General features: G+C 42.7%; 1 protein-coding gene across 4 annotated transcripts; it reads left to right on the top strand.

The window, feature by feature from the left end:
* The first annotated feature begins 9,650 nt into the window (after positions 1-9,650).
* si:dkey-71h2.2 (low density lipoprotein receptor adapter protein 1-B) lies at positions 9,651-92,667 on the top strand. 4 transcript variants are annotated; one of them, XM_055635541.1, is made up of 10 exons: positions 9,651-10,119; positions 44,508-44,650; positions 58,004-58,116; positions 63,917-64,031; positions 66,408-66,480; positions 74,022-74,102; positions 74,224-74,354; positions 77,707-77,741; positions 86,146-86,179; positions 91,003-91,166. In XM_055635541.1, exons 1-10 carry the CDS (start codon positions 10,035-10,037, stop codon positions 91,024-91,026), a joined length of 834 nt encoding a protein of 277 aa, XP_055491516.1. In that variant the 5' UTR covers positions 9,651-10,034; the 3' UTR covers positions 91,027-91,166. The 4 variants fall into 4 exon arrangements, with proteins under 4 accessions (XP_055491516.1, XP_055491519.1, XP_055491515.1 ...); XM_055635544.1 differs by having other exon boundaries at positions 74,022-74,109; positions 91,003-91,031; XM_055635540.1 differs by lacking the exon at positions 86,146-86,179 and having other exon boundaries at positions 91,003-92,667.
* Positions 92,668-114,251: the final 21,584 nt, after the last annotated feature.

Raw genomic sequence — 114,251 nt, 5'->3', positions numbered from 1 at the left:
GCAGCATTGGGCCTGGAACAGATCAGATGCAACATAGGGGTAGAGCTGGTAACTCAGCAGCACAGCTGGTTGTGCCGCTACCTCACAGCTCCAGCTGGGTTCAATCCTCACCTCTGGTAATAGAGGGCATAAAGGGCTCTCAAGGTATGAATTACACAATTTCAGATTCATAAAGCAGAACATCCTGGATCTTGTGTGCGCCAGAATTTTGGAGCAATTGGTCCTTGAACATTCTCTTGTCTGCCACACTTCACTGATTTAAACAATTTTTTGCAGTTACCAAAGAATTGCAAAGTAATCACTTCATAACCTTGAATTAATACAGGCAGAGTACACACAACTATATGTCACCACTTATCAACTTTGATATTACAGGTTGCCACATTAACATTGTAATGAGTGATTGATGATACAGCACGATTGTCTCCATTGGAAGTGAGTGAAATCCATGTCTTTTTGAACAGCCTCAGCTGCTGAAGCAAATTTTTCATTATTGAAAACAACCTGAGGCTCCAGGAATACAAGAAGGGTTTCGACCCGGAACGTCACCCAATGCATCTCTCCAGTGATGCTGCCTGTCCCGCTGAGTTACTCCAGCATTTTGTGTCTATCCACACACTCAGACACCGTTGCTGTATTCATTGTATTCTATTTTGAAGGTAGTTGAAATTCAAACCACATTACTTGCTGAAAAATATATATGTGATAAACTGGTTCATATTTCAAATGGATACTAAATAAAGCTTGTATGTGTAGGAAAGAACTGCAGATGCTAGTTTAAATGGACACAAAATGCTGGAGTAACTCAGTGGATCAGGCAGCAACTGGAGAGAAGGAATGGGCTCATAAATGAGCTAAATAAAGCTCATACAGCAGTCTAACTGTACCTGTCTATCTGATTCTTAAAAAATGGGATAGTCCCAGTTTCAACTTTCTCCTCTGGCAGCTTGTTCCATACACCTACCAACCTTTGTGTGAAAAAGTTACCCCTCAGATTCCTATCAAATCTTTTCCCCTTCACCTTGAACCTATGCCCTCTGGTCCTCGATTCCCCTACTTTAGGCAAAATACTCTGTGCATCTACCTGATCTATTCCTCTCATGATTTTGTATAGCTCTATAAGATCTACCCTAATCCTCCTGCGCTCCATGGAATAGAGAGACCTAGCCTACCAAACCACCCTCCATAGCTCACACCCTCTAGTCCTGGCAACATCCTCGTAAATCTTTTCTGAACCCCTTCAAGCTTGACAATATTTTTCCCATAACATGGTGCCAATAACTGAACACAATATTCTAAATGCGGTCTCACCAACGTCTTATACAACTGCAACATGACCTCCCAACTTCTGTACCCAATACATTGACTGATGAAGGCCAAAGTGCCAAAAGCCTTTTTGACCATCTTATCTACCTGCGACTCGATCTTCAAGGAACCATTCATCTGTACTCCTAGATCCTTCTGCTCTACAACACTACCCAGAGGCCTACCATTTACTGTGTAGGTCCTGCCCTTGTTTGACATCCCAAAATGTAACACCTCACACTTTTCTGTTTAAATTCCATCAACCATTCCTCCGCCCACCTGGCTAATTGATCCAGACCCTGCTGTAATCTTTCACAACCATCTTCACTATCTGTAAAACCACTAACTTTTGTATCATCAGCAAACTTGCTAATCTTGCCCTGTATGTTCTCATCCAAATCATTGATGTAGATGACAAAGAGTAACAGGCCAAGCTCTGAACCATGAGGCACAACACTAGTTGCAGGCCTCTAGTCAGAGAACCAACCTTCCACCATCACCCTTTGCTACCTTCCATGGAGCCAATTTGCTATTCATTCAGCTATCTCTCCTTGGATCCCATGCGATCTAAGTTTCCAGAGAAGCTTAACATGCGGAACCTTGTTGAACGCCTTACACAACATCAACAGCTCTGCCCTCATCAACCTTTTTGGCCACGCCTTCTAAAAAATCAATTGGATTTGTGAGACATGACCTCCCACGTACAAAATCATGCTGACTATCCCTAATCAGCTCTTGCCCATCCAAATGCCTGTATATCCTATCCCTCACAATACTCTCCAGTAACTTACCAACTACATATGTTAAGCTCACCGGCCTATAATTCCCAGCATTTTCCCTGCAGCCTTTCTTGAAAAGAGGCACAACATTTGCCACCCTCCAGTCTTCCGGCACCTCTCCTGTATTTAAGGATGACTAGTAAATTTCAACCAGGGCTCCCACTATTTACTCTCTAGTTGTCCTCGGATGTATCTAATCAGGCCCTGGATTTGTCTACCTTCATATACGACAATACCTTCAGTACTTCTTCAACGGTAACCCTGACTGGTCTCAAGACTTTTCCAGTGACCCCTCCAATTTTCTCCATCCTACTGTATTTCTCTTCGGTAAATATAGAGGAGAAATACTCATTTACGACCTTGCCCATTTCCTGTGGCTCCACACAGAGGTACCGCTTTGATTCCTGAGGTCCCACTCTCTCTCTAGTTACCTTTTCCCCCCATATGTATTGCCCTTATCAAACTCATTCTATGTGACATGAAGGGTAGTGAATCCATTGACTACTCCCCAGGTACAGGAATGGTCCTGCTTAGCGGAATGGTGAATGCTAATGTTGCATTATGGTTTAAAAAGGGATCTCTTAGGGGTGATCCTCGCTATTTTTTAAGAAGTGATATCACACCAAATTGATTTTGTTTGAGATAATAAGGAAGTTCAATGAAGGCAGTGCATCTGATGTTGTATATGTGTACTTTACTGAAGGTTTTCACAATGTCTCATTTGGCAGGCTGATCAAAAAAAGTAATTCCAAATCCACCCCAGGTTAGAAACATCCAGTTTATATACTGTCTGTACATACAAACGCGTGTTTGGAAGACTGGGAGGATGGGTTTGCTAGCTGCAGGTGGGGGGAGGGGTGGATGTGACTGCAGACATCTTTTTTGCTGTGTGCATGGGGTCTGTGGAAATATCTGAATGGCTAAATTAATCTCCCTGGTTTAAACTGGTTTCCCTTGGTTGGCCTATGTTTTTTTTAATTAAATATATTGCCAAGTGGCCACATTTATAACTTACAAACTGTTCTGTTTACAAACAGTTCCTAGGGACAAAACTCTGTGGTAACTCAGGTTTCTAGAAAAAGGCATGTGATCACTGAGAGAGTGGTAGATTGACTTCAATATTGATTCAATGGCTGGAGGTTAAGGTTAATTTGACAGTGTTGCTGTGACCATAAGCCAGTCCGTCTGTTACCAGTTCCACAGGGCTAAATGTCCCTTTCTATTTATAAGACATGATGATGATTTGGACCTAAATATAGGAGGCATGATAAACATGCTTTACAGATGATGTAAAAGCTATTTTGTGGTGAATAGTTCAATAGTGATTTCTTTGTCACATTTGCAACTGTGAAATTCTTTTTGCATATATAACACATGCTGATGTCGCCACAAGTCCTGTAGAGAGAGTGACAGTGGTCGGTACAACTCTGGTCACATCACGGTGAAAAAGAGTGTGTGTGGCCCGGACATTGAACTGATGACTGTGGATTCTCCGCTTATGCTGCATGCCCTAGGGATTCTCACACACGCCGCTATTTAATCTTTATGTAGATTTGTATCTTGTTGCTTTTTTGGTATGACTGTTTGGTAAATCAAATTTCACTCTGAAAGGTTCAAAGATTTCTTTATTAGTCACATACACCTAGATGTAGTGAAATGCTTGTTGCCAACGCAGCACATAAAAAAAAGAATACAAACATGACAATAATAAAGAACTTTAACATAAAAAACATCCCCCCACAATGGTTTCCATTATGAGGAAAGGCACTAAGTCCAGTCCCATCCCCATGTCCACCTATAGTCCGGCCCATTGAGGCCTCCGCAGTCGCCGCTACGGAGGCCCGATGTTCCAGGCCGTTCTTGCCGGGTGATGGTGCTCCGACGTCAGGAGAATCCTCTCAGCGGCATGGGACACCTGGAACGGCTGCCTCCTTACTCGAGACCGCGGCTTCCGAAGCCAACAAGGCCGCGCTGGATGGAGCTCCACCACTGCCGATCTTGGCGAGAGATCCCAGGCTCCCGATGTTAAAGTTCAGGGCCGCCGCCCGCAGCTCCGCGATGTTTTACTCGGCGGTCTTCAGCTCACTGGAGCTCCAGCGTGGCGACCAGGGCAAGGCATCGCCCGCTCCATTCCGCAATTGCGCTCCACGCTGTACCGCTGCCAAAGCCGAGGTTCTGGGCGGTCCCCTCAGGAAACGCCGCTCCAGGCCCGCTGATAGGCCACGAGGACGGGTTGACGGTGCAGCCCGGAGAAAAGCTGCCTCTCCAACCAGGTAGGGACCCTGACAGGTAGTTTCCCCCTTCCCCCCCCCACCCCCCACATAAAAAAGAGTAGAACTCCAGAACAAAAACACTTTAACTAACTAACTAACTAAAAAAAAAAAAAGAGATGAAAACATGGACAGCTGCAGGCTGGGCAGCCATACCATACAGGACGTTGCCCCCATTACCATGGTGCACGTGACAATAAAGGACCATTGAACCATTGATACATAGATATCTGGTTCAATGGGCAGAAAAATGGTAATGCAAAACCAAATGCAGACAGGTGTGAAGTAAAGCATTTGGTTTGATTGCCAACTACTTGCCAGGAGCAATAAGGCAAAGGAAGACACAATATACAGCGGAACTTTGAGAGCCATGGAGAAACAGAAGGTCTTTGGAGAGTACAAAGCAGGACAGATCATTAATGTGGTTATTGAGGGGATATAGGATCCTTGCCTTTATCAGCTGAGGCATAGTCCTTAAGAGTCGACGAGCTATGTTAGAACTACATACAACAAAAAGTTAGGCTAGAATTTGAGATCTGAACAGTTCTGGTTGTCAACTTCGACAATAGACATGGTTACAATAGAGAAGGTGCAGGAAGAGACCTCTTAGGCATTGCCAAGAATGGAAAATTATCATTTTGCGGGAACATTAAATGAGCTGATGTTGTTTTCTCAGTAGAGGATGAGGTGGGAGTTAAATATGATATAGAACATGGAGGGATCCAGATAGAGTAAATGGGCATTGCCTACTTTCCTTGTTAGTGGGGGCAAAATGTACAGGACATAGATTGGAAGTAGCTGTTAGAAAGAGAGAAAACAAACACCCTTTCCCCAGTGCAGTGTTAGGATTTGAATCTTGCTGTCTGAAAGCGAGGAAGAGGCAGAAACATTGACTGTATTTAATCACTGCTTGGCCATCGAGTTGAAGAGCTATGATCTAGTGCATGGCTATTCACCAAATGATAGATGATGAGCTGGAGAGCTCTTCAACCAGAATGAACGTAAAAGTCTAATGATTTATTTCTGTGTTGTAAATTTTCTATGATCTTATGATCAATCAAATTTAATAATGTACTTATGTTTGAGGGAGGGCAGCCTGTGTGGTGATTGAATACAGTTTAAAGGGCCACCAATTTCAAAGTAGCCAATAGCAGAATGAGGGGAGCACATTTTGTGATGGCCCCAATAATTCAGTTCAAAAACAGATGTTTTAGATCAGTCTGATCAAATGCAACAGTAAGAGGGGAAGTTGAGGTGCAATTGTGAGGGAGAGAAACCACAAGACTCTTAAGCAGTGGTGGGGGATGTTTCCTAGGCCAGTACAGGTCGTGTGAGCTGAATTACACTCCACACAACTGCAGAACTTGCATGTAGCAGGATATTCTATGTATAATTTATGTTTTTGTGGGTGTCAGTGTGTATTTGCAAGCAAGATTTTCATTGTACCTGTACTTCATCATGGCTATATATATCTCAATAAACTCGGCTTGACCTGATGATCTGGTTTACTATCGGATCAGAGAAAGGAGTTATACCTTCAGTATAAAGGAACCAGTTTAGAACCATTCTTCATTTAATGTTTGTGCCTGCGCTTTGGACCTCCTCCTCTCCCGCCATCAGCTTCCTTCTCCTCCCTCTCTCACTATCTGGCCTCCTGCTCCCACTCACCCTTTTGCCTGTTTGCTTCCTCCCGCCCTTTTGCCTTTTCCTCCCCCCTCTCTCACTGTCTGCCATCCCCCTCCCTCTCTGTGTGTTCTTTTCCTCCCTCCCAGCTGCCCCCTCATCTCTCACCTGCCCTCCCTCTTTAGCCTGCCCTCCCTCGCACCCTTTCACCTGCCTACTAAACCTATTTCCAATAATTTCCCTATCGTTGATCCAAAGCCGGCAGATTTTTTTAATAAGTAAACAACATTGGCTTTCCACCTATCTTCTAGGACCTCATCTGTAGCTAATGAAGATGCAAAAGTCTTAGGTTTAGATTTAATATTGTTGTGTGTACTAAAGTACAGTCAAATGCTTTGTTTTGTATGCTATCCAATCAGAATATATAATACCATACAAAATACAATCATTTCAAAGTCTTATAACAGAGGGGAAGAACCTGTCCCTGAGTCTTGTTTTAAGAACTGCAGATGCTGGAAAAATCGAAGGTCGACAAAAATACTGGAGAAACTCAGCGGGTGAAGCAGCATCTATGGAGAGAAAGAATAGGCGACATTTCGGGTCGAGACCCTTCTTCAGACTGATGTCGGGGGTGTGGAGTGGGTAAAAGAAAGGAAGATGCGGAGACAGTAAGCTTGTGGGAGAGCTGGGAAGGGAGAGGAGAATGAGGGAGAAAGCAAGGACTATCTGAAATTGGGTGGGAAGCGACGAATTGACCAGGGAGTTACGGAGGGAACAGTCTCTGCGGAAAGCAGAACGGGGAGATGGGAAGATGTGGCAAGTGGTGGGATCCTGTTAGAGGTGGCGAAAATTTAGTGGATTATATGTTGTTTGCGACGGCTGATAGGGTGGAAGGTGAGGCAAGGGGGACTGTCCTTAATACGAGTAGGGGGATGGGGAGTGAGAGCGGAGCTGCGTGATATAGAGGAGACCCTGGTGAGAGCCTCATCTATAATAGAAGAGGGGAACAACTGTTCTCTAAAGAATGAGGACATCTCTGATGCCCAGGTCTGGAACACCTCATCCTGGGTCCCTTCCCACCCAAATCACCCGCTTCCCGGGTACTTTCCCTTGTAACCACAGGAAATGCTACATTTGTCGCTTTACCTCCCCCCTCGACTCCATCCAAGGACCCAAACAGTCTTTCCAGGTGAGGCAGAGGTTCACCAGCACCTCCTCCAACCACATCTACTGCATCCGCTGTTCCAGGTGTCAACTTCTCTACATTGGCAAGACCAAGCGCAGGCTTGGCGATTGCTTCGCCCTAAGCCTCCGCTCAGTTTGCACTAACCAACCTGATCTCCTGGTGGCTCAACACTTCAACTCCCTTCCCATTCCGAAACCAACCTTTCTGTCCTGGGCCACCTCCATTGTCAGAGTGAGGCCCAGCGCAAATTGGAGGAACAGCACCTCATATTTCGCTTGAGTAGTTTACACCCCAGCAGTATGAACATTGACTTCTCCAATTTCAGATAGTCCTTGCTTTCTCCCTCCTTCCCCTCCCCCTTCCCAGCTCTCCCACAAGCCTACTGTCTCCACCTCTTCCTTTCTTTTTCCTGCCCCCCCTGACATCAGTCTGAAGAACAGTCTTGACCCAAAACATCGCCTAGTCCTTCTCTCCATAGATGCACCCTCACCCGCTGAGTTTCTCCAGCATTTTTGTCTACCTTCCTGTTCCTGGGTATTGTGGTGTGCACTTTCAAGCTTCTGTATCTTCTGCCTAGTGGAAGCGGGGGAAATTAGGAATTACCAGGGTTGGACAAATCTTTGGCTATATTGGCTGCTTTCCCGAGGCATCATGAGTGGAAATGGAGTCAATGGTGGAGATTCTGGTCTGTGTGATGGACTGGCTACATTCTGTGCACTTTCCTACAGTCTTAGACAGGGCTATTCCCAAACCAAGCGACAATGAAACCTGATACTATGCCTTCTATGTTGCATCTGTGGACATTTGTAAGAGTTATTGGAGACATGCTATATTTTCTCAGACTCATAGGGAAGTTGAGGTGTTAATGTGCTTTCTTGGTTTTAGCTTCAATGTGGTTGGTCCATGACAGATCTTTGGTAATATTAATACCAAGGATTATGAGTGGGATCCTAAATGAATGTTTTTTATTGGTTTTCAGTCTCCTCCTTTGTTTTCTGTGACATTCCTTCAGACCATGAGTATTTATCCACCTTAATGTATAAAAATATCTTGAACACCTCCTCCTCCTCCAGTATAGTATCATATACAGTATGATACTGTAATATCAGTACAACATTCTCCCAACTCTACATCTTCCATATCCTTCTCCCTGGTGAAAACCAATGAGAAATATTAATTTAGGGTCATGCTCATATCAAGTACTCAAAAAAAAAATCCCATTTCATCACGAAGGTCCCAACTCTTCTAGACACCGATGATAGACACAAAAACCTGGAGTAACTCAGCGGGCCAGACAACATCTCTGGGGAAAAGGAATAGATGCCGTTTTGGGTCGAGACCCTTCTTCAGACTGAGAGTCAGGGGAAAGGGAAATGAGGCACACTCTGATATAGAGTAAATTAGAACAACGGAAATCCCTCTTGCTTTTGATATGACTGGTTGGCACGTAAAGAGCTTTTCACTATACCTCAGTAAACATGACATTAAACAAAACTAAATATACTTAATATGTTTTAGAATTCTGCTTAATGCTGCTTGTCAAGGCCAATTCATATCCTCTTCTTTCCTCCGAATAATTGTTGTTAAATTCTCCTACATCCTTCAAAGGACTTGCTGAAAATTAAATGCCTCCACACAACATTTGCTTCTTCCTTATCTCTAATTAATGCTTCCATTTCCTTTGTACCCTAATCTTACCATCTTTGCTTCTTACCCTTATTAACTCCCCCCTCTTGCCTTCTTTAATGCACCCATTTAAACCTCAGGCACAGGCTTCTACTTCCCTTAACTACTCTAACCTCTCCTCCTCTGAACATACAACACTCCACACACTGTGCAGCAACCTCGACATTATCGTCAAACCCGCTGTTGAGGGAGTTGCCGAGGTAGTCTTGCCCACTGACCTCTACCGCGCTGAGGCCAGGTGCCAACTCTCAGACGCCTACTTATCCTTGGACCATGATCCCACAGATAAGCACCAGGCTATAATCTCACAGATCATTTCTGGTTTTATCACCTTCTGGCTATCTGCCCTCCATAGTGTCCAACCTTATTGTTCCCCTGCATGGCCCAGTTTTATCTTCTCCCCAAAATCCTTACACAGAACTGCCCTGACAGACCCATTGTTTTACTTGCTCCAGTCCCACTGAATTAATTTCCACATACCTTGACTACATCCAATTCCCCCTGATCCAATCCCTCCCGACCAATATCCAAGACACCTCACATGCCCTTTGTCTCTTCGATGACTTTTCCAGGCCTCCACTCCCTCTTCTTTATTACAAAACAATTGGAAGGGTCTCGACCAGAAACGTCACCCATTCCTTCTCTCCAGAGATGCTGCCTGTCCCACTGAGTTACTCCAGCTTTTTGTGTCGACTGTTTAAACCAGCATCTACAGTTCCTTCCTACACAGATACATGTGAACCTCTTTCTCACCTGGAAGGACAGCTGGGTCCCTATACGGATGCGAGGCAGGGGTGGTTTGGGTGTGAAGGGAGGAACTCAGCAGGTGGAGCAGGTCAGTGGTAGGGAAGGGAATAGTCGCCGTTTCGCGTCGAAACCCTGCACTAAAGTGAGCCAAGCGGATGCAAGGCAAGCTGCGGCGCGTCAATACGAGCTGAGATAAGCCGGGTCGGATCGAGTCGGGCAGGGATGAAGAGAACTGAATTGAGTGGAGTCAGGCCGTGAAGCTGAAGGGAATCGCGCTGAACGGATTGGAGTTATTGCGACCGCGCCCCTGCATTACTGCCCTCGCTCGGCTGAGAACGGCGGCTGTCGCCTGTCCGTCATCCACCCGGGGACGTGGAGCCGAGCAGCGTCGCCCCAGACATTTCCTTCTCACCCCAAACGGCTTTGCAGTCGCCGACTATGGACGCGTTAAAATCGGCTGGCAGAGCGCTGATCCGGAGCCCCAGTATCAGCAGGCACAGCTGGGGCTTGGCGCGGCACCACAGTAAGTTTCAGCGCCTGGGCTTGTACAATGGCTTGGTGGTGGTGGCGGCAGCACACAACCTGCGCCTCCGATTGAAACGCGAATAGGCTGGACGCTAAACAGCGTAAATATGATCGCCTTTAAAATGTAACATTGATTTGTATCATATGGGCCTTTGTCCCACACCATTAAAGCAGTGCAGATTTCCCTGGGTCCTTGTGCTCAGCTTGTTTGGACGCCTTCGATTTTGTTCCTTGCAAGTTCAGTAGAATCTGTTTTTTGGGCATTGTAGCGTTAGATTATTGTTGTAGCGTTATTAATTTAACGACTGTATTTTGTTTTTATTTTTGAAGTCCAACCATTCATGGAATGATCTCTACGCTTGCACATAAGTCAATGGGATTAACAAGTATAATATTTTTTGGAATTGAATTATATGGAATTGAATGCTATGCTTATAGCTCATCTGCTTTACTGATTGCTACACTGTGATTCTAAATTGAGGGGGACTGGAATTTTCCAACTGAGCTGCATTTGTAGAAATTTCTGCTAGGCTGAGCAGTTTGGCTTGTTTCATTTGTGTGTACATCAGGGGAGATCTGGAATTCTAACAGTATTGTTTGAACATGAATGGCTATTCCATGATTTTCTAAAAAGTTGCTTGAACAAAAATTATTGCCCTTGTGATATTGTAGTGAGAATATATATATATATCTATATATAGTTTGCATGTGAGTAGATAAGTATAGGAAGTCCACTTGGAGAATCAAAAACAATCTGCAAAAAGAACAGTAACATCTGAAGAAGGGTGACGACCCGAAACGTCGCCCATTCCTTTTCTCCAGAGATACTGCATGTCCCGCTGAGTTACTCCAGCATTTTGCGTCTACCTTCGATTTAAACCAGCTTCTGCAGTTCTTTCCTACACTTAGCATCTTCATGTCAGAATTAAATAATTAATTGAATGTTTTCAGAATGGCTCAATCTCTTAGATTTTGACATTTTTGAGAAGTACTCCAAGTACAATCATGGTCCAAGGATGGTATTTTTTTTATGCCCATTTAGTACTTGAACTATTAGTTGTGTATCTTTATGTTGATGTTTAGAAGACCTTTGAAAAAAATAGTGGCTTCACAGTCACTTTTGGTCCAGGGTAGTGATTGCCAACCAACATATAAGCTCCCCAACTTTTATATGCCATTCTTGTATTTGTGTTTGCCTGTAGTTTGAAATTCATTAACATTTAACCTCAGAATTACAAATAAATATATCCAATTGTACATTTTTAAAAATAGAAAGGACTGTTAAATCTCCACAAAGACATAATGTTGCTTTTTATAAATTCTCCTTTGATGAGTTTAAAGTTTCACTCAATGGATCCCATCTAATCTTTATTGGAATCTAAATGATTCTTTACCTCCCTTTTAACAAATTCTGGACTATCTTGCCAATTTCTGATATTTTAAAATCACACACTTTGTTCCCCAATTTGCATCTTTAGAAAAAAAATCCTTATTACAAATTTCTCTGAATTCAATTGGAAAATATATTTTAAAGAAAATATATCTTCTAAAACAAACAATTTTCCAAAACAGTTGCTACAGCTAGGATTTTTCAAATCACTAATTAATTTATTAAGTGAAATGTGCTGCTTTCACAAAAGAAACTTGTGGCCATTATTAGTTGTCATTGTCTCCCAATAGACCTCCAAATGTTAATGGTTTTAGAACAGTACTCAAAGTGGAAAGACTGTTTTGCTGGTTCCCAGCAAATGCAATTGCAATCAATCATGTAGGAGAATGGGACACTACTTTGGGTCTAAAAGTAGGGACACATTTATACACAAGCCATAAGGTCTGGTCAATACCTTGCAGCTATATGCTTAATATTTTGCTTGTAAATATCAGGGAGTAGTGTATAGTATATGCTAAGTTCAATTTTTATTACTGATAGAAGTTACATTCATCTTAGTATTTCTTGGTTATAATTTAGTCATTTCATGCTTGATGACGTTCTAAATACATTTCCAGTAAATGATGAGCAGTGACACCTGTTTACAAATAATTCTCATGTTTGTATTTGTCTGGGTTCCAGTCTGCAGGTTCAATCCCTCATTTATGCTATCTAGTAAGAGCTGCAGTTAAGGTTGGTTTCAGTAGCTTGGGTTAAAGGGGGGAAAATTGGATTTTGTTTCTGTGCCCGGTTGCTAATTAGATGTCCTTTAGAAGTGTAATCCAAATGAGGAAAGGATCAATGTTATTTGTATCCCTGCTGTACATGTGCACCAGTTGGGCATACCACTTCATGTAGAGCTTTTAAAATGGGTTAATGATTTGTGGATACACATTTGCAGTTCAAACAATGGGTTTTTTAGTAACAGTGTGGGGAAGGTTCATGGTTACTCGTTCGGTTTAGGCCAGTTAGTTTATTTTATTGGCAGAGGAGTGCAATTTAAAACTACGACAAATTAGAAAAAACTCAATCTATTTGTTCCACACTTAGAACTTCATCAATTTTCTGTGAATCAAACTTGCATGACCATGGAGATGATTTTCGGATACTGCAGGTGCTGGAAACTTGAGCAAAAAAACAAATTGCTGGAGGAACTCTGCGGGTCAAGCGGCATTTAGTTGGGAAGAGGAGGGAAATGGATAAATGCCGTTTGGGGTCAGGACCATTTTTCAGGACCGGAGTAGAGGGGAAAGTGCTGAGGGGAAGTGAGCAGTGGGGGGGGGAGGGGTGTTGGAAAGTGATAGATAATGCCGATCTCATGCCGCCCATTCTACCTTCCCCGGGAGTTCGGCTCAGTGATCATCACAGCCGTCTACATTCCACCGCTGGCAGACACCGACATGGCACTATCGGCCCTACACAATGTGCTATGTCGACATCAAAACAAGTACCCGGATGCGGCTATGGTGGTGGCTGGAGATTTTAATAAATCAAATCTCAAGACGGTCATGCCGAACTTCTACCAACACATCACATGTGCCACCAGGGGGGAGAGAACTTTGGACCACTGCTACACACCGTTCAGGAAAGGCTACGAGGCCGTTTCCCTCCCTCCCCTAGGAAAATCTGACCACGCTGCCATTTTCCTGTTGTATAAACAGAGGATAGTTTGGGAAGCGGTAGAGACGAGGGACGTAAAGCGGTGGTCCGACCAGTCAGAGGCCATGCTGCAAGATGCACTGAGCGATGTCGACTGGAATATGTTCCAAGCAAGTTCCAGTGACGTCAGTGAGTTCGCGGAAGCAGTCACGGACTTCATCGCAACAGTAACCGACAACATCGTCCCCACGGTAAGGGTAAGCACCTTTCCGAACCAAAAACCCTGGGTAGACAGGTCTGTTTGTGTGGCCTTGAATGCTCGCACCGCTGCCTACAACTCGGGCCTGGCATCAGGAAACATGGACGTCTACAAGGCAGAGTCCTACCGACTGCGAAGGGCGGTGAAGGACGCAAAGAGGAGGTACAGAGACAAGATGGAGTTACAGATGGAGCAGCAGGACACCAGAAGCCTGTGGCAGGGGCTACGGATTGTAACCAACTACCGGAGCACCCCTCCCTCATCCGCAAGTGCCGGCACCTCCCTAGCTGATGACCTGAACTCCTTTTACGCTCGTTTCGAGAGGGGCAACACCACCCCAGGTCTGCCGACTATAGACAATACCGCCAGCGGGCTGGCTACCGAAGCTGAAGGGAGGAATATGCACACATTCTCGCTGTCCGAGCACGACGTGATGAGGGCTCTGACACGGGTGAACACGAGAAAATCTGCAGGCCCCGATGGCATATTGGGGCGAGTACTCAAGTCCTGTGCTACGCAGCTAGCTCCAGTGCTCACTACATTATTCAACCTCTCCCTGGACATGTCCGTGGTCCCTGCCTGCTTCAAAAAATCCATAATTGTACCGGTACCAAAAAATGCCTCCCCAGCCTGTCTGAATGACTACCGTCAGGTGGCCCTTACCTCGGTAGTCATGAAATGCTTTGAGAGGCTGGTGAAGAATCACATCTGCGCCTTCCTCCCTCGGAACATGGACCCGTTGCAGTTTGCATACCGTCCGAACAGGTCCACGGACGATGCGGTCTCCCAGGTCTTGCACACCGCTCTCTCCCATCTGGACAGCCAGAAGGGGGGCTACGTGAGGATGCTGTTCATAGACCACAGTTCAGCCTTCAACACGATAGTCCCCACCAGACTGGCCGGGAAGCTAATGGAATTGGGGCTCAACACCTCCCTCTGTGCCTGGGTCCTGGACTTTCTCACCGCCAGGCCCCAGGTAGTCAAGATGGGAGGAAATACATCGAAGTCCCTCACCCTGAGCACAGGATCGCCCCAGGGTTGCGTCCTCAGCCCCCTATTGTACTCCCTGTACACACATGACTGTGGCTAGGTTCAGCTCCAACTCAATAATTACGTTTGCTGATGACACTGTGGTGGTGGGCCTGATCTCAGACAACGACAAGAAGGCCTACCGGGAGGAGGTGGCTGATCTAGCACTCTGGTGCCAGGATAACAGCCTCCTCTTGAACATCAAAAAAATGAAGGAGCTGATCATGGATTTTAGGAGGGCACATCATCCGAGGACGTACACTCCATTGAGGATAAATGGGGATCCTGTGGATAGGGTGAACTGTTTTAAATATCTGGGAGTCCACATCTCCGAGGATATGACATGGGCATCACACGCCTCAGCACTCGTGAGTAAGGCAAGGCAGAGCCTTTACCATCTCAGGCAATTGAGGAAATTCAGAGTGTCTCCGAGGATCCTCCAGTGCTTCTACGCAGCGGCGGTGGAAAGCATCTTGTCCAGGAACATTACCATCTGGTTTGGGAATTGCTCTGCCAAGGACAAGAAGTCTCTGCAGAGAGTAGTGCGTTCGGCCGAACGCACTATGGGAACTTCACTTGCCCCCCTGCAGGAACTATACATCAGGAGGTGCAACTCCAGAACCAACAATATCATGGGAGACCCCTTCCACCCCTGCAACGGACTGTTCCAGCTGCTACGGTCAGGCAAACGCCTCCGTTGCCATGCGGTGAGAATGGAGAGGTTGAGAAGGAGTTTCTTCCCAGAGGCCATTCGGACTGTAAACGCCTTTCTCACCAGGGACTAACTCTACTGAACGTTTTTCCTTCCATTATTTATTATGTAAAATAATATGTGTGTTATGATTGTGTTTATAGTTTGTTTGGTTGATGGTCTTTTTGCACAAAAGTCCGCGAGCATTGCCACTTTCATTTCACTGCACATCTCGTATGTGTATGTGACAAATAAACTTGACTTGACTTGACTTGATAAATCCTGATACTAAAGGGATGATTCACAGTTATGTTGGGTGGAGGAGAGAAGGGTGGGGAGATCACAAATGTTGGAGATGATGAGTTGAGAGGACAAACAGCTGCAAACGGTGTAAGAAAGGGTAAGGAGTGAAATTTAGAACCAGAGGGAGGGATGGTAGCTTGATGGGGAAAGAGGAGACCCATCAGAGATTCCCCCAAAATCATTGTACTGTTTTTTTCATATTCCAAACAATTATAAATATAATGAGGGGGTAAAGGTGGGTGATGAATAGAAGGAAGAGGGCAACATTACTGAGTGAGGGGAGCGGGGAGCAGTGGAAAGAAAAGTGTGTAGGTGAGGACCTGGCTAGTTCAGAAGAAGAATGAGATGGAAAAGAAAGGAGTGAGGGCTTTACCTGAAAACAGATAATTCAATTTTCATGCTGTTGGACTGCAGGCTAGTCAAGCGAAATATGAGGTGCTGATATATTCCTGGTGCTGGAATATGAATTTGGGTGTGATCTCGCTCTGACAATGGAGGCAAATGTCTGGAGAGGAAACATAGAAAATAGGTGCAGGAATAGGCCATTCGGTGCTTTGCGTCAGCACCGTCATTCAATATAATCATGGCTGATTATCCAGAATCAGCACCCCATTCCTGCTTTCTCCCCATATCCCTTGCTTTGTTAGCCCTAAGAGCTATATCTAACTCTCTCTTGAATACAGACAGGTTGTTATGGGAATTGGAAAAGGAATTTTAGTGGCTCACAACCACTCGGTGTCAGGTTTAGGTTCTTCAAACTGCTTTGCTGAACACTTGTGCTCCAAGGCAAGTTAGAGTTCGCAATTGCAAGCAACTTCAATTGAGTGAACATTTTGCTGACAAAATTACTGGCTTTCATATGACTATTAAAGTCAAGTGGTGCCTTGACCTATAAGGAGGAAATAAAGATCCAATTACAGTATTCGAAAGTAGAACAGAGGATGCTCTTGGTATCCTGGCTACCATGTTATCTTCAACTATGATATTTAAAACAAACTATCTGGCTATTTTCACCATTGTAGATTGTTGCCGTGCACTAATTTCCTACCATCTTTCTCATTTTACCAGTTTACCAGTTCAAAGATTAGATGCAAACTGCTTTGAGATGTCTGAGACCATGAAAGTGATTTAATAAATGCAACTCCTTCTAAAATCTATTGATACATTACCTTCAAAATGTTATTGCCGTGGGAGTTATGTAATTTTCCTCAAGAGATGCACAGCAGTTCCTTTGTGATTGTGGGATTGAAAAGACAAATTAATGGTTTGGAAAATGGACAAACAGTGCAAAGACTTTGGGGGAAATCTCTGACCATTTGCTACCAGCTGATGATTCTGGTCCAGGCACTTGTTCTGAAAATACTGTTGCATTTTCCTTCCCACCTAAAAACACCTGACCTCCCAGAAGTTGTGGGAAGACAACCCAGGCTAAACTGTGGGCAGAAGTGTTGGCAAAATGTGGAAAATTCCTTTATGGCTAAATAAATTAAAGTGAAATGCATTTAATCGTGCAAATTGGGGATTTGTTAGATTTTCTAGATTATTGGATCTTATTCCTTTTATTACCGCACTCATTTTAAATTTATTTTTTATTAAATGTTACACAGTACATTTTCCTGTGGGATGACTTTAAATGGAGCACAGGATACAAAACCTGCTAAGTTTAATGGGAATGCAGTAATGGCCCCAGTGTGCTAAGGGGAGCATGGGAAACAGGGCCCTGGAGAACAAGGTGCTGAAACATCAAGGTTTCTGAACAATGGGATACCAGATTCACTGTAGTCATAATCGACCTAAGAAATGAATTTGGTCTAAAATTATCTGTAGTGCCTAACATTGATCAGAGGTGGTTTCTAATTTTCCAGAGATTGCTTTTGAATCTTACAATTTGTGCCCAATCTCGCACTGTCATCTTCCGTACATGTAACTTTATTTTTGGAAACTTCACGGCAGCTCTGAAGAAACTCCAAATGTGTGCATTCCATGAGAGGCAAAGACCTCACTCTTGATTATTCGTGAGCAAAATAAGAAATAAAATAAACATCTCTTTGAAACTGGAGCACATTAAATAATTCAATAACCATTATAAGTGTATGTGCAGAACTAGTTCTAGTGACAAAATGTAGGGACCAACAGGAATTGTGATTAAAATGTTGTAAGTTAAATCATTAGACTGCTCAGGCATTATCATGTTAACGAACAGTTGCTATGGGTACAGCTGGCTGTTACCAACCTACCCACTGTTATTGGATATGGATTATTTTAAATTGAATATGCTCTGTTCTGATATTTACTTCATGGAAATGCTATATTTCTGGATTTCATGTGATGGCTGCATGAATCTCATATTGTTCTCAGCCACGCAAATTATATACATCCCATCACATTGCATTACATCAGTGCTACTTGCCCATTTCCATCCATTGTACGAGTTTCTACTAACTGCATATTCTTTATACAAATTGTCTGAAGGACTGTTATTAGTGGCCTAAAAGTACAGATTCAGATTCAGATTCAATTTTAATTGTCATTGTCAGTGTACAGTACAGAGACAACGAAATGCATTTAGCATCTACCTTGAAGAGCGACATAGCAAACGATTTGAATAAAAAATAATTAGTGTCGGGGGGGGGGGGGTGGTGATTGGCAGTCACCGAGGTACGTTGTTGAGTAGAGTGACAGCCGCCGGAAAGAAGCTGTTCCTCGACCTGCTGGTTCGGCAACGGAGAGACCTGTAGCGCCTACCGGATGGTAGGAGGGTAAACAGTCCATGGTTTACCCAAGGAGGGTAAACCGTCCATGGGTGAGAGCAGAAAAGTAGCACTTTTATCTTGATAAGATATTTTGAGAAAGTACCAAAATCTCTGCAAATGTTAAAACTTAATTTTCTGTCTCCTGATATAATATAGCCCTTATGAATTAGGGATTCTGTCACATAATCCATTGCATGACATGCACCATAAACAATGTATGAATTGTGTGATGGAGATGAGAAACAAGGACTTTTTTTTTGCACTGTATTTGTTTAATAGGAATAGATGTATTGTGGGTTAAATCCGAACATGTTGCATGAATTGCATGAACTATGTTAGCATTCATAGCAAATATGTTAGCATTCATAGCAAAAGGATTTGAGTATAGGAGCAGGGAGGTTCTACTGCAGTTGTACAGGGTCTTGGTGAGACCACACTTGTAGTATTGCATACAGTTTTGGTCTCCTAATCTGAGGAACGACATTCTTGCCATAGAGGAAGTACAGAGAAGGTTCACCAGACTGATTCCTGGGATGTCAGGACTTTCATATGAAGAAAGACTGGATAGACTCGGTTTGTACTCGCTAGAATTTAGAAGATTGAGGGGGGATCTTATAGAAACGTACAAAATTCTTAAGGGGTTGGACAGGCTAGATGCAGGAAGATTGTTCCCGATGTCAGGAAAGTCCAGAACAAGAGGTCACAGTTTAAGGATAAGGGGGAAATCTTTTAGGACTGAGATGAGGAAAACATTTTTCACACAGAGAGTGATGAATCTCTGGAATTCTCTGCCCGCAGAAGGTAGTTGAGGCCAGTTCATTGGCTATATTTTAGAGGGAGTTAGATGTGGTCTTTGTGGCTAAAGGGATCAGGGGGTATGGAGAGAAGGCAGGTACAGGATACTGAGTTGGATGATCAGCCATGATCATATTGAATGGCGGTGCAGGCTCGAAGGGCCGAATGGCGTACTCCTGCACCTATTTTCTATGTTTCTATGTTTCTATGAACAGAAATCTCGCTAGTGTTGGAATTTTCATGCAACATGTATCTTGGGTCCACATCACATTTTAAATCTATTACCACAGTTTTTGGTCACATCTTACACTGGACATCTACTTCCGTGCCAATGCCAATATTTGAAAATGTTATGTATTTTTTCAGTTCTCCTGATAGAAGAGGAGCAAATTGCAAAGAAACCACAGAAAATGTGCAAGTGGTGTAGACTAGTGACATTAAGTGAGTTCAAAGCCATGGCATGACAAGGGATGGCATGATTGCATAATGGTAGAGCTACTGCCTTACAGCGCCAGAGATTCGATCCTGACTACGGGTGCTTGCTCGTACAAAGTTTGTGCGTTCTCTCCGTGACCTGCGTAGGGTTTCTCTGAGATCCTCAGTTTCCTCCAACATTCCAAAGACTTCCAGGTTTGTAGGTTAATTGGTTTGGTACAATTGTATAAATGTAAGATGTCCCTAGTGTGTGTAGGATAGTGTTAGTGAGCGGGGATCGCTGGTTGGTGCGGACTATGTGGGCCGAAGGGCCTATTTCCATGTTGTATCTCTAAACTAAACTAAACTACAGATATAGATTTAATGTGCGGGCAAAGATATGACAAATTGAGTAAAATGTAGAAAAAAAAAGTGATGTTGTCCATTTTAGCAGGAAAAGTAAAAGTGGAAACCTATTATCTAAATGGTGAGAGATTGCAGAAAGCTGAGACGAAGAGGGATGGATGTGTTTTAGTGCATGATTTGCCAAAGGCTAGTAGTATCCACATACTGCGAGTAATTAGAAAAGCTGACAGAATATTATTGTTTATTGCCAAGTAAACTGAATACAAAAGTAGGCAGTATCACTTCTGTTACATTTGCAATGGTGAGACTGCATCTGGAGTGCTATGTACAGTATTAGTCTCCTCTGTTAAGGATGAATGTTCACATGTTGGAAGAATGCTCACATATTCACGTAGAATATACATCTTGAAGTCATTGACATCTTGAAGCCATTGTTTAAACATATGGGGTCACTCATTTAAAATGGAGACGAGGTGAAATTATTTATCTCTGAGGGTAGTAAGTTTTTAGGATTGTCTTCCTCACAGGCTGGTTGGGGCAGGTTTGTTTTAAGGCGGCCGTGCATATTTTTTCAATAAACAAGCAGGGTGCAAAATTATTATGGGTGGAAGATAATACAAAATTGAACTTACAGTTGGAACAGCTATGATCTTAGTAAAATGGTGTAGCGGGCACGAAGGTTTGAGTGACCTGCTCCTAATCTGTGTGTTCATATGTGATTTCAGTATTGGTTGGTACACAGTTAATGTAAAGGGCAAGAAAAGAAATGACTTTTGTTGAGGGAAAACAAAATGAGAAAAAACAAAAAAAAGTCTGACTGGCCTCGATTACATTTTATCTCTGTTTGTTTTGTTGTTACCTTCTCGTAGCTAATAATGATCTATTTTACATTCTCCTTGATCTCCATCCCCTTGTCTCGTTTTCGGACCTTACACTTATTTACTCTGTATCTCCCTCTCCCCTGACTATCAGTCTGAAGAAGGCTCTCTACCCGAAACGTTGATTGCTTCTCCATAGATGATGCCTGATGCACTGAGTTACTCCAGCATTTTGTGTCTATCTTCCGTTTAAACCAGCATCTGCAGTTCCTTCCTACACAAAATAAATGACTTTCTTGAAATGACCCTGACAAGAACTCCTTGAATGCTATGTTTCTGACTCGGTGAGGATTGAGATATTGTTGAATCTACACCTGGGTAATGAGATGTATAAAGTGGATGATGTGTCAGCGAGAGAACACCAGGGGCAACAATCATCAGATCTCAAGGTTTAGATCAATTACAAATAAGAGCAAAAATAATTCCAAATAGAATTTCTAATTTGACAGAGAGCTTAAAAGAATCGTGAGTCCAGCGTATTTAAATGTCATATGTACTGACAATGAAAACATGAAATTCTTACTTGCAGTAGCTTAACAGGCCAGTACATGCAACACATGCAGATAAAGATATAATTTTTAAAAAATCAATTAATTAACTGTAATATGAGGTAGCCATAATATTGCTGAGGTTAATGTGGCATAGTGTTTAAAAGCCTGATGGTTGGTGGGAAGAACCTATTCTTGAGCCTGGTGATCATGGTTTTCAGGCTCCTATACCACATCCCTGATGTATAGGTAGGTGTGATTATGAGAGCATGGCCAGTCATAACATCTTGCTCTTCTTGGGCACCTGTACTGTTTAAGGCAGCTGTGATCCTCTGACCTCGGCAATGAGATTTTGAAGATGTCCTTAAAATCTCCAGCCAGTTGATCTGTATAGGTTTTAAAATGTAGGTCTATTATTGTCACATGTACCAAGGTACAGTGAAAAACTTTGTTTTGCATGCTATCCAAGCAGACCAGATATACTCTACATAAATACAGTCTAGCCAAAGCACAAATAAAATACATAGAGCAAAGGGGAAGGAAGAGAGTGCAGAATATTGTTCTCCGCATTGTATCACATCAGTTCCAAAGAACACAATGGGATAGAGTTGAATCTGACAGTATCCTAGTTTAAGGAAGGACTGTTTAGAAGCCAGATAACAGAGGGGAATAAGCTGTTCTTGAATCTGGCGATGCACACTTTCAATCTTATGCATCTTCTGCTGGCTGGGAGTGGGGAGAAGAAGGAATGATCGCAGTGGGATGCATCTTGTAACATTGGTCTCAATTAGTAAGATTACAATATAATTTGGGAGTGGGGAGAAGAAGGAATGATCGCAGTGGGACAAGTGTTCATCTTCATGAATGATCTTGTAACATTGGTCTCAATTAGTAAGATTACAATATAATTTGGGATTCTGGCTAGGGTAAAATACTGATGGGTAAAATTCTAAAGGATCCTAATATACATTCCTTCAGCACCCTGTATCTGTACACTAAGTATCTGTTCATTTGAGACATAGACGTATTTATCCAGAACATGAATCTTCCTCTTAATCCCTCATCCCAATTCTGCCCACTTTCAACTCCCAATTCTGCATTGAATTCAAACCCTTGCCCTTGTTTTATCTGGTGGAATGTTTATTGAAATATTGTCAGAAGATCAATAACAGTTATATTACAGGTGCTCAAGCTTAACTATTCAGCATTTTTGCACCCTTCAAAAAAATGTTATAATCATTTCATGATTAATTCTGGATTTACTTCTATTGCTCTTTTATTTATTTTTTCCAATCTTGCAAACTGACCCTTTTATGTTCTCAGTAGTTCTCACACAGGATTGATATTTGGTTAAATTGTGGAGAAACCTCTGCCAGAAAAACAATGTACTGATGGATACCAGAAAGATGTATTGGTAATAATGTTGTTTGGTTGCAGTTTTCAGAACTTCGATCATGTCCTTTCTGAAGTGTTACATTTATCCTTGGGTTCTCTCACTGTGGAAATAATTTATTAGCTGTGGGGGAGTATAGAATTAAATCATCTTGCCAGAATAAAATATGAAATCGTTGCACAAATTTGGCGTATTCCTTTGATTTTTAGAGGTTGAAACTAGATCCGATTTGAGCTTTAATAAAATATGGCAGGACTCAAAGGATCAGATGTTGCCTGACCAAAGTATTTCCAGCAATTTCTGTTGTTTTTCCTCATAGAATGGGTGAGAAAATCTGCTTCCTCCGATGGGATAATTCAGAACAAGGGGCTCAAAAAGAACTCGGCTTTACAGGAAGCAAAATCAGGAAGCACCTTTTCTGTAAAATGATAGCAGAAGTTTGGAATTTAAACCACTCCCTGTTCTCTCTCCCCCCCCCCCCCCCCCCCCCCCCCCCCCCCCCCCCCCCCCCCCCCCCCCCCCCCCCCCCCCCCCCCCCCCCCCTAGAGTCAATTGAAATTGAATGGGATGTGGATTAAGACTTGGTAAAGACTTGTGTACAAAATAGTTATGCTTCAACTGTATTACACTTCAGTCCATGTGGGTTGCATGCTCTGCTTCAGTTCTTTAGTCCCTCTAATTCCCGCCTATATTATTATATCTCACACAGTGTGAAAATGTTTCATAAACTGAGCAATATTTTATTTATTATCTGAAAATCACTGAATTTGCTTTGAAACGGCTAAATAGAAGATTTTAACCTTTAAACTCCAAATATTTCTACTGAAAAGATTGTGGGTGACTTCCAACTTTAGATATTCCAAGTGCGTGGTTGTTTCACACAAGAACTTCTGGTATGCAAGTTGAAATTCCTGATAACAATTTTATGTCTTTCCTAAATTATTTTTCATATGTTCGTACACGAGTAACAATAAATGTGTTTGGTAATGGAGTTTAATTTTGAAGATAATTAATTTGGTTAAAGGATGACAACAGATACCCAATGATTGTTGTTTATGAAGTCTAGATTGAACACATAATTATCAGAATTTGAACTTGCCTGATGCATAAACCAATATACTGCAGGGTAAGCACACAGAAATTAACTAAACACAATTGTGCATGTAATGTGTACAGATTCTAGGATGTGGCATTGAAGGTAATGGTAGAACAACTCCAGGGAAGGAAGACGAGTGTCTCGTCCTTGAGTGGGTAAGGCATCTATATCACATTCCTGTTCTGCTCTCCTGTAACACATGGGGCTGCTGTCCCTGGCCTCACATCTCCCTCCTGAGACTAAGACAGGTCCCTTGCAAAGTGCATATATCACAGCATACTGATTAGTAAAATGATTTGTACGTGGTACAGTGAGGGGTATAGACAAAGTAAATAGTCACAGTCTTTTCCCTAGGAGAGGGACGTCTAAAACTAGAGGGCATATAGATTTAAGTTGAAGGACAAAGGAGGTGAGGGACAACTTTTTCACAGAAAGTGGTGCATATATGGAACGAGCTGCTGGAGGAACTATTTTATTTGAAGTCCTCAAATTACTTACAAAAGAAAGATTACCAAGATATTTTTAGGAAGTCTTGAGCAAATCAACCCAGGAATTAGAGTTAGAGCTGTTAAAGCATGGGAATGGCCCTCCAGGCAGCTTGTCCATGCCAAACAAGTTGTCTAATGGAGCTAGTCTCCCTTGCCTGTGCCTGGTCCACATCCCTCCAAACCTTCCCTATCCATGCACCTCTCTTTTAATATTGTTCCCACCTTAACTACTTTCTCAAGCAGCTAGTTCCATATATACACCACCGTCTATGTGGAAACAAATTGCCCTTTGGGTCCCTTTCAAAACTTTCTCTTCATATCATAAAACTATGCCATCGAATTTTAGACTCCCCTGGGTTAAAGACTGACTATTCACTTTGTTTGTGTTCCTCACGATTTTATGAGGTGAATTCCAGGGGAATTAATCATAATCAATGCAGTCTTTTCTTATGACAAACCCTCCCGTCATGGTAACATCCTTGTCAATCATTTTTGCACCCCCTCCAGTTTCATTACATCCTTCCTAAAGCAGGGCGATCTAAACTGAGCGCTGTATTTCAAATGTGGACTTAGCAATATTTAGTTGCAATGTGCTGTCCCAACTCCTCTACACAATACCGTGAATGATGGAAGCAAGAATGCCAAAGTTTTTTTCACAACACGATCTACTTCCTCCAACTAAATGAGAGTAAGTCTGAGGTCATCCTACTCGGCCCCTCGGATTCAATCAAAATGATAGAGTGCCTTGGAAGCCTTACCCCATTACTCAAACCTCACGTCAAAAACCTTGGCGTGATATTTGACTCGCCGTTGAAATTTGACAAACAAGTCAATGTTGTGGTAAAAGCTAGCTTCTTCCAGCTTCGGACGATAGCTAAAATAAAACAATTCCTTCAATTGGACGACCTCGAAAAGATCATCCACTCATTTATCTCCTCCCGCCTTGATTACTGCAACTCCCTTTACACAGGTATCGGCCAATCATCCCTGTCCTGCCTGCAATTGGTCCAAAATGCCGCAGCAAGACTCCTGACGGGCACCCAAAAAGGGACCACATCACCCCGATTCTGGCCTCTCCACTGGCTCCCTGTGCGGTTCAAGCTCCTTCTTTATGTATACAAAGCCCTTAACGGGCTTGCCCCCACCTACATCAAAAATCTGCTTACCCACCATACCACCTCCAGGTCCCTCAGATCGGCCGACTTGGGGTTACTGACCATCCCGCGGTCTAGGCATAAGCTCAGGGGCGACCGCGCTTTTGCGGTTGCAGCTCCTAGACTATGGAACAGCATCCCTCTTCCCATCAGAACTGCCCCCTCCATCGACTCTTTTAAGTCTAGACTTAAAACTTATTTCTAATCTGAAGTCTTTCTTGAGGTCCTCTGAGGGAGTGCTGTATGTATGTATCTATGTATGTAATGTTGATCTATGTACCACTGTTTGTAGCACGTTAGTACCTGCACCAATGTAAAGCACTTTGGTCAACGAGAATTGTTTTTAAATGTGCTATAGAAATAAAATTGACGACTTGACTACTTGTGTAACCACTTTCGTAACCACTATGTGTCTGCACCCTCATATCCGTTTGTTCAACACTTCAAAGGGCGCAATAATTTACTGTGTAGTTCTGTTCTTGTTCCGTTCTTTTTCAAAATCCTCATCAAACATTTCACAGCAAATGAACAGCATAAAGATGCAGCTTTTAAACTAGTGTTAAAAAATCTCCTGAAGCCACTGATTTACAACTGAGGTATGAATACAGATCCAGCCATCATGTTGGGTTGACCCTTCTCCTCAGGTGCTTCACATGCTACTTTCTTTCACATGTATGTCTTTCATTGTGCTGATTATTTGTATTGCTAATACATTAATTTGTAGAAAAGTCCCATATTTGCATGTCTTATAATCATTAGTGAACTATATTTTATCTGTGAAAGTTTGATTTGAACTTGTAAATTTCCCTGGCTCGGCCCTTCTGCTTCTGGATTTTCCTTTCTATACATGCATCCTCACACACCTAACATTTTAAATATTGTACCCCTCACTAAAGTTTAAATTAAATAACTACAAACCTTGAAACAAAATTAAGATCAGTTAGGTTGTACTCTGGTTTTCTTAAAGAACCACAGATACCATGGAGTAATGTTTTTTTAATTAATTAACCAATATGCATTTATTTAGCACCTTTACCCTAGGAAAAACATTTGGACAACTTCATAGGATTATCCTCAAGAAAAACTTGATATTTGCGTGAACAGTGAAAAGCCTTATCAGAGGTTTAACTTAAGGAGTGTAATACAGGAAGAAAGATTGTTAAAGACTTTGGGTGGAAATTCAAGTTTTTGGGATTGTAAAACCGATTGATGAAATGGTAGTTTGACCAGAGTAATGCACAATCCCATAACTCAAATTCGAAGATGCTAGTTGTGGCATATTTTTACCTGCCATTCGTTCATCTCCAAACTTTCTCAGATTGTCAGTTACATAGTTTTATTTGATGTATGGCCAGATTTCAACTCCATATCAGTTACGGTGAGCCATTGCACTTGCAGTGTACACTTCTGAGAACTGGAAGTTTCTGAGTTGCTGAGAAAGTGTTTAAATGCATCATGGTGATGTTTTTGTTAACAAAATATTTTCATACGGAATATTTTGAAGCATTCTGTTGTGCCTTTTGGAGCCTGAGCTCAGAAGTAATGTTTCGTAGAAGTATCAGCTTGTGCCATGCAACTCTGAACAGTGGAATGAAGCCACAATCTGTTTGCACGACTTTTAGCTGACAGGAACCCTTCGTGACTAGCCTGTCAAAATACAAAATAATCCCTTCAATTTGCAACTGGAGTGTCTCCAAACACAATTCCTCACTTGACGAGCCAATGCACAATGGACAAGTTGGGGAAGAACGGTCTCTTTGTATTAAGGATCATATACCCTTTGGTTCCATAGCTAACTTTATTCTACGGACATCTACAATATAAATTTGACAGCATTCATTTGTTTAAGCTGACCGTTCCCTGTATTGTTCTGCCTTCTGGTTGAATTAACACACAGCAGACATAGTCACAGACATCATAGTTTTATTACAGCAAAACACAAACATCTGGAAGAACTGAGTGGGTCAAGAGTATCTATCGGGGGCAAGGAATTACAGTGTGTGCTTGATCAGGGTTTCGACCTGAAACATTAACTATTCCTTCAACTCTCCCCTCCCACCCCCCAACAGATGCTACCCAACCTGCTGAGTTTTTCCAGCTGTTTGCTTTCTTGCGTCAGATTCCTGCATCTTTTTTATGTCTCCATGATAGTTTTATAAGGCAGTGATACATTTGGTGTTATAGCAAACCTTGAAGAGGTATAAGAGGTAATGGGAAGATGGTGCAAACTTTCTATATCTTAAAGTTTCCAGAGAGTTGACGCAGATTGGCTTTTCTAGTATTCAAAATCATTGTTGGTTGAAAGTAGATTGGCAAAGCTCTCTGCATGCACTTGAGTACGTTTGTGCGGAGCTCTGCTTTGTCTGCAAGAGTCAACAGTAACATTTGTTGCCGTCATCGTTTCTACCATCAGTGCCACTGTAACTTTAGACAACAAAAACCTAGAGCCAAGTCTTACGCCATTAATTAGATGGATAATGTGGGAAAATCAGCAGTTCACTGTTGAATTCGATGTCTGTGTCTGTAGAAACTGAGCCATTTGAATATCTCAACAGCAGCATTGGGATTTAGGGAAATATGGAATGAGAAGAATGTGATTAGCAATCTTTATTCCCGCTCGGACCATCGATCCCTGCACACTAACACTATCCTGCACACGCTAAGGACAATATACAATTTTACCAAGCTAATTAACCTACAAACCTGTACGTCTTTGGAATGTGAGATGAAACTGGAGAAAACCCCACGCAGGTCTCGGGGAGAACGTACAAACACCACACAGACAAGCACCCATAGTCAGGATCGAACCCGTGTCTCTGGTGCTGTAAGACAGCAAATCTCTACCGCTGCGCCATCGTGCCGCCCTTATTTAATTTTTTTTCTTAAAGAAGTTATAGATATTGTGGATCTACAAGGAAACAGAGAGGTTTAGAGAATTAAAGGTTGTAGATTAGTATTTTTATTCCTTCGTGAATATGACCATTATTGACAGTGCCAGAATTAATTGCTCATCCAAAGTACTCTTGAGAAGTTGGTGGTGAGATACCTTGGACTTCAGCATTCCATGTGGTAAAGGATCAGGTTTAAACGGAGTTAGGTTTCCTGCTTATATCCTGCTTCCTCAAGTACCCTATCAAAGAGGTTCCGGCAGCATCTCTGGTGAAAAAGGATGGGTCCCACAGTCTAAAGAAGGGTTTCGACCCAAAACGACACCCATTCATTTTCTCCAGAGCTGCTGCCTAACCCGCTGCATCACTCCAGCACCTTGTGTCTATCTTGGGAATAAACCAGCATCTGCAGTTTCTACCTACACACTCTCTATCAAAGACATTTTAGACTTTTCACAGAAAAGTTCTTTACAGAAGAAAATACTTTCTGGTGCCAGTTATTTTTGACATGTCCTTACAACTTGGTTTGACATTTGAAATTGTATTCCCTACCACTGGAACTTTAGGATATTGGACAATTTTCTTCTGATGAACCTCTAGTGTCTTAATCATAACCTTTTATCTCTTCAGTTTAAAAAAACCCCGTTTACGATTTTTCAAACATTTTAAATTGCCATCAGTTGTTAGGATTTTGTCCACTTGTGAGGTGTGAACAGATTTGACATTGTTTGGTCTTATCATGCTGCCTTAGAGGATGAGTTTCAGATTGTTCATTGATTGATTTGTTTTGATCTTGAGCCAATGATTAAAGAAATGACACAACCAAGCATCTAACTAATTTATTTATTTATTGGTGTCATGGGATGCTAAAATTGCTGATGAAATTGTGTTTTATTTAGCCTCCACTGAAAACAGTGAGCAGAAACTGAGTTTGTTAAACATTTACATCTTGTGGTTTCCTGCATTTCGCTACGATTAATTTAATCATAAATAAATGATAGCGGTAGTCTTAGCATCAAACACATTTCGCAGTGAAATTGTTCAGTGGCATAATTTATCCATCAGGCCATTAGGATGGTGCTTTGCCCTGGTTAATGCAACACATCATGTCAAGAGGAGTCATGGGCATAACTGTGACCAAATCCTAGGGTAGGTCTTAAACAGAGCACAATATTAGCTGCAAAAGTGAGGGGAAAAAATAATTCCCTTCATTACTAGAATTCATGCTCTACAAAAGCCTTATCTATCTCTAAGGTACACAAAAAGGCTGGAGAAACTCAGCGGGTGCAGCAGCATCTATGGAGCGAAGGAAATAGGCAACGTTTCGGGCCGAAACCCTTCTTCAGACTGATCGGGGGCGGGGGTGGGCGGGGACAAGAAAGGAAAAAGGAGGAGGAGCCCGAAGGCTGGGGGATGGGAGGAGACAGCAGGGGGACTGAGGAAGGGGAGGAGACAGCAAGGACTAACAAAATTGGGAGAATTCGATGTTCATGCCCCCAGGATGCAGACTCCCCAAACGGAAAATGAGGTGCTGTTCCTCCAATTTCCGGTGCTGCTCGCTGTGGCCATGGAGGAGACCCAGGACAGAGAGGTCGGAGACGGAGTGGGAGGGGGAGTTGAAGTGCTGAGCCACCAGGAGGTCAGCTTGGTTATTGCGGACCGAGCGGAGGTGTTCGGCGAAACGATCGCCCAACCTCCGCTTGGTCTCACCGATATAGATCTGCTGACATCTAGAGCAGCGGACGCAATAGATGAGGTTGGAAGAGATGCAGGTAAACCTCTGTCGCACCTTATCTATCTCTGTTTAACTCCATACATTTTTTTTTCTATTCCCTTCTTACTCGTGCATATGTCTAGCTTCTCTTGGATACATTTGTGCTATTCCTCTAAACTACTCCTTTACAGCAGTGAATTCGATATGAGAATTCCACATTGATGTGTCGGTGGCCATTAGGGTTGCCAACTTTCTCACTCCCAAATAAGGGACAAAAGAAAAATAAGGGACAAATTCCCGATGGTAATTCGTTGACGGACTCGGCCATGGCTGGGTGAACGATGAATTGGCCCGGATGCTGGACTGCACACAAAGCCCAGCCGGCGGGCCAGCTGAATAGTTTTGGCCCCGGGCACCGGACTTTGAGCGCGATGTCGAAGCGCAAAGTCCATCACCCCATCCTACTAATGAACCGATGATTGGCCATGAGAAGGAGGGGTGGTGGTGTCAGCGTAAGTGAAGGTCCGAAGGTCGGACAGTTGGCCGAGCTGCCGACCAATGGGGCCTCGGGTGAGGCGCTGCTGCTGCACTCCATGGGCTGCACTACGTGGGGACGGGTGAGGCGGGACTGGAAGCAGCGCTCCGACCCGACAGTCCCCTTGACCCAAGTAGTAGCAGTCAAATATAGGCCAAGGGCAGTCCCGTATGGGACAAACCAATTTAGCCCCATATACGGGATGTTCTGGCTAATAGTTGGCAACCCTAGTGGTGATCCTATATTGTGCCCACTGTACCTCTGGTCTTCCCTGAAGTACAGCTGTTCCTCAGCTTGACTACTTGAACACTATCTTCCAAACCCATGAACTCCAAAGCCAAGAAATACCATGACATCATGTACACTGGAACACCGCTAGCTGCAGTTCCCCTTCTAAGCTGCAGAGCATCCTTACTTGGACATTTATAACTGATCCTTTATCATTCCTGGCCCAAAAGCAGAAATCCCCTCCCCAACAGCATACATGATTACCTTCCCCAGAAAGACTGCAGTGGTTCACCGCCTCCTTCTCAAGGGCCAATTAAGAATTGGCAATAGATGCTGGCCTTGCAGGTGATGCCTGTCTTTAAAATTGAATGGAGATATTGTGGGAACAGCTTCTCTTTCAATTCACATTTTTCAGAAATGTCTGGACATCTCTTCTGGCATTCAGTCCTCATTTATCTTTCTATTCTTTTCTGCTAGATTTATCTTGAATCACTGGCTTCTAATGAAGCAGATATTTGAGGGAGGTCGAGGGACCCAGATGGAGCATTTATGCAAATAATTGCAAATGCAAAGACAATTATAAAATCTGCCATTAGTAATAGAAAGGTGGGGATCAGGAAACAATGAGCATTGAGGGCAGAAGTGAGGTGCAGCATTAAATAGTGATCAATATAAAATGGGTGACAACATTAATGTTTACATGATGGGATTCAGGAGGTTGCCAAAGTACATTAGAGAAGTCAATCCAATGAATTCATCGCTGCCTCTACTTTATTTTAGAGGCTTTAACAACCTGCATTTTGCCATTGGAATGGCAGTGAATCTGACAACAAACTCCTGACAGTGTTAAATGCTCAAGTCGAGAAGGTGTTGTGATCTTTTTTCTCTCCGTCAGGCTGCACAGATTATGGCCTCCATCTTAATCGGTAATGAGACATGGACATCCCATTATCTACAAAATATTCCAGCTGTGAGATACTGTGATTTTACTAAATTCTGTTGCATAACCCAAGCTCAATTTTAAAGGCCACAACTGTTGTTTAGTGAGTTATCCTGGCTTAAAATATACTTTAAATGTGTCCATTGCAATTCTCATGGATAAGCATTTAAGAAGAAAGGACTTTTATTTATTTTTTAAGATAAGCTTTATATAATTAACTACAAATGTGCATCAAATCTTTATTTTACCTTCTGTAAGATTATAAAGTAAACCTTCAAATACTGGAAATACTCAGCAGGTTGGGCAACATCTATGGAGAGAGAAACAGAATTATTGATTTGGGTTAATGATTTTTCTTCAGAAAATCTGCAAGTTTAAACTTGCAGAGATGGGGCAGATGGTGGAGAGAAATAACTAAATTAATGTTTCAAGTCAAAAAACATTTATTTGAATGTCCTATGCACATCTGAACACCTGAAAAAGCAATTGCTGAGGCCTAATGGAGCTGACGACCTCGAGGCTCCGGTAGCAGAGCATCTGTCTGGACTCGCCCTGAGCTCGCTCCCGTGAGGGTGGTCTGGCTCAGGGCTGGAAGAGGTTGGGACGCTCCCGTGAGGGCGGCCAGCCCGAGGGTGGAACGAGGCTCCCGTCGGAGCGGCCGAGCTCGGGAAGGTGCGGCGCTGGCAGCCCGAGGGAGGTTCGGCGCCCAAGTCGGGGCAGCCCAGCCCGGGGAAGAAGCGACGCCCAAGTCGGGGCGGCCCGGTCCGGGGGAGGTTCGCCGCCCAAGTCGGGGCGGCCCGGTCCGGGGGAGGTTCGCCGCCCAAATCGGGGCGGCCCAGCCCGAGGCTGAAGACGGCGCAGTACTCACGTGAGGGTGGCTGGGACGGTGTTCTGGCGGTGGTGGCCTGAGTCCGGGGTTCGGCCGCGGGCCAGCGGCTGCGTCTGCAGGACTGGTGGGCGGCAGCTTCAACCACCCCGGGCCGCGGTGTTTGAGCCGCGGGACTGTTCTTAACATCGCCCGGGGGGGTATCGCCCCAGCGCAGAGGGAGAAGAGGAGGGAAGAGACTGCAGACCTAAGACTTTTGCCTCCATCACAGTGAGGAGATGCTGGGTGGTCTCACTGTGGTGGATGTTAATATGTGTTTATTGTTGTTTTATTGTATTGTATTATATGTATGACTGCTGCAATTTCGTTCAGACTTCGGTCTGAATGACAATAAAAGGCTATCTATCTTAAGGATGTAAAGCATTCTGAATAATTGCAATCATTAATAATGGGTATGTCACTGGGTATGCACGTACCCATTGTTCCTGATTGTTATGAATCAGAATGCAGTGTTAGGGGTTATGGAGAATGCGGTTAGGAAGGAGAGATAGCTCAGCCATGATTGAATGGTGGAGTAGACTTGATTGGCCGAATGGCCTGGTTCTGTTCCTATCACTTAATACCTATGAGAATGTATCTCCAATACTGAGGCCAGGCAAAGTTCCAGAAGCGATCACAAGTTCATTAAAAAAAATCTGAAATGGGCAACTTTCTCAGTTGATGACCTGCTAATTTTAATCATAAAACACTGCCTAGAAAACAGGCAGAAAATGCTGGAACAACATAGCAGATCAGTCAGTTTCTGTAGAAAGTGAAACAGTCTATATTTTGGGTATGTGACCCTTTGTCACCACTGTGCCCAGGTTGTGTTGAAAAAAGAGGAAGGATGATTTCCTCTTTGACTGCTTAGTCCCAATGCAAATTAAGTATACATGTAAGACCCAAATGTGGCCATGAACTTTCAAAGTTCAAAATTCACAGATGTGCAATGGAAGGAATGTTTCAGGTTATGTTCCAGACCCACAGCATTATGATTAGCCTTCTTGCACTGATAATTGTTTTGTTAGTTTTAATACACGATGTTCGCTATTATAATAAGATCAGCAGTTGACATGGAAAAACAGAGCAGGGAATTCTGAGTTTTATTGTTAGCAGAGCAGAGTGGGTAACTTGGCTATTCTGCAAAAACATGGCACATTGCTTTATCACATCCAGAGGGAATATATATTATTCCAAAAAGAGATCTGATTAAAACCTTTTGTTATTCCTGTACAATAATTTATTTAAGAAAATATAAATGTTTCTCCAAAGTAGAAAAATCAGCGTGTTTGTCCAATTTAGTGAAAACTGCAAAGAGAACGATGGGGTAACTTTTCCCTAGAACAAACAAATGCTTCAGTAGCGTATTTAATCTGGTTTGTGCTTCTACCTCCAATTCAAGTCACATATCTTCTGATTCATTGTTGCAACCATGTGATACAATGCAGCTCTTCATGCATTCTGTTGCTTTTAGATTTTCATTTAGTATGTGTAACTGCCTTTCCTTCCTTGAGGATTTTCTACTAACAGTCTGTTTGTGATGTTTCAAAGATAAGATGTGTCACAAGAGAATAAATAATCATGTATGAAACTTTTTTTACAGTGCTCATTAAATATCTAAATTGTCCCTACAAATTTTAAATTGAACCTCTCATCTTTATAAATTGTGAATGATAGAGCTTCTCTCTGGGACTGACTGTAAGTAATCTCATGAATGTATTTATTTTATGTCTGAACGCAAGGTACATTCAAAGTTTTTATTTAAGGGTCTGGATTATCTTTAGCTTTCAGTTAAAACCCCAGGGTTTCAATGCAAATTGAAATAAAGGGTTGTGGTCAAAAAGCACATGTTATTTGGTGCAATTTGCACACCTAATATGGAAAGATGTTCATCTTTTCAATACATTTGAGGCATTTGATATTGACTTAAATGACTCCCAAATCAGCCAATGCTTCACCTGTGTTTTAAGCATGTGCGCCACAAGTTCAAATATCATTTGTCGTCTTCAGTGTCGTCATTGGGTTCATGATCATTGTATACTTTTGCCAGTCCTCCAGCACTTTGTTCTTTCGCTCAAGATACCAGTATCTGAGCATGTAACTGCTAATGTTTATGACCCTTGGATTGCCTGCTAGGCAGGACATTTTTTGCAAACTTTTTTAGGAGGGTTCCTTATCCATTATTCCTGCTCCCTTCCACTTTGGAGTTGCAGCCCCATACATATCAGCCGCCCACATGCCGGCACTTGTCCAATGGAACGAAGCATTAAATAATAAATGATCACAGGAAAAGGCAAAGCACGGGTTTATTACTTGTATTTAAGTATTAAAGGCAAATGCAATATTGAAGTTTTAGATTTCTGGATTTTCTATTTTGGAGCCATAAACTGCTCCTAAATGTCAGGATAAATTTCTGACAATATCTGTTCTGCAGTCTAGGAGAAATTATCCTTTTTGTCTGCAAAATTTAAATTATTTCTGAGAATATTGCAAATTGGAATTCTTATTTCCAATTTAGTTTGTGACATTTAGTCAGTATCAGATGATTTTATGAGCATCAATGCATTCAAATGGAAGCATTAGTCCCATCTGATGTAGCTACATAATTAATGCTGGTTTCATTCTGGGCTACATTCTGATCTTCCCTTTCAGATGATGGAGCATGCATTAAGGCACACTGACCAGCTGCCTAACATTTTGCCATTTAGATCATACAGATATGAGTTGTGGAACCACATGGTAGAAGCAAATGGAAAATTCATATTTCTCTACTCCGAGCAGATGAGAAAATAGAATAATTTACAATACATAACATTATTATTGTTGTCAGAAAATGCTGGTGCAACTTTATTTCATGATATGTTTCATTGAATGCAGCACTGTAAAAGTATTCAGTGAGTAGAAATCCAGCTGTGTTGAGTTCTGTTAGCAACCGTGTTGCTCATTTATCATGCGCAGCAAAGTGCAATGTGGGATGGAATGTTGGGAAGTATACCAATGATGTCTCAAGGGCCTGTCCCACGAGCATGCGACTCCATACGGCAAGCACCCTAAGCGACACCATGCGGCAAGCGCTACCTAACCAGAAGCGGGAGCCGCGCGGAAGTCGAGTGAGTGACATGAAGTGCGGGCGAAGTCCGTGGTAAGTTCGCGCGTGACGTTGCCGCGCGGAATTTTTGAACACGGTCAGTTTTTCGGAGCCCCGCGCGATGTCAGGACCAGCTCCGCACAACTCATACGGCTCCGGCGATCGAAGTGGGACCGGCCCCGTGAGGCCATACGGTTCAAGCGACCACGTTAGGTAGCGCTTGCAACATGGAGTCGCATGCTTGTGGGACAGGCCCTTTAAGGACCCGAGTGTCAATGCTCTTCTTGCCTCCGATTCAGTGTCCATTATGTGAGCCCGCACTCTCTACTAGGTCAATTGTACAGAACGTCTGAAATGCTGTGTGTCAGTTTTGCCCAAAATTTAAAAAGAATATTCGGAACCCTTCTGATAAATTTTTCTACCAAAAAAGGATAGATCTTATTTTCTGGGAAGCAGTCTTCTATCGGAAAAAAAACTATTAATCTGAAAAAAATCGATTTTTGTTTTGTTAATACAAGGAAGATTGCAGGAGAAATGACTGAAGTGTTTAAAATTAAGCAAGAACAAGGCAGAGGAGCTGTAAGCAGTAATTGTTGTTGGTATCCAGGATTTTCTCTTTTCTACGTTAAATTTTATCTGTACATTTAATTTATATTCTATCCTCCCTGAGATCCACAGGCAAAGGAGCAACATTTATTCACATTGCAATAATGTGTTAAATAGAGCCAGGATCCAGCTAATCCCCATTTGTCTCCTGAGGCAGAACATCACGGGTTCGAGTCACAGTGCAGCATCTATTAACAGAGTGCCATGTTGTCAGAACTGACAGCATTCAGATAGGATCTTAAATCAAGCCACCACTGTGTGCTTGCTGAGATGGGAATGAAAAAGAAATCCTAAAGACATTTTATGAAGACCAACAAGGAGTCGCTCTGACGTGCTACTCAATATTTCTCCCAAAACCAATACCATTAAAAACAAATGACCCTCCCATTTTTCCACTTGCTGATCATTGGAGCCAGCTTTCAACATCCAAAGGAGAATCAATATAGGGTGGTCAGAAATCTGGAATAGTGGATGGAAATTAAAGCCCACAATAAACAATGTGTTGAAGTACATTAAAAGGGCTGTCCCACTTAGGCGATTTTTCAGCGGACTGCCGGCAACTGTCAATTGGCCTGAAAAACCGGGAACTGGAACCGCGACTGTCAGAGCGACACGCACACACGCACACACGCACACACACACACACACGCACACACAGCAAAGGCGGGGGCCAGGGCAAACGGGGGAAGCGCTGTCTGAAATTCACACGGTGCAAAGCCAAGGTGATACAGACACACACCGCGATGAACAGGAAGGTTAAGACGGCTAGCACAGAGTACTATAAGTCCTTTAAAAGAGGGGAGAAGGAGTGGAGAAGGAGTGGAGACACTTTTAAGAAGCCAGCCAACATTTAATAAGCCAGAGATACACAGCTGTGAAGTTTAGCGGGCATTTAACATTATCGGTCGGTTATCCTTGGCTCTGAAAACTCGTGCTTACGTTTTTTTCCCCCAATGAGCCAATGAAAATGCCCGGTCAGCAAAGGCAATTAACTAAAACTACCTACGACTACCTCGACTACCCATAACTACATGGCGACCACAACTACAACTGCACCTACGACTACAGGATTATAGATTCTTTCCATGGCGAAAAATTGAAAAATGGTGAAAAATTTGCGGCGACCATACTGAGGCCGTGACTAGTTCCCAGAATGCGGGAACTCCTCGCGACCATGAAGGAGACTCACCAGAGGCCACCAGCGAGCATGTGGCGACCATGTGGTGAGCGCAGAGTCTCCTGCACGCATCTAAAAAGTAGCCTAAGTGGGACAGGTCCTTAAGGGATAGTGGCAGATGATTCATTTACATTTTTCAATGCTGCAAGAAATACAATTTTGTTTACTTTAGGTGGATAATGCAATTTTGGTAATTTCAGTGACAAATTATGCTATTCTGGAAACTACCAATTAAGAGTTGCATTTGCTTGATGGCTAGGTTTGTATATCAGACACACATTAACATCATTCCCCAACCTGATGCACTTTTAGATCAGTGCTTTGGAAATTAGGTCATATTGTTCTAAGATGTAGCTATCACCAAGCATTCTGCCACTGTCATTTAAAGGAGGCCTCCTGAACAGAACAGAACCTTGGATGAACCATGAGATCCGCACTTTTCTGAAGACCAGACACCGGGCATTCATGTCTGATGATACAGTGGTCTACAAGAAGTCCAGATACGACCTTGGTAAGGCCATCAAAAAGGCCAAAAGGGACTTCTGCTCCAAGCTGGAGGATCAGACGGATGTTCGGCAACTGTGGCGGGGCCTGAATACAATCACTTCCTACAAGGCGAGAACAGGAGGCAGCTCAAATGTCAGCGAAACACGACGAGCTCAATGCGTTTTACGCACGCTTTGATAGGGAGAATACTGATGTGCCTTCTCGAGCCCCCATTCGCTGTGATGGTATTTCAGTCACAGTCACAGAGTCCGACGTCAGAAAATCCTTCAGAGGGGTGAACCCTCGGAAAGCGCCTGGACCTGATGGTATACCCATCAGTGGTGTTCAAAAAACCTGTGCGGACCAACTGGCTGGAGTTTTTACGGACATTTTCAACCTCTCACTTCTGAGGTCTGAGGTTCCCACCTGCTTTAACAGGGCATCAATAATACTGGTGCCCGAGAAGAGTAAGGTGACGTGCCTCAATGACTATTGACCAGTGGCACTAACGTCTGTGGGGATGAAGTGCTTTGAGAGGTTGATCATGGAACAAATCAACTCCTAACTCGACAAAAACCTGGACCCACTGCAGTTCGCTTACCGCCACAACAGATCAACTGTGCATGCAATCTCACTGGCCCTCCACTCCGCTCTGGACCACTTAGACAACAAAAACTCATACTGTTATTCATTGATTACAGCTCGGCATTTAACACAATCATTCCCTCCAAGCTGGTTACCAAACTCGCAGAACTGGGTCTCTGCGCATCCCTCTGCAATTGGATCCTCGACTTCCTCATTCACAGACCACAGTATGTTCGTATTGGTGGAAATGTGTCAGACGTTAACAGTCAGCACAGGAGCACCTCAAGGCTGCGTGCTCAGCCCCCTGCTGTACTCACTCTATACTCATGACTGCGTAGCCGGTCATAGTGTGAACTCCATCATCAAGTTAGCTGATGATACCACTGTTGTGGGACATATCACTGATGGGGACGAGTCAGAGTATAGAAGTGAGATCGACCGACTGACCAAATGGTGCCAGCACAATAACCTGGCCCTCAACACCAACAAAACCAAAACCAAAACTGATTGTTGACTTTGGAAGGGGGAGGATGGGGACCCACAGTCCCATTTATATCAACGGGTCGATGGTGGAAAGGGTCAAGAGCTTCAAATCCTGGGCGTGCATTTCTCTGAAGATCTTTCCTGGTCCGAGAACACTGATGCAATCATAAAGATGCACATCAGCACCTCTACTTCCTGAGAAGATTACGGAGAGTCGGTTTGTCAAGGAGGACTCTCTCTAACTTCAACAGGTGCACAGTAGAGAACATGCTGACCGGTTGCATCGTGGCTTGGTTCGGAAACTTGAGCGCCCTGGAGCGGGAAAGAGTACAAAAAGTAGTAAACACTGCCCAGTCCATCATCGGCTCTCCCGTCCATCGAGGGGATCTATCATAGTCTCTGCCTTAAAAGGGCTGGCATCATCATCAAGGACCCACACCATCCTGGCCACACACTCATCTCCCCACTACCTTCAGGTAGAAGGTACAGGAGCCTGAAGACTGCAACGACCAGGTTCAGGAACAGCTACTTCCCCACAGCCATCAGGCTATTAAACTCGGCTCGGACAACTCTGATCATTAATAGCCAATAATCTGTTTATTTGCACTTTATCAGTTTAATTATTCATCTATGTATATATATATTCATGCAATGGTATATGGACACACTGATCTGTTCAGTATTCGTGCCTACAATGTTCTGGTGTGCTAAAGCAGGGGTGCCAACTCTCACGCTTTGAGCCTGAGAATCACACATTTGGACAAATTCTCACGCCGATCACAAATTTCTCACGCTCTGTTGTGAGAAATTCTGTGATCAACGAAAATTTCAAAACTCATATAAACTGCATGGGCAGTTGATATGAGAGCCGTGTTGGTGTTGGAGAGCCGGGGCTGAAGCAGCGGCAGGGACAGGTGCGGAAAGTCGGGGCTGGCGAGTGTTTGCGAGGCTGGTGAGTCATTCGCTGCAGCTCCGGCCATGGAGCAGCTTCAGTGCAAGAGTCCCAGGCCGTCGGAGGTCGTCGGAAGCGTTGCGCCGCTGCCGTGAGAGTCTCTGTGCCGAAGGGACAGAGACTCTCAAAGGGAGGGGGAGAGAGAGAGAGGGGAAGGAGACAGAGAGTCGGGGGGGGGGGGGGGAGGGGGGAGAGGGGGGTGAAAGGAGAGAGAGGGGGAGAGACAGAGGGGGAGAAAATGGGGAGAGAGAAGAGTGAGAGGAAGATGGGAGAGAGAAGAGAGAGAGAGAGAGAGAGAGAGGGGAGGGAGAGGTGGGAGAGGGGGTGAGAGGGAGGGGGAGGAAGAGAGAGAGAGGGGGAGAGAGGAAGAGAGAGAGGGGGAGAGAGGAAGAGAGAGTGAAGGGAGAGAGGGGTTGGAGAGGGAGGAGGGAGGGTAGCAGAGAAGGAGAGGGAGAGAGGGGGAAGAGAGGGGTGGTAGAGAGAGGGGGAAGAGAGGGGGAAGAGGGAGAGAGGGGGAAAGAGATACGGGGAAAGCGAGAGAGAGGGCAAAGAGGAGAGAGAGATACACCCCCTCCCCCCCCCCCCCCCCCCCTCAGTCGGAAAGCTACCTTGGGCTTGGTCTCTCGCAATTTCTCACTCCCAACTCTCGCCTAATGATGGCTGAAGCAAAGCAAGAATTTCATTGTCGTTCCATGGACACATGACTATAAAACTCTCTTGAACTCTTGTTTGGAACCCAACTCGGGTGTTAATTTCCTCTTAGACAGCTACTAAGGATCAAGGATGACTGGCTTCCACTCGGGGTTTGTGGGTTCCAAGATGTCAATGAGGCCTCTGTGGGAACAGCAGACACTTCTACGTATAGGACAGGAAGTGGTTTCAGGATGGGTAGGTGGGCAGTCTGAGGTTGTGCTCTCATTGTGCTGCTCACACAGAGCTTCTACGTTCTCCCAAGGCAGATCCTTGAGGTTCTCAATGACAAACTGAATGATCCTTCTCTGTTTTGAGCAGTGATGGAGGGTTGGCATGTTGTTCTCCTTTGAAGAAGCTTTAAGAACATCCATGGATTTTTTCCTTTGTCCTCCTATAGTCTTCACCCTGTATAATGGAATGTTTGGGGAGTAGGAACAATGTGGCCAGCCCAACATAGCCCGTTGAGAGTAACCGGGAGCTTGATGTGGGAGAGAATGATGCCATTTGTGGGCTTAAATGAATTTGGAGGATATGCAGACCCCGCATTAGTGAACATTTTCTATGGCTTGAGATGCCTTTGCTCCAGACGGCTGTGCGGGCGCATGAAGTCGCGCGACCTTCGCGGGACCTTCGAGCCCCAACGCGAGGTCGCGTAATTAGCGTGCCAAGGACACGCAAATGGGACAGGGGCTTTACATGCTAACTGGTTATATAAGCCCATCATACCTTCCATGTACTGACCCTTGCCCAAGATCTTGACCTCACCCAAACTCAGATGAGCTTCCAGCATAACCGCTGGCTCACGGTCCCTTAATATCATCAGAACTGCCCAATTCTTTGACCTACTTGGTATTTTTCTTTGCAGGCACTGGAATGATGAATTGCACAAGGGAAAGTGTCTGACACACTTCACTATCACCCAACTGCAGATTAATAGTAATTATTAGAATACAACCATACTGTACTATTGCAATAAATGTGTTTCTTCTCATCATCCTCTCACAACCCCAGTCCCATTCCCACCCCCCCACCCACTCATTGCTGCTACCTTTGACAGAAGGAAAAGAGATTTATGATTGAGTTTGAGGTGGAATCAAAGGTATGGAATAAAGGATAGTAAAGTAACTGAACTTCACAGTGGTATAATTATAGCTAAACTTATTACAACAAAATAAAATTAGAGATTTATTGACATGCCCGAGATGTATATTGAAACTAATGTATAGTAACAGAAACATAGATAATAGGTGCAGGAGTAGGCCATTCGGCCCTTCGAGCCAGCACCCCCATTCAATATGATCATGGCTGATCATCCCCAATCAGTACCCCGTTTCTGCTTTCTATCCCTTGATTCCGTTCACCCTAACAGCTATATCTAACTCTCACGTGAATACATGTATGTAAAAGTATTGATTTTTGTGAATGTATATTGTAAATTAGTATATTCGTTCTTTAATTGTGTATTATTTAAAAATATTTTAAGTCAAATATTGTGCATTACATTTTCTGGGTTAATTCCAGCTTGGCACATATTCTCATGACCCAAGCTACCACATTGTTCTTATCCACAGACAGCCGTGACGTTGTGTGTGGTCACCTATCTCCATCTGCCACTGTTTCTGCCCTTCCCCCACACTCACCTCATGTTTGCAGCCATTACAATGTCCACCAACCTTCAACCATTACAGCAGCTGCATTGTTTCGGCAAGTCATCTGCATCTTTAATATGGTGAGAAAATTAGCTTTCAAAAATACCATTTAAAAATATTTCCTCCAGTCCATATTTGGCCTGACATGGTTGCATGGACTCCTGCCCAAGATATCTCTGGGACTCCTTTATGAGATTCCCACTTAGCACTTGTAATGGATGCTTGCAATTTTTTTTAGACTACTTAGAAAGGTTTTTCATCTGTATATTGGAAAATGAGAAATCTTTCTATATTCAGAAAGACAAAGTGCCTTCCATTGGAGCATGAGCAGAAATCATTTTACACTGTTTAAGTGTGAAATTAAAATAATTAATTCATCTTTAATATTTTTTATTAAATGTTATCGCAATGACTAAAAAAAATTATGAAGCCTTGATTAACATTATTTAAATATTGAAGAAATGAAGACACCGGATCACATTTAATTTTCAGAATATGAAAAGGCCACACCAATTATATAAATATTAAGGAAAATAAATGGTATGTTCTTTGCCAATCTTTCTCGTCAATCTGTTCTGTATTTACTAAACCACCAGCAAATAGGGTTTGAATTTATCCCATGTTGACATTTTAAAATGTATAACTGCAATCATCTCTTCTGACTGTATTTATAGGTACTTTGTCCATTGCTAGATGCTAAAGACCATGGTTATCCCCTTAATATCGACTTTTGTGTTGAAACATGAAAACATTTATGTGCAGATATACTGATAGCGGATATTAGTTGAGAGGATATCGGGAAAATCTCAGTTGCAAAGAATCTAGATAGGAGTCTTTACAAGAAAATCTTTATGCAGAATATCTAATAAGCACGATAGCTAAGAGATCTTTCGACTGAAAACAGCTGGAAAATATTTTATTCTCCTGCTCACTAAGAGAAACAGAACTGTGAAAGAGCAAGAAAGCAGGAGGCAGAGTGTTTCAAGTGTTGTGGTAGTGAAAGAATACAGGAGATTGAAGCAACCAGAATAGTTCTAAACATGGCAATTAAATCATCCCAAAGTCATCTATTTTGCAAAGGAATTTAACAAAAGTGGCGGTGAGCCAGATTTGTATCACGTATTTCTCTGAATTATATGACTGAAATCCAACTCACCTTTGCATGTATCGAGGCTGACAATTCAGTGAAGCACAGTCACAGGTCAGATTGATACATTGATGTATGGAGTTGAGCTGCTGCCCCACAGTTCCAGCAATCTGGGTTGCATCCTGACTTTCAATGCTGTTTGTATTTGCCCGATGTCCCAAAGATATGCAAGTTGTCAGGTTACTTGACCACTGTAAATTGTCCCTTTGTGGTATAAACTGATAGTGGGTGATGGGAGTGTGGTGAGAATAAAGTGAGATTATGTTCATAGATGCTTGGTGGTTGGTGTGGTCTTTTTGTTCTGTAACACTCCACGAGTCTACTAATACCCCCACATGAGATATTGAATGGAAATTCCATCTCTCCTGATGGGTGATTAGTTAATTATAGAGCAGGAAGGTTGTTCCCACTGCTGCAACATCCACTCCTCCCACTTTGCACAATAACTTGGATGTACATTTTTGTTGTTTTCTTGAATAATACTTATGGAATTATCCATTCTCCAGGATTGTAGTGGCACTTTCATCATAAGACATGTGGCATTTCACTGAAACCCAACATCATCTACTGTACAAAAAATACTGTAAATGCCTAGCAGGTCAGACAGCATCCATTGAAATAGAAACCATGTTAAGGGTTTGGGTAGAAGAGACTTTATCAGTTAATTCTGATAAAGGGCCATTGAGCTGAACTATTCTCCCTCTGTTTCTCTTTCCACAGATGCTGCTTAAATGTTGAACATTTCCAGCATTTTTTGTTTTTATTTCAGCTTTCCATGTGCATGTTTTTAATATTTTCACATATTCTGTATCATCTGGAGGACTGTAGGTTTGCTCTAAACTTTCACCCCTTGCTTTGATTGCCTCTCACGACAATGAGGATTTATCTTTTAATAGCGGCTCATACCTTAGTGTAGGATAATTGGCCTTTCCCTGAAGGGGGACATTCGCACTGGCTCTAATGTTGTTATAGTAAATGCAACTGGCACCTGATTACCGGGACCAAAACATTATCTGGAACAGCTCCTTCTTACTTTGGATTTACTTTTTGTAAGCAAAAGGTTCTTCTGCAAATATTTTAATGTTCCTTTTACCTGCAGTATGCCACACACTGATTCTCTCCACTTAACAGTCAACTCGATGAAATCCTTTACTGTTGCTGCCATTGCACGCGGACAGTTGCTGATAACTTTCATTAACATTTTTTTCTCTCCAGAATTGTCGGAAAACTGGACCGATACAAAAGAAACCTTACAAGAAGGGATGGCCTTTCACCTTAAATATCTTGGTGTGACAGCAGTGGACCAACCTAAAGGAGAAGGAATGGCAGCTGCTGCCATTAGACGGATAATTACTGTGGTAAAAGATCATTTTTCAAATATTACTTAATGATTTTGTTCAAAGCTTAGTAGTGAGATGTATATAATTTGCATACAAATAAATATATGACATTACCTCTAGATTCACTAAAATAAATTTAGATTTATGTGACCCAGCCCAATTTAGGGAGCCAGGTACTATCCAACTCCAGATCTAGTGCTACTATAGTGGTGGATGTGGGTCTGTCACCATAACGTGTATGGCTCTGTCATTATACGACACTGAATTATTGTTCTGCTGGATACAGACATGTCAGTGTATAACACTGGGTCCGGTTCTGGCAGGTACAGGCCTGTCACTGTAGAACATCGGTGTGCAGTTGTGTAGATAAGTCAGTTACTGTATTACAGTGAGGTACTGAGTTGGTGGGCACAGATGCTCCACTAGCCCTGACTACAACTCCAATCAGCTGCTTTAAATATCTGGTAGAAACACATGGGTGTAAGACTCTTTACATTACCATCCCTGACAGGGGCCTCTCTTCTAATATTTACCTTTGTTCAAGGCAGGTATGGGTACGTGAATTTGAGGGATTCCACGATAAGGCTGACGGGGTACATTAATGGTGAGGGTGGATAGTGCAGTTTCTGAGTTGAGTAGGAATTGATTTTTTAAAAATCCGACAAGATAGTATGAAGAGGCAGCATGTTGGCTTTAGTGCTTGCCTATTGAGGGTGTAATGCTTCCAAAAATTGGTCTGATTTCAGAAATGGGTAAGTGGAAAATGCTGCATTATGTTTTCTTCTTCCTCTTTCACTTCATATAATTCCTTACCACTTACTTGGTGACAGGAGCTCCAAGGGAACCCAATGCTTCCCAATGCTCCAGGGAACCTCTGCAATGCAGATGGGCTTCTTGTGGTTCTGTCCAAATAGAGTTCACCCCCAATCAATACTTTATTGTTGGAATACACTGTTGGCAACCTAACTCTCCTCCAATCTCTGTAATCTCCTCTAATTTTACCAATCTTAAATCTCTATGAACTTCCAATTCTGACCCCTTAACTAATCCCAGATTTAATTGATTCACCAGTGGCAGTCACACCTTCAGCTGCCAAGGCCCTTGGTTCTGGCATTCTCACCCGAAACCTCTTGCCTCTACACCTTTGTCCATTCAGTGTATAGTCCATTTAGTTATAATCTATTTACTATTGAGGATAATTTTTTTTTTAAATCAAAATCTTTTTTATTTAGTTTTCAGGACATAATGTGCAAAGTTGTCCATAGTGTTACAGACAGAGTGTACGAAAAGAGTAAATACAAAAACAACTTATGGTAACATATAACAAGACACCAACAATAAAAGAAAAATGAGATACCACAAATAATCCCTCCCCAGTCACTGCAAGTAAGCATATGCGAATATCAGCCTGTCACAACAATAATCCACGATAAGTGAAACATAGAAACATAGAAAATAGGTGCAGGAGTAGGCCATTCGGCCCTTCGAGCTTGCACGCCATTCGATATGATCATGGCTGATCATCCAACCGAGTATCCCATCCCTGCCTTCTCTCCATACCCCTGATCCCTTTAGCCACAAGGGCCACATCTAACTCCCTCTTAAATATAGCCAATGAACTGGCCTCAACTACTTTCTGTGGCGGAGAATTCCAGAGATTTATCACTCTCTGTGTGAAAAATGTTTTTCCTCATCTTGGTCCTAAAAGATTTCCCCTTATCCTTAAACTGAGACCCCTTGTTCTGGACTTCCCCAACATCGGGAATAATCTTCCTGCATCTAGCCTGTCCAACCCCTTAAGAATTTTGTAAGTTTCTATAAGATCCCCCCTCAATCTTCTAAAATCTAGCGTGTACAAGCCGAGTCCATCCAGTCTTTCTTCATATGAAAGTCCTGACATCCCAGGAATCAGTCTGGTGAACCTTCTCTGTACTTCCTCTATGGCAAGAATGTCTTTCCTCAGATTTGGAGACCAAAACTGTATGCAATATTCCAGGTGTGGTCTCACCAATACCCTGTACAACTGCAGTAGAACCTCCCTGCTCTTATACTCAAATCCTTTTGCTATGAATGCTAACATACCATTTGCTTTCTTCACTGCCTGCTGCACCTGCATGCCTACTTTCAATGACTGGTGTACCATGACACCCAGGTCTCGTTGCATCTCCCCTTTTCCTAATCGGCTGAATGGGTAGACTGTTAAGCTGTTAAACTGTGTTTGATGATCAAGCATTTACAAAGTCTGGAATGCATTTAAAAAAGGTTTCCACGCTTTCTGAAACCTTCCAATTGAATGTTGAAATGAGTACCTGATTTTCTCGAGCTTTAGGCAGGCCATAATATCTGTCAGCCATTGTGTCGGAGTGGGCGGGGTGGGTTCCGTCCACCTGAGCAGGATTGTTCGCCGAGCCAGAAGAGAAGCAAAATATATAGTGTGGCATTTATCTGCAGTTAATCTAACCTCCTCACCAGTGACCCCAAAAAGAGCGATTAGAGGCTTTGGTTCCAATTTGATGTTTAACACCTGGGATAATGTATGAAAAACGTCTAGCCAGAACTTGTTAAGGCTGGGGCATGACCAATACATAGGGATAAGAGAGGCTTCAGAAATTGTACATTTAACACAGAATGGACTAACCTCAGGGTAAAAAGTAGATAATTTGGCTGTTGAGATATGAGACCTATGTACCACTTTGAATTGGATCAGACAGTGACGAGCACATAGAGAGATGGAATTAACCAGTTTAAGAATGGAACTCCATGTATCTTCCGAGAGAGAGGAGCCCAAGTCTTCCTCCCATGCTGCCTTGAGCTTGTCCATGGGGGCACGCCTTAGATCCAACATCCTGCCATATAAAGCTGAGACAAGTCTATTCTGAGATGGGTTTAAAGAAAGAACTGTATCAACAAGGGTTGTGTCTATTGGTATAAACGAGCAGAGCAGTTTATAGAACACATAATGTCTTGTTTGCAGGTATCAGAAAAAGTCTGACTTTGGAAGATTGAATTTGTTGATTAATTGTTCAAATGGTGCTACAGTGTTACCCATAAGCAGGTCCTTGAAGTGCACAATACCCTTCCTATGCCATTCTTTAAAGACAGTGTCCTGAGTTGTTGGTTTAAAAAGGTGGTTTAATGCAATAGGGCTCAGTAGAGAAAGGTTATGCAACCCAAAACATTTCCTGAATTGAACCCATATCCTCAAAGAGTGTTTAACCACTGGGCTTTTTACAGATTTAATTAAGTGGAAGTGAGGAACCAAGTAGGACAGGTATGGACATATTATTATCTGTGTGTAGTTCCATGACTACCCAGTCAGGGCAATCGGGCTGGCTGTGAAAGAAAGACCAAAATGCAAGGCAGCGCAGGTTAGCAGCCCAGTAATATAAGCAAATTTGAAGTTGGGCCTTACTAAGATGAAGCCTCTAACCTCTCCCATGTATTGGAGGAAATAATTGAGTCAAGATGGTCAAAGAAAGACCTGGGGAAAAAAACCGGTAAGTCCTGAAAAAGGTACAAAAATTTTGGTTAAATGGTCATTTTGATTGAATTTATCCGACCGACAAGTGACATTGACAGGTGTTTGATCTGGTTTAACAGAATTATAAAATTCTCTTTGAAAAGATCCTTGTGTTTCCTCATAACTGAAAATGCCCAAGTATGAGAGCTTGTTTTTTTTCAATTTTGCATGGCAAGTTGGTAAGATCAGAGGGTTGTACTTCATAGTTAATGGGAAACAGTTTGTTTTTTCCAAGATTTATCTTATAACCTGAAAATAGACCAAAATTATTGAGCAGTGACATAGCAGAATGCAGAGAGGTGCCTGGCTTTGAGACAAAAAGCAAAAGGTCATCAGCATATTGTGAGACCTTATGCTGTGTGCTACCCCTCCAAATACTAGCTATGGCCTCACAGCTGCAAAAGGCCATGGCAAGTGGTTCGATGGCCAAGTCAAAAAGCATGGGGATCAGAGGACACCCCTGGCGGGTTCCATGATGCAAGTCGAACTATTTAGGACTATTCATTGTAAAAACTGCGCACCTTTCAACATGGTGGATGCTTTAATGAAGGCAAAACACTCAAGACATTTGTGTGAAATAGTGTCCTTTTATGGAACCTCATTCTGTTTTGCAAGCCGAGAAATTCAGCATTGCATGTACTTGGGTCAAAATATTATATTAAGTATTATTAAACCAATTGGCCGGCATTCTGGCAATCTTGCAGTCATATTCGAAAAAGAGAATATTTTTAGAGATTTATGATGGCATTGCATTAAATCATTCGATGTAGATTTTTCACTAGCTCAACCTTTAATCAAATTCATTATCCAACCATGGAAGCAACTCTGTCAGGCCAATTTCATGAACTAATTGATAAAACACTGCAGCAACTGTCCCCATTACAAATGAGAAATAGGTGCTTAGACAGATAACCTACTTAAAGGAATGTGTTCTTCACCTTCATAGTTATGATTTAATTTGTGAATTAAATATATAGATTTAAAAGCAGTATGACGTAAGAAAATCTTGCCGTAAAATATCATGGAATGGTAGCTGACTGACACAGCTGAGAGACACGGGATAGTACAAGCGGAAGTTCGGGTAAAGCACAGCTGCCGCACATCCAACAGTGAATCGAAGACGATGTGAATAGAAGATTGTGAGACATTGTTTGTGGCTTTACCCAAATGAAATTACATGCACTTGGATACAGACTACGATCAGGAGACTGCTTCCTGTAGCTAAGCTAGAATGAGAACATTTAAAATTAGAGCACTGATTCAGGAATGCCGAGTGTATTCTGGTTAAATATCCAAAAACTAATTTGTGTTACAAACAAATTACAAGTTATTTCATAACATGAGCAAAATTATATTGTTGGGTTATGCTTACTTAATTATTAAAAGGGGTGTATTTTTTTTAATGTGCATTTAGGAGAGGTCTGTGATCCAATATATAGATCGCACTACTAGAGAAGGGGCAGGAGTGGATTTAATCTTGGGAATGTAACTGGGAATGTGTTGGAAGTGTCAGTGGGAGAACATTTTGGAGATGGTGACAATAACTGCATGTTTCAAGGTAGTTAGGAAAAGGATAAGAACGGTATGGAAATTAAAATGCTGAATTGAGGGAAGGCAGATTTGAATATTGTGAGACAGGAGTTGGCATGGCCGACTGGAAGGAGCTATGTGAAGGTAAGAGTACACCCAACAAATGGGAGCCACTCAGAAGTGAAATTATGAGAGCAATGTGTTCCTTTGAGATGGTAAGGACAGAAAGTCCAAGAAATCCTAGATGTTAAGAAATATGGAAGGTCGAATGAAGGTAGGGGAAAAAAAGCACAAAGTAAGTATAGAGATTTGAAAAAGGGGAGGTTTTTAATGGCTATAAAACACGTTGAGATCATTTATTAAAGATAAAAAATCAGCAGTGCAAAGATAAGCGTGAAATATCAGTAACTAACAATATTAAGGACAATCCCAAAGCACTTTAGAAGTATATTAAGGACAGCTATGGAAAAAAAAGGGTCCATTAGAGACCTAAGAGACGAACTGTGTGTGGAAACAGAGGAAGTCAGTGGGGTCTTAAATGATTACTTTAATCTTCTTTCGCTGAGGAGGGCAGAGAGGGAGGTGGTGAAATTATAAAACATTATCATTAAAGAGGTGATAATAGATTTCTTAGAATTTTCTATCCAGTGGGCATTTGTAATCTGGAACACACTGCCTGACTTGGTAGAGGAGGCAGAGAATGACAAGACACTTACCTGAACCAACAGATCATATGCTGGTAAATAGGATGTATTGTTGGGTACATGATAATCAGCATCATGTGTTTAAAAGCCTATCTCGGTGCTATAGTATTCTGGAAATTAATTTCATAGTAGAATATAGCTCAACTAGAGTGCAAGTAAGTGCATATACAGGTGCACAACCTTTTATCCGAAAGCCTTGGGACCAGATACTTTTCGTAATTCGGAATTTTTCGGCTTTCGGAATGGAAGATTTTTAGCGTAGATTTTAACGGCTGGCTCAGTGGTAGAGTGCTCGGCTCATATCCACAAGGTCCCGGCAGTTACTCGATCGCGAGTTTGAGTCTTCAATGGAGTTTTTTCTTGCAGAATAGGAGAGAATAGGGAGGGTTAGGCTGGGATCATTCTCTGCGAGATGATCTTAGTGCGGGAGACAAGTGTAGGAGAGGTGTACTGACTGTGTGGGCAGAACTTCGGAAGTGATTGCCCACCATTCTCAAAAGCCGCTGTGTCTCCCTGTTCCTGGGTTTGCAGGGGGCGATCAAACAGCACAATACCCCCCTCCCCCTCCAACTCCAGAGGAATCCGCTCCCCGATGGTCCGCGATAAGTGACAGTTCGCCCACAGCCCGAGCTGCGCCACACCCCAAGAACAAGACAACCTTGCACAACATCAGCTTCTGCCCCTACGTGTTCCTCTGGAGTTGGAGCGGGGCTGGAGTTGCTGATCTGGGATCTCCGTGCTTGCAGTGGGCCTGGGGGTCGATGTCCCGATGAGGGGGCGCAGCTTGGGCTGTGGGCGAACTGCCACTTGTTGCCGTAGCGGACCATCGGGGAGCGGCTTCTGGTGGTCCTGACGACTCTCAGCTCCTGTCCAGGGGGATGGCCGGAGACGTCAGGACCAACAGGAACCCACTCCCCGATGGGCCGCTACAGCGACAAGTGGCAGTTCGCCCACAGCCCGAGCTGCGCCCCCTCATCCGCAACCCGGGTTCCTCTGGAGTTGGAACGGGGCTAGGCTAGAGTTGCTGCTGGCTGTGAGTCTCTGGGATCTCCGTGCTTGCAGTCGGTGTCCCGTTGGTCCTGACGTCTCCGGCCACCCCCTGGACAGGAGCTGAGACTGGGAACTGTACCGCCCTTGCCCCCTCCCTCTGCAACTGCAAACAACCCCACTCTCCTGCTCACCTGCAAGGGCGGTACAGTTCCCAGTTTCAGCTCCTGTGCAGGGAGGTGGCCGGAGACATCACAGCCCGAGCTGCGCCCCCTCATCCGCAACCCCAAGACCTTGCACACCATCAGCTTGCACACCATGTACCTTGCACACCATCAGCTTCTGTCCCTACGGAGAGCGTGCTCCTCTGGAGTTGGAACGGGGCTGGGCTGCTGCTGGCTGTGGGTCTCTGGGATCTCCGTGCTTACAGTGGGCCTGGGGGTCGGTGTCCCGTTGGTCCTGACGTCTCCGGTGACTGGCACTGACCTGCTGGCATCACCGACATAAAGACAGTGCAAAGCCCCCGCGCCGGTGCAATGGGCGGGGAGCTGGAGAGGGGAGGGAAGGGGTCACACACATGGCCGGGAAGCAGAGGTGTGTAGGTGGGGTGAAACTGAAGGGAGCGACAATATGCTGCTGCCTGCCCGCTGAGTTAAAAAGTTCCCATGCAAGACTCACGATACACTGTGTATCGTGAGTCTACCGTGGGAACTTTTTAATTCAGCGGGCAAGCAGCAGCAGATTGTCAATTATTAACCCTCCCGCGCAATATACCCTCACCTTCTCTTTTATGAATGGGGATTTAGTTCCCCTTTCTTCGAGGACCGACCGGAGTTTCCACTGTCACCTCTGCGGGCCGCCCTAGGTGAACGTCTTCAAGGACCGAAAAAATGTCCACTATGTCCACTCCGGAGCTTTTCGTTATTTGGAATTTCGGATAAAACATTGTGCACCTGTAATAGAGTTACATTATTATCTTTATCGAGGGTGCAAGTATTGGCCAGTGGAACCAGCTGAATAGTATAATGTTGAGAGGAAATTGATGTGAATAACTTCCCCTTGCATATGATAACAGAGCGTTCTCATTTCTAGACTTTTTATTAATGGGCTCAGTACCTAGCGCAGTTACCAGCATCTGTGGGTTTTCCATTTGTTTATCATTCATTCTTTACAATTGTCAGTCATAAAAGTGAATTAGACACCTTGTGTGTTAAATTAAGATTTGAGGTTATTTACCTTGGCCCATTAGTCTTTTAACAAGGCAAATATTTTTTAATAGAAAAGAAGGATTTAATTAATTCTTATGGGTTGGATTTCTGTAGATTGTACCATGCAGTAGCCGCTTGCACGTGCATGTGCGCTTGTGACATTTGCATTGATTATTACTACTTGGGTCCTAGGTAAAAAGACATTCAACAATTAAAATCCATGTCCTGCAGCCTAGTCCTCATTTGCAAAAAGTCCACTTATTTATCAGCATTCCTCAGACAATCATTAGGATGACCAGATCTCGCGCTGTTATAAAATTGGTGCAGAGAACACAGACTTTAATCTGCGTTACATAGAATTGTATCACAGTTGTGTGACTTCTGATGCATAGAAAACATCTCATTCCCAAACGTAACAACAAACGTATAATCATCACTTTCAATGGTGCAAAATATTCCAAAGCTCTTCATCAGAAGTGAACAAAAATGATTTTGAGGATTACTTTCACGGTGAAATCTGGAGCTTACTGGTCAAGCACCTGAAGGTACAAATGGCAGCAATGAGCTACTTAAAATTGGAGATGAAAGTTAGACCAGATGTTAAGGAACACCAAGATCTTGGACAATATCTAAAACCGGAGGATTGCATTATATGGGTAGGCAAGACCATGGATACATTTAAACATAAAGATGAGAGTTTTAAAATGGAGGCATGGCTGAATTGAGAACATACCTCATGTAAATATATAATGAAATACCACAAATCTCAAATTGATCAGAAAACCCTCTTATTAATTGATGCTTCATAATAGGGCAGTAGTTGTTATATCACAGAACAGACCAATAAAAAGTGAAAATGAACCAGCTGGGGTTTCCATGATGACTGCTACATAGTTAGCACTGATGGAAAGTGTGGGAGAAGACATAATGTGATGATTAGTATTATACTTTGCAATCAAATGAGCAGTCAGTGCTCACTGTTTGCATAGATGCAAATAATGGTGTATGAGCAACTGCACCTGATTCTGACAGAATCACCCATAGCAGGTTAAAGCCTCATTAATTGTCTCTTTAAAATACACACTTCAATACAGTTAATGTATTATTTGGCAAGCTATTCAATCGATTAAAAGCCATGATTTTCAGAATGAATAGCAAAATAATTTTCAGCTTCCATTTTGGAAATTATATTTATAACCTTTCCCACTATGGGTCATTGTTATGGTCAATACATATATAATGCAATCCTTAACAATTCTGTGATGTTGCCTAATTAAAAAAACAGGGTCTATTTCTCACTGGCAGTTTTAGTTATTAAATCCAGATGGTTACAGAATCATAGATTCATACAGTCATAGAGTGATACAGTGTGGAAACAATCCCTTTGGCCCAACTCGCCCACACCGGCCAACAAAGTCCCAGCTACCCTAGTCCCACTTGCCTGCACTTGGTACATCTATATTACTAAAAGTCTGTTCTTGACCGGTTTTGGCCATCTGTGCTGTGATTTCCGAGAGAACGCCGCCACCTACGGCCGTCATTTTTGGCCACCTTGCTCAGAGCCCCCCTCCACCGAATGTGTGCTGAGGATTTTTCCCGTCGATTAAAAATAACAGAGATATTAATGTTTTTACAAAATTCCCCATTTTCTCTGCTGCCCCCGCTGGCGGCAGGGGGGAGGGACTATAAAACCAGGAAGTGGTGTGCCACACAGTCTCTTCAAGATGGAGGAAGGCAGAGGGTCACGTTTCTCTGAGCTGTGAATAACACTGAACACATGTCTACTCAAATGTAAGTGCCCTTAGTGGTTCTAAAATGCTTGCAGAATGTGTCTATTGGTTCTAAAGCTTGCAAAATATGTCTATAGGTTCTAAAGATGGCAAAAATATGTCTATTGGTTCTAAAGCTTGCAAAAAAAAATGTCTATTGGTTCTAAAGCTTGCCAAAAAATGGCTATTGGTTCTAAAACTACTTACTGCAAATGGTGGCACGAAGTTGAAAGGCACTACTTACTGCAAATGGTGGCTTGGGAGCTTTGGCTTGAAGTTGAAAGGCACTATTACTGCAAATGGTGGCTTGGGAGCTTTGACTTGAAGTTGAAAGGCACCACTTACTGCAAATAATGGCGGGTGTGTCTTGAAGTTGAAAGGCACTGCTTACTGCAAATGGTGGCTTGGTTGCTTTGACTTGAAGTTGATAGGCTCTATTACTGCGAATGGTGTCTTGGTTGCTTTGGCTTGAAGTTGAAAGGCACTACTTACTGCAAGTGGTAGCATGATGTTGAAAGGCACTACTTACTGCAGATGGTGGCTTGGGTGCAATGGCTTGAAGTTAAAATGCATTACTTACTGCAAATGGGGGCGTGGGTGCATTGGCTTGAAGTTGAAAGGCACTACTTACTGCAAATTGTGGCTTGGGTGCTTTGGCATTAAGTTGAAAGGCACTGCAAATGGTGGCATGAAGTTGAAAGGCACTACTTACTGCAAGTGGTGGCTTGGGAGCTTTGGTTTGAAGTTGAAAGGCACTAACTGCAAATGGTGGCTTGGTTGCTTTGGTTTGAAGTTGAAAGGCACTACTTACTGCAAATGGTGGTTTGGATGCTTTGGCTTGAAGTTGAAAGGCACCTCTTACTGCTAATGGTGGCTTGGGTGTGGCTTGGGTGTGGTTTGAAGTTGTAAGCCACTACTTACTGCAAGCGGTGGCGTGGGTGCATTGGCTTGAAGTTGAAAGGCACCACTTACTGCAAATGGTGGCATGAAGTTGAAAGGCACTACTTTCTGCAAATGGCGGCTTGGGTGCTTTGGCTTGAAGTTAAAAGGCACTACTGTAAATCCACTTACTTCCTGTTTGCACTGTATATTGATTTTAGATAAAACGCTACCACTTACGGCTGTGATTTTTGGCCATCTTACCCAGTCCCCCTCCACTGAGCAGATGCAGAGAATTCTTCCCATCAATGAAAAATAAAAGTGTTATTAGTTTTTAAAAAAATGTTGAGAATCTCTCTCCTGTCAATCACTCCATGAAAGCCACACCTTTTCCGGTGGGGGAGGGAAGGGTTATAAAACCCGGAAATATGGGTGTGGCTCAGTCTCTGCAAGGTGGAGGAGGGAGAGGTCATGACCCGCTGTCTTTAGTGGCTTTGCACCCTACTTCAAATGGTATGAAACTGCACTTGAATTTGGTGGCCTTGCACCCTGCTAGAAGTGGTAAGAAACTGCACTTGAATTTGGTGGCCTTATACCCTGCTTGAAATAGAATTTCAAGGATTAGCCGTGAGTCAACTACCAGCCCACCAGCCGTATGTGAGTGAGTTGCCAGCATAACAGGCTTGATTGACTGAGACGCCAGCCCAAGAATCCATTTGGCGCACAATTTGCATATGAGCCCTCTGGAAACCAGTCCCTTCAGCCCACAACACCCATACTAGCGCTCCAGAAAGCCCCACCCCCAACTGGCCACCAATATTAGAATTGGTGGAGAGGTGGAATATTGCGTTGGATGACCAGCCCTCCTGTGTGATGCTGGGACCCAACGGGTCCCACTTAGTCTAGTAACCCTCTAAACATGTCCTATCCATGTACCTGTCCAACGATGGGATAGTCCCAGCCTCAACTACCTCCTCTGGCAGCTTGTTCCATACGCCCACCACTCTCTGTTTGAAAAAGTTACCCCTGGTATTCCTATTAAATCTTTTCCCCTTCACCTTGAACCTATGTCCTCTGGTCCTCGATTCCCCTACTGTGGGTAAAAGATTCTGTGAATCTACCCGATCTATTCCTCTCATGATTTTAAATCTCTATAAGATCTCCCCTCATCCTCCCATGCTCCATGGAATAGATACCCAGCCTACTTAACCTCTCCCTATAGCTCACACCCTCTAGTCCTGGCAACATCCTTGTAAATCTTTTCTGAACCCTTTCAAGCTTGACAATATCTTTCCTATTACATGGTGCCCAGAACTGAACATAATATTCTAAATGCGGTCTCACCAACGTCTTATACAACTGCAACATGACCTCCCAACTTCTATACTCAATAGGTACACAAAAAAGCTGGAGAAACTCAGCGGGTGCAGCAGCATCTATGGAGCGAAGGAAATAGGCAACGTTTGGGGCCAAAACCCTTCTTCAGACCAGAAGGCTCCATAGATGCTGCTGCACCCGCTGAGTTTCTCCAGCTTTTTTGTGTATCTTCGATTTTCCAGCATCTGCAGTTCTTTAACATTTCTATACTCAATACTCTGACTGATGGCCAATGTGCCAAAACCCTTCTTTACCACCTTATCTACCCGTGACTCGACCTTCAAGGAACCATGCACTTGTACTCCTAGATCCCTCTGCTCTACAACACTACCCAGAGGCATACCATTTACTGTGTGGGGGTGCTGCCCTTGTTTGACACCCCAAAATGCAACACCTCACACTTCTCTGTATTAAATTCCATGAACCATTACTCCACCCACATGGCCAATCAATTCACATCCTGCTGCAATCGTTCACAATCTTCTTCACTATCTACAAAACCACTAACTTTTCTATCATCAACTAGTATTAAACCTAAAACCTTAAACTTGAACCAAATAGTATCTTATCTTGTTGCAGTACTTAATAACCATATAAAAGATAACAATTTAATGAATATATTGTGTGTTGGAAGGAACTGCAGATGCTGGTTTATACCAATGATAGACACAAAATGCTGGAGGAACTCAGCGGGTCAGGTAGCATCTGTGGAGAAAAGAAATAGGCGACGTTTCTGGTCAGAACCCTTCCCGAAAAGTCACCTATTCATTTTCTCTAGAGATGCTGCCTAAACTGCAGAGTTTCCCCAGCATTTTGTGTCTATCAAGAGTTTTTAAAGCAGCATGTAAAGAGTCCTACCTCCCTGGGGGGAGAGGGTGGTGCATGTGTCATGCGCGTGTGTACGTGTATGCAATTGGGGGGAGGAGAGGGGGGGTGGGGGGGGGGGGGGGGGGGGGGGGGGGGGGGGGACTGGTTACTTAACTCAATCTTATTTTAGGGAATGAGGAAGGAGTCTGTGAAAGAACCCTTTGCGAACAGAAACCATATAAGACCATATAAAAGATACCAATTTAATGAATATATTATGTGTAGGAAAGAACTGCAGATGCACGTTTATACCAAAGATGGACACAAAATGCTGGGAGAACTCAGCGGCGTTCGGTCAGAACCCTTCTGGACACGTCACCTATTCCTTTTCTCCAGAGATGCTGCCTGAATATTTGAATTACTCCAGCATTTTGTGTCTATCTAATGAATGTATTGTGTGCTTTTGTACAGAAATATAGATTCCACATCATGTGAAGTTTTAATGGGAGTTGAGCATGTTATATGTTACATGAGATGTTGTTCATCTAGCATCTTAATATTGAAGGATTTGCCAATTTTACTTATTTTAGGCCAAGGCAAGAGGAAAGAAATTCCTCAAAGTTACCCTAACTGTTTCTCCTCGAGGGATAATGTTGGAAGACACAACAACCAATGAACTCATAGAAAATATCTCCATCTACAGGTATTGTACTTGATGTAGAAGAGCTTGCAACATAATTTCATTTAATAATTTATTAGGGTCTTCTATTTAGTTTATTACATTATTCATAAAAGTTTCCTGTAGGCTTGCAATGTATAGCCATGTTTTGATGCACATTTGTTATTATTTAATGAGGTACTTTCTCCTCACATTGCTCTCAGACCATGGGAAAGATGAGACCAATGTTTGAGATGGGGATTCCACTTCCAAAGGGATGGTGTACTCTTGTTCTCTTTTGCCTTTTCGTTTTGCTGCTCTCTTTGCCATGTTTTAATGTTGTCGCCCCACCTCACTCAACCAACTCCATTTTACTATTCACATACTGTACATTCTGGGCTTCAATTTGTCTCGTCATAGTCAGTTTATTACATCTATCAGTAATGAATAGATCCTATCCTTTGCTATTTGCCATTTCACTACCATTCTTTGTGTTCTTCCACATTTGAATCTCCAAAACCCACATTCTGCTTTCTTTTACTTTTTTTCCATTCTGACTAAAGTTTATGTCATACTAGACTAAGTGGGACCCGTTGGGTCCCAGCATCACATGGGAGGGCTGGTCCCCCAATGCAATATTCCATCTCTCCACCAATTCCAGGACGACGACTTTCTGGGGTGCTAGTATGGGTGTTGTGGACTGAAGGGACTGGTTTCCAGAGGGCTAGTATGGACATTGTGGGCCTAATGGATTCTTGGGCTGGCGGCTCAGTCACTCAAGCCTGTTGTGCTGGCAGCTCACTTACGGCTGGTGGGCTGGCAGTTGACTCACGGCTATTCCTTGAAATTCCATTTCAAGCAGGATGCAAGGCCACCAAAATTCAAGTGCAGTTTCTTACCACTTCAAGCAGGGTGCAAGGCCACTAAAGACAGCAAGTCGTGACCTCTCCCTCCATTTTGCAGAGACTGAGCCACGCCCACACTTCTGGGTTTCATAGTCCCTCCCCCTCCTAACAGGGGCGTGGCCTTCATGGCGTGATTGAGAGGAGAGAGAATCTCAACATTTTAATAACACTAATAACTCTTTTATTTTTCATCGATGGGAAAAGTCCTCGGCACCTAATGAGCGGAGGGGGACTCCGAGTAAGATGGCCAACATTTTTTTCTAAAATCAATATAAAGCGCAAAATGGGTCAAGATTAGACTTTTAATTATATAGAAGGCAAGGCAACGTTAATTAGGCAAGGCAACGTTAATTAGGCAACACAGCTTTAGCATTTCCAAACCAAAGGCAACTCAGCTTTAGCATTTCCAAACCAAAGGCAACACAGCTTTAGCATTTCCAAACCAAAGGCAACACAGCTTTAGCATTTCCAAACTATATTTTCAAACCACATTAAGGGCACTGACAGGTCAGTAAAACCACTCACAGTTTAGTAGACGTGTTCAGTGTTATTCACGGCTCAGACTGAGAGACGTGACCCTCTCGCTCCCCATCTTGCAGAGACTGAATGAGGCACTCAACACTTCCGGGTATTATAGTCCCTCCGGAAGAGGCGTAGCCTTCAGGAGAGAGAATGTCAACATTTTTTTAAACTAATCTCTTTTATTTTTCAACAATGGGAAAAATCCTCTTGTCCTGCGCAGCGGAGGGGGACTCTGAGTAAGATGGCCAAAAAATAACTGCCGCAAGTGGCAGCGTTTTTTCTAAAATCAATATACAGAACACCAGGAAGTGGGCAAGATCAGACTTTTAGTAATATAGATATATGTGGATTTTCATCTTCCCATTACAGACATGTGCCCAGCTTTTGAGAACTCCAAACATTCACAATATTTTATTTTTCAAATGTTTATAGGGAATCCTGACATGATCTGCTTGATTACGAAAAAATAAAAACGAGGGTAAAGGAATTAATTTTGAGTAAAGCTGTGCTGGTCCTGAAATCCCATTTACACAAAACTTACACTAATCCCATTTAACTCTCCCCACATTTCCAGCAACTATCCTACACACTAGGCACAAATTATAGTGAGTGTTTAATTTGACTGAATGTTGGGATGAAACAGAAGCACCTGAAGCAAACTCACGCAGTTACAGGAAGAATGTGCAGGCTCCGCATAAAGAGCATTGGGGTTCAGGATTGGATCCAGGTCATCCGAGCTGTGACTATTGTTTCCCAGTTCCACTCTTCCCACTTCCTGACCTAGATCCACCTACCATCATCTACCAGTATTTCCCTCCTCACCTCATTCCACCCATCGCCAGATAGACCTGGCTTCAGTCCTTCCCCTTCCCCTACATTGACCATCTCCCTTCTAAACTCTCAGTTGATACAGGGTCTCGACACAAAACTTTAACGATATCCATTTGCTCCCACAGTTGCTAACCGACGTGCTGAGTTCCAACAGCAGTTTCGAGCAGCTCTACTAATGGTCCAACTGTGTCACAAGTTGCTTTCCAATATCTATTTCTTCTTGGTGTTATGCACAACTCTAAATGATTGTGATATGTAACCAATATCCTGTGCTTCGTTCTTGGGTTAATGCTTTAACCTTAGTGCTTCATAAGGCAACTGTGCACCACCTTAAAAGAAAAATGCATTAAAACTGCAAGGAATGGAAGCAAAATGTAAACTTTCTGTTCATGTATCTAATAGTAGAAACATACCTGAACTGCCCTAATCACCTGATTACACCCATAACAGCAGCTGGACCCCTGCTACTCCACGCCCCAACCCAACCTTTACAGAGTCCTGACCTCTCATCCTCTGAGTTCCATTCCGATTAGGGGAGCATTTTGGAAGGGAGTTCCTTGCACTATGTTAATGACATGCTGCCTATTTTGCTCAGTATGGAACTTGTAAGCAATTGGATTTCTGAACCTGGGAATGCCTTTCAAAACAGTAGCTCCCTACCCCCAAAACCCCTCTTCTACAGCATCACTTTAACAGGCATTATATTTTCCAGTTCAATTATTTTATTGAAAATGATGGATTGTTATCCAGTGTATTGTTTGATCAATTCAGAAATATCTTTGTTAATGGATTTCTACACTATTGCAATTAATACAAGAATTAATAACATTGTAAATTTCTATTCTTGGAATCTAGATGCTGCATCAATGATTCAATGGTTCTTTATTCTCACATGTACCAAGTTACAGTGACATTCCTCTTTGCATACTGCTTTAGCAAAGTACTACTATACGTAAGCACAATCCTAGATTAGTTATAAAATGTATAGAAATAGGCCACTGAGACATTATCCATGAGTCACCAGATTTAGGGGCCACATTCAAACCCCAAGTTGCTTTAAGTGCAGCTGGATATAAATGCCCTGGCAGCGTTGCGGGTTAACTTTTCAGGTCAAAAAACCCTTCATCAAAAAGATAGAAAGCAAGTTAGTTAGACGTGGCGGTGTGGAAGGACAGGACAAAGGAACCAGGTTGCCATGCCAATCAGCTGTAAATAACATTAGCTGGTTGCTAGGTTAATAAAGGAAGTTATAGGGAGAGAGAATATGATCAAAAGAAAATAAACATTACAAACTACTATTCAGGAAATATTCAGCAGGTCAGAACATGCCAATGGAGAAGGAAAACTGATCCAACAATAATACTGGTCAGTCCGGATACAAACAGAGGAAATTAATAACTTGGAGTTGTTCAATTCATTAAGTCGCAAAGACTACACATTCCCAGACAGAAGTTGAGCTGCTGTTCTTCAGACTTGTATTGGGTTTTGTTGTAACAGGTCAGGGTGGGAGTGCAATGGAGAATGAAAATGGACGGAGCTCAGGGTCTCTCTGATGACTGAACATGGGTGCTTTGCAGAGAATTAATCCAATACGATGCGATAGAACTTTATTTACCCAGGAGGTAAATTAATTTGCTAACAGTCATAAAAAAAACACAAAATACATGAAAATAAAATTACGAGTGGCAAGGCTTTGGGGATATGCAAAGATTGAGGAGGTGGGGGGAGGGAGGGGGGATTGGTCAGTCTCAGCCTTCACCCTGCTGCCCCAGCACACAGCAGCGAAGATGATGGCACTGGCTATCAACAATTGGTAGAACATCTGCAGCATCTTATTGCAGGCGTTGAAGGAGCGGAGCCTTCTTAAAAAGTACAGCCGGCTCTGTCCCTACTTGTACAGGGCCTCAGCATTCCTGGACCAGTCTAGTTTACTGTCCAGGTAAACAAGGTATTTGTACTCCCTGGTAAACTGCACATCCACACCATCGATGGAGACAGGGGACAGGGTGTTCCTCTCCTCCTAAAGTCCACCACCAGCTCATTTTAGTCTTGTCGATGTTGAGCTGCAGGTGATTCAGCCCACACCACTCAACAAAGTCATTCACTACACCTCTGCATTCTGTGGCTGAGCTGCGTTTTTCTGTCTCCATTACTATGGCTTAAATGACAAGATACATTTTATAACCTTGCATTTCACAGCGTTTATGATCCTTTGTTTATTTTCTTTCTTTCCAATTATTCCCCCCCTCCCCTCTATAGCGTCTCGCCCCTTTGTTCATTCTCTTTCTCTCCAACTTCCCTCATCAACCAGTGAGGTTGATCGTTTTCTTACAACAATCCAGTCATTTCATGGTCATCATTATTATTATTGATGCTAACAATGATTCAGCTTTGTTGAATTACAAGGATTTTAAATATATGATGGAATTTGAACTCGTGTTCCATATCAATAGATCAGATCTTGGGATGCCGGCCCAGTTACTTAACCTCTTTTACCACATCCATTTAAGGTATGTTGGTTTGCTGGTGATGTGCGACCCTGGTCTTTAGTTTGGGTCATCTGTTTTCTGTTCAGTTTTATCTCGGTATATATAATTGAAATACCTGGTGACTCTGAGAAATAGTCCACCGAGAGAATATACACGTACTTTGCAGACTGATTCCTGGGATGTCAGGACTGTCTTATGAAGAAAGACTGGATAGACTTGGTTTATACTCTCTAGAATTTAGAAGATTGAGAGGGGATCTTATAGAAACTTACAAAATTCTTAAGGGGTTGGACAGGCTAGATGCAGGAAGATTGTTCCCGATGTTAGGGAAGTCCAGGACAAGGGGTCACAGCTTAAGGATAAAGGGGAAATCCTTTAAAAACAGGATGAGAAGAACTTTTTTCACGCAGAGAGTGGTGAATCTCTGGAACTCTCTGCCACAGAGGGTAGTTGAGGCCAGTTCATTGGCTATATTTAAGAGGGAGTTAGATGTGGCCCTTGTGGCTAAGGGGATCAGGGGGTATGGAGAGAAGGCAGGTACGGGATACTGAGTTGGATGATGAGCCATGATCATATTGAATGGCGGTGCAGGCTCGAAGGGCCGAATGGCCTACTCCTGCACCTAATTTCTATGTTTCTATGTTCTATGTTAATAGTAATACTTTGCTGAACTTGTGCAAATAAATAATTTCACTGTACCTCGGTACATGTGACAATAAAGATCCATTGAAATGTTAAACCATGGAAAGGAAAAAATAATTGCGTATTGGGCTCTCTTAAATTATAGGCAATAGGTGCAGGCCATTCGGCCCTTTGAGCCAGCACCGCCATTCAATGTGATCATCGCTGATCATCCCCAATCAGTACCCCTTGGGATTATGTTATATTTTCCATGCAAAACACAAATCATCCAACTTTTAATTCTCCATTGCATTCCACCCTGACCTCCTATACTGTCCCAGCAAAAGCCAATACAAGTCTGATGAACAGCACCACATCTTTCTGGGGTGATGAATGCTGTATGTCTGTAATGTGTGGTTAAACACACAACATTCAAATCCATTTCAGTCATGCATGTGCTTCATGTTCTTTCAACAGAATATCATACTGCACTGCAGACAAGACCCAGGACAAGGTATTTGCATATATTGCTCGGAGCCATGTAAATGAAACTTTGGAATGTCATGCATTTCTGTGTCCGAAGAAAAAAATTGTAAGTTTCCAAATCTTTTGTTGACATATTATTTAAGAGTATCAAGGGCAGGCTATTGTTTCCATTTAAGTAATTAATATTATAAATCATATATCATTTCAATGAAGTGACCTCTTTACCATGAAGTGTGTTTCAGTGACCGAATTAGTTGAACTGCAAAGCTGTCAAAGTAAATTGAGCAAGAAATTGAATGATTCTAGATTTGTTCCATTGCATTAAACAGTCACTTGCCTCAAACTTTTTGCTCAAATGTTGTTTAAGCCATTGCTACATGTGTTTTCAGTTTAGTGAATGCTGTAACACTGTGTGAGAGTTTGACAATTGTTGACATGATAATGGCCAATGTCCTGCCAAATCTGAGAAGATAGGATTGAGGATGTGAGCAGAGATAGTAGGTCAGAGGCAAATGTACTTGCAGATTACTAAAAGAAAATTAGTTTGCTTTGGTTTGAAATGTAAATGTTTTCTCCAAATTAACACATGTTCTCTTATTGAAAATAATATACAAAAAAAAAAATCAGAAATTGCATGTGACTCATTGGATGCAGTCACCAGGCCAGGATAAATAGTATCTGGGACTCGTACATCCCGCCTTGCATCTTCTACCAGAGGCACTGATAATCATTTTCTCATCCTCCTTGATTACAACTCTCATGCAACTCTCTCCCCTTCCCCCACTTCCTGTTACTTTTTTCTTTCCTCTCTTGCCACCTACCCCAATCTGCCCATCACCTGTAAACTCCCCCCACTGGATCTCCATCCTCTCCACCCCTCCCCTGCCGTTGTGGTTCCCAGCTGCCATCACCCCTTTTTATTTGGTTGTACTCTTCATTTTCCTTTTGTAGCAGATTGTAGAATCTGCAGTCTTTTGTTCTCCAATTATCACATTCCAACCCCTGTTGTTATCTCCACCCTCCCCTCTCCCAACTTGATTTATTTACCAATCAACTCCTCCTTACCTCTATCCTCCTCTTGCTTGCTAGTTCTTGCTCCTCTTCCCCCACCTCCCTACACGGGCTATTTCCCCACATTTTCAGGAGATTAGGAGAAGGTGGCAGACTTGGTTTGCTTTCACTGGAGCATCAGAGGTTGAGAGGTGACCTCATAGGCATTTATATTGACAGGTGAAAATCTATATTTCAATTGGCCTCTGTGAAACTGCCCCTAGTGTATAATGGATGGATGAAAAAGTGGGACAATGGAGATAATTCCAATATTTGGTTGCACAGCAGAATCAATGAAGAAAGGCAGCACCAAGTCAAATCCCCTGTTCGTTTAAGGATCAACGACATTCTTGTGTATGTGGGCTGTTGAACCAACTAAATTAGATTTAAAACAATAAAGTCAATATGGACAGGAGATAGTCCTTCAACACCAAGCCAACTCATTCAATATGATTAACCTCCACACTCTTGCACTATTCCTATATTTCTTGTCCGCCAAACTTCTAAACTAGCACTCAAAGCTACCAAACAAAATTACCACTCTTAAACGGACCTAATTCTTGAAAACGTGCAGTTCTTGAGGGAGACCATTCCAAATTCGGTTGATGTTCGTTCCAAATCCTGAACCTGTGCAAATCTAAATAATGGAAGTAAATGCTCTCAGGGCTGCTTCATCTCCAACCTTCAGAAGAATTTTACTAAAGTAGCATTCTGAGAGTTCGAAGGAAAATTAAGTAAAGATTTTGGAGAAAAGCTGAAAGATCATATTAGACTGGCTTCTGGGGTCTGTTATAGATTACTGTATGGTGTGAGGGGAAACCTACAGGCTGTTTGTATCCTTAGAATAACAAGATTCTATAAGATTCTATAAGAATAAGATAATAAGAGGAGTAAAAATAGTCCAGATATTTAAATTGATTGAAAATGTAAGCAATTATTTTGTAAGCAGAAATGTAATTATTTGTGAGCATTGAAACATCAATTAGAACTGAGAAGTGCATAGATTCCTACGACACATTCATATTCATTCATCTTATTCATTGTCATTTGGACTGATGCAGTCCTGAAACAGGATCTAGATGTTGACCATTCCTTTTGCCTCTACAGATGCTGCTTGACCCGTTGAGTTCTTCCAGGTGTTAGTTTTTTTATTTGCCCAGATTGCAGTCACTTCTATCCTTGTTGTATTCCATGGGGCTAATTTATAGCAGTCCTTGTAACATAAGAACATTTTCAACACTGGTCTCACCTTGTTCTATTGTTGTTCATTATTTTATCAGACTTTTAGAAAAAGGTAATTGTAGGAAACTTGACTAGCTGGTCATTTAAGATTATTAAAACTTTTAAACGTGTTCTTTAAGAGCCAAAGAATGTTTGATCTGCTGAGGCACTGCACTGTTGCTTAATGAATGTCAGTTTTTCTCCACCACAGGCACAAGCTGTGACCTTAACAGTCGCCCAGGCTTTCAGAATTGCATATGACCTTTGGGAAGTAGCACAAGAGGGTAAGCAAGAAATAAGTATACCTTTGAAAGACTGCCTTATTTCTTAATATGGTATTTTCGAGAGGAAACATTGTGCAAAATTGTCACCCATGCGTTCAAGGAGATGGACAAATTAATCTGATGGATTATCTAATGGTCCACTAAAGTAGTGGAAGTATCTTTAAATGAGTTTGAAGTTAACTATACTTTTCTAAGAACACAAAGTAAAGAATATACAAGAATTATTGTTTATAGGTAGTTACAGTGCCCTCCATAATGTTTGGGACAAAGACCCATCATTTATTTATTTGCCTCTGTACTACACAATTTGAGATTTGTAATAGAAAAAAATCACATGTGGTTAAAGTGCACATTGTCAGATTTTAATAAAGGGTGTTTTTATGCATTTTGGTTTCACCATGTAGAAATTACAGCTGTGTTTATACACAGTCACCCCATTTTTGGTCGCTGGTTGACAAACTGGATTGACCATTGATTGAATAGATTATACTGCACTACCTATTATGAGAGTATCATTTAACACCCTTTCATAAAGGACATGCCTCCATAAAAATGGTACTTCATTTTAATTCAAATCCCTTGATATTAAATTGATAGGAAACAACTAGGATGGTAATTCTGCACACCTCTATCTTCTGCCAGTTTGTGGATCTCTAATCAGATAGTTAGCCAGGTGCAGGTTAGCCTGACAAACTAGAAGGTTAAGGCATTGTCCCACTTATGTGTCCTTGGCATGCTAATTACGCGCCCTTGTCGTTGCGTTGAGGCGCATGGGCATCGTGTGTCCGGGCGGCGCGGTCCCACGGAGAAACGCGGAGGGGTATGGAGTTGTGCGCGGTATCGCGCGTCGCTCTGGGATTTTGTAGCGAACAAAATCTTCGCGCGGCGCTCCGGCCTGATGTAATGTGTACGCATGCAGGCGTATTGCGGTCGCATGCAAGCGTGTTGAAGTCGTACGCGTAGCACGTGGCATTGCGTGCTGACGTCACCGCGCGACGTTGTGCGACGCCCAAAATCAGTCGGCCCGCCTTTTTCGCTTCAGCAGTAAAGCGTGCGTGATTTGAAAATCCTCACCACACACACTGCGTTTCTTGCCACGGAGTGAAGGCCTGTTCATCAATTATAGTTTCAGGACCTATCTCAACACAATTAAGTAGTGTTATGAACATCAATTTTAACATGTAGGATAGATCTTGCTAGCTAATACCAGTACTTCTGCAAGGAACTGCCAGTTTCAACCTTTTAAAAAGCTGGAGGTCCAAGATGCATGTATTCCTTCCACAGAAATCCTAAACTCAATGACTGTTTTGGAATGCTGAATGTAGCAACAAGGAAAAAAGAACAAAGAGCTAGACAGGTCATCCTCAGCATTGTTTCTCCCTAAGCAAACACCATCAAAAAAATGATGAACTATTCATCCATCTCATTGCTTTCTATATGTAGTAAGGAACTGCAGATGCTGGTTTAAAATCAAGATAGACACAAAAAGCTGGAGTACCTCAGCGGGTCAGACAGCATCTCTGGAGAAAAGGAATAGGTTACCTTGCTGTTGTAGCAATGCAATCTGTATCTCTTCCATGATGATCATGGAATAGCAGCCAGCAACCCCCTTTATATGCGTAAATGATGTCACGTGCTGTGTGGTGCATGGAGATGCGCGAAGGTCGCCCGACCGCCGCTTCCGGCCTGTCGCGCCAATCGCATGCGTGGGACAGGCCCTTTAGTCAAGCACATTATTTTCGTCTGCTTTGATAAGGCATCAGCAGGCCCTTGCTCAGTCTCTCCCACAGCTCCAGGCCTCATCCAAACTTGCAATGGACCTCAACTTTGCTTTATTCTCTGCCGATTCCACAATCCATCTGAAGAAGTGTCCTGTCCTGAAACGCCCTCTGTCTGACCCATTGAATTACTCCAGCACTTTGTGTCTTTTTAAAAGCAATTCATGGAACTGCTTTCTGGCAGGAGATTCTAACTATTACACCCGAGCTGCTGTTCATTTGCATGCTTTACCATCACTGGCTCCAATTTGTCTGAAATCATTTGAAGTCTTCCACTTGCGAGCACACGATTCAGCTAATGCTGAAAATAAATCACATGCTAGAACGCTCACCGGCAACATTTCAACGGTTTCTTAACATAGATCAACTCCTGCCGTTGTGGATAAAATACGTTTTTAACATCAATTAGACCAGGTGTGGACCCGTTGGGCCTGTCCCCCCAGGCAATATTTCACCACTGACCCACAGCGCTCAACTGCGCAGGAGCGGCCGGCAAGTGGGAGCGCAACTGCGACGTTTTTAAAATTCAAAATGGCAATAACATGTAAAATATAAGATCAATGTGAATGCATCTCACTCTCCCTCTTCAGTCCCATATTCCCTTCCTCCATTATCCTCCTTCTCTCCACCCTCCACCAACTCTTCTCTGCTTCCTCCCCTCACCATCTCCTTCTCCCCCTTCCTCTTCCACCCTCCATTACCTTGCCATACCTCTTCCTTCCCCCTATCCTCCTAGGATCCCCCTCCTCTTCACCCTCCTTCTTTCCCCTCTCCTCCTCCCCTCCCCCGCTCGCCTCTCCCGCCCTCTCCTTTCCCCTACCCTCAGTCACCCCCTCCCTCCCTCCCTCCCTCCATAACCCCTCTCACCTCCCTACCCCCTCCTCTCCTCTCCCTCCATCTCCCCCGTCCCCCCTCCTCACCTCCCCCCTATCGCACCTCACCTCCCCCATACTCACCTCCCACCGCCCTCCTCTCCCTCTATCCCCCACTCCTCTCCCTCTATCCCTCTCCTCCTCCACTCTCCCTTCTCACCTCCCCCACTTTCCCCCCCATCCTACCCCCCTCCTCTCCCTCTATCCACCTGCTCACATCCCCATTATCCCAACCCCCACAATGAAAATTGCAATGTTTTTTTTATGAAACCTCCCCCCTATCCCACCACCCCCATAATGAAAATCACAATGTTTTTTTTTTAATGAAATTCTCCATGAAAATCATGTTTTTTTCTATTAAATAACCTAAACACAATGTTAGCTGTTAATGAAAACGGAATAATTTGATTACAACTGAGTTTTTTTTAGAATAAAATCAATGTCAATTTTACGTAAATGAAATTCAGGATCCCATTGTGACATCGAACGCGGCTGACAGGCAAGGCAAGTGGAAAAGTCGTTTTGTAAAGTGTTTTTTTGTAAAGTTTAAAATGTCAAAAACGTGTAAAATATACAAGCAATCTGAACGAAACTTGGCTAAAGCACACCCCAGGCCAATTGTGAGTTGGGTGGGCCAAAATTTGGAATGCTATCGTGTACCGTTTTGGCAGAGTTTTGGCAAATCATACAAACAAACAAACAAACAAGATGAGAGTATTAGTAATATACTAGACCGGGGATGGGGAACCTGCGGCCTTCTAGGCCATTAATTGCGGCCTGTTGAATGAATCCAAATTTTGTAGAACAAATCCTTTTATTTTTTATAATATGTTTTTGTTCGTCTTTTATTATTTTAATTTTAGTCTTAAAATGAACATATTTAAAATACCAAAGAGTAAAAGCAGATTCATCAAAATAATCTTCCCCGACTGAGGGCCACAATCAAAACATTAGTAAGTCATGAGGGCTATTTTAACACCTTTTTGCTCATGATTTAGTTCTAATGCGACTCTAGAATGTACGTTAACCTCTCTGCCTGACTGGCGCCACCACTAACTGAGGTTGGCTGGGGAGAGTACGCTGGTCGTCCAGTCTTCAGTATTATCAACTTTTAATCAACTGATACTACTGACTCGGCGCAGGTTTTATACTTCATTCAGGCCGTAACAGAAGATTTTCTTTGCTACAAAGAGTGACTCGCTTTGGGCACTCTTACAGGTAGAACATGAGGAATAGGTTTCTTCAACAACTTTCAAGATAAATGTTATGAATTTGGTTAATTTAGTGAGTGTCTGTACAGACGGTGCACCTTCGATGAAAGGAAAACGTGAAGGTTTATTGCACAGATAAAAAAGGTATTATCAGACCCAGATGCTCTCATTGTTTTTCATTGTATCTTACATCAGCAAAATCTCTGTGCTAAATCTACTATTTTTAGTGACACTTTGCAATAAGTTATAAGTATTGTTAACTATACCCATGTTAATACCCACGTCTTCGGCAACATGCACAAAAAATGCTTTTTTGCTTTACAACCACTTATTGCTGCGAATCTACATTCTCCTACCTAACCCAAATCAAGACGACCTTAAGGTCACAAATGACGGATGCCCATCTGAAAGATTAGCTGAAACTGCGTACCTCCATGTAGCAACCAAATATTCAAATGATTTCCCACAAAAAGCAGTCACAACAAAGTCATTAAAAGGTTTGTTAACTTTAGAATTAACAATTTGTTTTCATTTTCTTGAAGTTAGTACATAGTAGTTAGATTTTTACAAAATAATGTACATTTTGAAGTATATCTAATTGAAGTTTCTTAGATGCGGCCTTATTAGATTACAGCTAACTTAATGCGGCATTCCAATAGGAAAAGGTTCCCCACCCCTGTACTAGACCAGGTGCAGACCCATTGGGTCTGCTCCCCCAGCACACCTGTTCCCTAACCGAGGCCCCAACGGGAGGCGTGGTCCTCCAACTTCCCAAACGTAAGATTCCAGCACTCCCATGCCTCCCTCAGCGGTGCTCTTTGAAAAAAATTCCAATTGCACTTGTCCTGCGTGTTGCAATAGTAATTTGCCCTCCCCCTGCTAACCGAGACATTGTGACGTCATCAGTTGAAGCTGGTCATTTTAAGTTCAGTCTTTTGATTTTTTTTTTTTAAACTAGTCAGTAATGTCGAGAAATAAAGCATACAATGTTCAGTGAAGGTGCTCTGCCGTGAGGGGAAAAATGTGAATCTGAATATGTAAAAATCATGTAAAAGTTGGCATGATTCATGTAAAGCTTTAATCGCGAATAACCTGAAATATAGGATGAAATCTCCAGTGAAGCTGATCACTGCTACCCGATTGTGACATCATCAGTGAAAGCTGTTCGTTTTCAATTCAAAGTCTTTTAAGTTCAGAAATAAAGCATAAAATGTTCAGTGAAGGTGCTCTCGACCTCGAGTTGAAAATGTCAATCAGAATATGTAAAAATGTAATCGTTACCGCGTGGTGTTTTCGCGAAGAAGACAACCACATATACACACACATATATACACACGTACAAGATGAGACTTTTAATAAGTATATGATATGATAGATGGTCAAATAATGGGTGATGTTGTGGGTACCCAATATTCAATCACGGTGAAATGTCATATGTCATACATCATGGGTTTGAAACACTTCATGAGTGTTTAATTTTAAGCATTTCTTTTCTAAAATTCCTTTCCTTTTCCTTTTTTTCACTTCCTATTTCTTTCCCCTAATTTATTTGTATAGTGAATTCTTCTCCATCATACTTAATATTGGTAAAACACTGCTTCTACTTCTAAGTTCAAATATAGTTTCAAAATTCTGCAACATTCACTGGAAGGTTGTTGGAAAGGAACATCGGGTCGATGCCTTGTTTTTCATTCATGTTCAATGTGTTAAATGGGGGTATGCAAAATAAATCTGTACTTAATTAAAAATAGCATTAAAAAAAAATCATTAGGCCGTTTCTCCCCCCAATTGTGACACAAAACACAATTTGTATAAATTTAACAGCAGCTCGCTGCAGAACGTTGAGCTTCCATGTCACTGCTGCTAGGAATCTTGGAAGTTCTGTCAGTATCTTATGGGAAAGTCATCTTAGTAACTGGAACAGCTGTGAAAATGGCCATCATGGGGAGGAGGGAATTGAGGATGGAGAAGGCATCCTATTTCCATAGCCAAATCTCCTCTCCTACACTCCAAAATTTGAGATCGATCAATTATATTTGCATTATTATACTGAGCAGTACAGGTAGATCTGCTGTAACGGAAGGAATATCGGTGGAAGGGGGTAGGGGATAAATAAATGCATCCAATTAGGGGAGTGGGGGAGAGAGAGAGAGAGAGAGAGAGACCTGCAGTGTTGTAATATAATTAGGATCTGAGTATCAGCTCTTTCATTGGTGAACTTTCCAGCTTGTGATTTATTTTCAGCATTGGCAGGAACTATACTCATTTCTCAACCAATTGTCATCATGTGAAGCCCATAAGACATTATTTCAAGATTAATGTTACAATCCAGTGTTAATGGAAAATGCTTCCATTACTTGGAAGAACCTTTGCTATTTTTCATTGAACAGAACATCAGATTGAAATTGTCTCTCCAGTACAAAGTGCTAGCATCACAAATAGGAACACCAGACAGCTTTTTCAAGAGTGTGTTTGTATGTGTCTATATGTATATATAATGTACCCATTCTGGATAATTACTAAGTTACACAGTTAATCCTGAAGTTACAAGAATACTTCAGCACTATATAACTCGCAGTTCAAATGTCAAATGGTTTAATCAAATAATCAATGTACTTAATTAAAGTTTTCTAATTGCAAACTACATTAATGCCAAGCAACACTTAAAATTAAAACTAAAAAGGAAATTGTTACATTAATGCAACATATGCTGATTCTTGATCTTTGTAACGCATATAAAATTAGATGAAGTGAACATTTTTAGGTAAAGGGCAACATTGTCAAGATCAATCTGTTAAAACAACGAGAGAAAACAGAAGCATAGAACCGGCAACTCGCTCCCCCACCCCCCACAGTATTTGAACATTTTAAATCCTGGAAAGGGAAATACATTTCACCCTAGAAGTGCTGCTATGGCCAGAGGCTGAGCCTGGTTAATTGATTTTTATATAGCAGGACTGTGGTACTGAATACTTAAAATTCTGAAATGGCAGTCACAGTGGTGCAGTGACAGAGTTGCTGCCTTACAGCGAATGCAGCGCCGGAGACCCGGGCTCGATCCCGACTATGGGAGATGTCTGAACGGAGTTTGTGACCTCCCCGTGACCTGTGTGGTTTTTCTCTGAGATCTCGGTTTCATCCCACACTCCAAAGATGTACAGGTTTATAGGTTAATTGGCTTGGTAAATGTAAACGTTGTCCCTAGTGGGTGTAGGATAGTGTTAATGTGCGGGGATCACTGATCGGCACGGACCCGGTGGGCCGATGGGCCTGTTTCCGCGCTGTATCTCTAAACTAAACTAGTTCAGCGATCCAGCGACCCAGGTTCAATCCTGAACCCTGATGCTCTGTGTGTGTGTGTGTGTGTGTGTGTGCGCGCGTGTGTGCGCAGTTTGCATATTCTGTCTGTGACCATGTGGGTTCCCTCCGGCGGCCCTGGTTTCCTCTTGTGTTTCAAAGACATACATGTCGGCAAGTTAATTGGCCATGGTAAATTGTCGCTGATATGCATGATAGTGGCAGAATTTGGAACTGGGGCTGGGAAAGTGGTGAGAAAAAAAGGATTTGTGTAGGATTACTGTAAATGACGTTTGGTGGTCAGGACAGATATGGTGGGCCGAAAAAGCTTGTTTCCATGTGGAATGGCTGTGACTAATTATTTTTCCTGTCTGTATTTCCAGAAAAATGTAAAAAGACTCGTGAATCATGTAACAGTCCTGAAACCGCATCCCTCAATGGAGCAACGAGATGTGTAGAGCCAGGTAAAGAGTAAGGCATCCATTCTTTAATAATCAGTATTCATTGGAACTACATTAAAGCCTTGGTTTAATAAAATATTAAAGTGAAAATAATAATTATTAAAAATGTTTTTATATTTCTCAGATGCAATTACAGCAAACGATTGCACAGTAAACCAAGTCCAGAATCCATTTATTTCACAAGCAGAAATTCATCTCGGTATCACAAGGCAAAGCAGTCCATCCTACGGATCCCCTTTACACGCACTCTCTTGGGTAAATTGTATTATTGGTTCTTTTGCCAGTTGCATTTGATGATGAAGTTTGTAACAAACTTTCATTATATCACAAAAAATCATATGTTTTGCTGTTTGTAAAATGTAGGGACTGAAATGTTGCTTATTAGATAACCAAAGAGCGAGGTGACCCTTCTGGCTATTTCAACCAAGATGGGGATTGTAATGCAGTCTGCAGGAGGGGATGGTGTAACTTTGAAAGTGGAGCTCTGTTAAAAGAGCAGCTTGTACTCTGTTTATATCTGTTTTATTGACTTGCAAAGTACCCCTCGGCATTCATGCTGGAAAACAATTTTTTTTAACGTGCAGTCTTGCCCTGGTTTAGGAGTGTCATGTACTGTCTGACTGCAAAAAGACTTACTAGACATTCAGGACTTGGCTCTCACTAGTCTCAGACAGCCAGATGGCCATTTGGGTAAGCTGCAGATTTCTGCGTGCTCTTTTAAACTTGAGCCCTGAAGCTGGATGAGACCTTAACAGATAAAAATCAAAATGATGTGCTGTCAAATTCAAAGGAAATAAGAGAAGCAGATGGAATATTCAGTTTAGCCCTGTGATTATCCTTATAATTATTTCCCTTTCAGAGGGGCTAAGGCATGCCATCCTAATATTACCATTGTGCTTATTGGTATGTGATGTTATTATCTGAACCAACCAAGAATAAATCAATGGATACTCTGACCTTAGAGTAAATATTAATTTCAAAAATTGATTTGGATCTGCAGAAAATTTACCATGAAATGAATATTAGTGCCTATGATAAGATAAATGAATGAATATACATCAATCAACATAATAAGACAGTGGCCTCCTTTATTAATTGTTGTGATAATATAGTCACAAATGGCTAAGTGGGAATAAAGAATTGGTGATGGGTTTTTTGTACATCTATCTTCATGTTTCGTTGTAAATATTCAGTTGTGCACTTTTCTGGGTGTGAAATTAATTGTCTGGGTGTCGATTAATTATCATGCCAAGAAATATGTAAAATAATGAGCATGCATTGAAAATTCACTTTCCAAGATGCCAGATTCAAACCTACCTATCTTGGAATCCAAGGGTTTCCAGATCTCAATTGTTTTCTTCGTTTCTATCTTTCTTCCTTTATATCTGTGTTGCATATTGGGACATGACTGGTTTTGACATTCATAGATTAAATTAGCTTCCATCTGTACAGTGAAATTCCCCCCAGGGCTATTCCATTACTGTTTCCCATGAACACTTCTATACTGGCAGAACGCCTTTTTGACTTGAAGTAGTAGATGATACAGTAAATTGAAAGTGAACATAGGAAATAGTTAAGTAATCATTTTTGGCTCCAACTGATAACTTCACATCCACTCATTAACTCCATCTCCCATGATGGTTGCTAACGTGACTAGAATTATATATATATATATATATATATTGATATAGATATAGATATAGATATATATATTAAATAAAAAACATAAACCAGTGGTGTGCATTAAATTATCCTTACTTTGCCTCCTATCATATTGGCCTCAATTCCAATTTCCATTTTTGGTTCTTCTATTGCTTCTGTTTCTACTGAAGCCATTAATATTCAGGTTTATTGTTCTATGCTATAGTTTGCAAATAGGCAATTTTTTGCTGATGCAGGTAAAAGGAAGAGCCATTTCTTTGGTGCATCTCTGCTTCAATGTAGCAGCAATTCTTTAAAATCTGCTAAAAAAAATAAAAATCTAACAATTGAGCAAATGGATATTTTTGCAATAACGCAAAACATTTTGGATATGAGGTGATATGAGGTTGGTTCTTTAGTTCATATTTAGAACAGATCAGTTTCAGTTTTCTTATATAGGTGCACAACCTTTTATCCGAAGATCCAAATAACGAAAACCTCCGAATAGCGGACATTTTTTCAGTCCTTGAAGAAAGGTCCTTGAAAACGTTCACCGAGGGCGGCCCGCAGCGGTGACAGCGGAACCTCCGATCGGTCCTCGACGAAAGGGGAACTAAATCCCCATTCATAAAAGAGAAGGTGAGGGTACATTGCGCGGGAGAGTAGGAATCCCAGGACAAAGTTGAGTGAGCGTTCACCGAGGGTGGCCCGCAGAGGTGACAGCGGAACCTCCGGTCGGTCCTGGAAGAAAGGGGAACTAAATCCCCTTCATAAAAGAGAAGTGGAGGGAATATTGCCCGGGAGGGTATATCGCCTACCTGGAAGAAACCGGACATTTTTTCCAGGATGTCGTCTGCACACCAAAGCTCACGTTTGGTGCCAAACGCACGTCGCCTCTGCTGCACACGGATATAAGAGGGTGACATGAGTGCGAGAGGTGATTCAATGCTGCGGTCACATTTACAAATTCAGGAATTCATTCAACACACTGCATTTCATACAAACATTTATTCTGCAAGAAAAAACTACATTGAAGACTCAAACTCGCGACCGAGGAACTGCCGGGATCAAGGCGCAAACTCGCGACCTTGCGGATATGAGCCGAGCACTCTTCCACTGAGCCAACCATTAAAATCTACACTAAATAATTTCCATTCTGAAGGCTGACAAATTCCGAATTACAAAAAGTGTCTGGTCCCAAGGCTGTCGGATAAAAGGTTGTGCACCTGTAGTGTGAAAATGAACGATGAGACCAGAGATGCAATCAGTGAGATGTTATTTTCCATACTGGCTCTAGGCAGGAGTCTGCCTCAGGACATGCAGCATATGTGTCTCAAGCCCCAATGAAGAACTGCTAATTAAGATTATGTTTTGCTCCTGGATTTTAGTATTTAGACTTTTCTGCCCCAGCTTCCCTGAATTTGTTGTTGAGGATGCTTTAAAATTGTAAAGTTGCTTATGCTAATTTGCACTCTTGAGATTGTCTAGGTAAAAACTAGGAAATTAACTCAACGTGTCGGAAAATTGGTACTAATTTATAATGATTACGTCAGAAATAGCAAAGAAAATACTTTAATTATTCATCATCATTTGTCCAGAAAGGTATTTGTAATATTGATATTTTCCCCAATTGAAGTCGTGATCCTTATTGATGTGATATTCATGTCAGAACTGGGAAAGAGATAAAACAGGGCACAAGTTAATGCCACAAAAAAAAATCACTTAATATTCAACACATGATAATAATCCACTGTTGCATTCAAGATGGTAGTGAAGATGGGGAATATAAGTTGATGTGGTTCAGAATATCCGGTCTGCTAATTGTTACTCTTTTGCAGAAAACAAGTGAGAGGCTTGCTAAATGTCACTAACTGGTTGAAACCTATTGCTGGCAAAAGCAATAGGTTCAGCAATACTGCATGGGACGACAGTTAAAGGTGACAATGTTTTCTTGTTTATCTTGCAGGAAGAGGACGATGGTCTTGATGATGCCTTTTCAAGGTAAGCCATTGAAGGTTTCTAATATTTTAAAGCCCACAAACAATCCAATTAAAAACAACTCTTTGTTGAAGTGATATCACTAGCTGTTTAGCTTTACAATGCGACGTTGTAGAAATGACTGAAACCTGGTTAAGGGAGGGGCAGGACTGGCAGCTCAATGTTCTGGGGTACAGGAGCTTCATGAGAGACAGAGGTACAGGAAAGAGAAGAGGGGGGGGGGGGGTGCATTGTTGGTTAAGGAGGATGTCACGGTTGTGTTCAAGAGGTGACATTACAGATGGTTTGTCTAGTGAGGCTATATGGGTGGAGCTGAAGAACAAGAAAGGGATGATCACCTTGTTAGGGGTGTACTACACCCCCCCGAATAGTCAACGGAAATTAGTAGAACAAATGTGCTGGGAGATTGCAGGTCATATAAGGTTGTTGTCGAAGGGGATTTTAACTTTCCCAATATAGACTGGGAAAATCATAGCATGTAGGGTTCAGATGGGGTGCAATTCCTCAAAGTGTTCAGTAGAGATTTCTTAAGCAGTATGTGGAGTCCCCCACACGCGAGAGGACAACACTGAATCTAGTATTGGGAAGGGCAAGTTAATGAAGTGCGAGTGCAGGAGCCTTTTGGGACGAGTGACCACAGTTCGATTAGGTCTAAGATAGTTTTGGATAGGGACGGAGATGGTCCACATGTTAAAATGCTCAACTGGGGTAAGGCCAACTTTGAGAGTATGGGAGAAGGTCTTGCTCAAGTTGACTGGAGCAGGTTATTAGATGGGATAGAAACATCGGCCAAGTGCGATGTTTTTAAATGAGTACTGAAGAAAGCTCAGGATGAAGTCAAACACAAGGAAACTTGGCTGATAAGGGAAATTGAGACATTAGCCACAAACAACAAGGATGCATGGGATTGGTATAGGCAGCTGGCATCGTGCTTCCCTGGAGTAGTTTTGGGAGCTACGGAGTAAACTAAAAAAGGATATCAAAAGGGCAAAAAGGAGTCAGGTGATAGCTCTGGTGGGTAGCATGAAGGACAATCCCAAAAGAATTTATAAATATACTAGACTAAGTGGGACCCGTTGGGTCCCAGCATCACACAGGAGGGCTGGTCATCCAACACAATATTCCACCTCTCCACCAATTCTAATATTGGTGGCCAGTTGGGGGTGGGGCTTTCTGGAGCGCTAGTATGGGTGTTGTGGGCTGAAGGGACTGGTTTCCAGAGGGCTAGTATGCAAATTGTGCACCAAATGGATTCTTGGGCTGGCGTCTCAGTCAATCAAGCCTTTTGTGCTGTCAACTCACTCACGGCTGGTGGGCTGGTAGTTGACTCACGGCTAATCCTTGAAATTCTATTTCAAGCAGGGTATAAGGCCACCAAGTTCAAGTGCAGTTTCTTACCACTTCTAGCAGGGTGCAAAGCCACCAAATTCAAGTGTAGTTTCATACCATTTGAAGTAGGGTGCAAAGCCACTAAAGGCAGCGAGTCGTGACCTCTCCCTCCTCCATCTTGCAGAGACTGAGCCACACCCACATTTCCGGTTTTTAGAACCCCCCCCCACCGGCAAAGGTGTGCCTTTCATGGAGTGATTGACAGGAGAGAGAGATTCTCAACATTTTTTTAAAAACTAATAACATTTTTATTTTTCATTGATGGGAAGAATTCTCTGCATTTGCTCAGCGGAGGGGGACTGAGTAAGATGGCCAAAAATCACAGCCGTAAGTGGTAGCGTTTTATCTAAAATCAATATACAGTGCAAACAGGAAGTAAGTGCATTTGCAGTCGTACCTTTTAGCTTCAAGCCAAATCACCCAAGCCACCATTTGCAGAAAGTAGTGCCTTTCAACTTCACGCCTCCATTTGCAGTATGTGGTGCCTTTCAACTTCAAGCCGATGCCATTTGTAGTAAGTAGTGCTGTTCAACTTCCAGCCAAAGCAACCAAGCCACCATTTGCAGTAAGTAGTGCCTTTCAAACCAAAGCAACCAAGCCACCATTTGCAGAAAGTAGTGCCTTTCAACTTCATGCCACCATTTGCAGTAAGTGGTGTCTTTCAACTTCAAGCCACACCCAAGCCACCATTTGCAGTAAGTAATGCCTTTCAACTTCAAGCCAAAGCAACCAAGCCACCATTTGCAGTAAGTAGTGCCTTTCAACTTCATGCCATTTGCAGTAAGTAGTGCCTTTCAATTTCAAGACACATCCAAGCCAAGCCAACCAGGGAGGGGCAGGGGGGGGGGGGGGGGGGGGGGGGGGGGGGGGGGGAGCGCTAGTATAAACCATTTTAGAACCAATAGACATTTTTTTGCATGGTTTACAACCAATAGACATTATTTGGGAAACTTTAGAACCAATAGACATATTTTGCAAGCTTTAGAACCAATAGACATTTTTTTGCAAGCTTTAGAACTAATAGAGACATTTTTGTGCAAGCTTTAGAACCAATAGAGACATTTTTTGCAAGCTTTAGAACCAATAGACATTTTTTTTGCAAGCTTTAGAACCAATAGACATTGTTTTGCAAGCTTTAGAACCAATAGCTTTTTTTGCAAGCTTAGAACTTAGAACCAATAGACATTTTTTGCAAGCTTTAGAACCAATAGACATTGTTTTGCAAGCTTTAGAACCAATAGACACTTTTTTGCAAGCTTTAGAACCAATAGACACTTCTTTGCAAGCTTTAGAACCAATAGACACTTTTTTGCAAGCTTTAGAACCAATAGACATTTTTTTTGCAAGCTTTAGAACCAATAGACATTTTTTTTGCAACCTTTAGAACCAAAATACATTTTTGCAAGCTTTATAACCAATAGACACTTTTTTTGCAAGCTTTAGAACCAATTGACACTTTTTTTTGCAAGCTTTAGAACCAATAGACACATTCTGCAAGCATTTTAGAACCTCTAAGGGCACTTACATTTGAGTAGACATGTGTTCAGTGTTATTCACAGCTCAGAGAAACGTGACCCTCTGCCTTCCTCCATCTTGAAGAGACTGTGTGGCACACCACTTCCTGGTTTTATAGCCCCTCCCCCCTGCCGCCAGCGGGGGCAGCAGAGAGAATGGGGAATTTTGTAAAAACATTAATATCTCTGTTATTTTTAATCGACGGGAAAAATCCTCGGCACACATGCAGCGGAGGGGGGCTCTGAGCAAGGTGGCCAAAAATGACAGCCGTAGGTGGCGGCGTTCTCTCGGAAATCGCAGCACAGATGGCCAAAACCGTTCAAGAACAGACTTTTAGTAATATAGATAGATAAGGGGTAAAGGGGTAACGAGAGAGAGGGAGAGAGTGGGACCTCTCAGGAATCAAAGTGGTCACCTCTGTATGGAGCCACAGGAGATTGGCAAGGTCCCTAAGTGAGCATTTTTCCTCTGTATTTACCGAGGAGAAAGACAGTAGGATGGAGGAAATTGGAGCAGTCACTGGAATTGTCTTGAGAGCAGTCAGGGTTACTGTCGAAGAAGTACTGAAGGTACTATCATGTTTGAAGATAGACAAATCTCCTGGGCCTGATCTGATATATCCGAGGACATTGTGGGAAACCAGAGAGGAAATTGCGGGAGCCCTGGTTAAAATTTACGAGTCGTCCTTAAATACAGGAGTGGTGCCGGGAAGCTGGAGGGTGGCAAATGTTGTACCTCTTTTCAAGAAGGGTTGCAGGAAAAATTTTGGGAAAAATAGGTTACAGTGACCTTAACATCTGTAGTTGGTAAGTTACTGGAGAGTATTCTGAGGAATAGGATAATCAGGCATTTCGATGGGCAAGGGCTAATTAGGGATCGTCAGCAGGGTTTTGTACATGGGAGGGCGTGTTTCACAAATCTGATTGATTTTTTTTGAAGTCAAGACCAAAAAGTTTGATGGGGGCAGAGCTGTAGATGTTGTGTACATGGACTTCAGTAAGACGTTCGACAAGGTTCCGCATGGTTGGCAGCTCTGGAAGGTTAGATCACATGGGATCCAAGGAGTGATCGCCGAATGGATAGCAAATTGGCTCCATGGAAGGAAGCAGAGGGTAATGGTGAAAGGTTGCTTCTCAGACTGGATGCCTGTGACTAGTGGTGTGCTTCAGGGTTCAGTGCTGGGCCCTTTACTGTTTGTCATCTATATCAATAATTTGGATGAGAACATCTAATGCTTGATGGAATTTAATACAGAGAAGTGTGAGGTGTTGCATTTTGGGACGTTGATCAAGGGCAGGACCTACATAGTAAATGGTAGGCCTCTGGGTAGTGTTGTGGAGCAGAGGGATCTAGGAGTACAGGTGCATAGTTCCTCGAAGGTCAGGACACAGGTAGATAAGGTGGTCAAAAAGACTTTTGGCACTTTGGCTTTCATCAGTCAGAGTATTGAGTATAGAAGTTGGGAGGTCATGGTGCAGTTGTAAAATACGTTGGTGAGACTGCATTTAGAATATTGTGTTCAGTTCATGATGTTATAGGAAAGATATTGTCAAGCTTGAAGGTGTTCAGAAAAGATTTACAAGGATGTTGCCAGGACCAGAGGGTGGAGCTATAGGGAGAGGTTGTAGGTTGGGTCTCTATTCCATGGAGCACAGGAGGATGAGGGGAGATCTTATAGAGATATACAAAATCATAAGAGGAATAGATCGGGTAAATGCACAGAGTCTCTTGCCCAGAGTAGGGGAATCGAGGATATAGGTTCAAGGTGAAGGGGAAAAGATTTAATAGGAATCTGAGGGGTAACTTTTTCCACATAAAGGGTGATGGGACTCATGTAGCTGGGACATTGTTGGCCGGTGTGGGCGAGTTGGGCCAAAGGGCCTGTTTCCACACTGCATCACTGACTATGATTATGACAATCTATGCACGTCAGCATGATCCATACTGTGAAGCATTCATTTGATTTCTGTGGCTGCTATTTTCTTTTTAATGTTTTGGGATCTGGCTACTGTTGGCAAAGCTCATATTTATTGCCAATTGCTCGTGAGAAAATTGTGATGAGCCACCTTCTTGGACTGCTGCAGACTTTCTGGTGAAGATGGTGCAGCAGTGGTTTTGGATTGGGATGGGTAGAGTTTAGATGCAGCATTGCTGACAGACTGGTGAGATATTTCCAGATAAGTGCAACTTGGAGGTTTATCTGAAAGTAACGGCCTTATTCTGTGCAGTGATGACTCCCAGAGTGGGTGGATATTGATAACTACTTTGGAAATTACTTTGAACATGGTCATAGAGAAAATCATAGAATCATACAGCGTGGAAACAGGCACTTCAGCCCAATTTATGCATGCTGACCAAGATGTCCCTTACCCACTTGGTTGGGTACATGGATAGGAAAGGTTTGGGGGGGGGGGGGGGATATTGGCCAAACGGGGCTAGCTTAGACAGGGCATCTTGGTCATCATAGATAGGTTGGGCTGAAGGGCCTGTTACCATGCTGTATGACTCTCTCTATGACCATGTTCAAAGTAATTTCCATGGCTGGGTAATTAGCGATATCCCACCCATTTACATTCTGGGAGTCACCACTGCACAGAAACTCAACTGGGCCAGCCGCATAAATACTTTGGCAGCAACAGCATCTCAGACTGGCTATCCTGCGATTGATCACTGCCTGTCTAAAATTGCAAAGCATTTCCACGATCTACAGGCATGTCAGAAACATAATGCAATACTCTCCCTTTGGCCGAATGTATACTGCTCCAATAACACTCAGGATGGTAGAATAAAAAACTTGATTGATGCCCCAATTATCACCCAGAGTTGTTAGTGGTTGGAATATAGACATGGACTGTTAATTTGGTGGCAAGAACATGGCATTTCCCATATTCTGCACTGCTCCATTTGCAGCAGAGTGCAAATGATATTGAACATTGTGCAATGATTAGTGAGCGTGATCGAAAGGATGTCATTGAAATAGCTATAATTTTCCTAGAACTGACACATTTTTCACTGCTTAATTTGGTTTTTAATTTAAGGCCTTATGGATTTGAGAAAAACATCATTAGTCCATGTACTATTAGCTGCAATTTATGATTTAAAAAAATATATAAACATATATTGCAGCTTCTGTTCTACAACCTGTTAATGGAAATGAACAGTTAGGCACAAAAAACACTCACTCTCAGTAGATCAAATAAACGAATTGGAAATTATTTTCCAATGCTCATCAGTATCCCATGGTTACATAATTGGAATGCCTTTCAGTCTTGGAGGGCAGATTAATCTTAATTATTTTAATTTCTGTAAGTGTTACATTGTCTGATATTCTGTATGTGGAAATTATGAATGTGCACTGGTTCCTTGGGTAAGTGCATTCCATGTTCTGTCCAGTAGCAAGACTGGTAAATCCATTAAATCTGTTGGTTCATGCAATGGTACAAAAATACTGTTAATTTAATTACAATATTCATGCTTGTGCATCTCTTCAGATTTAAAACAAAAAGAAAAAATGGCATTGGAAACATACTTAAACCAGTTAATTTTGCAGAGTGCAGATCTGTCAAATAATGCCAGATATCAAATCTAGTGTTGGGCTCCATGAACCTGTGTATCTAATAAAGATTGGAACCTTGCATTACTTAATTCCTCAAGCACCTTAAGTGTGTAATTTTGACATTTTTTTTAACTAACAGTTGACTAACAAAGGCGCAAAGAGGTCCTTCTGCAGTTAGGAGCAAAGAGGTCCTTCGGCACTTGTACAGAGCCCTAGTGAGACCACACCTGGAGTATTATGTGCAGTTTTGGGGAAGGACATTCATGCCATTGAGGGAGTGCAGCGTAGGTTTACAAGGTTAATGGCCGGGATGGCGGGACTGTCATATGCTGAGAGAATGGAGCAGCTGGGCATGTACGCTCTGGAGTTTAGAAGGATGAGAGGGAATCTCATTGAAACATATAAGATTGTTAAGGGCTTGGACACGATAGAGGCAGGAAACATGTTCCCGATGTTGGGGGAGTCCAGAACCAGGGGCCACAGTTTAAGAAAAAGGAGTAAGCCATTTAGAACGGAGATGAGGAAACACTTTTTCTCACAGGGAGTGGTGAGTCGGTGGAATTCTCTGCCTCAGAGGGCAGTGGAGGCGGGTTCTCTGGATGCTTTCAAGAGAGAGCTAGATAGGACTCTTAAAAATAGCGAAGTCAGGGGATATGGGGAGAAAGCAGGAACGGGGTACTGATTGAGGATGATCAGCCATGATCACATTGAATGGGGGTGCTGGTTCGAAGGGCTGAATGGCCTACTCCTGCGTCTATTGTCTATAGCACAATATTGATTCTGAGAAATAAGGTAAAACTGTATTCTATTTAAATGTTTCATGACTGTACTTATTTGCTTGTTCATCAATTTTTAACTCTTATAAAGATGCGACTGTTAGGAAGACATTGCATGGACAAGGTTAACCTTTGATCTCTCAGCTACTTTACAATAGGAGGCACCTGTGATAGCCTGATGCCAGAACTGCATCTTGGCCTCAAGCCATAGAGACCCAATTGTCGCTGCGGTGGCTAAGGTCAGCTTTTCCAATGCACTTGAAAGCTAATGTGGGACTTTAATGACATTATTGATCAGAGTGCATTGTGACTTTTATCTTTGAAGATTAGAGAAGAATACTTAAAATTTTGCAACATTACTAAGCTTATGATAAATCACAGCAGGAAAAGAAAACTCGGCAGCAGACTCTGCTGGATTCCAAATTTTGAATTCCAAACAAGCCAGGAAAATAAAGAAGAGGGAATCTGATGGCAAATTAAAATAGTTATAAAGTTGATATTAAAATTAGTATCTTATGTACTGGAGCATTTTAATCATATACATGAATTTTGTTGTTTTGATAATTATTTTAATCTCATATTTAATATCAACTAATAGCCTAAATATTGCAAGAATCAGTGCTGCATGTGTTCAAAAACCCAGGTATGGTGTACTTGCACGTGCTGAAATATCTAATCTCACCTACAGCTGTAGCAATTGATCTGTACAGCATCCAGTCAACTTGGAAGCCTTGTTCCTGCTCATTATCCCACACTGAAAAGCAGCTGAGAGATTAGAGCTTCCATGCATGAGGAATTTATTTTTGTGACTGAAACCATTTTTACTGATTTATAAGAATGTGAAACAATGTGGCTATATGTATTGAGAAAGTTCCTTTTTTTACTTGGTAAGTATTTGATTCCTGCCTTTACATCCTAAATAACAGCCTTTATTAAAATATGTCTAACTAGGGTCTTCTGCATGTTGCATGACATTAAATGAATAAGATGTTTAAATAAATGTAAATGACTTGTATTATGAGACTGGGGGTTGTTTATTTAACACCCAGTCAACTTTCAATTGCCATGAGTATATGTTTGCCCAAATAACCAAGGCAAACATTTGCTTCCTCTAACGTTAATGTTAAGGATTGTGTGAGGCATTATATTTATTTCCTAATTTTACAAGCAGCATTGTGGATGCAGTTGAACCGAGCCAATCACAGGTACCTTTTTCTAATATTATTTCAAAACATCATCTTTGAAAGTGAATGATACACATAGATAATTAGAACCAAAATATGTACAATGTCCATATGAAACATTATGCATTCATGAACGGAGTTTAAAATTGTACTCAATTTCACCTGCAATTTTCATTTGCTATGGATTGTGAAACCAGCATCAGAATAGATTTAACATAAATGAAAAAATCTATCTTTATGCAAATTAGAAGGTAAACCGACAGATTTCAATCATGTTCAGATTGGGTCAATCTGTTTTGGAAGAATGCATTCAACTGGAAGGGGTTCAATAAAAGATGAAGATGTTGCCATGTTTGGAAGGTTAGAGTTATAAGCAGAGGTGCAGTGGTGCCAGAGCTCACCGGAGTGCCGCTCCGGGACCTCTGGATAAAAAGCCAAAATAAACAGTGGGGAATTTTAACTAGCGGGTGTGTGGTTACCTGGTCAAAAGAGGGGGAAGGGGAAGACCCATCACAACTGAGGTTCCCTGTAGGAGGGGGGAGCAATAGGACCCAGCAGAGCTAGACTACGTGCTGTCGGCATCATGGAGGTTGTGGGCCTGGTGCTGAGCCTAAAACTCTGGTGAGGTGATGGCTCTGGCCCGCTAGTGGCTGATGGAGAGGCAAAGGTCGGCGGAGTCGCAGGTGGAGGCCCGTGGGGGGCTGGAGTAGAGATACGGGTCGGCGGTAGCGGCATTGGCCCCGGGGAGGTGGTGAGAGATGGCGACAACAGCAGTGGCCTCAGGGTGGCGGTGAGAGTCAGCAGCCGCGGCAGTTTAGGTGGTCCCGGCCTGGGTTTGGCCGGAAAGGTGGTGAGGGTCGGAGAGGCGGTGGATGATGTTGCTGCTCCTCGTGGTGGCCATCTCGGCCTCGTGGTGGTCGGGCAGGCGGTGGCGCAGTCCACCGGTGGAGCTCCGGGCCTGAGGGCAGGTCAAGGAGTGTCGGTGGAGGGACCGGTCTGGAGGCGGGCAAGCTTGTGATCCTTGGTAGAATCCAGATTGGCGAGGAAGCGTTTGTTGAGGGTGTGGATCTGGTGTTGAATTAAGTAGTTGTGGTCCATTGCAGGTGTGAGTGAGTGTGAAGGCCAAGAGCTGCGGGAGAGTCAGGGCGAATAGGGGCTGGGCCGGCACCTCTAAAAATACATGTCTTTTTCTTTACTTGCTTGATAATTATATTTCATGATAATTAGTTAGTGCAACCGTGTAATATTTTGCCATATTATTAAATTAAGTATTATATGTTTTATGTACTAGTTACACTGGCATGTAGTGATAAAATATAATATTAGGTAACCATAATAATGCAAAAAAATCTGCCGTGCAATCAAAGACAGTCCATAGAATATCATAGTTTCTGATAGTAGTGTGTAGTGCGTGGGTCTCAAAAGCAAGTAGTCCGAAGTTTGAGAAGCACTTTTATTTAATTCCTCCCGGTTCAAGGGAAGACGAAACCAGCTGAAGATGGCACCCAAACCCTGCCTTTTAAACCCTCCGGCTAAGGGCCGCCTCCGGACTGCACCACTCCTGTGCCGAGGAGTTCGGCAGTATTTCCTGGCATTCGACCCTTAGGAGAATGCCACAGCGACCCCCCCCCCGTGAACCAGATGACAAAAACGCACCGGTGGGCGCACGAGCCAGCGGCCCGCGTGCGGAAGTCCCACGATCCCGGGGCTTGCGGGGCGTAGGTGGAGGGACAGGTCGAGGGAATCGGCGGGAGGACAGGCGAGTGACAGGTGGACCGTCATGAGGGGGGGGCCCTCGGGGCCGAGGTTGTGCAACCAGCACGGCTGGTCAACCACAGGTGCCACCGGCTTCAAAAGGTGGTGACTCCACAGGCTCTGCCGGCCGGCCCCCCACGTCCAGGACAAAAGTCGCCAGCCCGTGTTTAGCCTCACGCCGAAGAGACGGAGACAAGGAACAGCCTCCCCGGAGTGGCGAGATTTGGGCATCACGGCGCAGGATACACGTAAAAATAAGTCCGTGAGGGCTAACAGGCACGTGGAAAACAAAAAAAGACCCATGGCTGGGTGAGCATCGGGACTGGGTGCGCGCCGGCCAACCAGTGTGCTCTTTAGCGAACATCGTCGAAGGGTGGAGCTTGATAGCAGTTTATTGGCAACATACCAGCACCCCAAGGCATTCAAGACCTTTCCTTGTGATTACATTGATGTGCAGGGCACTGTGAAACATGTACACCAAGTGTCGAAGCCGTACACCTGCTCTGCCGATGATGAGGCCAAGTCCTCTTTGGGAGCGGTTCGGATGCCCATGTTATGACCAAGATTGTTGTTCTCGTCGACATTCAGATTTTCAGTCCGGGCCGGTGAGTCGTGCACCTCATTCTGCCAACAATGGAATTATGGTCCACCAGATTGTTAGCTTGCGGGTGGTAAGCCGTGTATGTGGCTACAGTCATGAGTCCCCAGAGAGAGAGAGCCATGGCTGACCACAGCTCGGAGGTGGAACTTTAGTTTGCCCCCGGTCAGAGGAGATGAGAATGCAGGGCACCCCGAAGCGAGCAATCCAGGTGCGCGGAAGAGTGCCCTAAGAGCACACGGAGCCGTTTCAGGTGGGAGCCTAACGGAATGATTGAATGGCAGAGAAGACTTGAATGTAAGCGAATGCCCAATGGTCAAAAGCATCTTGATGACCCCAACATTGCCAGATAGGGGCAGCACAATGTCCACGTGTAAGGGTCAATAGAACCTTGATCAGCCAAGGGGTAGACCGAACCCTAAATAGAGGTGCTTAAACATGGCGCTGGATGTTTTTCCGTCTGGCACGGGATGAGGAGGTTGTTGAACAGAGCCTTAGGGCAACCTGTTCTTGCGCAGCACCGTGCCACAGGACGGTGTAGAAGGCAGACCAGTGCCATCATCGCTAAGGCATTGTATTAGTGGTGAGCCAGACCCTGGATCTTCTCGAACACTCTCCAGTGCGCTGGAGGAAACAGCGGGTCAGTCAGCATGGGGCGATGAAGGGTCCTTACTAGACACATCGCACAGGATTTCACACCCCACATGCTGTCTGAGGGACTGATCCTCAAGGCGGAGGCCGGAGATTCTGAGTCCGGTAGGACGGGCACCTCGTCGTCCAAAGCATTGTGCCGCCGCCAGAGCAGAATGGGTGTCCAATCCGGTTGCCACCTTTGAGAAGACGGTGATTATAGCAAAGGTGGGACAATGGGTCGGCAGAAAAGGTTTAATGTTGTTGTCTTGACGTAGCGGACTTGACTGTGGGAGTATTCGGAATAATTAAATCCAATTTTTTCCGCTGCTGACGTGCGGACCAGGGGTCGGAAACCTTCTGCAGGGCGAAAGTGAGCGGCTTATGGTCGGTGTAGGCGGTGAACGGGCGGCCCTCCAGGAAGTAACGAAAATGGCGCACAGCCAGGTACAGGAATGAGGAATGAATTGTCAGAAGGGGCAGTGTAGGCAGTTCCTCGCAACATTTAAGAGGCATCTAGATAAATATTTGAATGAACAAAGCCGAGATAAATATGGAATTATTCAGATAAATGGAATTCAGATTGTATAGTAGTTGATATAGATACAATGGACTGAAGAGCCTGTTTGTATGCTGTATAATGCCTCGACACCGACTCTGTGATTCCTTATTTAATATGCTACGAAGTCTATAGTTTAAGCTTCCTTGCATTAGAAATGAATTGCAGGATGGGTAAAACTACTAGTAATTATTGTCAATTCCAGACTGTTGTTTCCATTTGCATTGTGTCCAAATATCAGTTCCTTATGGTCAAGAGATCTTGTCCCTGTGAGTGTGCAAGCCTCATGGCTGAATATAATCTTTGAAGTTAGGAGGAATTTGTCCATAATGTCACAATAAATTTAAGTGCCAGTTTCGATATCCATCTCCTCCTTGTTTTATTTTTGTCAATAATATCATGTACCTTATGGATTACAAGGACTAATTTATTCCCTGGTAACTTGGTTGAGCCAAGAAGTTTTGCCATTGAACTACAAGTCTGAAACCATCCCACATGGCCGAATGGCCACTCCTGCTATTGTCTATTGAGAACAAAACTTGACAAGGGAAGAGGCAGGACAAAACATGGCAGGTAATAGGTCAACATGGGTGAGGGAATTTTTGGCAAGCAGATGATGGATATTTGCTGGCCTCCAGTGGAATGCATTTCTGCACCTCTTGGCAAGCCTTACGATTCTGGGTATCAACGAGTTTGCTAGTGCTAGTCCAGCCACTTGAACATAAAGTGAATGACACTCCAATACAGTACAGTAATGGAGTGCTGCACTGCTAGAGGTGCTCTTATTCAGATGAGATATTTGACTGATGTTTTGTGTGTTTTGGGATGGGCATGGTGGATCATAAAACACTGTTAAGAGACTTGTGTAGAAATTAGTCCGTAATTATCTCAACCAATATAATTAGAGCATCAGTTCCTGTGAATCTTTTCCATGTGCGAGTTAGTTGCTGAATTTTCTGCATTACTACAGTTGACTGTATTTCAAGAGTGCTTAATTGTTAAGTATTTTTGGACAAGCCGATGTTATGAAAGCTACTACCATGCAAAAACTTAATTTTGTCCTTCAAGTGCCAGAGCATGCTTCATTTCAGTAATTAATAGTTTATCGTTTGTTTGCACAATTGGCCACAAGATAGTCTTAAAGAATAGCAAAAGAGAGTAAATTAATCATAATAAATTGAGCAATACATTGTTCTGCAATGTCAATGGATAAGGCTCACTGTTGACAATATAGATTTATCATCTGACCACCATGTTAGCTCATGAATAGTAATACGAATGGTTTTGCTTTTCCAATTTCAGACTTGCCGAGTCTCGAACAAGTAAACAATGCAAGAATATCTCCAATTTTCAGGATTCTCAGGTAAAGGAGACAAACCTGCCAGACACGGACACAAGCGAAGTGTTCTCAACCCTTACGGACTTGGACACAGGAGATTTGTCACCGGTTCAGGCAGAACTGCCACTTTCTCATTGATTTGGATATCATTCTAATCACAGAACTTGCTGAGAAAAGAGCTGGAGGGAAATATACTGCTGGAAAATCATCTTTTTCCTCTTGATGCCTTAATAGCTAACCATATTTTATAAAAACGTGTTTACCTTTGAACCAATATTTACACGCAACAACTGTATTTGCATTTTTGACAACCATGCCAGTGATTGAATAAATCCTAGACACTTCAGCACTTTGTAGACAAAGTGCTGAAAAAGGCAAAGAGGATGGGAGCAGCAATACAAAATATAAACAATGCTTCATCTATGAATCTGGCAGAGTCCACAGGAGCCGACAAACAGCTGTAGTGCATAAGAGTCAAACATCGTGGAAATATTCAAATACAATTCCACTTACGGTCACCAGTCAACAGTTTCACAGGTGGTGGTCAAACAAGTGCCGCTGCTTATCAGCTGCAGCATATGGGTGGGTCACTGTTATCCTCTAGAGAACAGGCCAAGAGCCTAATGGATGCACACATACATCACCTCTTCCTTTTGATGCATTCCTACCGTCAGTAACGAGAACTTTCTAGTCATAGATTTTTCTGCATGGCTGCTTTTTCGTGAGCTAGACACAAAGATTGATCGAGATCATTCAAGTACAAATTGGATGTACTGTACTTGTGTCGTGTAATTGTAAATTGTAGTGCCTGGGAGAAAGGTGGTGACTTCACACTCACACTCACTCCCCCCCCCCCCCCCCCCACCAGGAGTTATGGGTTTAACCTCATTGAAACTTAAATAATGAAAGGCATAGATAGCGTGGATGTTTCCACTGGTTGGAGAGTCTAGGACCAGAGGTGACAGCCTCATAGACCGTGGACCGAAGTGCTTTTTAGTTTCATTTTGTGACCCAAATCACATATCTACCTGTATTTATAACATAGTGTAAAAATATTATAGAAATCATACCTGAAACTCGTCAAGAACAAAACCTGCACATATTTTTATAATATGAGGAAAAACCTCCAATTTTCCGAGTAGTAATTGTCCAATCAAAGCACGTTTGACATTGAGTCAGACGCCAATTGACCAATCACGTGCTTTGTTTCATGCTAGCGAGGCAGCGAGCACACTGGCTGCCTACTAACATGGGGAGAAGGCAGGAACGGGTACTGATTGGGAATGATCAGCCATGATCACATTGAATGGCGGTGCTGGCTCGAAGGGCTGAATGGCCTACTCCTGCACCTATTGTCTAATAACATCACAACAATAGCAAGGTTTGGAAGGAAGAAAGTTAATGCTAACCACTTGCTGATAATTTTGTTTTACAACTGATTTATCTTTGTAAAGTTATGATGTTGTGAACTGTGAAATAAAAATGATAAATAAAAATGTAGAGCTAGTGTTAGGATTAGAGTCAGGCATTTTCCTCTCAGTGCAAGAGGGTTAGGGCTGATAGCTGCTGTGAGGGATCAGTCGGGCTGTTGCAGTGAGCGAGGGGGCGGACTGATGGAGCCAGCGCTATGGGGGGTGTTGAAGGCGGCCCGGGCAGCAAGTAGAGCAGTACTGGCCGAGGTGGACACGCTGAGCGGCCACACATATGGAGACGGCAGCCAGTCCCAAAGCGGCTCCAGCTGTGGGCAGCTCGGGATAGGGGAGTGAGTTAGGGTTAGGCATTTTCCTCTCAGTGGAAGATGCCTGAGCCTTCCCCCAGTCTGGCACTGCCCCAGTCCCACTATGGCTGTGACTCCCACTCTGCACACTGGCAGTCAGTGGGGTTCAGTAAACTGGGGAATGCACAGGATCGGCCCTCACTCATTAATTAGGTGGGTTCAGGAGACGGAGAAACCTGGGATCTTTGCAGCAGTCCTGCATTCAATGTTCACATATACAGCTATATATTATTGAGCACAAGAGGGCGCTGTTACTTTTTCTAATTAGATTAATTGATTAGTGCGCAACTTTTTCCACTGACGAGTTATGAATTCCTTATCAATTATGTTTCATCTAAATATGTGCCAAATTTCAGGTAGATACCAGACATGGGTCACAAATGTTAATCTAGAGCCCTTTTGGTACCTTGGCCTATCAGAATTAAAGGGCGCTCTTTTAGAAAGGAGGCGAGGAAGAACTTATTTTGTCAGAGGGTAGTTAATCTGTGGTACTCATTGCCACAGAGGGCTGTGGAGACCAAGTCAGTGGATATTTTTAAGGCAGCGATAGACAGATTCTGGATTAGAGCGGGTGTCAAGGGTTATGGGGAGAAGATAGGAAAATGGGATAAGGAGGCCATGATGAATGGCAGAGTAGTCTCGATGGGCCGAATGGCCTAATTCTACTCCTGTAACTAGTGAACAGAGATGATCAGTCAACAATTCAGTCAAAATTTTGTAGGTGAATGTACAATTTCTACCAACCGTTTTACTGGTCCTATAATTGTACAGTTGATACTGGAGATGGCCAATTTATCTCTAATACGATAGACAGACAACCTGCCATTTCTGCTCCAAGCACCATGCGATGATGAATTCCTGCACGAAAATACACAAGAAACAGCAGCAACAGCCATCTACTACACACTAGCTATAAAAATGGCCACTGCCATTTCCATCCTCAGCTACACAAACGTAATCTTAATCTGCAAACTCAATACGATCTTGGTTACAGATTATTGATGGTTAATATTCTAAATGTTTGAAATAATTATGAAAGTTTAGTTTTCATTAAAGATAAATGCAGCCCATCCCTAAACAAGTCTTTTCATTTGATTTTGAATGGTATGCATTTTTTTTTCCCGAAATGTATATTTCTCTAGCTTCAGCCTTTGTATCACAATGATGGCCAAACAAAGAATGGTTACAAAAAATGGTGTTAAGTTTGTGTTTGTTCAACTTTATCATTGGAGACTGGTGTATACATTGTGCTATGCTGTGCGTCTGTGAAAAAAAGTTAATTGTTAAGTGTAAGTACAAAGAGGGTCAGTCTTGGCCATCATGCAATTCAAGTCACCTTTAAAGCATAAATGGTACGTTTTAAATCTGATTTTCACAATGCAGCATGCCCTCACATCCATTTGTGAAATATTGTGATCACTAAAGTAATGTCCCAGTTACTAAAATATTATTTTTACCAAATAAACAATCAGGTTATTTCTTTATATTAGCCTCCTTTACATTGACATAGACAAAACGACAGTTTGGTGGAACACTTGTGCTCTATCCACCAAGACCTGCTAGAACTCTGGGTTGTCAACCATTTTATCTCCCCTTCACATACCTTTGTCCTTGGCCTCTTCCATTACCAGAGTGAGGCCGCACACAAACTGGAAGAACAGCACCTCATATTCTGCTTAGGCAACTTGTTACTCAATGGTATGAAGATTGAATTTGTCAATTTCAAGTAATACTCCCCTCTTTCTCCACCTACACCCCTTCTCCTCCACTTTACATTTCACTCCTCTTTCCTTATCCAACACTCTTGTCTCCTTTTCACCTCCAGCATCGTCACTATTTCCACCCATCTGCCAATAACCACTTCTCACTACGTGCTAGGGTTTGCCCCACCCCTACCTCTTTTCCAACTCTCCTCCCCACTGGTCTGAAAGGTACAAAATATAATCTGTCCATTCCCTCCACAGATGCTGCCTGACCCAGAGTTCCTCTTTCTCTTTGTTTTGCTCAAGATTTAAGCATCTGCAGTCTCTTGTGTCTATGTTTTCCAAAATTCTAAATTATAGTATCTTGACATTATCAATGTTCGATGTGGAAAAAAAAATCTTTTATAGTATTGAAAACTTTCAATCTAGGTTATCTTTGTATCAATGTCAAGATTTACATTTAAGGAAGTTCTGATTTGCAGGATCCAGTGACATAAACCAGCTTCCCCTGGCCACATTATGCATAATTCCCAGACAACAGCATTCATGGGTTCAATTTTGAATGGTAACTAAATGTTAAGATTTTAAAATGAAAATAAGCTGGAAATGCTGCAGATTTTTAAACCAGTAACAACTTTGGCTTAAGAATGTTACTTTTCCAATCGATGCTGCAGTAAAATGTAAATGAATTTGAAAAGAAAATGGCATTGCATTTAAGGTGGACTTGTTAAACTACAGTTGTTATAGACCTACATTAATATATAATTTTGGCCCACTTTCATTTAATTGATATGATGTGGAAGATCCAGCTTTGGCTTGGCACTGTTGCTTTTGCTGCTTTATATTGGTGCATTTAAAATGTAGCAAATATTTTTTGATAAATAATGAATGGGGTTATGCAGAATACTGGATATTTAATGCAAGTAAAATAATTTATTCCTTATTATGGATCTTAATCACAAATGTTATAATTTATTACCATCTAGTGCCGTTTATAGAAATCTTAATTTTTCAGGTTAATTAGCACAGAATGGATTATTTGGAATTGACCTGTGCCATTTAAAGAAAATATTAACCTTAGGATTATGTTAGTAGTCTTGCATTAATTCAAAGCATGAAGCTTTAAATAATTGAATTAGAAATTGAGACAGCACTAATAAATTTAGCAATGAATGTTTGCAGTTTCGTTTATATGCAACCAGGATGCTTTATTTCTGAGTGCATGTTATATAAACACTACAGCATTTGGTTTGGACTAAATTGCACTGCAATTTTGTTTCTCTGTAAAACAGCAAAAGTAGTCCTTCCAAATACAAATTCTGCATTAATACTACCAAATTCATTCAAACTTATCCTCACACTCAAATTCCAACTGAGACTATGTATTGAAGGACACAAAAGGCAAAATAACCAATGCAAAGCTTGGTTGCCCAGAATAAAACTCTGGTCAGGGAATACTGTGGATGTCATACAAATGGCAGCATTGTACAAACCAAATATTTCAGCTACTAAAGTAATAATTCACAATTTGAAAGTATTATAAGACTGTACAACTGCAGAATTTTTGGATAAAATGTATTATACTTGAGATAAAATACCAGTTGTGATTTTTATTAATGAACATGTAATAAAAATCCTGAGACATTTTAAATTAGGATTTGTCTTGATTGAATGAATGGCCAAATGCAAGCTGGAGAAACGTGTGAGATATATTTAATTGGCATGCTACACTCTGACAGATTTATTTCTGCTGTTCAGAGCAGGCACTGAGCAGATTGCTCTCCATGTCAAGGAGTAAGTTTTTCCATAGGGCTTTTTAAAAATGGAAAAGCCAAGGAGGAGAAAGGAGTTGTGGTCTGTTGCCACTGAGCAGGATGAGAAAACAGAAGTACAGCAGAAGAAGCTGCAACCTTGGGCAAGGAATACCATTGAGGCAATTTGAAAATGTTACATGACATGGTTAGGATGATGACATTTGATATGGAACTGAATAACGAGGAGCAGAGGACTTCAAATTACTACAAAAGGCAATGCATAATATATATACACACAACTAAAACTCTCATCTTGTTTGTTTGTTTGTATATATGCATGTGTGTGCATGCCTGTGTTCCCAAAACACCTCCAAAACAGTGCATGATAGTGCAGCAAATTTTGGCCCACCTTACTCAACATTGGAGGTGGACAAAAATGCTGGAGAACCTCAGTGGGTGAGGCAGCATCTATAGAGCGAAGGAATAGGTGACGTTTCGGGTCAAGACCCTTCTTCGGTCTGAAGAAGGGTCTCGACCCGAAATGTCACCTATTCCTTCGCTCCATAGATGCTGCCTCACCTGCTGATTTTCTCCAGCATTTTTGTCTACCTTCGATTTTTCCAGCATCTGCAGTTCTTTCTTAAACATTACTCACCATTGTTCTGTGATGAAAATGAAACCGGCTTTGTTCAGATTGATGGTATATTTTACGTTATTCACATAAATCTTTTTACAAAAATCACTTTTCAACTTTCCCTGCCCATTAGCCGCGTACGAAGTCACAATTACGTCACAATGTGATCCCAAATTTATTTATTTTTAAAATTGCCTTTTTTTCCCCCCGTGTGTACTTGCTTGGCCTCACAACAGGGACCCAACGGCTCCATGGGTACATTTCCTTCTACTTTACAAATGCCTCCATGGGTCCACTATTACTGACTTTATTTCAGCCGACAATGGCACAACGCTGCAGCTGCGCATACGCAGTTTGGTCGAATATTGAGTTGGGGGAGTGGGCCCAATGGGTCCGCACTTGGTGTAGTTAGCACTAAATCTAACTAACTAGAGTTAGGAATTACATGTGTAGGAAAGAACTGCAGATGCTGATTTCGAAGGTAAACACAAAATGCTAGCGTAACTCAGCAGATCAGGCAGCATCTCTGGAGAGAAGGAATGGTTCTCCAGTCTGAAGAAGCATCTCAACCCGAAAAGTCACCCATTCCTTCTCTCCAGAGATGCTGCCTGCCCTGCTGAATTACTGCAGCATTTTATCTACACCTTTGTTAGGAATTACATTATATGGCATCATAATGCAAACACATTTGGGTCTTCTGACAAAGTCTAAAGGGCCTGTCCCACTTAGGCGACGTTAGGCGAGTGCAGGAGACTCTGTGCTCGCCACATGGTCGCCACATGTTCGCTGGTGGTCTCTGGCGAGTCTCCTTCATGGTCATGAGGAGTTCCCGCATTCTGGGAACTAGTCGTGGCCTCAGTATGGTCGCCGCAAATTTTTCAACATGTTGAAAATTTTTCTGCGACCAAAAAACAACCGGTAATGTTAAATGCCTGCCAAACTTCACATCTCAGGCTTATTAAAAGTTGTCTGGCTTCTCCACTCCTTCTCCCCCCTTCTTTCCCTCTTTTAAAGGGCTGCTAGCTATCTTAACCTTCCTGTTCATCACAGTGTGTCTGTATCACCTTGGCTTTGCACCGTGTGAATTTCAGACAGTGCTTCCCCCAGTTTTCCCTGGGCCCCGACTTTGCTGTGCGTGTGTTCCAATCTGACAGTCGATGTTCCAGTTCCCAGTTTTTCAGGTGAGTGCCGCGAACTTGACAGTCTCCGGCAGTCCGCTGAAAAAAAAATTGCCTAAGTGGGACAGGCCCTTAACAGTGATATTGCCTTATTGACTGAATTTAAAGAAACAAGTCAATGGAATAAAATCTTCAGAAACCGGGTCAGTGAGCAGATTGCTCTCCATGTTAAGGAGAACGTTTTTCCATTGGCCCTTTTCCAGACACAAGTGAGCCATGCCCCTGCAAGACCACCGAGCACTCAACAACATCAAACAGAGCTTGTAGGAAGGAACCGCAGATGCTGGTTTACAACAAAGATAGATACGATAAGCTGGAGAAACTCAGTGGGTCAGCCAGCATTGCTGGAGAAAAGGAATAGGCGACATTTTGGATTGAGAACGTCTGAAGGACTTGACCCGAAACGTCACCTATTCCTTTTCTCCAGAGATGCTGCCTGGCCCACTGAGATACTCCAGCTTTTTGCCCATTTTCAATATCAAACTGACTCAGTAACAATTGAATTAAAATAATTCTGACACACAGGTAATAAAACAAATCTAGTGTTAATGCATCTTACAACATTTATTCTGTGAATGCATATGGACTGTAGAAACCAGAGTAGAGGCTTCTAAAATTCTTCCAACTTTTTTAAATAACTTGTGGGAATAAAATACAGTGCATAAATCTAGTTTCACATGAATCAAATTTTAGTAGTAACAATGACGAAGCCAACTATTTAAAAAAACCATTGAGTGTTTTTTACATCAATAGTACGTGAAAAAAAGTTCATGCATGTGCTCAGATTCTTCAATTTAGAACATAATAGCACAGGAAGAGGCCCTTCAGCCCAATTTCTGTGCTGTACACAATGCCAAAGACCAACTCTTAGCTACCTGCACATAATCCATACCATTCCATCCCCTGCATATCTACGTGCTTATTCAAAGGTCTCTTAAACACCACAATTGGCAGCCGCTGACAGCACACTTAAAAAAACTTGCCCCTTTAAACTTTGCCTTTCTCACTTAAACCAAAGCCTTCTAGTATTTGACATTTTCATCCTCGGGGGAAAAAAAGGCTCAGAATCTGTACTCTATCAATGCCTTTCAGTTTAATATCCTTCGATCAGGTCTCTCCTCAACCAAAGACTGTAAATCTGCAGTGTGCTGGAGTGAGGCATCACTGACAGATGCTCCTGGATTTATGCATTTAATTGTGATACAGTAAGCACGGCAGTGAATGCTGACAGTTCTGCTATTATATCTGCAAATTTCAGGCCATGGACATTACCAAAATTTATGCAATGCTCTCCAACTTCAAAGTAAAAGTGATTTAAAAAAAAAAAAAAAAAATTATGGTTGAATCTTTTCCCAATACATGGACCATAACCGATTCACATTTAACAATTAGCTTAAAAACCGTTGTAAATTATAAAATGACAAATAGGCCTTCAATAAATTGTAATTTAACACATCAAGTAAGTTTGAGCCATTGGTCAGCAATGAAAATGATTTAAAATGTTTTCAAAGGAGAAAACAGGAGTTAAAAGGAAGGTTGTCATTGGCAAAACACAAGAAATAGCATTCCATAGCAGATGCTGTTCGTGACATTTTCTAAAGTGATTTGGTACTGGAAATTGGGAAAAAAAATTAAAGACTATTTCCTACACTGCCTAATCCTTGCATGTCTAGCTGGGTTCCATCTCTCAGAATCCTATTCAGTAACTTTCCCATCTTGTGGTTCATTGTTTTGGTCTTGCAGCCCTTAAATAAAGTCACAAAATTAGCTATCCTGCAATCATGTGCTACCGCATCTGTGGCTTAGGAAGATACAAAAATCTGATTGTATGATCTACCTACTCTGACCTACTGATAGGGCAGAGTAGAATTTGAGAAGATTCCACTCTACCCTATAAGCCAAGGATATCTAATGTCCTCTTTTTGCCCTCCCAATTTCATTTCTGGGTGTATTCCCATGTCTCTTGGACTTCGCTTAATCCCAGCTACCTGCATCAGACACATGCTTCTATTCCTGACTGGAGCCTCAATATTGCTCTTCAACCAGGGTTTCCCCAATCCATCCACTCTTGCTCTTCATTTTAACATGAACATGTTGGCCCCAAGCACTATCCTCCTCCCTTTAAAAGCCTCCCACTAATCAGACATCCCTTTACCTGCCAACTGCTTCTCCCAGTCGAGCTTTGCAAGTTCCTCTCATACCATCAAAATTAGCTTTGCCTCAATTTAATTCTTAAACTTGTGGACCAATCCACACTCTCTTTCCCCAACAATTTAAAAATTAAAAGTCACTGGTCACAAACCTTAAAGTGCTCCCCCACTAATGCTTCAGTCACTTGCCTGGTGTCATTTCCCAGGAGGAAGTCATGTGCTTCCCCCTCTAATAGAGCCACCTACATATTGTAACTTCCTTGGACATTTAAACAGTCCTATCAAAGCCCGTAGCACCACAGCAATCCCAATATTGGGGGTTAAAATTATCTAATACTAGACTAAGTGGGATCCGTTGGGTCCCAGCTTCACACGGTAGAGCTGGTGCCCCAACGCAATATTCCATCTCTCCACCAATTCCAAAATTGGTGGCCAGTGCGGGGGGGGGGGGGGGGGGGGGGGGGAGTGCTAGTATGGACTGGGTGTAGTATGGTTGTTGTGGGCTGAAGAGACTGGTTTCCAGAGGGCTAGTATGGACATCATGGGCCTAATGGATTATTGGGCTGGCAGCTCAGTCACTCAAGCCTGGTGTGCTGGCAGCAAGCTCACTCAAGGCTGGTGGGCTGGCAGTTGACTCGCGGTTATTCCTTGAAATGCCACTTCAAGAAGGGTGCAAGGCCACCAAATTTGAGTGCAGTTTCATACCATTTCAAGCAGGGTGCAAGACCATCAAATTCAAATGCCGTTTCATACCATTTCAAGCAGGGTACAAAAGACAGAGTCGTGATCTCTCCCTCCCCCTTCTTGAAGAGACTGAGCCACGCCCACACTTCCAGGTTTTATGGTCCCTGCCACCAGAAGGGGCATGGCCTCAATTACATGATTGACAGGAGAGACTCTCGACAATTTTTAAACACTAATAACTCTTTTATTTTTAATCGATGGGAAAAATCCTCGGCACTTGATGAGCGGAGGGGGACTGAGTAAGATGGCCAAAAATCACAGCCGAACGTGGTAGTGTTCATAAAATCAATATTCAGTGCAACAGGGTCAAGATGAGACTTTTAGTAATATAGATTACAACCCCATTGTTCGTATGGCTATTTGCTATCACCCTATATGTTTGGTCCAATTCCAATTTATCTTTGGGGAGAGTGGGGGTGGAAAGAGTATGTAGAATAAAATCTCTCATGACAATTGCAGTTCCTTTCTAACTTACCCTAGACATTTCCCCGTTTATGCTCTAATCTACTGCTCCAATCCACTTTTTGGGGGACTATGTCCCCCAACTCCCACCCATGTCTTTTCCCAACCACTCATGATTTGATTCCAGATTATTTATACATATTACTACTGGCTGCCTCTATGATCATAACTCTACATCACTTCTTTATTTTTGAGTCTTTACTTCGTCTATACTTCAACATACCACCAGATGGAGCTCACATCATGGGGGGGAAAACAAATCATATTGCATCCAGCAAGATTGGAAGTAAATGTGTCAACAATGAGCAAGGTGATGCAAGAATATCAGCGTCACTAGTTTCATAAATACAAGAGGATTCAGTCCTTTAGCTTACGGGAATAACAAGGGTATTGATCCCAAGTGATTCAAGTGGCATTGGCAGTTTGTGGCATTATTAAAAATATCTAACCAGAGGTTGAAAGCCCTGACAGGCACAAAATCCTGGAGTAACTTAGCTGGTTGGACAGCATCTCTGGGGAAAAGGAATAGATGACGCTTCCGGTCAAGACCCTTCTTCAGACCACAGGACTGGAACCCTTCAATAAAAATAAATTCAACAACATTCATGACAAGAGGATTTCAGTATAGGAGTAAAGAGGTTCTTCTGCAGTTGTATAGGGCTCTGGTGAGAGCACATCTAGAGTATTGTGTACAGTTTTGGTCTCCTAATTTGAGGAAAGACATCCTTGTAATTGAGGCAGTGCAGCGTTCACGAGATTGATCCCTGGGATGGCGGGACTGTCATTTGAGGAAAGATTGAAAAGACTAGGCTGTATTCACTGCAGTTTAGAAGGATGAGGGGGGGGGGTCTTAGAAACATATAAAATTATAAAAGGACTGGACAAGCTAGATGCGGGAAAAATGTTCCCAATGTTGGGCGAGTCCAGAACCAGGGGCCACAGTCTTAGAATAAAGGGGTGGCCATTTAAGACCGAGGTGAGAAAAAACTTTCACCCAGAGAGTTGTGAATTTGTGGAATTCCCTACCACAGAGGGCAGTGGAGGCCAAGTCACTGGATGGATTTAAGAGAGCGTTAGATAGAGCTCTAGGGGCTAGTGGAATCAAGGGATATGGGGAGAAGGCAGGCAGGGTTATTGATTGGGGACGATCAGCCATAATGACAATGAATGGCGGTGCTGGCTCGAAGGGCTGTATGGCCTCTTCCTGCACCTATTTTCTATGTGCAAGATGCAGCTAAATATTCAAGAAGCTCACTGTTCTGTAAATGAAACCAAATCAAGAGGATCATACCATGATTAAGCCACGTTGTGTGGGGGATTTTCCTTTTCGTAAGTTTGTACCCGACAGTGACAGATTGAGATGTCCTAAATTGAAAAAGTATGAAGCACATTGGCAAGCCTGTTGTTCAATGAGTTCAATGTGCTTTTCATACATTCCCTTTACAATTTATCGAATTAATTTAATTTCTAAAATAAAGTGTTTAATTAATGCAGTTTTCCAGCTTTAGAAAAGACGGTAGCCATAAAAGAAAAACGGCATATTCCAGGATTCTGAAAGGTGCCCTACAAATGTAAGCATGTAACTCTTTCAAGATTTAATTTAATTGTCACATGTGCCAATTAAGAGACAGTGAAATTTGAGTTACCATACAGCCATACTAAGTAAAAAGCAACTGGACACAGCCACATAAAATTAAATTTAACATAAACATCCACCACAGCGGAATCCACATTCCTCACTCATCTTCCTCCTTTGTTTACCCGTGGTCGGGGCTTTTGAACCCTCCGCAGTTTGCCGCTGCTGATGGTCCGATGTCCGAAGGCCTCTCGTCGGGATGATGGAAACTCCGGCGGCGAGACAGAATGGAACATTTCGTGGCATGGAGCTCCCGAGTCCGCCTCTTCTTACCGGAAACCGTGGGCTTCACGGTTTTAAAGTCCACAGGCCCCAAGGTTGAAGCTCACCACAATCCTCGGCAAAGGATTGCAGCTGCCGATGTTAAAGTCCGCGCCACGCCCGCGGCTTGAAGTGCCGGCTGGTCTCCAGGAAAGGCCGCCAACTCCACGTTGTTGGGCCGCAGGGGAGACGGAGATGTGAGATGGAGAAAACTCACATCTCCGTCGAGGTAAGTGACTGGAAAAAGTTTCCCCCGATCCCCCCACCCTCCCACCATAAAACATACAAAGAAACATATAGACATACTGTAAATAATATAAACATAAACAGAGAAGGGACGAGACAGACTGTTGGCGAGGCGGTCATTATAATGCAAAGAATATTGATGTTTACTTAGTGCTCTGTGAACAAAGATTCTGAACACCAGTCTATTGGACGAGCCAAGGCCTTCCATCTACAGTATGTACTTACATCCACCGAAAGATCACAGATTCTCCTGTTGTGGTTATTGGCAACTAGGCAATTTACATAACGGAACAAAAGGAAACGGAGCTTTGCATTCAATACACAAAATGAATTTATGAAATGTAATATTTTCTTTCCATCCTCTGAACAAATATTCCTTCTCTACCTTTAAAAAAAAAAATTACTTATGGGACACGAGCACCTTTGGACCATCTTAACCACCACGCAGAGGACCTTCGGCCACCCGCCACTTTGATATTCTATCCCATCCCTAAACAGACATCTCCGCTTTGGCCGTTCGAGGAGGCCACCTTGTTCTGTTGAGCTTCATAAGAGTTGTGGGAAGTGCACTCATCCAGGCAAGTGGAGAGTATAGCATCATCTTCTGATTTGTGTCTTTAAATGGTGGAAACATTAGGCAGCAAATTACTTATCTTAAGATGCTCAGTCTCCAGTGGCCACAATATTTCTCTGGCTGATCAAGTTTGTTGTCGGTCATCACCCCAACATTTTGAGGGTGGGCTGTGCTAATATTGACTGTCAAGGGTAGGTGGTTAGCCAAATGCCATTTAGTATGCCATTCGTAGCATTCATAGCAAAAGGATTTGAGTATAGGAGCAGGGAGGTTCTACTGCAGTTGTACAGGGTCTTGGTGAGACCACACCTGGAGTATTGCGTACAGTTTTGATCTCCGAATCTGAGGAAGGACATTATTGCCATAGAGGGAGTGCAGAGAAGGTTCACCAGACTGATTCCTGGGATGTCAGGACTTTCATATGAAGAAAGACTGGATACTCGGCTTGTATTCGCTATAATTTAGAAGATTGAGGGGGGATCTTATAGAAACTTACAAAATTCTTAAGGGGTCAGACCGGCTAGATGCAGGAAGATTGTTCCCGATGTTGGTGAAGTCCAGAACAAGGGGTATGTTGGGGAAATCTTTTAGGAGTCCAGAAAACAAGGGGTCACAAGGTTTGAAGGATAAGGGGGCCCTTGTGGCTAAATCTTTTAGGACAGGTACAGGATGAGGAAAACATTTTTCACGGTGCACAAGGGCCGAATCTCTGGACCTATTTTCTCTGCCACAGAAGGTAGTTGAGGCCAGTTCATTGGCTATATTTACTAAGAGGGTATATTTTGTGCTTCAATAGTTAGATGTGGCCCTTGTGGCTAAAGGGATCAGGGGGTATGGAGAGAAGACAGGTACGGGATACTGAGTTGGATGATCAGCCATGATCATATTGAATTGCGATGCAGGCTCGAAGGGCCGAATGGCCTACTCCTGCACCTATTTTCTATGTTTCTATGTCTATGTTTCTATGTCCATGGCTGATATTTTAGTGGCACAAAAGTTTACCTGCAATGTATCGAGCCACAGATCCATTTCTTGGCTCATTGCGGTCAAGAGCGTCAGTGGTTGCTGCGGTTAAGTGAGCAATTGCACCACCCAGAGGCAGACTGCTGTCATTGCAGCTGAGCTAGCAGTAACATAGAAGGCTTAGATACATACAGAAACCTTCCTCCAGGTGTCAAATACGATTACAAAAACAATAGGTGTAGTAGGCCATTCGATCATGTCACCTCACCCCAGTTGCCTTCTCCCCACACTTGACTTTAAAAGCCCTATTAGCTCTCTTGAAAGATAGAGAACCAGGCCTCCACCGCCTCTGAGGCCCACAGACTCACAACTCTGTGTGAAAAAGTGATTTTAAATGGCTACCCTTAAAGTGGATAACCTCACTCTAAAACCCTTATAATCCATTTGTTTCATTAAGATATCGGCATCTGCCAGGTGTCCATTCTGCCCACTCAACCAACCTGTCCAAGTCATCCTGCATTCTCATAGCCTCCTCCTCACAGTTTACACTGCCACCCAGCTTTCTCTCTCCCGCTTTTCTTAAAAAGTGGGATAACATTAGCTACCTTCCTATCCACAGGAACTGATCCTGAATCTATAGAACATTGGAAAATGAACACCAATGTGTCCACTGTTTTAAATCCACTTCCTTAAGTACCCTGGGATGCAGACCATCAGGCCCTGGGGATTTATCAGCCTTCAGTCCCATCAGTCTACACACCATTTCCTGCCTAATGTGGATTTCCTTTAGTTCCTCCGTCACCCCAGATCTTTTGGCCACTAGTATATCAGGAAGATTGTTTGTGTCCTCCTTAGTGAAGACGGATCCAAAGTACCTGTTCAACTCATCTGCCATTTCCTTGTGCCCCATAATAAATTCACCTTTTTCAGTCTTCAAGGGTCCAACTTTGGTGTTAACTAATTTTTTTCTTCTTTACATACCTAAAGAAGCTTTTACTATCCTTTATATTTTTGGCTAGCTTACCTTCGTACCTCATTTTTTCCTCCCCGTATTGCCTTTTTAGTTATCCTCTGTTGCTCTTTATTACATTACCCAATCCTCTGGCTTCCCACTCATCTTTACTATGTTGTACTTCTTCTCTTCTAATTTAATACTGTCCCTGACGTCCCTTGTCAGCCACGGTTGCCCCTTACTCCCCTTGGAATCTTTCTTCCTCTTTGGAATGAACTGATCCTGCACCTTCTGTATTATTCCCAGAAATACCTGCCATTGTTGTTCCACTGTCATCCTGCTAGGGTATCTTTCCAGTCAACTTTGGCCAGCTCCTCCCTCATGGTTCCATAGTCCCCTTTGTTCAACTGTAATACTGACAGCTCCGATTTAACCTTCTCCCTCTCAAATTGTAGATTGAAACTTACCACATTATGGTCACTACGTCCTAATGGCTCCTTAACCTCAAGTTTCCTTATCAAATGCGGTTCATTACACAACACTAAATCCAGAATTGCCTTCTCCCTGGTAGGCTCCAATACAAGCTGCTCTAAGAATCCATCACGGAGGCACTCGACAAACTCACTTTCTAGGGGTCGAGTACCAACCTGATTATCCCAGTCTACCTGCATGTTGAAATCTCCCATAACAACCGTAGCATTACCTTCACTACATGCCAATTTTATCTCTTGATTCAACTTGCACCCTATATCCAGGCTACTGTTTGGGGGCTTGTAGATAAGTCCCATTAGGATCTTTTTACCCTTACAATTCCTTAGTTCTATCCATACTGACTCCACATCTCCCGTTTCAATGTCACCCCTTTAAAGGGACTGAATTTCATTCCTCACCTACAGAGCTACCCCTCCCCCTCTGCCCACCTGTCTGTCTATTCGATAGGAGGTATACCCTTGAATATTCAGTTCCCAGCCCTGGCCCTCTTGCAGCCATGTCTCTGTAATTCCCACAACATCATACTTGCCAATTTCTAACTGAGCCTCAAGCTCGTCCACTTTATTTCTTATACTTCGCGCATTCATATAGAATACTTTGACTTCGGTATTCACCTCCCCTCTCACACCGTTCACTATTGGCCCAGACCTTACTCTCTTATCCCTTCTCGAACATTCCTTCCCATTAATTCGGGAGTCTTTTGTAACTTTTCCTGTACTCACTTCCCCTTTAACTCGGTCTTTATACTCCCAATTTGTCAATCCCTCCCCCGCACCATTTAGTTTAAATCAACACATGTAGCCCTTGAGGCCACAGTTTTAGGGAGAGAGGGAAACATTTTAAAGGAGATGTACAGGAAAAGTTTTTTTGTTTTACAGAGAATGGTGGATGCCTGGAATGGATGGACAGGAGAGATGACAAATACAATAGCGTTGTTTAGGGGGCGTTTAGATAGGCACATGGATATGGATCGTGTGTAGGCAAATGACAGTAGTTTATCATGGCAACATGTTCGGTTAAACCATTGTGGGCTGAAGAGCCCATCCCTGTGCTGTGCTGTTATATATTTCACAGAATGTTTGGGTCACTTCGCTTTTAAAAGGTGGCCAAGGAGAAACATACCAGAGGACTTTAAATTAAAGGTTTTGAGAAAGCAGATATTGAGAAATTTGTATCCGGTATCAAAGGAATTATTTTTGATCATTAACAAACCGTCTGGATTATTCTTGGATACTGTGGATAGAGTTAAAAATGAATGCAAGCTAGTGTGGCACAAACTCAAGACAGACCAAAATTCTGTTTACAACATGACCTTACAGGAAAATATATACTTCTGTACTGGAAAGAAATTAAATTCACCTTCATTCCTGGTAGGAGTCAAAGGAGAAACCAGGAACTGCAGGTGCTGGTTTACACAAAAAACAAACAAACATGCTGGAGTAATTCAGCAAGTCAGGCAGCATTTCTAGAGGATGTTTGGGTCAGGACCCCTTCTTTAATTGCTACCTATCCAGGAGTTAAGAAATTTCAGCTGCTCTTAATTAGTCACTTTTGTGACCCTATGTTCTTCATGAGCCAATAAAATCATGCTTGTGAGGCACATTTCATCCGTTCTGCCCTGTCCTAAACAAAATTATTAATTTTGCCACATATGCAAAGAGCAACAGATATGTGGAACCTCTGACACCAGAGAGAGGTGCTAGGTAAATTTCCTGCAGTTGTAATGTCTGACAATAATGACAAAAGAATAATACCTTGACTTCAAACCCCAGATAAGGAATAACACTCAGAATGTTGGTTGGAAAAATAATCAATGCATGTTTGTGGTTCCTCATTTTCAATCTTTGGAATGCTCCCTGCAAAATGTTTCATTGTTAGGTATACCCAAACAGCACAGCTGAAAGCAATCCAAATTTCTCAGCTGTACAGTCATGTTGTTTTCACCAGAACAGGTACATTAGGAATGTGGCATTGCCACTGTTACATTTACTCTCCATATTCACTCTTGCTGAAGTGTACTATAGCAGCCCTAATGAGGTCAAAGTTAAATTTGTCACGTGCACCATAAGTTGCAGTGAAATGTGATTTAACATGCAGCGTTACAATTAAAAAAGGACCCATACACAACATAATCCAACACAGGCATCCACCACAGCATTCTTCACTGCGGTGGAAGGCAATACAGTTCAGACACTCCTCCTCCTCCTCCCTTGTTCACCCATGGTCGGGGCCCTGACGCTCCGTAGTCGCCGCTACGGATGGCCCGATGTTCAAGCCCTCTGGTCAAGTATAACAAACACTATCTGCTGCAATCCACAAATCCCATAGTCACTCCATGCCTGGGGTGGTGGAGGAGAGGTATGGGGATGACCAACAAGGAGTGAACACTATAGAGTATGACATTATTGAATGTATAGATACCGAGAATCTAATCGGCCTGTCCCATTTAGGCGATTTTTTAGGCAACTACAGGCGACTGCCAAAAGATGTTCAACATGTTGAAAGATTTTCGGCAACAGTGGTGACAATTTGGGTTGTCATAGGTGCTGTTGTAGGTTGTCACCAGGTTAACGTAGGTTGTTGTGGTGCTGACTTCGGTGAATTCCATTGTCCTAGTCACTGGCAGTCACCTGAAAAATCGCCTAAGTGGGACAGGCCCATAAGAGTTTTTGCATAGTTTTGTATATATTTAAAAAAAATTCTGAATAAAGTTTATATTTATATTTGAAATAAAAAACAAAACTTGAAGATACCCAAAAATCAAATTGCAACTAAATGATCAGCTATCATCTGCAAAAATAACATTCTGAAAAGCTGAACAACCATGTTAACAGCAGTAATCATTCCCTTAGAACATCATTACAACCCAAAATAGCTGCAAACTATTTTAGGACTCCTCTGGGCTATTCCCAATCCTTTCAGCTTTCCCCTGCTCTTGATGTGAACTAACAAACAAATATACAGATGATTGGTGTGGAGTATGAAGGAACAAGATTACACTGCCACCTACTTTCCCACTCAATGCAGTCAAAAGCAGCTCCTGGCCTAGTTACTCATCTCTCATCATTCTCAGCCCTCTGGAATTTGTCAGAGGGCAGCTGCTGGGGAACGCATCGAGCAGATTGAAAATGATTGATGGCCAAAAGAACAAACCGACTCTGGAGACAATAGCTGCCAAAGGATTTTGGTTCAGCCTTTGGCTACTCAATATGTTTATTTCTCCTCCGATCAAATACGCAGAAGCTGCCTATTACGGGTTTCTACGCTGCTGCTCATTCTCCCTATCCACCATGCAGTCCTGCCTTTTATTCAGCGTGTGCGTGGAACTTTATTGTTGTTTATAATGGGCTTTACAGTGTACTATGTGTACATATCTGTTGTGCTGCTGCAAGTAAGAATTTCATTATTTCATTTTGGGATATTGGACAATAAAACTCGATTACATTTCTACTGTACTTGGTCATGCTCAAATTATTGTGGAACTTCATGGAGAATGTAAACCCCCCAGTCACAAGAATAACAGAGTTGAGTGACCAATACGATTCCAAGATGTTAAAGGCTGCCAAGGGAAATTAGTAATAGTATATCATGGGTAAATTAGTATGCGAGGTGTTACATTTTGGGAAGTCTAACATGGGTAGGGCCTACAGAATGAATGGTAGGGCTCTGGGGAGTGTTGTGGAGCAGAGGAATCTAGGACTGCAGGTGAATGGTTCCTTGAAGGCAGAGCCACAGGTAGATAGGGTGGTCAAAAGGTTATTTTGGCACATTGGCCTTCATCAGTCAGAGCATTGAGTATAGAAGTTGGGAGATTATATTGCAGTTGTATAAGACATTGGTTAGACCACATTTAGAATTCCCACTATTGTGTTCAGTTCTGGGCACCATGTTATTGGAAATATGCTGTCAAGCTGGAAAGGCTACAGAGAAGATTTATGAGTATGTTGCCAAGATTAGAGGGTGTGAGCTATAGGGAGAGGTTGAATAGGCTGGGTCTCTATTCCTTGGAGCACAGGAGGATGAACAAGATCTTATAGAGGTGTATAAAATCATGAGAGGTACGAAGCCCAGAGTAGGTGAATTGAGGACATGGCTAGGACGGGTTTGGAGGGTTATGGACCAAATGCAGGCAGGTGGGTCTACTGTAGCTGCTACATGAGCCTGAAATCTGGTACATCCAGGTTCAGGAACAGCTTCTTCACCACAGCCATCATGCTATTAAACTCACCATCAAACAAACTCTGAACTATAACAGCCTATCGCACTTTATCTGTTTATTTATGTGTGTATATCGGTGATGTGCGGTGAGGTCAATGGCTGGGGAGGCACTGGCTAGTATCAGTGGCCTGGCCCTCCCTGTATTGATCACTGCGTCTCCCCAAGGGGAGAGAGAGAGGGTTGGAGCCGAGGCTGTGTGCGTGGTGCAGTTTTATGATGAGACCAGCAAGCCTAAATGTAATATATTTTTACGTGAAATAAGCTACCTGGCCAATGGAAGGGCATAGAATAATGTGAGAAACTAAAATGGTGGAACAAATTAAATACGTTCATTTCACCAGGCCAGTAGCTCGTAAAAATTATGTTCTTACAGATTATCAAAAAAACAAAACAAATAAATAATGTTGCATATGGGGATAATGTCAGGGAGTGCATTACACTACTGTCACCTAATGCATTGTGAATTTGAAGCATGAATTTCTGAACATTGATTGAATGTTAAAATTAGTCTCCAGCCCAGAACTTGACCCAGCAGCTGTCATTTCTTTTTTTAAATACGTGCTGTTTAATTAGCAATTACAGCTAAAAGACACAATGTAGTTTATCACATGGACAGAATCCTCCCCCCCTCCCCCCACAAATGTCTTTCAGTCATATCAATATAGCTTTTCAATAAGCGTTCCCTCCAATTGTTTTTATTACTTTTCAAATGATAATGTGCTTCTTTCCAAATACCATGATGTTAGCACACTTCTATCATCAGTGGATGATCATTAGGGTTATCATAAATGAAAGGAGAAAAGTAACAAAAGGTCTAATTTTGTTTCCTTCCACTTGTGAACCAACAAAAGCAGGTTGGAAACAGCTGATTGAGATTTAGAAGACAATTAAGGGAATAGAGTGTGCTTGTGTAGACAGCCTGCATCATCTTAAGTAGGTTAGGGAGAACCGAGAGAGTCTCATTTTCAAACACCACAAATCCAGGATTAGGTTACTGTTAAAGTTGGGTCTTCTCCAAAGACTGGTGCACAAGAGTGCCAGTAGGTCTAGCGAGTGCCGATTTGATTAAAACATTCAAGTGCAAACTCAGGTTATTTCAAAAGATAGATACTATATAATTAATGTCAGAATGGATTCACAGTGGGTTCTTATTGCCTCAGGAGTTGGAGAAGAATTTTCCATATTTCTTTGCAGCACATGCAAATTAATCTGATTCTCAATCGTTCACCTATTTCTCGTGGGAATTATATGGTACAGAAAGAATGGAACAGAACATAGAATAGTACAACACAGGAACAGGAACTCCAACCCACAATGTCAGTATCAAACATAATGCCAGGATAAACTAATCTCATCTGCCTGCATGTGATCCATGTGCATATTTAAATGCCTCTAAAACACCACTATAATATCTGTCTCTGGCAACATATTTCAAGCACCCCAAAAAAACCTTACCTGCACATTTCCTTAACACTTTTCCCCTCACATATTGAAGCTTCTAGTCTTTGATATTTTCACCTTGGGAAAAGGTTCCGATAAAAATATTTTCCCTGAATGTAGATTTATGGCCACCTCGTATATGAAACTTCCATGCAGAGACACGATTAATTCAAGTCTTCATGAAATCACCATCAAGATAAAATGTGATACGATTGTTAAACTACAGTGTTAGCTGAGGCAATAGAGATTGGTAGTTAAGTGGAAATAGCAAATAGGATTTGCAAGCAGCATGAAGATTCAAAAGAACCATTTCACTGATGTGGTTGGCTTTGGACAATCATTTAGATTTAACATATTTAAATTACTTTCTTCATAAACTTCTGCAACTAAATGAGTCCCTAAAATTTTATGTGTTGTTTGTTTTAACAATAGGAAATTTCATTGATAAGCCCAGGACCCAAGATCATTCAACTGATTAAACTTATTAATAAACTACGAGTAACTCAGCCATTGAACATGCAGGTACCAGGTTTACTTATCTTGGTGGAAAGAGGGACAATAGAAATGGCCCCAGCATGCTGGGCTAAGGGGCAAAATAAACCATTAGGGTTCCCAAACATAGTAAATGGCACTAACTGTAATGAGGATAAATGGTCTTAAGTTGCATGCTTGTTCAGCTGTCCAATAGCTGTCACTTGCCCAAGCAGTTGTCCCCACTTGCCTTAAAACCACCTCCATCGTGCCAGTGCCAAAACACTCCACTGCAGCAAGCCTCAACAACTTCCGCCCAGTTGCACTTACCCCCATCATCACCAAGTGCTTCGAGAGGCTGGTCCTGGCACACCTCAAAAGCTGCCTACCCCCCACACTGGATCCCTATCAGTTTGCCTACCGCAAGAACAGGAGTACGAAGGATGCCATCTCAACGGCACTTCACTCCGCCCTCTCCCACCTCGACAACAGAGACACTTACGTAAGAATGCTGTTCATCGATTACAGCTCAGCATTCAACACCATTATACCATCAAAACTGATCACCAACCTCGGTAACCTGGGCATCGACCCCTCCCTCTGAAACTGGACACTGGACTTTCTAACCAACAGACCCCAGTCTGTGAGGTTAGACAAGCACACCTCTTTAACCCTCACCCTGAACACCGGCGTTCCACAGGGCTGTGTGCTGAGCCCCCTCCTCTACTCCCTCTTCACCTATGACTGCACACCTGTACATGGTACTAACACCATCATCAAGTATGCAAATGATACAACAGTGATTGGCCTCAGCAGCAACAACGATGAGCTGGCCTACAGGGAGGAGGTCCAGCACTTAGCAGCATGGTGCGCTGACAACAACCTGGCCCTTAACTCCAAGAAGACCAAGGAGCTCATTGTAGACTTCAGGAAGTCCAGAGGCGGCACGCACACCCCCATTCACATTAACGGGACGGAGGTGGAACGTGTTTCTAGCTTCAGGTTCCTGGGAGTCAACATCTCCGATGACCTCTCTTGGACCCACAATACCTCTACTCTGATCAAGAAGGCTCATCAGCGTCTCTTCTTCCTGAGGAGACTGAAGAAGGTCCATCTGTCTCCTCAGATCCTGGTGAACTTCTACCGCTGCACCATCGAGAGCATCCTTACCAACTGCATCACAGTATGGTATGGCAACTGCTCTGTCTCCGACCGGAAGGCATTGCAGAGGGTGGTGAAAATTGCCCAACGCATCACCGGTTCCTCGCTCCCCTCCATTGAGTCTGTCCAAAGCAAGCGCTGTCTGCGGAGGGCGCTCAGCATCGCCAAGGACTGCTCTCACCCCAACTATGGACTGTTTACCCTCCTACCATCCGGGAGGCGCTACAGGTCTCTCCGTTGCCGAACCAGCAGGTCGAGGAACAGCTTCTTTCCGGCGGCTGTCACTCTACTCAACAACGTACCTCGGTGACTGCCAATCACCACCCCCCCCCCGGACCCCCGGACACTTATTATTATTTATTCAAATCATTTGCTATGTCGCTCTTCCAGGGAGAT

Source organism: Leucoraja erinacea, chromosome 5 (assembly GCF_028641065.1).
Source record: "Leucoraja erinacea ecotype New England chromosome 5, Leri_hhj_1, whole genome shotgun sequence".
Taxonomy (NCBI): Eukaryota; Metazoa; Chordata; class Chondrichthyes; order Rajiformes; family Rajidae; genus Leucoraja; species Leucoraja erinaceus.
Note: the sequence above shows the minus strand (reverse complement) of the source record. Positions and strands in the feature narration are given on the sequence as shown.

Bases quoted from the DNA above. Each gene is read 5' to 3' on its own strand.
- si:dkey-71h2.2 (XM_055635540.1), top strand. From the start codon at position 10,035: ATGGACGCGTTAAAATCGGCTGGCAGAGCGCTGATCCGGAGCCCCAGT. The intron at 64,032-66,407 runs GTAAGTTTCCAA...TCTCCACCACAG, and splicing joins TGTGTCCGAAGAAAAAAATT to GCACAAGCTGTGACCTTAAC. The intron at 66,481-74,021 runs GTAAGCAAGAAA...CTGTATTTCCAG, and splicing joins TTGGGAAGTAGCACAAGAGG to AAAAATGTAAAAAGACTCGT.